Below are 144,179 nucleotides of genomic sequence, written 5' to 3'. Positions count from 1 at the left end.
GCTCTGTTTCCAAGTCTAAACTGAGAAAATCACAGAGCACCTAACGAGACAATGATAGAGCCAATCAAGAAAGCCAGGATTTGCATTTATTATAAGAAGCCCAACAAAGGCCCTGGACTCATGTCGTGGGGATGAGGCCACAATTCCAGTAGAGCAAGACTAATCATGAATGCAAATAAGCACGATGAAAGCGAGAGCGAGAGAGGTGCTGCAACGTCCTTTGGTAAACTTCTGGGAAACAGCACTTGGCACGTCTCAGGGGTTCTACTTATCACTCAAAGAGAGACTGAAACACACTAGCTGCTGAGACAATGATGTATTCCTACCGAGGAGACAGAGAGGGTAAATGAAACCGAGAGAACAAGAGATTAAGCAGATAAAGTTTGCACAAAAAAAAAAAAAAGGCGGCGTAATCATCGCCGCTAATTTGTTCGCTGCAGTTTGGGGCAACCAGATATTCTCATTAGTGAAGGAATAACCTCACAAGCAGAACGTGCTGTAAAGTTGTACACATCACAAGGAGAGATGTCACCGATGTTTGACAAAATGTTTTGGAGAGATGAGCAGGCTGTGAGGACGAAATCTTCATGCGCTATGTGACAGCTTTATTGGGATTGATCATGTTTGAGTTGTGTGGTGAAACCTCCGGAGGGGTATCACTAACTCGAGTCTGGCAGTGCAACTGATATTGCTTCATCTCATGCAAAGCCCCGAGCTCTGAGCCTGGCATTCCTCATTATTACTGGAGATTGCTGTATATGCAATCACATGCAATAAGATATATTAATAATAAAAGCCTGCAAATTGCACACGTCTCCCGCAGACACAACAAACACCACGTAGACACGATGGGTAGTGTAGACGACAATAAGAAAACCGCTCAAATACACAGCGAGTTATCCGGAGAGCTCATGCACACTGACCAACGATGTGTTATTTACATCCATAAACAAAATAACTTTTCTATGTTATTATGCTCGATTATGTGATTTAGAAATTTGTTTATGTTCAATGAGATCAGATACAGGTTTAAGTGGCTGTTAAAGTGACTGTGCCGTACGTAGTTGAAATTGTAAATCAATAGTTGGAGGTTTAGAGAAGAACACTATGGCTCCTGGCACCGGGCTGAACCATTCAGAGTGGAGGCTATCTGAAAGAGTGCGCCAGTTCACACTGAAACATAAGCAAATACTCAATGAGCGAGCGCGCTTCCAGGAAAAGCCAGAGCCCAGCGGAGATAGCTGCTAATCTGAGCATGAAGCAGAAACCCAAACAAAGGGCGACCGCAGGGCAGGCCACCCGAGCACGGCGGCCAAATGCATCAGACACCTTTGGGTGATACCAAACCGCAGGACGCGCAAGAAGCCTGGGAGCCATGGAGAAAGCGGAGCAGCTGTAACCCACTGTTGAAATAACTGACCACACAGAGAACGTAAGTGAAGAACAACACCGCCGACTATAAGGAGCATGGAACTCTATACATTACACTTTCAACATGCAATAGAGGATGTAGCAAGGATTCACCAACTGCCACTGCTGAGCATTTCACTGGTTGACATTCAGGACGTTTTTCAGCATTAAAAAAAGAATATTCAGTGGTATCAAAATAGTCATGCAAATTGAGGGAAAAACAGAGGTTATTAAGTTGGGTTTTTCTTTGCTGAATGAGAAAGGAAAGGAAACCACATCGTATTGTGTAAGAATCTGTGGTGCCTCAGTTCACAATTAACATTTTGTCACTGAAAATGTATTACACTTTGGATTGCCCCCGAGTTGACCGGTGAGAAACTCCCATTAAGACCCACAGCCGTGTATTTGGCACTTCTCTCTTGTCCTGTCACCTTGTGCCAAGCAGGGAGATGTGGGTCATACAAAAGAAGAATACCAGGAACAAACCATGACGATCTTCCAATGACGATTTTTCCACACCAAGGACTGGCGCACGCACTTCTGCCTCTCTAAGCGGAAAACAATTATGTTGCTCCCTCTATTTGCAATGTGTCATACCAGCAATAACGACAAACAAACCCCAATATTCCAAATAACGTAAACAGAAATGCTAGTGTGCTCAGAGTCAACAATATCAAAGTATGGGGGAAATTCTCTGTATAATGTAACAATATATCTTGACAACAAAGGTGCAGCATTATAGACACATGCCTCAGTAAATTTACCGTAACTTATAAGTAACTTAGCGAGACTTCAGTTACTGCTATTGGTTACTCTGCGATTTTGCTTAAGAATAGTTGGCCCACATTTCGCCATCCTTGCCAAAGTGCTTCTCTTGCCAATTGCCTAGTTCGCCCATGTGAACACGCCGGCGCTGTCCACTCCTGGTGAAGACAAAACCTTTTGGCCACCCACTGCATCACTGTGTTGGCAAATCACTAGAGATCTTACAAGATCATTTCCTCTCATTGCATAAATTTAAATCTTTTATGCAAGCATCTTTTACACATTTTTTTTTTTTTTTTACAGAGTCTCACGGTGACCTGGGCATGGGATGCAATTAACTTTTATGTGACTACAATGTGGTGCCATGAACAATTTCTGTAACATAAAAATATACATCCCAGAGGACATTTCCTTGCCTTAATAGAGGAAACGCAGATAATTAGAAGGCATCCGAGGTATATTTCATCAAAACGCTATTGTATTTCTTGTTAAATTGATACTTACAACTATTTGCGCTACCCTAAAGTGCCATTTATTATAATGTTGCAATGATGCATACAAAATTAAATTACAAATAAATGGCTTGAACTGCAAAAACAGACTCTTCTTTGGAAACCCAAATGATTATGGACTTTCATAAATAACGCAGTGAACTACTTCCTTAGCAAAGTTGGACATTGTCCGGGTATTCCTTTTCACAGAGAAATGGACATTTTTAGAGAAGGCCAAAAAGTCCTCTCACACTAGCATAATTCATATTGACAGGAAAACAATAACAGCCGGGTTGTTTCACAAACAAGTGGAAAACACGAATGCGGGCTTTCCCCATATTTTTGTTTGTGGAAAAGCCTGTTTGTCCTCAATATGTCACATTCTTCCCCATCAGTGGCACAACACACCACATGGCCTCGGCCTAATGTTGTGGGTTTCCGCATAGGAGCAGCCAAGCATATTTCACAGGCGCACATTTCACACCAACATGTGTTGCTCTGAGAAGTCTCTGTGAGCAATTTGAATTCATGAAATGGTTAAGGCAGTCGTTGGAAATACTATCTATCGAGCATTAGGAATACTTCTTTAAGATGATGCTTTGTAGCGAGCGCACACGCTCGCACAAATGCACCCTGAAATGCATCCAAAGACAGTACCGCCCACCCATAAGGAAGCAGGAACCACATAAGAAAATAATATGGTAAACAGGAAACATGGGCGTAAGAATGCCAAATGCATTCTGCAATTTCAGCTCCAGTCCGTCCTCAGCACAGCAGCATCTATTTCTGGGAAAGATTGTGAAAACAGCCAGCAGTCTATCAATGCTGAAAAAAGAAAAGAAAATCTACTCCTTGTACAGGAGTGAAATAACAATGTATCCTTTAGTCAAATAAATGACAAGTCTAATCAGTGACAGTATATATGTAAATGTGATGTTTATGAGCTCAGTTAAAACCATAAAGGAGAACAGTTTTCCACTTTATTGTGTGCAGCTGTCTGGTTGAGTCACTGGGCCTGTATATTGGCAAGTGGGCAGTGTTTTTTGCAGACCTGGCGCTCCGCCAGCTTTTGGTTCCTGTCATTATCTGTGCTTTGTGTCTCAGTGATGGCCACATGCACGTAATGAATAGGCCACTCTTTTCCATTAAAATAATACCCTCATCAAGTGGGCTCCTGTCAGCAAAGTTGCATCTGTGCCCGACCGAGCTCCGTGCTTCAAGACAGCTCACGGAGCGAGGACCAAAGGCTGGAATTTTAATTGTTTCACGGGAATCAACGAGTTAGCCATTCAAACAGGCTGGCACAGGACAGCTTTCCATGACAGATGATGAGCAGATAGAAGGAGGGGGATTTAGGAAATGTTGCTGTAAATTAATCCTGGACAAACCGCGGCTTTGGAAAGTTTTGTCTTGCTGAAATGGACTACAAAGGGTGGACTACAAAGAGAAGTGGACTTGAAAGAAGAGGTTAGACGTAAAATGAGGAGGGGGTAGGCGGCTACTTGTTAAGGAAAGATGCATCCTTTTGAGTCTCAGGGAGATTAGACATTTCTTCAAGTGACAAAACACCTTATTAACCTCCGCCTGACCTTTAAGGATTGACCTTTGACTTGTGACCCGACACCGCTGCGCCTTACTCCTGTTGGGAGTCATCAGCATGAGCCTTTTCATTACAAGTAACGGTTGTGCCAAAATGCCAAAAGAAAGAGAGAATGCGAGGATTGTCTGGGTGCATGTGGGACAGAAGATGGAGGGATAGAAGTAAGGGGGGGGGTGCAACAGAGAGAAGAGTTTAATTAGAGACACAGCACCGCTGGTAATCCACTCTCAACCTATTCACAAAAAGAACAAGGGTGGGAGGGATGGGCAGGGAAAGATGAGAAGTTTTTAACAAGAGGTCAGAGAAACTTTGGCTTAGAACATGGGCCTTTATCAAATCCACTGGCAAATCCGCAGATTAGTCCATTCCATTGTTTTCAGGAAGCCCACTCCCACCGACCCCGAATGCAGGAGGCGGATTTAGGAACTTTGCAAGAGCTCCAAGCCACTGAGCTGGATGGCAGAGATGTGTGTGTGTGTGTGTGTGTGTGTGTGTGTGTGTGTGTGTGTGTGTGTGTGTGTGTGTGTGTGTGTGTGTGTGTGTGTGTGTTTGTGTATTCACGTGTAACTGTGTGTGCAACTGTGCATACTCGTGTGCATGTGTCTGTGTCAGTTTGTGCATGGAGGAGGGGAGGGGAGGGGGGGGGGGGGGGGGGGGGGGGGATGACACAGTGAGGAAGGGGTTGTCAGGAAGGCTTGGGCTCAAACACAAAGCTCTGACCAAAAAATTCCATTGATCGCTCCTGACTTTCTGGCCACCAAAAGCAATGCAGACGGATGGCGGGCCGGTTTCCCACTGTGACCTCTCCATAGATAATATGTACTTTGGAAACTGTCGTCCCTCTTGGTTTCATTAAACCTTTTTTGATATTTACATGGCCTGCCGAGCTGTTCTCTATACAGACTCAATTTGGTCAAAATGTGAAATTCTCCACCTTGAGTAAACACTATGCTTTCTTCCCTGCAGAGTCACTTTACCGCAACCGAAGTCACTGGCATTTGATATAGAGCTATGGTCAAAACACTTGTGGACAGCAACAAAAGTCAACAGAGGGGATGAATCAAATATTCTATAACTACATTTTGACAAAAGCCTGTCCTTTTTCCCCCTCCTCTTCCTCTGTCTTACCTGTTACTTGTCACAGTGTGTCTGCAGCACTATGCTTCCTGTGCTATTCAGCCTGGGGAAATGGGGCATTGGAGTGATGACAAGGAGAGAGAATCACTTGCAAGCACTGAATCTGTCTTAGCGCACTCCTGCACCTATTTAAGGTAGGCCTCTTTCAACTCCGAAACCAGGATGGAGGAGAGAAAACACATTAGCAAAATAGGCAGAAAGCTGAGACACAAAAGGCAAATGATTTATTATAGCTTTCAGCAGAAATACCTGCAGAGGAGTGCAGGCCCTCAGATGCTTTTCTGGCAGAGTCGGTGCTGAGAGATGCGCTGGAATTAGGAGCCGGGGAGTCTTTGGCAGGTAGGCAGAGAAGATGTTGGTACCTTTCCTCGCTGGTGGGGAGAGCTGAGGGAAGGATGATTCAGCCAATGAAGGGTAGCTGGAAGGCATTTTTATCAAAGGGATCTCAGTTGTTTTCTTAAAAATCACATATTCATGACCCACAGGCTGTTTTTTTTTTTTTTTGGCACGTCTGCTTCCACAGATGAATGATCTTGAAAATACAAAAATAAAATTTGACACCTTGGGAAGTGCATAATAAAAAATGAGGGAAATTCCACTTGGAAATGTCAAACGACTAACCTTTATCCGTAGTCTGTGACAACGAGCAGGAAGTAAACAACAATATTCTGATTAATGGACTATTGTGGGGATTTTCAGCTCAGTGGCCAGAATAAAACGTTGACATTTAAAATTTTCTGAAAACCAAAGACACGAAGAATCGGAAAAATATGTTTCATATCAACATTTCCAGATACAACTTTCTGAACCAAAATTCTGTTTCCTATCAACATTTCTACATAGGTGTATATCAACGTTATAGTGTTTTAACCGCTCATTCTCAATTAGGTTTACGTTCAGGTAACAAAACTGCTTGGGGAAGCAAAAGATCATGTTTTAGTTCAAATACAGACGTTACTTTTGGTTTATCACGGGACATGAACATCTCCGAAAGTCCCGTGTTTGACCGCTCCATCCACCCCGACATTCTCCCTACTCGGACTTCCACAGACTTTGATTAAACGTATTTGTGATTTGTAATAAAAAACGTAATCCGGAAATAAATACATTCCCTTGCAAATGTAAACAAAATGTGGCTGGTATTTTAACATAATACCAAATGAATATGTCAATAACTAACTGGCATAAATCTCTGTAATGTTAGCTACAGATTCTGTTGTTTAGAATGATGCTGGTCTCTACAAGAGGGGGCATTTAAACAGCAAGGACTGGGTGGTAATGAACAAAAAAGTTACTTATTTATGTAGTAAAAAAAAAATTAAAAAAAATGCAGTTATTGGTTATATGACATTTAGGTCAGGAATGATTCATTAAGAAAGTGCAGTCTGTTCTTATATCGGGATTCGACATTCCCGTCTCAAAATTTCAACTGAATTTCTGCTCATTGTGTTTCTTTTGTGGTCTCTTTTTAAAAGATTATTTAATAAAGCAATCCAACCAGCCACCACTCTTATTGAACGTATGAACCAGTGGTACTGGCTTGACAGCAAACATTCCTCACAACGTGACAGCGCCAAGACTGTTGAGCTGCTTGAAACGGGGAATAACTGTGGAAACAAACTGTGTTGATTTCTCCTACGTCGTTATAGAGTTAGAAACAAACATTTCAACCTCTTCTTCTAAATTCAAAACCACATCTTTTTGTACAGCTCCTAAAAAATGAACAACTCAGACGCCATATACAAAAAGTTCTGTTCTGGGATTTCTTATACTACAAATGGCATTATTTTCCTGCTTAAGTGTTTCCTTTTAGAGATTATTCACAAAGTTACTGAGCTAAAAAAGCAAAACTAACTAAACTAAGTCTGGGCTGTACTTGCCCACTGATTGGTTGATGCATTTCTAGATTACAGACAGACAAAAAAAAAAAAAATCACATCTGCTGAGGATTCTTGGGCTTCTCATTCTAAAAGCAGCTGTGATGCTGTGAGTACTGTTATCAAAGTATAATCTGCATTTCTACTTCTGACAAAACCTAGTGTCTGAGAGAGGACTGTCCTTGTGTTTCACACACACCACTGTCAAAGAAACACTGTTCTGTTTGACAAGTCCATATTTGCACGCCGCTCCGTTGCACAGGACTGAGATTCTGAGTAAACTGGATAACAACATCAAATTGTTTTTTAACCATCATGCATCAGGGTCGTAAAATAGCCCTGAAGACAGCTTAACTGTTTAAGAGCCGGCCAAGTCTAGATTAAACGTTTTAAATCATATTGTTCAGTGTAGCCTATATATTTTCCCAGTTCTTCAGTGCATTTTCCTGTGGTGGCCAGGTGACAGACATCCTACGTTTCACTGGATTGCCTCTGTTTGTGTACATGGGTGCAGACTAGCTCTATTCCAATCAAAATGCTGCTGTCACAATGCATGTCAAAAGCTCCTTGTTGTTAGGAGCTCATTCAATCGTACACAATTGTTAACCCAACTACAATCTGGTCAAGTGAGAAAGGTAGTAACTGGGCAATATTCATTCATTCATTTCCGTGGTAATGATGGTGTTCCTTCATACTTTAAAAAAAAAAAAAAATTGTAGATTTATTTGACGAGTTGCCCGACAATGTGAGAAAGCAAAAGTATTTGCTGTATAGTTGTTCTAAATGGACACACTCAAGGGACAGGGGAGAGACGCATTAATCATTTAAATATGGGGATAACTTTCAGACAGTCTATCTTGCGAGATATTCATAGGGTTGCACTTCGTTGCAGACACGACAAATGCCAGAACTAGTTGTGTAAAGAATGAAAAACACCTCTTCACGGCTGGCCAATCACGTGGCTCAGCTGAAGTTTGAAAGTGGTGACTGCTCCCCTCTAACTTTTACTGCAGAGTTTAGACACATTGTTGCCCTTGTCTTGATCAGTTTACACCAGTTAGTCCAAAAGGGTCTTTTTCACCCCAAATTGCTCCATAGGTGAGCAACGCTGGTTCTATTGGTGGTTCTGTTTTGGTTCAGGTACATGAAAGTATTCATGCTCTGGCTGGTTTTGGGGGTTTGCCTTGTCAGGGTGTCCACGTGTCCTGGAAAACTTGGAACACTTGACCCATTTTCCAGTCCTTAAAAACACATGGAAAATGAGAAAAAAAGCAAAAGTACAAGCAGCACTATATGAATGCAAAGACTCTCAACTCTAAGTGTTCCTGTTGGTCCCTGTATTTACCAAGTCATTCAATAGTGTTGCTTCTTTTTAACTCCTAAAGCCTCTAATCACCCACACAGATGTTCTCAGTTATTTGGGCTGATTAGACCTCTGCTAAGGTTGAATATGGGAATCAATTAATCACCAATTTGTCCCGCCCTAACAGGTTCAACACAGCTAACAGGAGGCTCAGGAAGATGTCACTCATTTAGTGTAGACACGCCTACACATTCTTTAGCTGAGGTCTAATCAGCCAGATGAATTGAAAACACCTGTGTGGGTGTTCTGAGACAGTGATGTGTGATTTGTGGAGGATCTTTAGGTTGTATTGATCTTTGTTTAACATGTTTTACAGTCAATGTTTCATGAAAAAAAAGCCCTGTGAATGGTCAACAAAGCTCCGATGCATTGTGGAATCACTATAACTGATTTCCTATAAAAAGGCAAGCCTTTAGAAGGCTGGAAGACTACCTTCAACAATCTTTGTATTGTAGTTTAACCCAGCTAAACAGAGTTGCCCACAATCCAAAGTATTGGTCAGGTTGACTAAACAGACCTGGGCTTTTGTTTGGGTTTTGCCATAGTGTCACGGATGCCACGTAACTCATTTGTGATGTCTGCAGTTGTGTCTGTGTATTTTCTCAATGTAAATCCTAGACGGGGACAGGTTCAAACACTGCTCTGAGGAAAAGAAAACATGACTTTAATCGCCTGCAATTTGCTGTCCTCTTGTGTAGTAAATAAGCCTCAGGATGTCCCCTCCTTTTGAGTAATGCCTTTGCTTATTCATAAGATCCCACATTCACATCCACTCTCAGTATTCGTTTTCACACACGTCACAGCAGTGTCAAGTTCTGCTTTAGTTCTAAAAACGTCACTGGCAACTTGAAGGAAAAGCAAATATTGAACTACTTCTTAAAAATAATTTTCCACCTCACTAAAAGGACCACACACACATACACACACACACACTCACACAAACACATATCAATGCATGCATGTTGAGTGCATGTCTCTCTCCCTGGCACACTCTCTCTAACACACACACAGTTCTGCTTTCCTTTGAAGCCACATCCTGAATCTCCTTCCTCAGGGGAGAAGATTTACACTGTGGTTGTTCTTCAGGTACACCATAAGAGTTCTGCATCAAAGCCTCTGCACTTACAAACCCCAGATTTTCTGACTTTTTTTTTACAACAAAATGGAATGAGTGGAAAGAAAGGAAAGACCAAAAGTATGAAATCATATTAGTAGATCTCCATCCCTGCTGTAATGTTTGATTGAATCAATAAAAGATTCTCATTTGAATCCACGCAGATGTCTGCACCGGTTCTGTGCAGGCGCGTCTAAAATAACATACACACATCCTAGTCTGGGTCCTAGTTGCCGTTTTGCCATTGTCTGCTGGACAACAGGATTACCAGCAGTGTTTTTACCCAAAAGGACTCTTTTTAAATTGATAGACGAGTGCACCTTGGGTTCTAAAATTTCACAGACATGCCTAGGATAGCGGTCAACCACTGCGGACATTATGTTTTTTTTCCGACACTGCCGAGTAGATCTGCTCCAGACAGTAATATTCATATGGATGGGTATACCATCTTTTGCACTGATCGCCGTGGAGTTGCAACATATGCAAAGAACACATTTGAGGCAACAGTTCTGTTACCTACTCTGTTCCTGAACAATATGAATTGTTTGTATTGCAAGTTGAATTTACTAAAAGTTGCGTTGTGACAATTGTGGGATGTTATAGACCTCCTTCTGCAGCAAAACAATACTTGGATTCACTGTCTCAATCGTTCTTTATGATTAAGTCCCCCATTAAAAACAGGAAATTGTTATTAAATTGGGATTGGTTGGCTCCTGTTTCTGACCCGTTTTGAGATTCTGCACGTGAAGCAAATTATAGTCACTAGCAAGGACAAATCCTAAACTTCCCGAAAAGTCAACATTCCTTGACTTGTTTGTAACTATTGCTCCTCACTAGTCAGAGATCACTACGTAATTTCTTCAAAAACAAAATCTGGGTGTTCATGCTTACATGTCCCATTACTGGATTTGTCTAAAGAGCTACAGCCTATACCAGAGGACATCTTAGTGTCTTAGAAACATGCCAGTAGTTCAGACACCTTTTACACAAGTTCCCAAAGCTACAACTACATATTATAAGTAAAATACAATTTAAATCCTTTTGTGAGCAAACATTTTTACACAATGTTTATTTATGTGAACGGGCAAAAGTATGTCTGATTCCAGACGGTGAGAGGGCCGTACCCTATTTTAAATCACTCTCACTTAGATGTTATAAACAAGCAAACACCTTTTGGAAACTATAACACCAAAGGACGTCACAATCTCTGTTACTCAGATGGACTTTCAGATATCATTCATGAGCGAAATTGTGCCTGGGCAATTGAAATAAAATCCAAAAGTAATTCGGTATTGGATATATTGTTTTAGGGTACCTGAGGAATAGATGCATCTTCCAAATACATAAAAGTATATCAGACTTCATTATGAATTCTACCTGTGCATGAATGAGTGTAAATTAACATAATTGTATCAAATGTAAATGAGCAGAATTAACGCCACAATAATAGCATATGACGCTACGTCTTCTGCTCAATGTCCATTATTGAAGCTTTCGGAGATCCTAATGGAAATTTTATCATTTTTGACAGTGCCAGCCACTAAGGGACCTGCTCAATGTGCTGTGTCACCTGAGAGTCGTACTGTCACTGAAATAAAGAAGAAATGGTTCGGTATGAAAAACTTTGACTCTTGTTTCTTTACTGCATGAAATTGTTATGCTGCCGTCTTGGCAAGGTCTCCCTCGGAAAAGACATTTCAAATTGAATGGGACTATCCCAGATACATAACGGTTAAATTAAATACATTTTTAATACAAAAATTACTTTAGGCTGTGATTTGCTTGCCACAATGCTACAATGCAGAACATAAGAGAATAAAAGGATACAGTTTTATTGTGTAAGCAGAAACAGAACTCAAAGTGCCTAAGCTTCGCAAGGCATAGCAAAAAGGAGTAAATGACTGTTGATGCTTTGACCTGCGGTTTGCGGTATATAAGCAAATGTCTACATGGAGGTTTGAGCTTTGGGCTACACCAAACTGCCAAAGCTTCAAATTTTGAAACTTTGCAATTTGAAAGCTGGTACCATTTTTTTTTTTTTTTTAAGCGAGATGCGTCATGGTTTTAAAAAGTATTATAATCTGAACCTGGCCTGTCTCTATAACATCCTTGGTGTAACAAATCTTGCATTGAATCATAAATACATATGATTGGAGAATGTCTTAAAGGAAAAAATAATACTGGATTCAGGGTGCAGCTATTTGAAGACTGCTCTGTGCATATTTTCAATTCTAAACTGGTCATTATATTCAATTCATGCCAACACTGATACAGTTTTACCAATCATTCTGTGACAGCCTATGCAGAAGATTGGCTAGCGATAAACACCGCCCACCAATCACAAGGGCCACCAATCTACAATAAACGATGCTTTAGCTTCCTGCGGCCAACATAGTGTCAGCTAACACATCATCAGCATTCCTGACATTTTGCCCAGTGCAAAGATCTATTTACGCTGCCATAATAACACAATTGTTTAAATGGGCTGTACGAAATACAAAATGAAACAGGAGAAGAATGGAATTCAGCCTGATATGCTTGGTTTCAGAGAGGAAGGAATTGCCTGTCTCGCCTTGTTTACCGTACTCTGGCAAAATAAATCATAATGCTGACAAATGTACATTTCTTTCCAATCTACAAGCATATAATGTCTTTGTGTGGTTGCTTGTCAAAGGGAATACTGTCAGATGCAATTACATACAGCAAACCTTCTTCAAAATAAACAATTCACAAGAGAGGTAGCAATGCACTCAGGGTTAAATTGTTGCCCTCTGTGCTGCATTTCATGTTGTTTACTTTGTATGTGTGTACAGTATGTTACAATTATATGTCAGAGATTTGGCAATTTCACTGACCTTGGCTATATCACATGGCCTGACCAACCAGATACCAACATGTCTGTGTCTCATACTCAATATCGAAGGCCATGACTGGACTGCATAAAATAAGAGCACAGAAAATCTCTTCGCAGTGCATTTCAGTTTTGATTACAAAACTCCCCATGGTGGTATCTTACAGGTCTGTCATGGACTCCTTGCTGCATATACTTTAATACAGGTCTTAATAAAACATGACAAGATTAGACTTGCCAGTGGTCTCAAAACATAAACATTTGCTATGAAAGCAGTAGACACCAAGGCTTCCAGATGTTGTCTTCCTTCAAAGCAGGTTCCCAAGGAACTCGATCCAACAGCACAAGGCTGGACAAGGCAGACAAAAAAAAAAGTGATTTAGTCTGTGGCATTTCTGTCAAGCATGAGATAAAATCAGTACATTGTCTGATGGAGAGGTATGCATGGCTTTCCTTGGAACATAATAATGGCTCAACAAAACTGTTGCTAAAATAATAATAAAAAACAGCCAGAATATTTAGTAACTATGAAAACAGGTATTTGTTACCAGTTTGATTCTGAGGAAGTACTTACTTTGACGTGCTGTCCTCTTTAAAGGTACAATGTGTAATGCCATTACCACCTCAAAAAATGTTCAGCAAACTTTCAGCAAATTCCAATCTTTCCTCATCAGATAACAGTAATGCTGAATCTCTGAGAAACACTTGTTGACATAGCCGGCGCTCTGCACTGCTCCAATATGGTGGCTACAGCTAATAACACGAGAGGCAATCGAAATGCTCCCAATCTTGTATCTTGCACCTTTATTACAACGCAGCAGCTAAACCATGTGTTATAATGAGGGACATTCTGACCATTTTAGATTGATTTAAATTTCAGATGGTTTATATTAAAGTTCCATGTATTTTCTTGCAATATTCTACCATTGTTTTGCCCTGAAATACTGAAAGAAATGTCACTCCTAATGTAAATCTGTATACTTCCTGTCATTACTCAACATCTCCCTATGAGTTTGAATGATTACGGATAGTTTTACAATAGGTAATTTACAAAACTAGAATGTGCGCCAAGCAAAAGCCATGTTATTGTCCATCTGTGGTCAGAACGTCGGCTTCCCACGAAACAAGGCTCCAGAGGCCAAATGTTGCTGGCTTTGTGGCCAGGGCCACACTGCAGTTTGGCCATCATATTCGTCATAGATCTGCCCGGTCCCCGGATGGTGGAACAGTGTGTCCAGAGCTGGACTGGAAGGGAACGCTTCCTGAGGTCAGGGGAGTATAATGCACTAGCTGGCTCTCAAATAAAACTGGTTTGTTTTTCCTAAAAGGAGGTTGAGGTTTTTGGGTTTCAGTCCATCACCCCCACACCACCTCCAATCCTCTCCATTTGTTACAATGGAAGCCTTATGGTGTGTGCATTTTGACCTTTTTTGATTTTAACACAAGGTGGTGCTTGGCAGAAAACGTGTTTCATTGTGACTTGAGCTCTGGTTTGGCCCAACTATATGTCGGCTGTTTATAAATTTGTTGAAGAGTGGACTGTGTTCATAGTGCCATTGTTGGAAAGGTTTTTGACATTAAGAATTTTACCCAGAATAAACAACATATTGTACGTTTCTCTGTTGAAAATATCATTTGCCAAGATGAACAATTTACTACCTGCCATTACAAAAGTTTAAATCCAGGTCATGGGGGGCCATTTTATATTTCACAAAAATGGTTCATTTGACTTTAGAGACAAAAACAAATGTCTCAACATCCACTGAGACAAAATGAAACAGAAAAGTTACTTTCAGTTTTCATAAACAGTATGGTAAAAAAAAGACAGAAAATGGAGTCATCTCTTTATATAAGGTCATCCATGAGAAGACATTTGTTTTATTTTTCTAAGCTATATTAAAGTCAGTGGCTGGCAGAAGACAGAAGCTATGTGGAAGAAGTCATAAGTTGCTCTCAATTCATATTAAGTGTGAATGTACTGTGTTAACCTGGAGATAGCACACATCCAAAATAGTTAAAGCCCATTGGGTGTAATGGTCAGTAATGGCCGGTGGTTTGGCACGATCTGCTCCTTGTTAAACAGCTCTTCCTGTCCACACACACACACACTGTATAATAAAGACTTCCTCAACAGATTGGAAACCACTCCGCTCTCACCAGCACTCTTGAGGTCCTCTTTCTCTCTCTACCCCCTCTCTCATTCTTGCTTTCTTTCATTCTTGCTTTTTTTTCAGTCTTTCCCATTCTGTATCTCGCTCCTTCCTTCTACGTACTGACCTTCCCAGGCTGGCCTGGGTCTTTATATTTCAGGCTTTGAGGCTACATCTGAAACAAAAGCAAAATTATGGGTCTGGTTTGGCTTGAGGAGAGCGCAGTGACCCCGGCATGTGGTTTTCTTAGGCCAGACCAGAGAGAGGTGAGGTGGGGAGAAGTATTTGTGTGAATCTAGCTGTGTATTTGAAGAAAACCCTAACCACAGCTAATTTGAATGTGTCATTAACAGGAGGGGGGGGTGATCTAAACTTGGGCTGGCCCATGATGGAGTGAAATTCACATACTACTGAAGAGACCACTTGTTTTTCCTCTTTTGAGATTTTTGGGGGAACATAGGGGCCATAGCCTCAAGAGTAAGCACACTACTCATCACCTCATAAATCTTCTCAATTCATCATCACTTGTCCAAGTCATGAAGCTGATGTTTGCTTGAAGCTTCCAGGACTTCTATCCCTTGTTGCTCTTGGTCATCGAGTCGAAGAGCGAAAGAGTGCACTGGTATTTTCCAAATATTGATGAGTTTTATTGTCACACGGCCACATTTACAACATTATGTCCATATTCAATCAAAGAATGCACGTTTTAAAAAGAGGATTACTGCAGGTGTTGCACAAAAGGATTTGTTTTTAGGACAAAGCAAAGAACTTGGTCACACATGTCCATACGCCAAATTGTGTGGCATTACGTCAAACAGTTGGTATACCGGAAATAGAGGTGTAACAATGAAACAGATATAAATGGAGAATGGTGTATTTTGAGACCTTACGCAGATGGATCACCCTAAAGTAAAACAATCATTGAAGAAAGCTCACATGTTTCTTCCTGTGTCTCTTAGACTTTCCAACAGTGGGACTGCATCGTACTGTGTGGTCTTACACCCTATTTAGACCTAGTGGGTGACCACTGTACAATTAGGTATGCCATGTTTCACAGCAGCAGCAGAAAGTGGAATTCCTGTCAATGGAGCAGACCTTCTCATGTTTACTGCTCACATATTCTTCCTACCATTCATGGCACTGTACCCAACCCGGCTTATGGTTGATTGTATCATGCAGTATGAATAACACAATTATAAAACCCCATAAGACACTCCGTGTTTATGTAACTGCAGATCCTCCAAAGGAAGGACTTACTACATGCAAGGATGAAAGTTGATGCCCCAGATGGCGGATGGCAATTTCAGAGCTAACAGGGATATATGTTTCTTGGCTTAAAGGTGTTTGACACAGCTAGTTTAAAGATGACACAGTTTCCTTCAGAGGGAGAAATATGTCAGCTCCTCGTAGAATTCCCTGATATAATAATCACTTAGATGTCATATGTATAATCAGTGTTGGGGGTTACGCCTTACAAATTGATGCGCTATCGTACTCCGATTACTTTTTTTGTTGTAGCCACTAACATAACGCTTTTGCAATTCAAGTAATCAGCTATATAGTTATGTTTTCAAAAAAATTTAATATGCATCTGCGTACCCACAACTCCACAACACTGGTGGGTGGCGAGGCACATCGAGGAGAAAAACAAGCTCTGAAACAGCAACAGCTTTCAGCTGTCACGTCGAGGAAAATTAACAAGTTTGTAGCTGGTTACATGCTGGAGGAACTGAATTTATATCAACTGTAGAGTCTCCATCCTTCCCTAAAATCGTTAATATAATCCTCATGACGCGTTACATGAAGGGAACAGTGCCTGACAGAAGAAAAAAAATATTTCCCCGCTACCTTCGATGCAATAAAGAGCTTACAGATGCCATAGTCGAGGCAATAACAGTAGTAACATTGTAATGTAATCATTTATGTTTAAAAGTAACTTTGCCCAACATTGCATATAAACTACATAAACAACACAGCACGCATTCTTTGACACATTATTTACATCAAAATCTATGAAAATGGCAACCTAGAGTGTTATCACTCTTCCTCATCTATCTAGATGCCAAGAAACAATTACATTAATGGCAGAACGCCTGTTACATATTGAGCCATCCATGAAGGATTTTAGAGGACGGTGTTAGCACCATTACACAGTCTTGAAGTATTCTGCTTTGCACTTTTGTGGAGGAGTCAATTGCCAAGTATTCAGCGTGTTTATAGATGTCAGTGACTGCTGATAGATGACAGCTAAGGATATCCCCAAAGACAGACCAGACTATCGTGTTTTAAAGGGGTGCGTGTGTAATTTGATGAGAAAAGAAAAACAATGGAGAGGAATGCCATTCTACTTATCTTTTGAGCCAAATGGTGCCATGCTTCATTCATAATGGTGGAAAGGAGAGTTGAAGCATCGAAGTGTAGAGCGAGGTCGTATACCCATTACTGTCTTGAGAAACCCCAGCAAAAAGCCACAGCTCTGGAATCACATGTTATAATCATTACAGTGTAAGACCCTTTACCACTGCAAATGAGAAATCTATCCATGCTGCTGCTCGCTGAGTGGTGTTGGTGGGAGGTTTGGTGACAGACCCTTGCGGGAACTACTATTGCTTCATCACCCTGCAGCCCAATTGTACATCCTTGAGATCAAGCTACAGAGGAATCCATTGCCGCTTAGCAAAGGTCAACCAAATGCAAAGGCTTCTCAGAATCCACAATGCGTTCAAACTGGGCGTTCTCGCTCTCCTCTTCAATCACCATATACCACACACAGTCCATTTCAAAACACAGCCGGTATCCATAAATTGCAGAAACCATTGACTGATTGGCAATGAGCTCTTTTTCAAATAGAGAGCTCTCTTAAATCTATCTACTTTTGCTCAACCAGTCATTTGAAAGTGGGAACCTTGACAGTCTGATGAGATCACAATATATGTTACAGCTGATCCCTCTCTTGAAACACATACTCTCTAGTCCTTGACCCAATATCAGCAAGAAATCTAGATTTCAAATGCATTCTCATGAGTGTAAAACTTATTCTGAGCCTTTCCTCATAACAAATGGATGGCTTCCTGGCAAGTCCATCTGTTGGACGGTACAGATCCAAAGGGTGACCGGTGGTCACAGTTGGTACCACCCACCTTCCACACTTGGTGTCTAGGCAAGTGGGCACTGGCCAGAGTGTGCTTTGGGTAAAGAGCTGTGTGTGGTCCATGGAACTCCAACGACAGTGTTGTTCAAAGGACAGCCAATGCCAAATCCACAATGTACATATAACTGTAATCACATTTCCTCGAATTCAGTAAATCATGTTTTTGAAGAATATACAAAAGGACATCTACGATTCTAGAATATACTGTCAATATTTCCATTATATTGTGCATGTTTCAGTGTCAAAGTATTGCACTATAAAGGACACTTTTGTGCCACCAAAAGAGAAAACCTTTAAAAAAATGTGGAAAACATTTGTGGCTTTAGTCCTAATAAATTCACATTGTAAAGAAACTCACAAAGAAAATTCCTTTATAACGTTATGATGATTATTAACTCAGTAACTGGTATGATAAGACAGAACAATGGAGCAGACTATTATGATGACATTTTCCGGGTAGAAATACTTGTCCCCCTAGTCATGTCTCAGAGGAGATGGCAAAAGGCTGCTTCTTCATCTTGTGCGTTCCCCGACGCACAGCGGGTCTGCTCCTAATTGTGGCAGGGAGAACATCGGCAAGACTCATTCTATTCTTCATTTCATCCCACAGACACACCAGAAAACAGCTAGTAGTTTCTGCAAGCTACATTTTCCACGGGAGACAGCCACAAGCCCAAAAAAGCAAAGCGCAATGTCATCACCCAGGAATCCAAGAAATACCAGAACGTCTGAGTTTTATTACAAAAATCATCTGTGAGCACAAACAAATGTGGAGCACAAACATGACTTTTAATTGAGAAGGCAGATGGTCCCATCGCGGGCGGGACAGCAGTGAGAAGCAACTGTGGAAAACAAAGCATCCGCGGCGACCACGACCCTCCATTTCTGCTGCTCCAACTGGGAGACAGGGTCTGGGGTTGGAACCCACAAGACTCAACAGAAATCACCATAGTTGCCTCGACGAGACACACAGACAGACCAATTCACAGGAACAAGTTGTATTGGGTTTCCGGGGGGAATGTTGTTTATCCACTTCATCATCATTGTTGTGTTTGTCTTCTGTCGTTTCTTTGATAGCTTTGGGAATGAAGTCACTTCCATCCTGACCTGAAATCCCAATTGCAAATACATACTATGGGACAGCTGGTTAAAACACAACATTTACATTGATATAAACAAAGCAAAGACTCTGGAAGTGATCTACAGAGTGACCATCATGTAAAAGTTTGTTTCTTGGTAATCGCCGTAATTGGAGGAATTCCACTGGTTGAAACGTTAGTGATTCGAATAACATGTATGACAATGTTTTCTGTTGGCTGGGATTATAGTGAAGTATTCTGAGGAACTAAATCTCCCCTAAAGATGCCTTCCCTCCCAGACCGATCATAGTAACTGGATCCTCTGTTTAATAGTTTGCTCGAGCAGGGGACTGACTGAGTGGTTTCCATTCCGCTGGGCTGTAACCGATTGCCCCAGTGACCACAACAAAGGGTAAAAAAGGAAGGAGGGTGAGTGGATAGAGAATAACTCAGGGCTCAGTATGGATTGGAGAACCCTGAGATCAATGACTCAATGGCTTCCAGAGTCTCCTCTGGCTTAACTACATTTTAACCCTCACCTTATCTGTAGCATCTGCCTAGTCCTTACCACACAACAAGTCAAGGCTGTGTGATACATAGTTTGTATAACATCATCATACACACAGGATATGGTGTCTAACAACCAGTCTGGTTCCTCTGAACTCTACACTAATAGGACGGAATCAAGAAGGCTTGATCTATTTAATTCACCCAGACATGAGAGGAAACAGAGGAAGACATCATCCTAGCGGTCTACCAACAATGTAGGCCATATGTCCATTAAGTAGGCATTTTCCTCTGTTTTGTGAATTGTATGTGTGTGTTCACAAGGGTGACTGCTATATCGACAGATGTATGGTGTACAGACTGTGATGAAGTGGCATTGCGTTCACAGACCTGCTCTTCAGGAGTCCATACTGTAGTGGGTAACCATTAACCAAAGCTACTTTGTGTGTATGACCTAGTACCAAGGCAAGAAACATTTTGATGGATCTCTCCAACGCTCTGAAGTTACAAAAGGCAGAAAAAAACACCCTGTTGAAAAACAAAATGTGACATATTAATTATCATTGGCAATTGTAAGCTATTTAGTCCCACAGAAAAGCTCCTTGCCAGCGTGTCAGATTCAAAGGCCTTCCACTCATTAATATCACAGATGACCTTTGTCTCATTGCGTTTCCTGGAAACCTAAACCACTCCATAGTCATGCACAAAGTCAAATGGAGCACTGAGCAGGCAGAGATACAAAGATGTTAATGGGAAAGCAGGCAAAAGCATTGTGGTTGTCAGCAAATTAAAAATGTGCCTTTTGACGCCTTAAGTCCTTTTCCCCATGATGATGCCTCCATACAATTGGTAAATTAATTCTCTGAATGTCTTTTCTTAAAATCTGAGTGTACGCAGAGACAGTGGTTTAGAAACAATGACATACAGATGTGCTCTGGAAGATCGAGCTTCGCAATTACAAACCCATAAATAGTATTTCTATAAAAATAAAAAAAATGTTTTTCTTATTGAGCTCAGGCAAAAACAATTATAGCTTTTACATTGTCTCATAGCGGCTGATTTATTCTTCATTCCCTTCGTCACACAAGGATTGGTTCAGACTGAGTATGTTAGCAGGCTCCTTTTGTCTTTTTCAGATTGTGGCAAATCCAAAGCCAGACGTTTTCTTCGATTTTGTATGTATGGTGTTGCCTAAGATATAGCTCTCTCAGTTTATGGGAACTTAGCAATTAAAGCTTGGTTTATTACACATTCTGTTGAGTGATTAGGTGATGAATTACTGGGTGTGAGTCTTACCACTGTAAGTGATGATTCTAAGTGTCAAACTCAAAGGGCAAGTGCAAAGTAACTTCCCCACGATTACATACTCGTCGCCTCAGATCAAAACACGCAGCACATAATAGTTTCCCTTGTATCGAAAATGCCAAAATCCACTGACAACTCCCTGTTGTGTTCCCAGAGCAAATCTCCTTTCTCCTGATGTGTTCCCTGCCCAGTCAGTGCTCCTAGACCTAAAGACATATGACACGGTACAGGGTGTCCACCGAGGGGTGACAGTTGGGTGTGTGTAGTCAGTCACAGACAAAACAACACTTTGGCAGACACTGCAAACTCCCAGCTCATTTTCACATACAATGAAAGCTCCAACATTTGAGGTCTGTAGGCCACTTATGTCAGTGAAGCCTTGCGCAGAAAGTCCACTGTGAAATCATAGTCAGTGTCAGCATATATAGCTGAAGTCCTCAAGGGCCAAGCCTCACCGCTGGACCAGTATTTCAAAGTGCAACTATGACGTAGGTTCAATATGGGACTAGAACCCCCTTAAAATCCTTCGATTTGTTCTCAAACTGAAATGGCCAAACTGGAAAGTGGCGTATGAGCCATATCATGGCAATACAATGCATTTACTTCTCTAAAATAGTATGGCTTTAACCCTTAAGGATTTTAGACAAGCTCTTATGGGACTTTTTTGAGAAACCACTTTTTGAAGTGAAGAGATATTTAAATCTCACAGCTAGTGTCTCATGGAGTAGCAATAGTTTCCACAATAAACGATGCATTTTTTTTTTTTTCATAATTAAGAACACATTTGTTTTAAATCTTTTAACAGGCAATACAAGTTCACCAAACATGAAACAAAGAAATGCCACGTTAAAACCACCCATTTCATTTTAGAAAAGATGACTTTACAGTCTAAGGTCAGAGACTTCTTTAGGGGACCATCACACCATGTTTATATGTGGTTGGATTTGTTTCCTTTCCTTCCCTGTGATATGCATCCACTTTAGCACTATGGACGTCACAGTGTGTTCTGAGCTGCTTGAAACAACAGAGAGACTGCACGCTGAATTTTCATGAGTGCAGCCTCGGACTATATTCCCAAATGTGATTGATCCACTGTGTACTCTGGCAGCAGGTCGAGGTTCAGTAGTGGTTGTAAATGGTTATGTTTAAAATCTGTAAGTTATGGAGGGGCACACTTGTATGCTTTGTGTTTTTCTTTGGGTCAAGGTGGAGCCCCTGTATAATTGGTGGACTGTCTATCAACCTAAACCTCAAAAGATTTAATTGATTTAAAGGGCGGCAATAATAGGAGTCACATATCACAAAGGCTGTATAGAACTTGTCTTGAAATACAGAGTTGTGGAGCCAATCATTTATGATCCAATTTTGGGTGAGGGCCCCAGTAGACTTTTCTGTAACATTCACATCAGAATCCCACACTGTTTTTTGTGCAATCCAACACTTTGTCAGGCTTAAGTCTGAATCGTATAGGATTTTAATGCTGTACTATTTAAGTCCCAGTGGAACATATTTAAAAAATGATGGGCATAAATTTCAGAGAGTTCAGATTTTATTGCAATGTCTGTCCTACTGGATAGAAGATTAGATTCATGAGGGGATTTTTTTCTACATTTGTCTTAGGTTGGCTATTTCTGCCATTGTAATGTGAGGTGGTGACAGTTGTCCAGGGAAATACATTGTTAGAACTCTCTGGCTGTGCAGTGTTGTGTTGTATGTGTCTGCCATCTATTGGACTTCTGTGAAACACCACTTTACAGACCCCTTGAAAAGCACAGTAAGTGAACACTTTTTGACACAGGTGAAACGTGTTTAATAAGTACTCATCAGTGGGTATACTAAAAGGTATTTTTTATGGTTTATTCAGATTTATAGCATGACATGTAACACACGAGCCAAGTTTGCAATAAATGGGCATCTAGACAAAACCTATCACCTTCTCGCATTTCAAACATGTAAATCAACCCATTATCTTTGTGCACATGAAACGTACTGCAGAGATGAGATTCTCAGGGATACAGGAGCAAAACCAATGCGAGTTGGTAGTGCCCATCTACAAGAAACATTTTTGTGTTTATGGTAATGAGTAACAGTGGTTTGTAAAATAGAGGAAAAAAATAAATACCCCCAAATTTATTAAAAGAACTCACTTATATCCTATAACATGTGTTGCGGTGGGAGCCGGTGAAGTACGCCAGGAAAAAGAGGGAGTGGGTGAGTGCAGGAGTCGGCCGAGCACGTGCCTCCTGAGGTCTTCTGGTCTCTGTCTGGGATCAGTCCGCCTCACCAACCCCTGGGCCAGACACCCATCAGCCCCATACCCTGTCTCCTCTGGGCCAGACACCACCATGACCACTTGTATTGAGAGGCCTGACCACTATTGTGCCACAGCAGAGTACACAAACAAACAGTGCAGACACACACAGGTCTGCTCCCCTGCCATTACGTAGACTCATCAAGCCCACTCGGCTTAGTCATACCATAGGCTTCCAGTGCGAGCAGCTCCCTCTTGGCTTTGGATGGAGGATCTGGCAGAAGATATTTGCTCATTTGTCCCCACACATGTATGTGGTTTGGTAACGCTGCTAGGGACTGCTGCCCCAGCCTTTCTTACTGTCCAGATTCAAAGTCCGCCAGGCCGTTCCTAGGTAATGTCCTCCCACGCAGTCTGGCTGTATGGTTTTCTGTTCTTCATGTTCAGCTGTTTACGTCCTTACTATGGGTTGTGGGTTTTGGTGTGCAGCATGCACACAGGCATTGTTTTCTTCCTGCAAACTACTCAGAGGCAATTTAAAGTGGTTCTCCAACTACAATTGAAATTGACTGTTTCTCATCTACCATGCTGACAAAATAGACTTGATTTTTGTAGAGTATAGACAATGTATTGATTTCTTTCTTCTAACTTTTGCAAAAAGAAGTGGCCTTAATTCTGCCATTGGCCATTTGGGATATAATCTAATCTAAGTTAGTTATTTAGTGTGTGCCTCAGTCTAAGATTTGCACAGCAAGTAAGAAAATTGCATCGGAAGCATTAGAAAACATATTAAACATTGGATGTAAGTGTGATTTAACATGCTCTCACACACACACACACACACACACACACACACACACACACCATTTCTTCCTTCTTTTCATGTCAACCACAAGGCTGACCTGCTGGCCTTTATTTCCTCTGAAGAGGATATCCCCCTTCAGTAGAGCCTTAAAATTCATCACGGCAGATGACTTGAGATCCTGATGTATGCACCTCCTCCACTATTGTCTTTGAAGCGTTGGGAGGCTTTGGCTGTGCCGGCCACAGTGATGATTACGGTCTCATAGCTAGGCCGTTACTGACGTGCTCAGCTCACTCTCTGTCTGATGTCCCCTCATGTTTGATGGGGAGAGGAGTTCTGGTTCACTGATCAATGTAATTAGGAATGTGGTTGCATGGTATCCATGCCCATGGTCTAAAACTACTGCTGCCACCTTGTTCCCCTCTTCAGTTACTCCACCAAAGAGGATTTTATGAAAATCCTACATCCCCAGTTCCCCAGAAAGACAAAGAGACCGTGAGTGAAACCCTCAGTCAGCATGTTTAAATGCGTACAGAGCATCTTGAGTCGAAGCTTATGTAGCATATAAGTGACTCAACTGAGGGCATTTTGAGGACAAGCTGTCAATACATGTCTTAACTGACCCTCAGACAACATTTGTTGCAAAGTAAACAGAATGTTTTAAATGTCCCCATGGAAATGAATAAAAGGAAACTGGCTAAGATATTTGTATTTGCACGTCTGTGTTTATTATCTAACATTGACATGTGCGAATTATCATAATCCAGTTTCCTGTCATTGGGTTGTGGTTTAATTCATTGCACAGGTCATGAGTTTTGGTTCACCAAGTCAAAATGTACTGAATTATGAAAACACATTTCCCATGTTTGGCAGAATAAAATTTGAACTTCATTGTTCAAATTCCCCATATAATACAACAGCCACTCTGCAGTTCAACATGTAATGAACAGTTAATCATCATTATATAAGAATGTGAGAATTCAGCTGTACTGTATATACAGACATTAGGACTTATATTCCCTTGCCTATTTCGAGATGAAAGAACTGGAACATTGTCACATAAGTGAGAGGAACCAAGCACAGACTAGTACATGTACAACAATTATAACTACTGATCCCATTCAGATGAGGTTTAAAATACTAAGTAAGTACATATATACCTTTGTTAACTGCAGCATTCTAATTTTGAGCCTGCCAAAGGACCATCAACAGGCCAGGACAAAGAGAAATAATGGGGTACAACGAGGACCTGAATTGGGGTGTGAGAATAATCTGTGGAAAACTTGTGCGCTGTCTTGGTGAGAGAGAAGTGCTAGCTAACATTACTTACTCTATGGTGATAGTGGAAGTGATGGAGCCACACCAATGCAGTATCAAACGATATTCTGTCCTGAACTTCGATATTTTTGGAGAAATACAACCCTTCCCTTTTCTCCGTACTTCCGTTTTTATGGCTTGTAAAACATATACATACAGATGTTTTATTATCGTCCTGAACCCTGAAATGTAAATTCAGTAAGACATTCAATGGTTGTTAAATGTTACTTGAGGGAAATACAATAAACAAATACTGTAACTAAAATAGTGTTTATTTCATAGAAAAAATACCTTATCCTATGCATACAGTAATGGAGGAAAAGTGAACGCTACAAAAACAAAAGGCTTATAATGTCATGAAAAGATTTGAATTTAATCATTGTCTCCTTCAATGACCTTTCTAAATGCATGCACTTTCAATTAAGAAAAAAACTTTCTGGACGTCTTCGTTCTTAATAGATTTTCAATAACATAAAGTCTCCATATTTAGCTCCGTTGTGCCAGTTGCAATGTCATCAAAGTGTAGTGCTCTCATTAGAAGCAGCTAGTAGCCTTTTATCTCAGAAACTGTCACAAGTAATCAAACATAACATTAAAACCTCAACACTGATCTATGCATTGATATGAATAAACCAATGTGTACAGTGTTGACAATGGTTGTCTTAATACAATGTGGTAAAAATATGGCATCCTACTCTCAGAACCAGAACTCTGAGACGAACACATGAACGTTGATAATGTTCTGGCCGGAGTCGCCTTGAGTTGTCAGGTTGCGCATGGACAGTTTCAGTGTTGTAGCAAGTGGACCAATCAGAGACTTCACCTGGCGAACAACACCTGAAGGAAACAGAAAAGAATAACTATATCAGTGACAATAGTAGACAACACTATAAGGATAGGATTGATACATATGTTGTTGATTTTGTCATTTCTTCAGAAACGCAATTGTTTAAGAGCAGCAATTAGTAATTTGAATTGCTATTAGGTTTAAAGGGTGACCCTAAAACTGTTTCCTCACTTAGCCTTAGCGATATGTAGCAAAGCAGATAGTTTTGGTTTCAAGGGCTGATGTTTTGATTTCGAAAAATTCTGCTGCCACCCCAAGACAATTGAGAATAATGGACTAGTGTTTGTGGTGCTCAGCATATTGAAAAAATTAGTTTTTCAACAGCAAAGTTTCAGAATTGTTCTTTAGCCTTCTGTTTCATTCATGTCTGACAGCTCTGCCAAATTGATATATTCTTCAATTGTATTCAATACAGCTGACTACAGTGGTTGCCTAACGGCTTTGCACTTATAGACCCAAAGCATACTTTTATGTTTAGATTGTATCGGACTGTGAATGCTGCCACAACAAGCTGCTTCAATGTTGATGTGATTCTTGCGCTAGCTGGTCTTAACAAAATGTTATGTTTTGTGGAGAATCCACATACAGAATTGTCAGCAGTTTTCATAGAGACTATAACTTTGGTAGAAAATGGTTCAAATGAATGCTCACCCTAACACCAATCCATCCCTTTAAATATATGAAAATCTCAGTTTCACTTGTTAACATACATTTGGGTATCTGGAGCCCCTACCAACCCACAAATTGTGAAATAAGACAACCTAGTCGGTAATGTGTGGGCTGCCCAGATCAGAAAACATGTGAGTCAACAAGCCATTCAGATTTGGCTCCTCTTCCAATGCTGACTCAAACAATATATACCATATGGTAAAAATAGCACATAAAATAGCACTATTCTCACAAGCCAATCAGAGCAGGAAAGGCTTTTTTCAAACAGGGCTTAAAGAGACAGGCGCTAAAACGGAGCGTTTCAAACAGGGGGTGAACACAGGTATATTCAGACAGACAGTATGAGAAAAATAATGTTGTTGTTTTTTTAACAATAAAGCAGTGTAAACATGTTCTACTAGAAACCTACAATACAAGTATAAACCTAACATTAGCATGATATAAGAAAAAGCAGAAACAAATATCCCTCTGTCTTGAGGTGTGCCGTGGTGTATTTGTGCATTCAAAAGACGTGGGAAGTTAACCAGCCAAACAAAGTCCAGTGATGTCCCGGCTGTCCATGACAATCTGAATTGCATTCCTCCCTCCCACCTTCCACCCTCTCCATGGACAAGAGACACCCTCTATCATGGTAAAACAGATGGGAGAATAAACATACTGCAACAGAGCATTACTGAATGCCCATGGAATTCATTGGGTGCTCTTTCTAAGTGAACATGCGATTACACAGGGAAAAAAATGCCAGTGTTTATACAGGCTGTCAGCAGGCCTTTTCTCCGCAGAGGGCTGGTGACATTTCAGCTCTGGGCTGTTTGAACAACAGCCATTGCCAGAGTGCAGTCGGGCAGCACAATCACCACACTGTCCTCCTATCGCACCTTCAACCATCCTCTGTTTTTGTCTCATTTCCTCTCTCATTCATAAGTGAGTCAGTAACGCTTTTAGTATGATGACTCATTGGTTTAACTCAACATGGATGAAAATGACGACAGATCGGTCTGAATTATGAGGCTCTTTTACGTGGTACTTGTAATAAAGTAGTAAAACACATTTGGTCGTTGTTCTCCACTGCAGGGCAGATGATCATCCATCCGCTGTGTCCTTTGGGACTCTGGCATTGTATGATGGCAGATCCCCCCTACCCACTCATTCTCCTCCTTTTCTTCCTCCCCTCTCTTCCCTTCCTGAGGGGGCCTGGTGTTTGTGGCACCATCACTGTGGCCCACAAGGGTAAATGAGTCCCATGTGTTTGATGGAGGGGAGCAGTCGCAGTCACGCGATACAGTCATGGAGGCATTCCTCCAGGAATCCATCTTTAACTCTGGAAGGGGCAAGCAATAGGAGCTTGAACTTCTGTCTGTCTCTCTCTCTCTCTCTCTCTCTCTCTCTCTCTCTCTCTCTCTCTCTCTCTCTCACTTTATTTTGCTCTCTCGTCCCTCTCCAAGTCGGATCTGTGGGCACACAACAGATTCCAGCAGATTCCGTCGATAAGCACATGGAGGAGTGTGGAATGGGGCCCACTTCGACCAGGGTTGCCCCCTTGTTTTGGTGTTTTGGGACTCTGTTGCGTAGTGACACTAGACAGAGGGGAGCGGGACTGAGATTTAATTGTTTCCAAAGCCTCACCGCCACCAGAAAGAGCTAACCTTTGCTTTAACCTAACGGCAGCCACAACATTAATAGAATAACTGACATGGAAAAAGAGATTGAATGAAATGATTTTGAGCCTGAAATTTCTTTTCAGACACAAGCCAATCAACATGGCAGGCCACTCTGAGCAGACCGATGCAAACTCAAAGCGAGTTCAGAAGGTTCATGATTAGTCCATGTACTTAAATCAGTTCAAAAGCGTCAGTGGTGGGTTGAGCAAGCACACAATGAAGATGAGTAAGATATTATGAGCCCAATATGGACCACCGCAAAGACAGATGGGATTCAGTCCACATTAAGGCTTTCTTTTAAATGCACCAAGTGTGGCCTACATCTAACGAAGGCTTAACAGTCTATATTCAGGGTCAACTGCGGCTTCAGTTTTCCAATGAAAATCCTAGAAATTCCTATAAAAAGAAGTTAAACAATCTTTCCGCATAAGTAAATAACGAAAACAGCGAAATATCGCGTCTAACTGAATTTTTTTTAGGACATCTAAATAGTGCAATATGTGGAATGTGCTTGTTTGTTTTTTAAATTTGTTTGTGGTCTAATTAGCAAATGCAAAGGGTTCAACTGTGAAATTCTGGTATAAAGCCCAATAGCTCCTCCAAATTCCCTCCAAGCTCACTGTTGGTGATTCGAAACTCAACTGAAAACTCACAGTTTAGTTTTCCTCACTTCAGATTTTGGAATCATGCTATTGGGCATGATAACAAACCAGGGAATGTATGCTAACATGTGAGGTGTATAACGGTCACTGTAGTGATTTGTGGAAACACTTCAATTGTCGAAAGATGTTTTATACAACTTCGAGCCTTTGTTTAATTTTGCACAGCCTTGAGGGCGAGAAAAAGATAATTATGTTAGGAGCTTGATACTAAAGCCAGTGTGAACCTGATTTGAAACCACAACTGCATACTCATCTTTAACATTTCATCCGGCCTGTAAGGCAAAAAGCCAAAACAGGTTGACTTTGATTGGCTACCATACCACCTGAGATTCATATAAATAAACACGGCTAGGTTTTCAAAACCCTGTGCCCTACCCTGTGCCTGGGTTGCAAGGTCATGTAATCTGAGGCCTGAAGTTCCCGAGCAGGAAATCCAGTTGTAGTGCCGAAGAGGTTTGTGGTATCTTTCCATCTCACTGAGGTATCTGCCACAGGGTGCAAAGGTGACTTGAACAGCCACCATCAAACAAACAGCTGTAAAATCTGTCCGCTCTCCAAAAACATTCCGCCACACCATAAAGTAGCCCCCTAAGTAGAAAATAGCCTTAAATAAATGCATAATAGTAGCAGAGACACTGCCACAAAACAAAGTGAAGCAAATGCCAGGAGGCATTTGTCATCCTTCATGGCCACGAGCGCGGCAATATTGAAGGGTTACATGTAAACAGTACAATTTCTTGGTTTTCTGGTTTCTACAACTCAGCGAGGAAGTGTATGACAAAATCCAAAATGAACGGGTTTAGCACCAGAGACAAATGAAAAATATGCATTGGCCTCACCACAGTATTGTATAATGACACACTGGCTGTGGTGCTATGCATGCTCACTGCAGTGAAACCGTTGGAGAGTATCCAGGTGGTGTACAAAGTTCCAGCATGCAAAGAGCGGAGGGCATTCTTCAGCATCATTATGGCTATAACTGTGATGTGTTTTTTATCTAACCATATCGCTGAGGTACAGCGGAGCACTGTTGGCATAAACATAAACACAGCGGTTTCTTGTTCAATGTCCCGAAACTATTTCTCCAAAAAGTCCATAAAAGCGAGGAGACACGCCAAAAGAATTGCTAACTAGCTCCCTTGTTACCCCATTAGCAAAGCAACCGATTTCCATTTCGATAACCCATTAGCATGGCTGAAATATAATCCATTCAAATTGCCAGCATAACACACTGTGCGGAGACTGAGTGCACAGGCCCCATGGGTGCCTGATCTGCTTACAGCCTGGTCACTGGTCACTGGTACGAGGACGGCCAGTCAGGTCAGGCTGTCCAAACACAACTCTGACCACTCCAAAGAAGGGGTGGGAGCCCTGCCCACCCCTGCTCTGAAAGGCCAGCACATGCGGCTTGATATTTTAAGGTCAATTGACAGCGAGTCATACTTACAGATCTCTCAAATGGCCCGTGGGTCATTGTTGGACTGTGTCGCAAACTGGTAAGTGACATCATTGAGAAGTAGCCGTGGGGAATCGGCTGGTTCTTTTCTTGGACTTTCTGTTTTAAGCAGTTGTGGGCCAGAACAGCTGAGATGACATAACACGCACCATTATCTTTACCACAACCTTTGCACTATATTACAAGTGACCTTTCAAAGCTAAGACCCATAACTAAAAAGCAGAAAATAGACTTGACAATGTAGCGTAAATGGAAAGGATACTAAAACCTGCTTTGTTTGCATTTCATATTGTGTTCTCCATCTACATTTTAAATGGAAGAAGGTACACAGGATCTTGATAAGCTGTTTGAGTACTTTGCTATGGATGAGAGCAGTATTCATTTTGTGAACTGAGCAATTACCTAAACAAAGTTACATTTTCTTAAAATCACAGTGCCAGACTGTAGAGATTAATGCCGAGTATAAATTGAATAGATCACCACCCCAAGGGAGATAAGTGTATCTGGTAAATTATTAAGACAGTTTTATTGCAAGCAATATGCACTCTAATGTGTACATAAGGGTATATTTTAGAGCGTGACATATCAGCATCGCTATCTCTTTCATCGGCACGCCGGTGGTGGAGGACCACCCGAGGGGAGCGCTGAGTGTTTGACTGTGGGGTTGTTGAGTGGAGAAGACCCTGTTTTGATTAGCTGTGCTAATCTCTTGCGGGGCAGACAAGGATTCCTTATGGTCTTGGCGCGCTCTAGTGGGCCCGCTGCTGCCGTGTCATGATTCATTCAAATGACAGCCTCTCAAACGGAACAAGTTGTCTGCTTATCTCCACTGTTGTCCTCGACTCCTCACCAGCATGGCCACAAGTCAGAGCCACAAGCTCCACTGGCTCTGAAGTAGTCATGTCTCACACAGTAGGCTCACATTCCACCAGCCACTGTGGACGGCCGCGCTGACGACCATGGCTACCTGCATGGAGACAAACTGTCCACTTCCTCTTCCATTCATCTTCCTGGCTGCCTCTCTGGCTGCCATTCCTGTGCCAACGGTAATGCGAAAGGCATTTATTCTCTGTGCAGGATATAAACCGCAAAGGCACATTTCCACCTGCATTTCAAAAATGAAAGGAATTTAGCTGCGACCTCTTAGACTTATAGCTTCTCCAGAGGATGGCTATGATTCATGGAGAGAAGGTACTATATTATCTGTTGCTCTCCAAACATAAATATGGCATAAATCAGTTTTTCCTGCAAACAAGAATTAGACAGCAGTGATTAATGGTACAGTAGAATCCTTCCATGACAAATGATTACTTAAGAAGAAGAGTCATTTGGACACATTCAAGGGATGACTAAACGTGTGTGATTCCACATTTGTCTACTGATTATACAGTATGTTACATTTGATTTATACACTTATTTATAGGAATAGGAATAGGTACTGATTTGAACGTTGCTTTTCGGTGGGTTGTCACATTGTTTCTCTGCATAAAACAAACATAATTGAATAATAATAGATCATTTAAACAACTACTGTGCTAAAGCAAAACTAAAATAATTCATGCATGCTCAGCAAGTTGATGCATGAAGGAAAAAAAGCAACACTAACCTACGATTCCCTCAATGGGAGTGGTCAAAGACAACATTGATCCCCACGATGATGTATGTCACTGAGAGATAATAAAACCAAGGGGACCACTAGCATTTCATCAGAGGTGAGAGACTCAGCCCATGCTTCCAGACCAAAGACCAAAGAGGCCGTGTTTTCAAAGGGAGGACCATACACCTGCTGACTGCCAAAGTCAGTCAACCCTATTCAAACAAGCTGTCCCTATTTAAAAGTGGATGACAGTAATGCATTCCTCCACTGTTTGTGTTTCCAAAAACGTGCCTGATGGCTCACAAATGATGTCTTTGTTGTGAGGATGGTATACATCACTTCTGCTGTGCTTCTGCATACCTGCAGGGATTTTGTGTGGTCAGCCGCCACTGTGCTACCGTGGTCGTCATGGGAATCCGTAAGTGTTTGATCGGTTCTGATCATGTTTTCCGAGCGCCGAGGGCCTGTTGTGTTTGCACAGATGCGTAAGGCTGTCAGGGTTGTCTTCCAGATGTGACAGTGCTGCGAAAGCCAGTGATGGATGACCAGGAGCTTGGAAAGAGTGGTGCAATTCTTACACTATTTGGTGTGCTGTCAGCCTCTATATATGTATGTGTGTATGCACATATGCAAACACTACAAGCCTGTGTGTGCAGTTGACTGTTTTTAAAAGAGTGAGTAAGTGAGCATAACGGAAAAGAGCGTTAGCCAATCAAACCTCTCAAGAATCACTTTTTCAAGTTAGCAAAAGGATTCTGAGGATTCCTAATTGCCTCATTTGTCCCTTTCAAAAACACAAGAGGTGGCCAAAAATAATGGCCAAAGTTAGTTTGAGTTTGCGCACTTGTTCATTAGTGGAGCCTCAATGTCTGCTACTCTTCACATCCCACCAAGCTGTAATCCCACTGCTGGAGACACTGGAGATACTAGAAAGTAAGCTTCCTTAAGTGACACGTCGGCGCGCCTCGTACAATTGGTTGCGCAACAGCAGCGTCTGTGGGGCCAAAGCACCAGCGGCACAGCCCACAAAATAAAACCAAGAGGGCCTTCATCGCACCGTGGACGCCACACTTCACAGCGAGCAGTCAGTGACCAAAAGGCTCCACTGCACAGGGCCTCAATTTGGATATGTGATGGGCAACTGGTGCTAACATGCAAGAGCTGCATCCAATGAGCATCCAATGGGTTTGGGAGAGAAGTGGCTCCTCACAAACGGGCCTTTCATGTGGTCGTCAGTTTAAGTGCTCTAATGCTCGGCGAGACACTGAGGCCTAAGCGTGGGGAAATGGAACAATACATTTAACCACATGAAGCAAAGCGCCCGGGATTACTTCAGCACATATTCTCTCTCTCTTTCCTCGTTCGTTGAATCACAGTCTCTCACTGCAATTTAATTCTCCCTGCCTCCCTTGCAAACACACATACATACTTGCCCTTGCAAATGTGCACCACCATAAACAGGGAATTTCTCTCTAAGTCCTTTACACACACACACACACGCACACAGACACACACAGTAGACGGTATATTACAAAATAAGGCTTATCACTCGCGCAAAATTACACCATTGCGCATTCCAACAAAAACATACCATTATAAGACAGTATAATTGAATTATAACTGCTCTAACAGCGACTTATGTGAATTATTGCTGGTTAAGAACATTTTTCCCTCATATCTTTATGTGTGAATTTGGGTACGTCTGTTAAGCACACATCTCTTGTACAAGAGAGGAACAGTTGCATGCGCCCACAATCCCGCCTAAATAAATGACAGTCGCTCACTCTATCCCCCTCGCTCTCTCCCTTACATTCTGTAAAGACGAATGTGCATATCCCTTCGTCCATCAGCGTGAGAAGAAGAAGACGCTGTACTTACAGTAACCCCCCCCCTGCCTGCATCTCAGCACGAAACCAAAACACTTAAACGGGCCCAACATTGTGTCATCATTGGGCTCAAAACACCCTTATCCTCAAAGTTCAGTTCTCCCACAAGGCGTGCAGCAACCTTGGGTCACCACCAGACTAAAGGATGGGAATGGCTTCTCCCCAAACATGTTGTTGTTACACCCCACTGGAAATGGTATCTGCTGCTCATACTTGAGGCTCTTTTTTGCATGCTGGCAGTCGCTGAACAGGTAGTTATAATGAACTGCTTGTCAACTGCAGTAACACGTGCGTGTGACTACACAAGTATAGGTTTATGCAACTCTATTCCAGTACATTCAGACCACCATAACTTATTGTGGAAAGTAATGATCTGCTTGGGATAAGCATAGCCGTAGATAAGTGAATTAAATGGTACTTTGTTAAACCACAAGACTGTGGAAATTGATGCCAAATATTTGGTGAGACAGAAACAAGCCTTCGTCTGTCTCACAGAGCCACTGGGAGGACAGCTCTCCAAAGACGCAGACACCAAGAGCCCCCATGAAGACGATGACAGCTATGTGATGCCACAACACTGCAATGACCATAACGGACTGTGTCAGATGTACTTATGTCAAGGCGTCCAGACATTGCCAATGGGATATTTTTGTGCTCTTTGTCTTCTCAATGTGCACATGTGAGTTTGATTTGTAAAAAGAAAAAAAAGAAAAAAAAATCACATATATTTCATGCTTTTCAAAATGGATATTAGGTAAGAAAAACCGCCCCCCCCCCCCCTTTGTCAAAAAGAAAATGTGATTTCCATTCACGGAGGCGGTCGGGACAGGCTGCATGTTAAAGCTATTGACGAATGTTTGAGCTAGTTTGATGCTTTCAGACTTCACAACACACAAAACAAGGTAAAATCCCTGTACTCACCCACATACATTCCGTTCTCTACCCTCTTGATGATGTCGAAGGCGTTCTCCACGTTGCCCTCCAGTATGTCAAAGTTGACATCGTAACTGCCCATGTGATAGGACCCGTAAGCCGGCACTGTGGTTCTCAGGAAAACAATCTCTGTTGGAAGATAACAATTAGACACAAAAAGCTTTTGGAGCCAAAACCCTCGTAATCACACTGGGATTGCACCACCAAGCCAGTGCCAACTCTAGCTTTTCTTTTTTCTTTTTTGTTCTTTCCAAGTGAAAGACAATAAAATTGGAGATGGAAATGTCTGTGTTTATTGTACACCGAGAGGGTCACAGGAAGGTTGAGGCTTTTCAATGCTGTTGTTGGGCTAAAGGGCCTCAAGTCCTTTACACCCCGACTCCTAGCTTACGAGAAATGACAAGAGCTTAACTCCCCGTGACGTTGTGCATGAGTGTGTCTGAAACATGCATTGCATGTCAGCCAGTAGATGCTTGTGAGCTGTCACTGTCTGCAAGTGATTATCATGGTTACTCATATCCACCCAGCATGGCACTTACTCTCTGGTGTGGGCCAGCCAAGACCGGACTGCATGGAGAACATCATGGAATAACTAATTTGGGGGTCAGAGGTAGTCATATGGATTCTTACAGCTGCAGGGAAATGCATTTGATGGGTGCTCAGAGATTAAGGGGGATAAAGTGGAGCTAAAGAGAAAAAAAGGCTGTGGACCACATTGACAGACAAAAAAAACCCCAAAACTCTGCAAATTCATTGTTTCCAAAGATTTTAACAGGATCTTCTGTAACAAAATGAAGCGTCAATTATGGGCTTTTGATGTTAGGGAACATGTAGAATACATTTTTGATGAGTTTCGATGATCAGTAATGTTTTAAGTATAGCATTGAAACAACAGGTCAACACTTTGGGAAATACATTCATTTGCTTTCTTGTCAATAATTGTATGAGATGATCGATATACTCTTAGCTTACAGTTATAATGAACCTAGAGCTCCTAGCTGGTTAGCTTTGCTTAGCTTAGCATAAAGGCTGGAAACAGGGAGAAATAGCTAGCCTGTCCAAAAGTGAAAAAAAAGCTCAATAATACACACAATTCACACTTTGGGTTTTGTATTAACTCTAAACATGTTTAGTGGTGAGCTCTAGAGCTGCTGGTACTGTAGGTTGTATTACCTTTGGACAGAGCCAGGCTAGCTGTTTCCCCTTTCTAATCTTTACGCTAAGATAAACTAACCGGCTACTGGCTAAAACTTCATTAATTACCCTACAAATATGAGAAAAAAAGGGAATAAGCATTTCCCAAAATGTGTAACTATTATTTTCTTGAATATTGTCGAACAAACTTAATATTTCTTCTTTTTTTTACACTTCTGCTGCATGTTTGCCCATCTGGATTACGCCAACAAATTCCATTATGAGAATGCGCAGCAACAAGTTAACCTGTACCTACCCTCTGGCCTTGTGAACTCTCTGAAGGTGGGCAAGGAGATGAAGGTGTGGGAGATTGAGTGCATGGGGTCCAGAACACAGGCGACATCATTGGGCTGACAGGACTTTATACAGCGAATGGTGTCGGAGCGTTGAAGCCTTGCAACTCTAAAGGAGGGAGCAGACATTGAAAAAAAAAAGAAAACACAAACACACACACACATGGCCTCCGACCTTTAGGTAATGTCTGTAGAAAGACTTCAGAGTCAACCGCCTTTGGTTTCCCAAAGCTCACAATAACAAGGCATCCTTAAGGGCAGCCCACTGCGTAATCAAGAACTCAATGAGACAACTCCAATGGCCGCTATACAAACAATATCTGAACAAGACAACAGGGACACTGGATATAGCAGTCAACATCAAAAACAATCTTATTCTATGTGGTTTGGAAGAATAATAAACCAACAATGGCCGAAGCTCATGTCGAAGCCAACCTTTGTAGCTTGTGGAGACTAGCGCTTGCCATTGATGCTTTTCTGATGCACTATTTCAAGCTGTGTGGGAAATGAATTACTACACCCACAGAGAATGATCCACAACCTGCTCAGGAAAATATTTGGATTTGCTGAGCATCCCCGGCTTCACATCAGATAATCTCTTGAGGAGGATTTATGGGGCAAGGGAGTGTTCTAAAAGACTCCTAAATTGTGAGCAACATGACTAGACAACTCCCCAGCCTCTCCCCAGGGCAGCTCTCATCCTATTATTTAGGGCTTTGTTTATTCCACAGACTAATCAGTGACAGGTCGGAGGGAATAGAGGGCCTCTGCTGGCTCCTAAGGCTAACGCCACCTGAAGTATCCCTATTCACTACCTGTCTGCTCCATAAGACTTTAAAAGAGGCTTCTAAGGCACTAACAACCTCATAAATCAAGAGTTTGTCTTTGAAACAATGAGAAACTTGTGATCACGAGAGAGCTATTGAAACAAAATAAAAGCCTTCACTTCGCCATCCAAGATGTTAAATTTAAGCTCGGTTTTCACAAAGGAGACAAGTCCGTACACGGTTATATTGGGTTATGAAAACAGCCAAGTTGCCATGTATAAGTCCAGTTAATGTGCATGGCAGCCATATAGCCGCATTGTGAGTCATGGGCCGTGGATCTCTGGCGCTCCTCGGGGGACCTATAGGCTGCAGCTCAAAGCCCAGGCCCGGCTTGGGTTGCAGGGCTCCTTCCATGGAGAGTGAGGAGAGAAGCCCCTGACAAAAAGTCAAGCCACCACTGGGTAGGGGCTTGTAATTAGCAATTAGCGGGTGGGTCCAAGTTTTGCTTTGGCCCGCGCCAAACCCACAAAATGTTCTCCTAGTTTATAATACCACGGCCTGAGCTGCAGAAAGACCCGAGCAGGGCTCTAGAGGACAAGGTGAAAGCTCTGTTGGGGTAGAGAGTAAATTTACGAGAAGATAATGACCCAGGGTGAACTGCCCCCTTCAAAGCAAGGGCAGCAAGTGGAGCTAATTACAGCTTCATGTGTGTGTTAATATATGTATATTTCTGCCCCCAAAATACCAATATGGGTGTGTATGTTCACTTGTGCATATTTGCCTTTGTGCATGCAAACATGCTTGTGTGTGTGTGTGTGTGTGTGTGTGTGTGTGTGTGTGTGTGTGTGTGTGTGTGTGTGCGTGCCGGCGCATGCACTAATGCACGTCTTCTTCATCTCCCCCATGCATCACGTGGCCCAGCCCAGGAGAAAAACCCCAATACTTTCAGACCAGAAAGAAAAACAGACTGTTTGGATGAAAGTCCTCTGGTCAAGCGTAGGGCCTTTTATTTTTTTTGGTAATTATTATTTATAGTCGGCACATTGATAACGACCCAACACAAACACTGCAGGGCATCATTCATTCTGTGCGCGGTGATGTTGCTGTACCACAAATTGTTCAGACCACCGGCCAGAGCCCAGAGCCCCATAACTCAATGTCAAAGGGGAGGAAAAAACCTTCTGCGCACCACTATGTTCTTATTTTAAGGATATCCCCACTAGGGACCAAGTGCATCCTTACTGGCCTGACAGCTCAGGACAGGAGGAACCTAGGACATCTGAATTTACAGTTATTATAAGCCACAGCCCTCGGGCAGCAGCCTCATGTCAAACTATTTATACTCGCTCCTGCTGGTGCACATTTCCCTCTCCTTTGCCACTGCATCCCATCGCGTGTCACTTACTCAGCCTTCATTTGGATTATCTGTCTGCTTTGGGGTTTACACCCGCAGTATGCAGTGGAAATCTGTGCATTTCACATTAAGCCTAAAATGTAATGGGAGCTAAATAGATGTGCATGAAAATAACTGCCACAGAAAGACATATTTGCGGTGCAAGGTAACTGATGTTTGGGAAGTGGGAGTAACAATGCATTAAAAGGAAAAGTCTGGCTCATTTTTGATAGGAATTTGGATGTGAAGAGTTACTTTATGGACTTAATAAATCGTGAAATTTGACATATATGCTCATATAACTGAAGGGTTTGACTTATCGATGGGAAATTTGATTTGTAGTGTTTCTTGGCTGATTCAAAATACAGGCATTTTGCTTCTGTGTTTACAAACATTACCGATGTAGGAAAGCTTTAAAATCATCAGGAGACAATAATAACTAATAATTGTATTAATAAAATGTGTTGTTTCATGGCGTTAGTATTAAAATACCTCGTGTCATGTAGTAATGTATGTTTAGCTTTAAATATATACAGGACTAGAGATTTGCATGTATCAGTGGATTTCCTCTTCACTGAAGATGTTGGAATAATAGTAATATGAAACTATGTGAGGAAGTCACATAGCCTCCATCTGTGATTTGGCCTCACATTCCAGCTTCTCCCTTTACTGTATTTGATTAAACCCCACCATGCAACATTATCAAGAACTGGATTTGACTTGAACATGTGTTAGTTCTATTTAAATTTTAATAGAAAACTGTTCATCCAACGCAAAAACCATAAAATCCTGCAAAATCTTAGACTTTATCATGCAACCGTCATCAAATAACACTCAGTTCAAGGCAGACTTGGGTCGTTACCATTTTATGATTTAACCTGGCCTAGAACGCCACCTAGCGGCTATCACAAAGCCTTACCCCCAAGAAGAAAGATTCAGTTAGACCCAATTCATAATGCAGAATAAATGGTCCCTAAATCTAGTGTTAAAATGTTGATTATGTAAAATGCTACATAATATACTATCAAACTGTGCTTCTCTGTGTGTTGTATTGTTTTTTCATATCCACCCTTAAAAAATGATGTGCCATTTTAACACGCGCTTTAGTGTCGTACAGAGTCATTTTTTGCGTTAATTCTTTGCCAAAAAAGTGAAATAGAAAATGATTGACCGGACAACCAGAAGTGACACGAGAGGGTGGAGCTGCAACTGAACGCGGACATTTGTAGACGACCAAAATGTTACAGTTAACTTCCATGAACTGAAAACACACCGTGAAAGGTTCAAAGTTCTAAGATGAAAACACGGACAACTTCCAGGCCAGACAACGCCGTGGTAAATCGCAAGGTATCCATGCGCTAAAGCATATCCTGCTTTATCATCTATTGTACTCTAAATGGACCATAGTTTACGAAATCAACATCACGCTTTATTGAAGAAGACTTGAAACTAGCGATTGAGACCTTGGGTATCAGTCTTCTCATCTAGTCCTGAAAATATCAAACTATTCCTTTAAGAATACTACTTGGTCTCAAGTAAAATTGCCTCTTTTTTTTTTTTGTCAAAGTCCACATTGTAAATAAATGTGTGTATTTTAGGAAGATGGGATAATGCACAGATACTGTAGGAAGGACTACATGGGGTCATTAGGGGCCCTCAGCTCATTTTTGGCTCGGGGCCCCAAAGCTGGTTCATCAGGCCATGAGTTTAGACCGCCATGAGTTTAGACAGGCCGAAACCTATTAAATCAATGGACGACAGAAACATAAATGATCTTTAGTAGTGAAGATGAATATTGGTCTTATAATGATCATTAATTGGAAATCATAGTATATATTTGTATATTTATCTGAATGCAGTACGCCACATAAAGTTGCACTGCATCAGCATGCTTTGCTATCAACATACCGTAGGGTCATCTGGCATGCATTTTGTGTTGTGGATGAACTTTTTTCTGTTTTCTCTTCGAGACACAGCATTTAAAATGACACATCCTTTTTAAGAGCGCAGTAACTTGCGCAACCCGACGCAACCTCCTGTGTTTATTCTAGTAGCGGATTATAAAGTACTCTGGGCTCCTCCTGGGTAACAAACACCAGCACTTTAGCCAGGTATGTGCTGAGCGTGCCGTAGCGATGCAGCCTTAGCTCCAGAGACAGCTCAAAGTCCTGTGGCTTGTTGATGAGCTTTGCCACCGACATCACGCCACCGGTGGGCACCCGCTCCGTCTGGAAGTAACCGCCCTCGTTGCCAGCGGTGATAACAATCTGGATGTCATCGCCGGCCACGGTGTTGGTGGGGCCCATGCGGAAGATGTTGGTGAAGACGGGGATGTTGGTGGGGAAGGTGAGGTAGTAGTAGGTTATTCTCAGGGGCATGGGCAGGCACTCGACAGACTCATTGCAAAGCAAGCGTTCACATCGACTGCAAATAGAGAAGGAGGGGGTGGGGAGGGGGCAGGATGGGGCAAGACATAACAAACAAGGCACAGAGAGAAGGAGAGAGAGAGAGACCAGGTGTAAATAAAAATTTGTCGTGCATGGCATGCAGTGGAAGGAACATCGGTCTCTGCAGCATAATACTTCACAGGCCAGTCATGGTGCCCTCTTTGGGATCATGCAAGAAGTTATTTACTGGTGCCTGCAGAGCCTCTACTGTAACAGAGCCAATGAGGGAGTATCCTTATGCATTTCATCATTCTAAAACAAGAGAACATGCTACAGCCGTATATTTTCCAAAGTCATTCCAGCATTGAGCACACTGGACATGCAGAGCCTTGAATAAAATATGAGTAGGGGTTTGGTTTAATGGCTTGTTTAATGTTGCACTCAGAGCTCTTGGTGGGATGACCACTCAGACTTGACTGTTAGGAACGTGGAACCTTGCTCTCTGAGTGTTTATTTGTCTGCGGTTTTGTGTCTTTTAATTAGCATATTTCCACGAGCACGGAGGACGTATTTAAGGTTGTGTCTGTTGACAAATGTCAAACAATGTGTACTGAATCCGAATACTCACGTCTCTCCAACACGCCGATAGTTGTTTGGGCACTCGAAGGACAAGCATCTGAATCCTCCCTGCACATTGAAGCAGCTCTGATTCACTGTGCATGTGTGTGTTCCTGTAACGCATTCATCAATATCTGGGAGCAAAAAGACAACAACAACAAAAAAAGTAGAAAAATGTGATTTCAAAACATTCACAAAAATAAATACCAAAATTTGACATATGCCTGAACGTGTGGGATAAGTTTACCCTGGCAGCTGCGCCCATTAGGTGCTAAGGTGTAGCCACTGACAGGACAGGAACAGTGGAAGCTGCCGGGGGTGTTGTGACAGCGATAGGAGCAAATATGACCTCCGGTGGGCAGGGCGCACTCATCTATATCTAAAAGTGTGACAGAGACAGATAAACACAAGTCAAACCAAACAGTAAATTCAAAATATATATATATATATTTGAATTGTATTATACATAATACAGTTTGCTTTATTGTATTCTCACACACAAGCCGACTCTTCTTATCTTAATCTAGCTTAAAAGTACCATAGCAGAGAGGAAAAGTATTTGTTTTGTTTTTTTTCAAAATATTCATGTATACTCAAGTATCTGTTAAAATGGTTCCATTTTACCTTCACAAGTTATGCCATCTATATCACTGAGCTGGTAGCCACGTCGACAGTAACACTGGTAGGAGCCGTACACGTTGGCACACTCTTGACTGCATGGGTTGCTCTCGCACTCATTCAAATCTATGCAGAGAGAAGATTATTACAGAGAGGCGGATCCTCACCTGGCCATTTGAATATGTAGCCCACTACATAAACAGTTACTTGCACAGGTACGTACTTGATTTGCATGTGAACAGGAGACGCAAAAAAAAAAAAGTTGCAATTCTCTAGGTATTTGTCTTACCGTCACAATTCCTGCCGTCAACGGACAGCTTGAAGCCGTTGGTGCAGCTACACTTGTAGGATCCCAGAACGTTTTCACACTTGTGAGCACACAGGCGGCCAGGGTAGTGCCTGCATTCATTAATATCTAAAACACAAAGTCCAAATATGCCACAGTAAGAAGCTAAAATGATGACAAAATGCTCTTTTTACACATTTTGACCAGCACTGATAGACGTTCAGTTCTACATGTATGTTTCATTTGTTTATGCAGAGGATACACTTGGATTTAGCTACTTGTGTTAGAGCATCAAAGCCAGATGGACCAGCTGCTTACCCTCGCAAGTACGACCGATGCTGTTGAAGGTGAAGCCAGCCTCACACTCGCAGCGGTAGGAGCCTATCATGTTGATGCAGCCATGACCTGCACAGACCTTTTCAGGGCCGTTACACTCATCGATATCTGTGGAGGGGGAAGCAAACAACAGGGAACACCATGATATATGCACCTCGGACAGGTTAGTGAGACGCTAATGTTACCTAGGATTGGTGAGTTTTTCAGCCCGTACCGACACAGCGTGTGCCTTCTTCATTGATGTGGTATCCTCGACCGCAGTTAACGGAGTTCCTCTGGCAGATGTAGGAGCCGACTGTGTTGATGCAGATCTGCCCGCGGTGGCAGGGGCCCATCTGGCTAACACATTCATTGATGTCTGACAACACACAGACACAGATGACATGTTTAAACCATGAAAACATTGCCCTGGTCCATCTTGTATAATATAACTGAATATACAGTGCTTTAAATGTTCTGTGTTTACCTGTCATACTAACTCTCCCTGTCATTACAGATCCAGCCACTCCCTCCCGCCCCGCATTAACCCCTTCCCCACCATTCCCCTCACCTGAAGACCTGCGCGCACTTCCTCGCCTGCTCCCCATTTCCCTGATTAATCCTGCAGGATTTATGTAGAGTCCATCTGCACTCTGTCTTTGCCAGCGTGTCTAGTGAGCATCCGTCTAGCATACCTATGTCATTCTGCCTATTTAGTCACAGGTAGTCACCTAAAATATACATGTAATATATTCTCTTGCAGTTGTTGTTTAAGGGCTGTTGCAGGTGTATGGTGCATACCAATGCAGTTGCCGAGGGCATCCTGGATATAGCCGGAACCGCACTTCACCTTAGGGAGACAACGGAACGAGCCCTGGGTGTTTTGGCACTCAAACTCGGGGCCACAGTTGTGGATGCCAGCGTCACACTCATCAATGTCTGGAGGAAGAAACCGCAGCAAAATTGCCATTGAACACACTGACAACACCTTAAAAAGACACAGTAACAGAGGCAAACTGAGTGCCCTGACCTTTGCAGTTGTTGTCGTCAGTGAGTTCATAGCCAGTACCGCAGCTGACCTCTCTCTGGCAACGGAAAGAGCCCTCTGTGTTGATACAACGCTCTCCTCCGCGACAGTTGCTGGCTCCCAACAAACACTCGTTGATATCTAAACGTTTTTTGAAAGCAGAGGTTTGTCTTACTGTGCTTATATTTCCAATAGTGACTCACATTATTACAGTTTTTGTATTTAAAAACTCTGATTTCTTTGTCACGGGGGGAGGAGCGCCGCCTACCCTCACAGCTCTTTCCATCTGGCTTGAGTTTGTAGCCTTTGAAGCAGGAACAAGTGTCATTGGCCACACAGTCATGAGCACATTTCCCTATAGAAGAAACATGTTGATAAGTGATCACGGCATTTGCGAGATTGAATCAGTTAGGCGTAGAAAAGCTTGTTTATCGACGTATTAAACCGTACCTTTGCACTGATCACTTAATATTGAATTGTCTCCATTGTCAGTGGTTTCGTCCTTGTTTGGTACTGCATGAGAGAAAACCAAACATGTTTATACGCCTCACATCTTAACAGTGTATACCTCTATCTTAAGAAAGACCTCTAAACCATAAAACACATTTTTTTTTTACTTATTTTCATTCATAATTAAACTGCTGATCATTTTCTTAATAACTGAATATATTTTTGCTTTATTAAATGTCAGAAAATAAAGAATGTCAAAGTTCAAATATATTGTTTTGTCTGTCAATCAATGCAAAATCACAAAAATCTCAGAACTCATAAGTTGCTGCTGGAAAATCTTTTGTAGTTTTGCTGGAGTGCTCATGAGCAACACACTAAATCTCTAATCGGTGTTTCCCTCCACATCCAACAGAGGGCAGTGTGGGCTTATGTTTGACAACACCAGCGGCGCCTTCAATTGCCTTCATTCTGAAGCTCATCCTCCACTATTTTGATGATAGTTTAGGTGTTTGGGCACAGGTTGTCCCATGGGGCTTTCTGTTTTTCTACCCTAATGTAAGTTGCCTGCTTTGATGCAAACAAACTTCGCAAAATTATATTTGGTCTACATCATGCTGGATTTGTATCACCCACATTCCGTTTTTTGTGTGGGTGTGGTCTGGTTGTCTGGGGCTCCATCCACGCAGCAGGCCCGGGACACCAGGCCACACTGGTAGCCCACCGACAGGTTGTGGTCACAGGGTAGATCCTTCGCCTGGGTCGCCTTCCCCAGAAGACAACAGTCGCAGCACATCTGCAGAACATAGTGAAGAATGGTATAAGCTTTGGTACATAATAAAGACTCATACAGGAGAGAATGATCACCCTACTCAGCTCTCTAATGCACCAGTGGAAGTGAAACCAAAACTGCAGGCAAGAAAAGGGGAGACTTTGAGAGGCAAAACAGGGTTTTACACTGACGAATGAGGAGGATGGGATTCAGACAAACAGCCAAGCTCTCAATCAACCTGACAGACAAAAAAAAAAAGGAGGCTGATTGAGAAGGCATGCCAAGTGACTGGCTTCAGACAGACAGATAAAAAGCAGTAAAGACGGACAGAAAGACAGTGATGAGATGACATCATCCCCTCTGGCTCAAGCATGCTCAATCAATCATTATGGCAGCCTGGTAACGTCAGTCTGGGAGGGGGATGAAAGGTGCAGAGTGTGGGGGATGGGTGTGTTTGTGTTTCACTTTGGGCAATAAGAGTAGGCTATAGATGGTGTCGACTGGAAACATGCCAAGTTTGTTTCCGCAGCCCTTAGGTGGCCAAAATCAGAGTTAATAAACCTTGCATCGTAACGCGCGTTGATCCGAGCTCACTGAAATTCTTTGACACTTTGAGAAATGTACTTTTTGGGTTCCTTGACAAGAGTGAGATGAGCAGCTTGATACCACACTAATGCGTGGTATCAAGCTGGAGACGGAGAGCTTAGCTTCGTGTAAAGACAGGAACAGGGGGAAAACTAAACTAAATCAGCATACTAGCATCGAACGCTCACTAACATGTTATACCTCGTTTACAGGTTGTGGTTTTAAGAGAAAATATGTGCTCAACTATTGTTGCCATGACTTCATTTTGTTTTTAATTATTCATTCATTTATTTATTTATTTATTTACCAGGGACAGTGCACATTAATCAACATGTCAGTTTCCACCTCAATGTAAATGTGCCAGAGAGCTAATTTATGTCTGTAGTGTCTGGGCAGGTTATTACAATGTAGTGGCCTAATAGTATCGGTGCAATTCAACAGCAAACACTATAGTGCAACACTGTACAATAAAATACAACACAATACTATTCAATATAATTCAAATACATAAATACATTACAAAAGTAGCTTAGATTTGATAAAAACAATGAGAGAATATGATGGCAGTGCCAGAGATGAGGTCGTATGATTACTCATGATTGCAGGTTTATTCTATTTAGTATTTGTTTAAAGGTTGGGAAATTAGTGGCATCTTTTAGCTCAATAGGAAGACTTTTGGGTGGCTCTGACTGATCACACTTGTCTGTATTGTACAACACAGCCCCCTCTGGTATTTGCCCTTGTTACCCTGCTGCTACTATACCTTCCGCATTATGAACTGACTCTGTTTGGGAGGTGCAAGCCCATGTAGACGAGGCATCGAAATTGAATAGATGATGTCTCCGCTGGCAGCGTGATGTCAGGGAAATAGTCAAGCATACATAAGCAAACTGTAAAATCACAAAGTAATGTTTTTACACTTCAGTCTGTGTAGACAAAAGACACAACATGTGTTAGTAAACTGTGAAGATGCTGGTAGGCAGATTATTTTGTACCTTTGGACAGAGCCAGGCTAGCGGCTTTATGCTCAGCTCATTTCATTCATTGCGTTTTCACAATGTAACGAAACCTCTTGAAGCTGTGCAGTAAATCTAGTGAATGTAGTGCCTTGGCCATTATTTCATCCTGTTAGAGTGGGTGAAGCCATCTCCTACTAGTATCTCTTGTCTTATTCAGCTTAGCTGTGCACATTTGAGTACGAGACGCCACCTGCACTTAAATAAAGACAAGCTGTCCCACTGACAATTGTCTCATCCTTTTAAGAAAATGCACCAACTTGCGATCCCTCCTCGGTACATTTTGCCAAACATTTATCGTTCCCTGGTGTATTTGACTTGAAGTACATCGTGAAAATATCGGAGCAGACTGAGGGCTGAGTTGAAAGAATAAAAACATAAAAAAAAGGCTGAAAAGTGCCGGGACGTGAGCCTGCGGAAGATTCTAGAGTCGGAGTTTAATTTATAATCTATCTGACAGCAACAAGCTCCATTCCTCCCTGGAGTGACATGCCTCATCCTGCTCACAGCACACTCACACACACACACACACACACACACACACACAAAAACACACACAAATGCACATCATCACTCTCATCAATCATTTGCCTCCAAACTGGCTGTCCGGCAGAGGGATGTACTGTACATTGATTGAGTGTAGGCAGATTTTTTTTTTTTTTTTGGGTCACACTGTGATTCCATTCCCTTTTTTTTTTGCCTCTATTCAACAAGAAAGGCACACATAAACATACACGTATGTGTGTGCACACACAAGCACGAGCACACCTTGGTAGTCTTGGTCTCGCAGGTGTTGGTGAATAAAGAATCGCAGACTCCTTGGTCTTTGGCCACGGTGATGCCGGTGGTGCACATGTTATCCTCAAGCACTGTTACGCAGCAATGCTCCTGCACTATCCTGTGAGCAAGAAGAAGAAAAAAAACACAAAACACAGGTGGTGCATTTATAATCTCCTCGGTGCAATGCAACTCTGCCTTAAAGCGCAGCTCATTAAAATCAGCCTGAGGCAAGCCTGATGGGGATCTCAGAGTTGTCAAACTAAAAATTGTGTGGATGAGTGGGTTGAGGAAGTCCTGCGTGGATTCCAAGGAGGCCACAACGCTGACATCACTGGACTTAAACTGGGTTGAACCTTGGAGTTAAACCAACATTTCAGTCCCAAAAGGAACACTTGTCCACCTCCGCATGTCCGTACTCAGGGTGGGATTGTGGTCTTTGACAGAATGAATCTTATTATAATATCAGTCAAACAAACCACCCCCCTTTACATCAGCACGCTGTGTCCTGTGAGAATGGAGAAAAGTTTCCCACTAATTGGGTGACTAACAGTTGCCAGTACAACCAGAATCATACATCTATTTCCCTAGAAATCAGTGATGACATGTTACAGATTTAAAACAGAAAGTGAGAAACACGTTGTTACTGGAAGGTACTCCGGCCGACATTGACCTCTGAGGATCACAAAATATATATATATATATATATATATATATATATATATATCTCTACAGGGATCAATGAAATGCTGTATATTACTACGATGGGTGCTTGGATGTCAAAAGCAATATCTGGAACAAGCACAGCCCCTCACATGAGACCACTACTATCAAAATATCAGTTACTTGATGTTTCTGTTTGATCAGATTTCATTGTGTCGTCTAACATGTGCTGTTGGTGCAGTCCAATCAGTTACGAGTGGGTGTTTCTGTTTGGTTCGGGGTTTTACGTGACAGTAAGCATAAAACGCCACCCCCTCACCTCTCCTCTCTCATTTCCGACCAGCCTCTTTATCAACTCTTACCAGAAACCACTTTCCAAATAAACTACTGTAGACCTCAAATTCAGTTCAAGGCGCACACCTCTTCTGCAGAACCTTTTAAGGGCACAGTCGCCCTCCTGCTTTTCTTATACTCTTCTCTTCTCCCCACTCCTTTTCTGTCGTACTTTTTTTTCCCCCTTTGGTGTCTGAAGTAATCGTTCAGATTTCCTGTTATTGCCTCTCTCCATCCTCCCTCTATGTCGCGTTTCACCAAGGTATTTCCTGGGTATTGAAACAGCCCCTTTTCTGACCCCCCTTCACCCCTTTTCTACCCTGCTCCCCCACAAACCTCTGCCCTTTTCCTCTTTTCCCCTATAATTTAGACAAATTTGGGATCACTCGGGGTGGCTACGGTAAATGTGTTTGCCATCAGCAGCAGATCTCCGTGGCTTATGGGACCCTGAACCTGTGGCAGCACACCCTATAGGGTTACCAGCAAACCTGTTATTATCCCATCACTATTAGTGTTTCCTGCTCTCACGTGAAGTGAATAATGTGCCTGGAGATTTACGGGAGTAAGGTAAAGCGATCTCTTATTAAGGGCCTACAGACATCCCAGACATGGTACAGACCAAATCCCTCTGGGCCAATACTGCTGGAGCTCCTGTGGCGCGAATAGAAAATGTAAGTTTGTGACACAGGGTGCAGCAGTTAATGACTTGTAATTCAGAATGAGCCTCAGGCTAGTCACCTCACCAACCAACTCATGGTGTATAAATTTGCGATCTTTGACAGCAAAAGTAGCAGAAAGCGCCTGCTCACCTGCACGGGATTGACTCAGAGATGAGAGGGAGGGACGCGCAGTCTTCGTTGTCATAGCCACGCTTCTGGCCATCTTTACAGCAGTCCTCTATGGACAGCTGCCCGGCTCCTACAAACGTTCAAAACAGCACAAGGTGGTTCATTTGTTCACATTCCATTCACTGTCAGAGGGTCGTTTTCATAGCGGGCATTGTCTGGGTTTGTCGCAGTGAGGGGACCCCCACCGACATAATCACAGCAGGAGATAGGACTCCGGATGGAGCGCTGCTGCTTCTGCACTTATCACACCAGCCTGCAAACTCACAAGGTGGTTAACACACACACACACACGCTTTAAGACTTGTTTCGTGCCCTATACGACGCTCACGACGAGGCAACATTTAGCAAATGGCAGAGTGATAAGCATCCTTTTATGACACTAAAGGTGTAATCCATGTAATGCATAAAATATGGCCAGAATTTTTGTTGAAAACATTCAATAAATTAAGATTATCAAAAGAAGACAAAGAGGTTACAGTGGGTTAGACACCGTCTAAAGGTTGGCTGGTGCCACAGAATAAATTCACTCAATCAACCTACTGTGGCGCTATTGTGAGATACAACATTAGTTACCTAATGACCAAAAAGTAAGACAAAGTCGGCATCACAAACAGAACATAGAACATACAAAGTGTTTGCTAATGGTGTTAACTTGTGATTCCTGAGTCACAACAATTTGTCACCACAGATTGATTCAATTCAAAGTGACAGAAACGAGAAAAACGACTCGTGTTTTTGTTTTGTTCTCCCCGCTTCCGCTGATTCACCACGAGGAAAATAGACGTACCTGCAGGTCAAATTCAGCGAGTGCAAACCTCAGCAATGGGGGTCTGATCCCGAACCGGCCACACTTTTAACCAAAGTTCTGGCCATATCTTACACATTGCCCCTTTAAGCATTAGTTCTTTGACAAACACATTTTCTTTTGGCAAGAATAAAACGTGCTGATTAACTGAAGTTATAACGATCAAATTTGGAGATCTAATCCAAACAAAAAAGGATATTACCATTGTCCTATATGGCAAGTTGCCTCACGTTCTCCAAAAGATGGAAAAACTCAATTTAAAATCTGTTTGCCAATTTAAATTGCCTGCAGGCCAAAGACAATGAATGATGGATATGTTGTTGCAGACTCAAGAAAGGCTTTTTTTTTTATTTTTGCTGGAGCTAAACCAACTCTGTGGTGATCTGGCTGTTTATTCATGTGGATTAGAGAGTGTGGAATGCCTCAACTCTGTAAACAACCAAACGTCCCAATGACATCAAGTACATTCATTCGCCTGTGGTTTGTGTGATATGCCAAACGTGAAATAGCTTTGGCAGATCGCTTCTTGGACTTTTTTTTTTTTTTTGCCTCCGGCTCAAACCCGGACAAGTGTGCCAAATTGTTATTAACAATAAGTGCCCCGAGATGAAAAAACGAAACAAAAGAGGCAACAAACTCACCGTGAAATTGATTTGTGGACCCATTATAATAGAATACAAGGTTCTGCTGGTTAGCAACTAAAATGCTCTGAATTATTGGAAATAGTGATTGTGAAATGCACTGAACAAATCCATCTGTTTAAGACACAGCGTCTGACGTCCACAATCTGGCAAGAGTCAACAAATTCAGATAATAAGTTAGATTACGTTGGGAGGACAAGTGTCTGGAATAGCGGCCCTCAGTTTTAGAGATTTGCTGCTTTCTCTCAGAGGGGCAGGAGGAATTTTATTATAAGCAGTAAATCAAAGACGAAGCACAAGCAGGAATAGTCATCATCAAAAAACGTTTTCTGCATTGATCAACTTTGTAATGACACAATGTAAGCATTGCAATAAAACCCTCAATAATGAACTCTCAATAGTTTGCAGGCTTCTATAAACCAAGTTCTGCAGACTAGAACAAAGTAGGGGCAAGATATAACAATGACTAAGAGTTTATTCAAAGCAACATGTGTGTGTGTGTGTGTGTGTGTGGGGGGGGGGGGGGGTTTCTGGAGAAGAAAGCAAATCATTTCTCCAGCGTAGGCTACAGGAAAACAAAGCACAGACATAAAACGTTGTGACCATTGCTGCTACACCAAGGATGATTAAGCTGGCAGAATAGAGTGAATATGGACAGAGGATTTATTACTAAGCAGCCACATTAGCTGACTCACTACTGACTTCTGGAAGTCTGGCACATCCCAGAATCCTCTGGCCAATAACCCTTGTAGCAGCTGGATGAAATAAGATGGCATTTTAAAAGCTTTTCTCATGGGCCTACCAAGTGGGCCCTCTCAAAGTCTCTCTCTCTCTCTCTCTCTCTCTCTCTCTCTCTCTCTCTCTCTCTCTCTCTGTCCCTCTCTCTCTCTCTCTCTCTCTCTCTCTCTCTCTCTCTCTCTCTCTCTCTCTCTCTCTCTCTGTCTCTGAATGCTAAAGACCTCTGTCTGTTGGCAAAGTAACACCAGTGTGTCCCAATGACACTGAAATGAAACACGTATCTTACAAAAGTATAATGATATGGATAGAAATGTGAACTGAGTGCCATCCTTGTCCCATACAAAGGTGTTAACGACCAAATACTCCTTTGATTGAAGTATGTATAGTTTAAATGACAGTTGGTCTCACCGCTCTGTCCTAGAGTTGTTCTCCCCACAGTAGCCGTCTGCTGATAACTAACTCTAACCCACAAGGCATCACAGAGTCATTCCAACGCCACCACTGTCTGCTGCTCTCAAACCTAAATTGAAAGAGCAGAAGTGCCTTAAAAGCTGTGTGGTGCTGTTTTATCAAAAGAGGCAAACCAGGCACTCCGGGCCTAGACGCAGTCTGCCGCGGTTCCCTGTCTCTGTGATGCATTGTCTGCCCGGAGAGGGCTGATTTCCATCTTGGATGGCGGTGCTGGTTGCGAGGGCCATTCTGGCAGAGCGGCACATGGCTCGAGTGCGTCTAGACGCCTCATGTAAACAAGGCTTAATGAGCCCACTGAGGCTCCGCCCCGGCAGAGCAGTCGTCTTGAGCCAGACATCACAACAGCAGAGAGCATCTCTTTCGCAGGCTGCAATCAAGGCTTTTAGTCACAGGTTTCTGGCAATCTGAGTCGTATAAAAAAAGGCTGTTACACTCTATCTACCTATCTTTCTGTGTCAATGTTACATTATGTTAGGAGTTTTGGTTATGTAACTGGTCGAGCTGATAGCGGAATGGATTCATTCCAAATTGACCCGTGACACAACCCCCTACAGAGAAGGCAGCTTTTGAGAAAAGTGGCCCTGCTGACTGTGAAAGTTGCCCCATGTGTGACCAGGGAACCATGAGCTTTTTGGATATGTATAAATCACACTCCTCTGTCCAGACCACCCTGTCCTGGTGAGACACTTGGTCGTTCTGACATAGCATCGCAGCATACCAGGGCACTTGGCCTTTGACTTGCAGGGCAGAAAGAGCAGAAACCAGGGCAGTGAGAACTCTTGCTTTCAAGTTATGTGTAACTGCATTTTCAACGTTAACACTCTTCATGTCATAAGGACATCTTCTTTTATCACCTCGTAAACAATCTGTAGCTTTAATAATATGCAACGAATGAAAGAGTTAAAGACACAGTTTCCTTTTTGATATGACATTTTCAAAACATATTGTTGTGTAGCTTCTGGATTTTTGTCCTACACAATGCAAAGAGTAAGAGATGACTTTATGAAACACTCAATCGCATGAACTGCATTGTAGGTTAGGAGGGAAAACAATGGAAACAACAACAACAACAACAACTTTCTACAGAAATAATGATGTTTTGTTACATTTTATGTAATTAAATAATGTCAAAATGTGAGCCCTACTTCATTTCAATACACCCCTGCGACACTTTGAAGCACCCAGCTTTGTGCGCCATGCTTTCATCACATGCCCCAACTAGCCCCGTGCCAAATGCATCACCTCCCCGCGTCTCACTCTTTTGTCTATTATCACTCCCATTCTTACTGTAAATACCATCACACGTGCACGTGAAAAAAAAAAGTTACGTTAAAATACAATACCCTTCCACGTGTGCGTACACTCTCTGGCTCGGTTTGGATGACCACAATTATAAAGTCGTCACGCTGCACTGATCTTTTCCTCCAGAAAGGTAACTTACCTTGGCCAAGGAGAACCCCGAACAGAGAGCACAGCAGCACTGCAGACGGACCCATTGAATGAAGAGAGAGTCGGCTGGTGGGAGAGGAGAGTGAGAGAGAGAAGGAAAAAAATGTGTCCGAGAGCTCTGAAGCTTGGTTATTCTGCCGGATGCGTAAATAAACAGCAGTGCTCCAAGACTTTCTCCGCGGTAAAGGAGTGGATGTGATGGAGCTGAGTGAGTCGCAGTTGCAGCGTGACTGGAGGAATGAGCGTTCAATTATGACACTGCGAGGGGCGGGCAGACTGCGACTTATTGCTAATCAAATACTTCGTTTTTTTTGTTTTTTTTCTTCTTCTTCCTGTACAAACTCCAACATAAAGCCATTAACCGTGAGCTCATTTTATTTCAATTAAAAATATGATTTGACTTTTGGGACCCACAGAGAGGTAATAAAACTCAGAAGTGAGTTTATACTGCAATTTATAACTCCTGACAGGAAAAGGCCTTTCCTTCTAAAATGCTTTATATAACTGACACATTTATGCACTTTGGAAAGTATAAGACTTGAAATACTACCTAGGGAGATGTGGGCTGGGGTGAAACGTTTTTATTGCCTTCAGGAGGAATTGCAAGTGACTTCAGGCTACTGTGCTGTAAGGCATGCATGCACACATGGAAATTGTCTTCCCATCAATGGCAAAGTAGACTTTTTCTGTCTGTGACTAATGATTGTACTGATTACTTAACATCTGGAGCTGGTTTTGGGGTATTTCGAAAATGACTTGTGGCTGTGTCCAGACTGTAAGCCATGAAAGCTTTCGGATATCTCAGTTAGAAGAAATAGGGGGACTCAAAACAAAAAAAATATTGCCATTGCTGCACCTTAAGGAAGATGATAGATCAAATTGGAACCTGGCTCTGTGCTGGTGCCTATCTTTTGATACTGTCTCTGCAAAGTGGTATTAAAGTTCCTGAGCCTATATTATTCCCCTCCAGTTACTAAAGTTCACAGCTGCACCAAAGAAAATGAGGCAGTTTCCCCTCAAATTTAATGAATTAAAGCTTTTGTAACTGTGCCACAGATGTGGGCACACCATCAGCCAAAGTGATCATGAACTGTGAGGAGCTTGGTATAAACAAGCCACACACACACACACACACACACACACACACACACACACACACACGCACAAGTCTACCAGAATTGGCAAGGAGCGGAGAAATAATTGCTAGACTGCATTATAAACATTTTTGTACCAACTAAAGCCCTCTGCGAATTCAATCAGTCTACTGACTCTGGGCATGGTGACAGAGAGAGGTTAAATGATCTTCTAATCAGAGCCACATGTCTCCACCACCAGTCTAGCCAGTTTAGAAACATCACCAAAGCCTTGATATCTGGACACCACAGGCATACAGGAAAGCCCACAAGTATGTGGCAGATACATATGTTGGAAAGTGTCTAAGTGTACTGTGTGACAAGTCGTGTCTCAATCTCTGGGCTCTCCAGTCCGACACAGTCTACGTTTCCTGTTGGTAATTGTACTTCTGTTAACAATCTACATTTTAATAGACCACGGCAGTGTTTTGAGTGCATAATAAACATTCATGAATGTCATTTGTTCCGGCAGCGTGTCACCATTTCAAGTATTGCGGAGCTGGCTTAGCTTATTGAAGTGGAGATTTAAGTTGAACTTTTTATGTTAATTAACTTCCTTATTTAGAAAATACAACGGCCCTTTTGCAATATTGGTATTCAGGGAGCATTTTTCCCCAATAAAACCTTCGTGAAAAACATCCCAGCATGGTGTGAAAATGAGCTCGCAGAGAACTTGCTTGAGGAGGTGATCCATCAGAACAGCTTTTATTTTTGTCTTTAATGTTACAGTTGCACAGTTAATAAGCAAAACATATACGTTTTTTAATCAATCTGCGTTTACATTGGCCCACAACAGGACATCGATTCAACCCCCGAAAACAACAAAGAGCCGACACGGTGTGTATCGTAATGGTTTAGCAGGCTTTCTGCAAATCAATGTTAAGATCTTAGCAAAATGAACGAAGGTGGGAAAAAACGCTATTCACAAATCAAACACTACAGCAGAAAAGTGATGATCGGAATTTAAGTTAAATATGCAAATACACATTGTATGGTCCTGGAAACATATTTAAACTGAGGACCTCTAGGTTTAAAGTAGACTGTTGCTATAGCAGCACAGATATAGCTCCTCCGGATGTTTATCAGTCAAGGATGTGGCAACCCCCCTTCACCCCCCACCCCCCCCCCCCCCCCCCCCTCTGTGATGCTACAGTTACTACAACAACACAGAGCACCCCTTTACTGCTGTCCACAATCTTATCTTTGCCTTAGTGCAATGTAGACAATTGATAATAGGCCTTTAGAGGCCATATAACAAATGAAGAATGCCCAAAATGAGAGCCAGACCAGTGCCGGGCTAAAGTACAGTCAACATCTCCTGCCTGCTAAGACTTCCAGAAACTACCAGCCCTCCTCTCCACCTCCATTCTACGTTCGGTCTCTAACAAGAAACAGCAGCGTGAGCTGACCTCCGAGCTCATAGGCGGAGGAAATTGGAGTGGCCGAGGTCGCACTCAAACAGTGTTAATCCTGTTGTGGGCGGGTGGAGTACAGTTCCTTTGAAGCTGAACAAAGGGTGTCCTGCCACGACTGTGTCACTCAGCAGAGGGCCACTAACACAGCCGGGCAGTCAGAGGCCTGCCCTGTGGGGCCCAGAGGACCTGTTCACCGCTCGTTAAAGGAGAAAGCGGCTTCGCTTAACAGCAACGTCGAAGTTGTAACGAGGGAAATGATGCATTTCTCATTTTCAAGTAGGACATTAATAGACTGCATTAACGTGCGTTTATAGGGTGGAGGGGGGTTTATGACATTCATCTTTTACTCAGAATCATTACTCAGACGTAGGCGATCATGTTTTATTGTACCCTGTAAACACCTGCAAGTTGACTTGTATGCAAGTAGGTTTATGGTCTAAATGTTCTGGCTCTGGGATGTTATAGGAAAACAGTTCACAATAGTGAGTGTGTGGAAGAAATATTACTGAACTTAAAACGAGCGCAGAGAAAGTAGAGACAGTCTCACATAACATTCAAACTGGTCGTAGCTCTCAACAGTAACATATTATAACAAACATGAATACATTTGAACTCAATAAATAAAATGATACAGAACATTAACATTTAACCCGACCAAGCAGAAATGCTGTTTAATGATGTGTGACAATGCAACATCTTAAACTGTCTTGGGTTTTATCAAAAGGCTTCGATTCCTTTGATGTCTTCACTTTACTGGCCTCCAGGGGCCCCGTATCGCTTTCATATTTATACACGGAGCGCTAAACAGGAAAAACACACCGGACCGGACCGCACCATCGATTAGCCATGTGCCAACGGATCTACTGTGAGCAGAGCTGTCATTTGGTGAGAGCAAATGAACAACTCGAATTGATGACTTAACCAAAACAGACTGCTTACCATAAAAGCCGGTCAGCTTTACCCCGTTAACATCTAAATTCTTGCATGACACCCAGTCTTGATCTCCAAGCTTTAGTCCAAGATAGAAGCTATTTCTTCAGATTCAGAGTAAATGCAGTTGTAATGCATGCTTAGTCTAGAAAACCTAAATAATGTGTCGCCCTGTATCATAGTTATTTGCTTGCAATTGAATCAGTAAACATAAAACACATTTTTTGGTGACCTGGTGATTGTGTATAATACATTTTTGTCACAAAGTGTAACGCGCCACATATTAGCTGGTTGCTGGCAGTGTCAAATATCCAAAGGATCAAGAAGACTTGTGCTTTCACACTACTCCCTCCTCTCCACCGGGACGGCTCGGTGCATCCTGGGAGTCTGAACATGTGCGCTGGCGCTTTGCATGCTGGAATATGTTGTCAAGAGACAAGAGTTGAGAGTCAAGAGGGGCAGTAGGTATCATCTCCAGTTTGATTTCTGGAAAGGTCAGGTCAGGGAACATGATCCCCAGCTGCTCTTCAAACAGCTCTTTAAGCGTCCCGCCTGCCGTGGTGACCTCCGTGTCAACCTGCAAGCCAAGATGAGGGAAACAATATTTGATTACCGAGTGTCAAGAACTGCCTAATGCTGAAGAAAAAAAATAGCTTTTTGAAAATGTTTCTTTGTACAGTACCTCACTGAGCGCTGCGCAGTTCCCAAAGACCAGCCTGATGTCTGACACAAACTCTGCAGGGCTTTGGTAGCACAGACTCTGCTTCGCCTCCAGTCGTTTTTTCACAGCGGAAAGATTCATTGGTCCCTTTATAGCCAGCCTGTTATTAGCACATACCTACAGTATTTAGAAAGGGAGAGATAATAAAACGATACAATTCTACAGGAAGGTGAAGTAAAACCGTGATTAACATCGCTACATATATTTTGTTATGTGAGGGTTTTTTTAATAAACAGATGTTTCAAGCCAAAATGCACGCTGTAGTTAAGTGCTGCGCACAAATATAGCGTTGCACTGTACGCACTTATTGTCGATTATAGTCCATAATGTCCATCCGCTGTGCAAAATACAAACACTACGAGCTCCGACAGCAAGGCAAATCCCTGTATATTTATAATACCTGATTAAAGTTGCATAATGTCTCTGTATTTACTGATAAATACTGCATATTACACATCATTAAAATAACAGTTACAGTAACTCCATGTGACATTAATCCTGTGAACTTTTCGCCCGCAGTCAGCCAGGCTTCCAGACTCACCGAGGGGGATACGGGCCGCGGGACGGCTGAACTCGGTTCGCTGCAAAACAAGCGCAGCAACAGCTTCTCACACTTCTGCAGTAGGTAGAAAAAGACAAAGGACTTAATACATGACAAGTGACATATTGGTGAGGTTTTCTGATTGTATTCTTTTATACTTTTTATACTACTATCATTAAATGTTATTGTTGTAGTGCATGATATAGATGCAGGACAATAGTGAAGACAATATGGTTGCTTGCAAACATTTATTTCGGTTGATTTACTAAAGCTGTGGTTAGCTTTACTTCAGCGGCTTCCAATGGTTTCCAACAGTAAAACCACGTATTTGCTGTCTATCCAAATGCTACATGTAGCCTGAAATCCTTTGTGTTCTCTGGAGCGATCGCTTCCCGGTCCTGGTCAGGAGGACTGGAGGTCTTGTGCCTGGTGTTCACGTTCATGAAAGATGTGAGTTACTTAGTGAGGCTAGCCAATGAGTGAGCTAGGATTCTGAGTGAGTCTGTCCAATGAAGGAGCAGGAGGAGCGCGCTGTAACATGTGCAAACTATCGTTATGCACCATAGCGAGGTAAGGATAGAGACACAATCTGAGCTTTTAGCCATATTTTGGGAAATATGACTGTGTTTGCTGCAGATATCCAAAAAGATTCTACTTATAATGACTATAATTCTAGGGTACTGACTCGTTTGTCCACAGGGGGAAATCCTCCTTCAGAGTCTGGCTCCTTCTTTACTGTTTTGGCTTCAGGTTGGCTGTTGTCGCAGTCATACTCTATCTCAGGCACTAACAGGTCGCGGCAGAGAGAGCAAAACCATCCGCCACTGAAAAGACACAGTGCAGAGACTCAATACAAAAGCCAGTAAACAGGAACACACTAGTGCATAAAGCATGTTGTCAGATGAAAAACCTCACACCAAGATGGGAAAACAACTTGTCTTGCCTCATTCTTAACAGCTGAAGGGGTTTTTATTCCACAGGGGACCATAATAATAAGTATAAACATCAAAAAATCAAAGAGAAACATTATGAGTGAGTTATGGGGTTTTCATCTGAGAGCATAAATGAATTAATTCGCCCTGTCAGCGCTTGCCTGGGAGATTTGAGGAGAGTTGGAACATGGCACGAAAGGTGAAAAGCCCTGGGACACTTATCGCAGCACAGCAGCTCCCCCCCAGTCTGACACGCAGCACACAGGCCTTCATTAGGGTCTTCCAGCGGAGCGTGGTGCTGGTCTACCTGCCCCCCCTCCAGTGAGCGGATGGGATCCGGAGCTTTAGTCTCACTCTGGTCCCGAGGGCTGCTTGGAGGCTGTGAATGGCTGTGGGGTTTGTCGTCTGTGCTTTGAAGAGGAGTCTGGACTTTGTTCCCCTCACCCTGGGCACTGATTTGGGGTTGGTCACCCGTGCTGTCGGGGAGGCTGGCTCTTTGGTTGGCTTGTACCTGAAATCCGCAAACAGGGAGGAAAAACACAGCTTTGGTAATAGTGTAACTAATATGTAATAAATGGACTCAACTTTGATCCGCCATAGTTGTGTAAATATGTCAGTATTTACTGACATGTCATGTGTCAACCTATTTTTGCCAAAAATAGGTTTAGAAAATCTCGCTAATCTGTTATCAATTAGTGTGGTGAGTACAGTAACCAATTTCTAGTCGGGAGAAATTAAGGCCTAGTTGTAATATCCCACGATTTCCCTTTAAATTCGTACTCTGTGTTAGCCCAGTCAGTAGCACGCTTCGGATAAAAGCATCTACCAGATGTCTGATATACAGTATATATGGAATAGTCGTTGGACTGTAGTAATAATCTATTGTCTCCTCACGTAGCTACTGTCGTCGTCTGGCTCATCTTTGATGACGATGATGGGCCCTGGTGACAATCTCCGTCTTTTCTTGACGGTCGATCCCACTGCTCCACTGGCCTGCTGTGTTTCTGGAGGTTTCCAGGTAACAGTCCTTGGGAGCAGAGCATGAACCAATTAGAGGGAAAGCGAAAAAAAATTCACCAGACAGACCGGTTGGCCCAAAAGGAATTAGGGCGCATGCAAGCTGTCTCCCTACCCCGGTTTCTCCTCCTGGGATACAGCGGCGTACCCCAGTGAATTCTGCTGTCCTTGCACTTGAGAGAAACAAAAATCTGTTTTCCTTTATCGAGAATACGGCAATGCATGCGGTCTGCAAAACGACAGTGACGGAGCAGACGTACCGTTTCTGTGGAGCAGAGCGGGTGGCAGGCTGTGGGGATAGCTTGGTTTCAACACATACACCGGACCGCCTGGATCACTCCTCCCGTTCAGATACGCGGGCTCAATCTAAACACAGCATCGCATGTCGTTTTACTACAACGTACGTCAACATAGTTTACATTAACGGATGGAGTCACTTGCCGTCTGTCGTGAATGAGGCGAGCCGACGCCGCCGTTGATGGGCAGTGGTGCTACGTGGGTGTACAGAGGTGGAGAGGAAAACACGTCCACAGCTTTGGGTTGGTAGCTGGAGCTGCTGCCCATCCCCCTCAGAGGCTACAAGACGGGAAGAAAGAAGGGAGACGGATAGAAATGCCGCAATCGTTCTCATCCTGCATTCCTGTCAGCGTCTGTAAACATGCGATGATGGAGGGGAGCGTGAAACAGTGCGCTTTCATTACCCTGCCGTTGGTCGACGCCCCATGGCAACAAAGAAACACGGGAGACGAATCCCATAAACAAAACACTCAGATGCTTCAGGCTGATCTTTGTTTTGGTCTGTTTTAACTATGTGTAGGTTCAGTTAATGTTTCTCTACAACATTTTTGAACGCATAACACTACACTACAATAACACACCACTTCAAATCACATATACTTCATGTGAAGGCCCTGAACACCTATTGTTGTCGAGTACTATGAGTGATGGGATCCTGAATTAAGCCAAATTTGTTTTGCTGAAGTCAGAACAGCGTTTGTAACTTTACATGTGGATCAAATCTGATCAATCCACACACACACACACACACACACACACACACACACACACACACACACACACACACACACACACTGTGTTAGTTATTGTGTGTTAAACATTGTTTAATGAGTGCTAACCACTTCACTGTTTTTGTAAACCTTCCAGGAAGCCATTCGTTTTCATTTCTTTCGCAACAGTATGAAAATCGACTTGCCTCATCATGCCTCATCCCGCTAGGAGGTAATTCTCTCAAATTAATCTGCACTCACAGTTTCAGTATAACAAAAATAAAAGCAGACACAATGTACACTTAAAGTTGCGGACTTCTCAATTATCCTTCAATCTCTTTAAGTTGATTATACTATAGTGACGCACAGAGAAAAACAAGCCTGACCACAACCTGCTTTAAAAAATAAGTATTAAGTGTAGATGATTTGTAGTAAAACATGCAAAACACTGGTGTATTTCTTTCCTCCTGAGATCATTTCATTATGCAGCTATAACAGCTTGTGCACTTCACACACCCAGTATTGTCCTGTGAATGAGCCTGCAGCTCAGCGCTGGAACCAAAACAACCCCTGCGCACTAGACTAAACAACTTGGATGACGAGATATTATCAACCCTCTCTTATGAAATCTTGGGTCCGCTCTCTGTCGCATGTTGGCCGCCGTTGCACTGCGGATTGAGCTGCGTTTCATTTTATGATTTTGAGTCATAAACTCGTCCAAGATTAAAATCCATCTTGACAGGGAAAGACACAAATTGCCCAGGATGTGAAGGCTGTCAGCTCTATTTAGGACAATGTCGTCCGCTGTCGGTGCTCGTTAAGAGGGCTTGTCTGTCCAACAGACACACTCACACGCAGCGACGCACGCTAACCTGTGGCGTAAACCCAGGGCTCGGTAGGCCGCTAGTTGGGCTGACGTGGTTGGGAGGAGGCGCCGTGAACCTGCGAGCGGGTTGGGGAAGCGCGCTCTGGGAGGGAGAGCCTCCTCCTTGCAGGGACCCCGGGACGGTTCGCTGCAGTCGGACACTCTGGTACCACGTCCAGGGCGGAGGAGGTGGTTGGGGCTGCCAGTTGGCCTGAGGGTTCAGCTTGTCCACCTGCATCTGGAGCTGAGCCAGAGTGTTATGGGGCGCTCCCAGGGCAAAGCTGTGGGGCGAGCCCGAGGGGCCGTGGCCGGGGTGGGAGAGCTGATGTGGGATACCCTGAAAACCACCCAGCTGATGGCCCGGTACACTCTCTACCACTAAAGAGCCTGAGGGGAGCATACACACAGAGACAAGATGAGCATAACAAGTAGGGATGAACAAATACACAATACAGACAAAACGTCTGCAGGGAACTGTGGGAAAGGGAAAGTTTGGGCAGCAATGTGGTAAAAAGTTTGCAAAACTTGTTTGGGGGTTATTAAGGGGGAGAAACATGTCAAGTAAATAACTTCTATCGGTTGAAAGTGTTTTAGATTAAGTTTTACGATGACATTCAGAGCCCGATGTGATGTTTTCCAAAACCCAACAATATTAAATGTAGAATGATGTAAAACAAATAAAAACAATTCCTCACAATAAAGAGGCTGGACCCAGAGAGTAGTGTGATTTACACTTGATAAAAACCAAAATCTGACTTGAACAATGAATTGGCAGTCAAAATGTTTGCTGTTATTTTTCTGTTGGCTGACTCTTGGAATAAATATCTCAGTAAGCTCTGAAATCTGAATCTTTACTCTCTCTCCCTGATTCAGCATCCTTCATCCAAACGACTAAAGGGAACCAACAAATCTCTGGTAAGTGCTGTGATTTGCGTGTAGAGATGACAAGCCCCATACCCTGTATGCAAGCGACAATAAAAAAAAAAAAAAAGGGATTTTTGGCAAGCAGTGAAATATAACAGAGGGGCTGGTTTGTGGTGGAAAAAGTGTTCACTGTTCTATTTTGATATTGTCCAGAGCATAACAATTGAAACGTTGAGTTTTTAAAGTGAAACAGGAGACTTTCGAGGGACAGATAATCATGACATAGGTCTTACTCTAGCTTTGTGCAGTTTCTGCAACGTTTGCCACATTAACATTGTCTGCCGCTGTCTTTGTCGTCACGCTTGCCTAATAAGTCCATCAAAAGTTGCCTTGGTTGGAACATTTGTGAATTTGTGGATTGCAGCCTGGCCTTCATCTTGTGACAACTTTCTGAAAATTAGCCAGTAATAAACTACAGAAATGTTGCTAAGGCTTAAAGCCAAATCAGAAAAAAAAACAGTGTCAAGACTGAACTAATCTCAGGGTTCCTGATCAGTTTCTACAACAGAGACGTTCGTTAATGTCTTACCCAGATCCACATTGGAGGCCCAGTAAGACGATCGACTCTGGAAGCGCACAGCGCTCTGCGGTATGAACGAGGTACTACATTTTGCCCGCAGGAGGTTTCCGATCTGAAACAGAATCTGCAACAGAAGGGATGTGATTAATAATTTTCGGAGGAGGACACTTGTGTGTTACGAAAGGCATATGTTCCCGCTTCATCACGGCACAAGACAGACCAGCCTCAAAAAGCGTCTTCACGGTGGGACGAGCCTTACCAAACGTTTACAGAACAAGAGGGCCGTGCCTCCATTCCTGGCGGTGGCCCACTTGGTGAAGTCGATGACGTGCTCCAGGTGTCTGGATAGATAGCCGATGTCCACCTGTTGTTTTCGCAGCACACTCTCGTGGTCCTTTGTTACAGCCTGAAAAACATGAATTAGTGAGCATCTGCGCTGTTCAAACAGCTTGAGGGTAAGCGCCGCGGGGGGGGGGGGGGGGGGGGGTAGTCAACTGAGGTAACGCAGGTAATGTTCTTCTGAAAACCACACAGCAATCTACAGATCAGCAGCATGCCGCTGACAAACAACACCGTTGTGTTGTATTTGTATTTGTCATGGATTCAAAAGCCTTTGTCGTACCTCAAGTTGATTGACTAGCATCTTGCCCTTCTTGTTGATCTCCAGAATCAAACTGCAGATGGATTTCTTTATTTCATTATGAACCGACGTGCGGTTCTGATCAACCTGAAGAAGTCTGAAAAGCAGACATTATTAAAACTATCAGTAGGTATTTTCAATTTGACATAATATGTCCAAAATCAACCAGCACAAAATTCAAAACACATTTTGGAGCCTTTTCATTGTTACTTGTTATTATGCTTTTTGGCTAACTTTGGTATTTTTTTCAACCTGGAAGCTATTTTCCCCATTTTGTTCTGTCGAACTAACTAATAGGGACAACAATTTCTGAAATTGTTCCAGCATTGAGCGAGAGCGCTGCACACAATAACAAACGGTCAAGAAAAAAACATTTGATTTCTCCACAGGGTCTCTTTCCCGTAAAGTTTTCTTTCTGACACTTATAATAACAATCTGAAACTGTCAGTGGCAAAAAAAACAAGCACTGTTAGTTGCATCGACGATGTGCATCTGCCCTCGCAGCTCGGTTAGCGGCTGCGGGTCACAGCGCTTTTCCCTCAAAACTGCACCACTTTTAGAAAATCGATGCCCCCATGAGGCACATCGACACATAAACATGGGGAAATAAGAGTCCAGGCTGAAGAATAACAACCATTGTGAGAGCTAAACTTCACGTGGAAGAGTCAAAATGGCTTCTTTCTAAACAGTTCAAAAAAACAAACTTTGAGAATCTTTTGCATATACTTTACATACTGTACGTAACCTTGTGGTATGTGGAAGTACATACCCTTTGTTTATGGAGTTTGACACCTCTTCAATCAGTTTCTTTTTCTCCTGCAGCTGATGGGTCATGCTCTCCATGTGCTGCTTGTGGCTTTTATAAGCATCTTCAAGGAACTGGTAACTGCTCCAAAGAGAACACTGAGTCAGCGGATGCAACGTATATGACATGGATGATGGGATGTGAAGCAGCAAAAATATTTGTTTTAATATGTGCCCCAAAGTGACATGTATCCACAGGTGTGTGAACCGGCATATGATATAATTATACTGGGTAATATTGCAGCTTGTGACTGTACTTGTGGTCCTTGTGCTTTACTAGTTGGCAGTCGCGGCAGGTTAGCAGGTCACAGGTCTCACAGAACAGCTTCAGCGGCTCTTGTTTGTGGACTTCACACAACATCGGCCTCTGACCCGACACACCGTGGACCTCTGGGAGACAACAGAAGGCTCATCATTCTGGGTAACTGGCAAGTTATTTCTGGTCTAACGTTTGAAAACCTAGACAATAAGACTTTTGGCTTTTACTTCTTTTTGAACTACAACTCTAAATGGTTTAATTGAATTAGGATTCTGCTGAAATTCGTGAGCAATGTGTTCCAGTGAGGAGGTTTCATTTGCATCCCAGTACCACAAAAATGCAATAAAAACTGGGCAAGATGAGAGATTTCTTTGTATTAATGTATATTTATCATTTGGACCATTGATAATACTTTCTTTAAAACAATAGTTGTAATAGTCAAAAGTGTAAGAATGTAAAATATTGCCAACATTTCTCATCACATTTGATTGCGATGCAGTTAGTCCTGAAATCTATTATTAAGCTCTACACTAAACCCAGAGCAAAGTGCGACATCTGCAGCACCGGTCCCACAATAGCTCTTCTCTTTGTCAGGGAAACACCACAAAGTATTTCACAGAATAAAAAATCAATAAAAAAAAATTTGAGATGAGGACACTGGTTAGAATACCGCGGGAGACTTCGGCCTTCTGTCTGATGCTGTGGTCTTTGGTAAATTTGACTCTCTGGTGGGCCTCCACACAGGTGGCACAGAGGTACTCAGCACAGTCCACGCAAAACCCGACCGCTTCGGTGTTGTCATCACAGGTCATGCAGAGCTACAGGTAGATGAGACAAACAAGCAAATCAGATGAGACATAATCTGCACACATGATGTCAGAGTGGACAAAAGACATATCCAGGAACCATTGTGTTACACCTATATTGTCCCCGTCCCAAGCCTCAGGGCCACAGGACAACGCTTATCATGATCTTCAGCATACAAGGCTGACCCCCCCCCACACACACACACACACACACATGGTAATGCTTTCTGTCACCGACCTGGACTGTCCTCTCCACTGTGCTGCTGGGAGCCTCAGCTGAGTCCTTCACAAAGACGTTCTCCATCACATCTACCTCCATGCACTCCTGCCTGCACACCGGACAGCGCATCACATTCACTGGAAACCACACAGAATGTACACACGTTGGAGTAAATCAGATCAAATAACTGACACGTGACAGACGATGCATGCACTTAAACACACCAGCCTGTACGTGCCAAGATGATTTTCTTTTCTTTTTTTTGTATTGTCTTGCATGGAAGGCGAGGGCCCTTTAATCGATCCATGGGCATTGTTTGTAAACAAAGTGACTCACGTGGTTTGGTCGCGCTGTCAACCTGGGAGCTTGGCGGCTCTGCCATGGCCAAATTCCTCGAGGGCGAAGGCAGACATTTCTTGCAAAAAGAATGGAGACACGGCAGAAGTTTGGGCTCTCGACTGTGAAAGTTCAGGCGGCAAACGGGGCAAGTGTCCATGTGATGTTGGCCGGTTGCTCCGGACTTTTCCTCTCGCACCTGCTTGCTCTCAGCTTCGTTCTCAACGACGACGGAAGCAGCAGCAGCAGCAGCGGCGGCAGCAGCATCCCCCGTCTCCTGTTTATCCACGCGTCCATCCATTTGCTGCACTTTTAGCCTTCGAGGCAAAAAAATATCTCTCTATGTGTAGTCTACGAGATGCACACGCACGTGAGCAGACGGTGCTCGAGAGTCATGTTCCTCCTCCACACTATGCGCGTGCTAAAAGAGCATCTTCTCTCACCTGCATGTCTCTCCTCACTCTCCTCCAGGTCATCCTTTTTCTCCAACACAGCGCGGAGATATCAACAATTCCGCGAACGTTTCACCTTTTTTAGTGTAACGACAACACATCCACGGGAGCACAAACCTGTCGCACGAGAGATAACAATGCCTCCGCGCGAGGGTGTCGTGTCGCAGATGTTGTGAGACGAGATGTTGCTCAAACTGCACCGCACGCGCTCGTTGCGGCACGAGAGGGGTGGGGTCAAACTGCGCGCGTCCCTACAAGAGGAATACGAGGAGAGTGATGGAGGACAAACTGTTTGTTGCTGTGAAAGTTAACGCGTTACTTCCTAGTTTACGTTTGTTTGTTTTTTAAAGAATACTCATTGTAGTTAATTGGACTGCTACTACAATAGTATGTGCTCAGAAAATAATGCATTTTAAAACCTTTCCATTCTTTTAGGGCCGTTAATTAATAGTGTCATCATTTTCTTCTTAAAATTAATGATTTTTTATATCAGGCTATATGCCTGAAGGTGGGTCATCTATTTTACTGCAAATATCAACTTAAATTCCATTTATTACATATTGGCACTGAATTGGCACAATTCGCCACACTCCACTTCCATTGATTGTTTTATTTATTATTTTTTGTGTAATGTAATAATTTCCTAACTATCACATCCATTGTGATCATCACTCAGTTTGTTATAATAACTGATGGATCTATTACTCATAAAACTATTCAATTAAATTATTTTGCTACTTCTTTAAATTATGTATATTTAAACTGCTATGATAATAACAACAATAACAGCAACAGTAACACTAAGAGTAATATAATATCCAGATAAGACTTGGACTTAAACAGACCACTGAAGGAATAAACGCCTTGACTTCCTTTAGGTTGAAAATGCGCTCTAACTTCAGTGAAACGTCAGGGTTCAAGGTTCACTGATAAATTACCTAGTAGGCAGGCGAGAGGCCACTTCAGTTTATCCGCTTTTCCACACACATGAATCTGACAGCAGACAGCCACAGTATCCCTCTCAGTGACGGGAACCACATTCCACTGCTGGGATTGGGAACCTATGGGGACCCTCGAACGGTAAGAAGAATATCGTCTGTGTGTTTCTAGATCTGCATGTGAGCTATAGGCGTGTTGAGCGAAGGACGACTCTCTGTAATGGAGGAGTGCCTGTGGTCATTGCTTGCAGTGATTGGGTAACATTCATTGATCATTTAAACAGGAATGCGTACGAGCACAGACTGCAGCATGACTTAATCCGCACCGGGTCAAAAATATTTTCTCTGAATTTATGATAGACACCCAAAGGCACAGCACTGGAGTGTGTCAAGCATGCCATAGATGTGGGTTACAGGCACTTTGATGGGGCACTGGTGTATTTCAATGAGCACGAAGTGGGTCGAGCCATTAGAGAGAAGATTGCTGATGGAACCGTGCGAAGAGAGGACATCTTTTACTGCGGAAAGGTGATAACGTCTGTCGTATGTCAGGTGTTTTGTACATTTCGATTTTCATTGGAATGTTTTCTAATTGGCACTGCGTTGTCTTCCTCAGCTCTGGAATACCTTTCATCCGCCAGAGTTGGTGCGGCCGGCCTTGGAGAGGACACTGAAAACCTTAAACCTGGACTATGTGGATCTCTACATCGTCGAGCTTCCCATGGCCTTCAAGGTTTCTTCATAGCACACAAATAGATTGCAGTTCACTTACCAACCAGTCATTTAGTGTCTGAACATTGCCCTTAGGTATGTCACTCTGGTGATGTCTGGTTTTGGATAATGTATTATTTACCCTGTCAAACAGGGTGGCTTTGAAGTAAGAAGATGTTTACATGACTGTTTGCCAATCTTTCTTTCTTTTTAGTTATTAAATATACACTAGATAAGATACCAAGACAATTTTATTGAAATGTTTATTAATGCAATAACATTAACAACAATTAGCTGCATAACACATGTGACTTTTGGCTTTAGCTTTAGATTTCAGAAATGATTAGACAGCCAAGGGTGTGTTTGGTTAAGATTGGGTACCTGGAACCATTATGCCGTGTTTACAGTTTTCATAAATGTCTGAGTCACAGTCAGATATTTGTTATGTCAGTATTATGTGGGTTGAGTTATCCAAAATAGTCAAGTTAAAGCCAACTGCACCTTCAAACAGCTCATGCCAAAACCATTGAAGTGTTACATGCTTACATTTTAGCCTGGAAATGAGTTCTATCCAAAAGACCAGGATGGAAAGTACATCTACCACCACACAGACCTCTGTGCAACATGGGAGGTGAGTTCTACCGAGTTCCTCAAAAGAGATGGTCCTGCTATTTCAAGACTTTGCTCTTCTCCTCTTTGTTGTGTCTAATGTCTGGATGCGGTAGTTTCATGTCATATTGTTTTCTCACTTGGTGTATTTAGTAATTTTTCGTTTCACTTTTGCTTTCTTACATAAGTAGAACTTATGAAGCATGCCAAAAACAGTTACAGACTAAGTGAACATGTATTTATGTTAGAGGGAATGCACAAAATATTAAAAACGTTTTAATACTATGAATTTTACATCAACACTAGTGACTGGAGACTGAAGAGACAGTAGAGTTGAAACTGTGTTCACTGTTTAGACACAGTCTTAACAACATGTTAATATATATATATATATTATAGCCTTCATAGCAGGAAATCAGAGACAGAGAATAGGTAGCATCTTTTACAACTAGAAGGAAATGCTATTTCTTCTCTGCATTCTAGAGAAGGTCTCATGCGCTAACAGAAAAATAATAAATCAGGAGAAACCGCATGTGATATTCCTTTTATACTTAAAAGTTGATCCCAGAACATTCTCTGCTGCAGCATCAGAAACTATCAAGGGCAGTGTCATAAACAGCCAAGCTCTATTGAAAGATCTGTTTTTTTTCCTCTTCACCGTGTATTTCTTTCTCCAGTCTCTCAAAGTCTGTAAAGACAATCACTATCAGTCTTTGAGAGGATGTAAATCTTTTCCTCTCAACAGGCTTTGGAGGCTTGCAAAGACGCGGGGCTGGTTAAATCTCTGGGAGTCTCCAACTTCAATCGCAGACAGCTGGAGCTGCTGCTGAACAAACCCGGCCTCAAGCACAAACCTGTGTCCAACCAGGTGACCCCAACACGTCTCTTTGAGTTTTCTTGGAACACGTTTCCGTAGATGGTGCTGTATCAGTGGTTGCTTATATATACCTAATACTCAACAGACTCTGATGAAACTCCTTGTCACAAAAAAAAGATCTTTTGTTTAGCTTTAATGGTATTAAAGGAGTGGATCTTTTCTTAGATTTAGTATAGCGCAGGGTGCTGATGTAAAGTCGGACCACTTTGGGCCTGTATTCTTTTAAAATGATTCATTTTCTTCTTGCTTACCTTCAGGTCGAGTGCCATCCATATTTCACACAACCCAAGCTCCTGGAGTACTGTCGTCAGAATGACATTGTGATTGTTGGCTACTGTCCAATTGGCTCCTCCAGAGACGCATCCTGGTATGAAGGTTTTAAGAGATACGCACTTTTCACTGACAGCCGGCATTTCGGAACGTGTTGCTCCCCCTGGTATTGCAGTCATGGAAGGGTGAAAAAAAAGTCAAGCATTTTTTAGACGTCACGTGTGACATTAAAATCCAAAATCGTTGTCACGAGCAAGCAGGGAAACGGATGTGCAATAGCTAAACTGAACAACTAAGGGAATAGACTAAATTTGGAATGACACATTACTTTTCTCATGGAACGAATCTAATCTAGATCCTTATCATTTGACAATAGACAAAATTATATATATATATATATAAAAGACATATGCAACATGTCAACACTTAGGGATGCTAAACTTATAAACTCACTAAAAAGTGTCTATTCTGGCATCATTTCTATTCTCTATTTTCTTCTGTCTCTGGTTTTAGGGTGAATGTGAAATGTCCTCCCCTGCTGGAGGACGAGCTGCTTGTATCTATTGGGAAAAAGTACAACAAGAGTACAGCCCAGGTGGCTCTGCGCTTCAATGTCCAGAGAGGAGTCGCCGTGATCCCCAAGAGCTTCAGCCCCGAGAGGATCAAACACAACTTCCAGGTGGGTTCACCAAAACGCCTTTCATCATGGCGAGTATTGCTTTGGTGCTGAAATCTCTATTTTTATACAGTATTCACAAATCAATTTCAATCATTTTAATAACAGCGAATTGTATATTGTTGCAGATATTTGATTTTTCACTCACCGAGGAAGAAATGAAAGCCATTGAGGCACTGAACAAAAACATTCGCTTTGTGGAGCTGCTGATGTAAGTATACGCTTTGGTAGGAAAATATGTATAATCAGACGTGAGTTGAATAAAATGCTGTACTTGATCTTTATGTAAAGCATTGTAATGCTTTGTGTTGTGTTGCTTTTATTGTCTTACAACTGTTTTCTAAAAGACAAATAAGACCTCATCATCATGATCGTCATCATGCTCAGAAATGATAAAAAAATGTTTTCTGTTGTTTCAACACAGGTGGAGTGACCATCCAGAGTACCCATTTCATGATGAATATTAATGTTTCGACTGACCTTTTTCAGCATCTTTACACCGGTACATAGTCAACACTAGAGGGCTCTGGCTCACAGTAAATGAAAAGCACAAAGACACGACAGCATACAGCTCAGATGTATGATGACAAATTTGTTCAGTTGTTGCATGTGAGTTTCATGTGAGACTCGCAGAAGGCTCATGTAATATTCAAAGAGAGTTCATAACAACTGTTTTGAAATTAATTGATGCCACTGCTGCTATAAATAAAGTTTGGTTTGAAAATACGACCCTTTTTATTGAATTTGGCAAAATGCATCATGTAGAGAAATACATTTGGATAGTTATTCAGATACAGATATTCAGGTACTAACGGCCACGTAATCAACGCAAGGATAACTTAAAAACAACCAAAGTTGACCAAAGTCCTGTACTTTGTTTGAGGTAAGGTTAGAAAAAAATCAGCTGTGTCAGAGCAAACAACAGAGATATAGAGCAGGTAGTTATGTAAGTCCAAAAGCACAAGGTTTTCTGGGTGTTGTGTTTTTCCATGTCTCATTTATGTTTAGTCTGTTTCCTGTTTTATTTGTATGGGGTCACTCTTCATGTGTCACGTTTTGTTTTACTTCCTCTCTTTTTCCCCGTCTGTTGCTACCATCACTGTGTTCCATTAGTTCATTAGTTCCATCAAGTCTGTTCAGCTTCAGGTGTCAGTTCGCCGTCTCTCCTTGTATGAACAAGTCCTGCCTCTTTAAAGGGGACACTTCATGCTCCTTGTCAGGTTCATACTTTCTACTAGAGCATGTTTACATGCAGTAATGTTCAAAAACACAATATTTTTCTCATATTGTCTAAACCTGTATAGGGTTAGCGCCTGTCTCTTCAAGTCCCTCCCTCAAAAGTTCAGTCTGATTTGATTGGCTTGCAAGAGAAATATGATTCACCCGTGCAGAGGTAGTTCTCAAGCCGTGGGTGGAGATACTCAGATGGGGGGGGGTGGTATATTCTAATGAGCCTACATGTAAAACAAGAAGTGGAGCCAAATCTGTTGTTGAATCTTGTTGAATCACATGTTGTCTGATCTTGGCAGCGCACAAAAAACTGACTGGGTTGGTAGGCCAAACACAAGGGGATACTTACACTACATACATAGAAGTGTGAATGCAATCAGCAGAAGTAAGAAGCCAACGGTAGGCTGTAAACAAACTACAACTCGGCCACATGAGCGTGATACACAACGAGACTATAACGACGTGATGATGTTATGGTCTCATTCAGTTACTTCTTAGCAACCGCCTTTTACACACTGATCATATTCAATGCCTTCACAGTATGGTTCGGGTGAATTTTGACCCAGACCAAGAATCCCCTCATAGTAAGTGTCTATACCAAATTTTAAACTACAGATCTATTTATAATGTCTAAATAGCCTATGTCTCATTAATACATGTATGATTAATCCTTAATAAGTGTTTCAGAGAGCAGGGAGAGTGTATTTTTTTAAAAGTTTTACAACATTCGTTTTTGGAGAAAAACATCTACTATTACACATTATCATGTCCTGTTTTACATAAGACATAAAAGCATAAAAGCCATAATGACTTAAATATATTGTATTGAATTTGAAAATGAAATGAACATTCTGGAACTGTTGGAATTAATAATATAACCATGTTTAATCAGTGCAACCATTAAACTCTGTACTCACTGCTATATGATAAGAAATCATAATAATCAATATTAATTCAACATTTACCATGTAGAACACAAAACATTACATAATAAAATGCTTATTATAAACTAGTCAATAATTCTTCCACGTTGTCTTTCTGCTCTGACACATCCTCCAAATCACTCTCAACCTCCTCATGTTGGAAGAACAGATCGAGGGCCTGTTGCTCACTAACTCTTGCTGCCATGTCAGTCACTGAATTGGCAGCTCAGGTACCTTTATAATGTTATGAACCCCCCCCCCAAATTTGACCCGAAACAGCCTCAGTGTACAAAAAATGTGTAGCACCTGTTTAAAAGTATACAATTTTAAAATATTTAAATTTTTGTGTATTTCGGGTCACTTTAGGAAAAGTCATCAAATTTCAAGCTAAAAGAATGACTTTGAGGGTATTTTTACTGCTGTCAAATGTCAAAACGGGTCACATTTGACCCTAACGGTATGTAAGGGTTAAGACTTTTAAAAGCCTCAAAATTCATCAGAGGGATATTTACTGACGTAGAACAAAATGTTAAAATCTTATTTCAAGCATCTAACTAAAAACCCATTAAATAGCAGAGGGAACCTTAAGTGCATAAATGCTAACTCATTTCCGGGTTTTAGGTGTCATTACTGCAGCGCCGTGACGTTAGCACATGTTGCTGATACACCCGACCAGGCCGGCAAAAATGGAAATCGACCCAGTTCTTTATGGCACTATTTTAGCATGGAGGCTACAAGCAAAATCCAACCATAACACCATGTCAAGAATGAGGAGGACAGATAGCGTATATTCCAAACTGTTTGTAAAAAAATTATGTAATTTATGGGTATTGCAGGAGTTTAAAACCCCTGCTGTCCTGCTGTCCAAACATTTCAGCCCCTGAGAAATGTGGGTTTAAGTATCTCGCTAAAACACGTCTTTGTGGTACCAGAGGGATTGGTATTATTTATTGTAATAAAGATATATAATACACGTTTGTCTGAGAAATGAACACCTCAATTAAAAACAGACTGATGTAGGTTTGAAGATTAAGAAGAAGAAAAAAATTTGGAATCTGTCCATGACAAACAGAAATCCTCTTACTGACCTGTTGGGTTATCCTTTGACAAACAGCATTACAAGGTGGCATACAGTAAATGATACGAATGTGTAGAAAATAAGTATGAAAAAAAATGTATATCCAAATAAATTTGGTTGTTTGAAATAAGTATTCACCATTTTTATGGCTTCTTTACATACATGACAACACTGCACATTTATTTCAACCTCTTCATGTCAGCGCTGTTATTTTATTGAAAAAAGTAAAGCAAAATACAATGAGAGTTAAACCGTCTATGTCTATAGTTAATTCAATTTGCTCTTTCTGGTTGTGCATAATTGGAACTGAAGATGACAGCCAAATCTCTGTTCACATTCACCTTTAAAAGCATGACATGGAGGAGAAAACAGGTGAAAACTATCCGGTCAGGCTTTGGTTAACTCTGTGCTCTCTCACTCAGTCTTGTTTGTTCAGAGAGGGTGTATGAGTTTGATCACACTGTGTAATCTTTGTGTACACACCTCTTACCTACTTTCAACCGTCATGGCCAGTTTTCTTCTTGGCTGTCTGTCAAAGAGAAGTTTCACAACCACAAGAACACAAGATGAAAGCCGTCAGCAGCATTTTACTAATGTGGGTTTTTGTTATTAGTGGCTTAATGTCTGTTCAGATCTCTTCAAAAGCATCCATATTTTAAGTCTCCTATGAGCAGTGATTAAGGAAACCTTTTAAGGATACCCCTTACTGCACAAAGCCCCCTTTGAAAAAAGGCTTAAGTAAATATTTGTATGTGCACAGTTGATCATTTGATTTCGCAGAAACCGAAAAGTGTGGGAAGGGGGGGGAAGTGGTAGTATTAATCTGGTCATCCATCCATTGGTGCATCGAAATGCTGTTTACAATAAAGGAGCAGGGTGTGACATTTAGGGTGATTAATTGGCAGCAATGTGATATAACATTCATAACTATGTTTTAATCAGTGTATAATCACCATCAGTTACTGCAGCCACATTTACACAAGCACAGAACATTTATCTGTTCATATGAGTGAAGCGAATGTAAATGTTTTATATCCAGCCATGTTCTTCTGAAGGAGAATCTGTTTGTTTTGTTTTTTTACATGAATGAATGGCTGAGAGGTTTGTATTAATACGAGTATATTGTTTGCATCTTGTAATAAATATTGATATGTTCTTCATCACTTTGCATTTTGTCCCTTCTTTCTTTATAAACTTTACTCAGAAGGGTTTATTTCAAAAAACGGTTTTCATTTGTTTCTGAGATATTAATGACAACAGTGACTTTGTTGTTGTAAACATAACAGAGGGGTATTTACATTACATTACATTACAGTCATTTAGCAGACGCTTTTATCCAAAGTTACTTACAATAAGTGCATCAACATTGGTATTCAAGAGAACTACTAGTCACCAGAAGTCATATGTACATTTCCTTTTCCAAGCAAGCATCTAAGAGCATGAAGCAGAGCATAACTCAGAGCCAAAGTACAGGGCAGAAACAAGAAAAACAGTTAGTGCAAAAAAAAAAAATACAATAAGTGCAACAAGCTAGTATGAATACAATAAGTGCTAAGTGGAAGGCTCAGGGTAGCACTTCCTGAAGAGGTGGGTTTTCAGCCTGATGAAAGATGGGCAGCGACTCCGTGGGACATCAGTGGGAAGTTCATTCCACCACTGTGGGGTCAGGACAGAAAACACCCGTGACCGAGTCGATCGGCCGCCAGGACCTCTGAGAGACGGGGCGACCGATCGCCCCGAGGCAGCAGAGCGAAGTGGTCGGGTGGGGGTGTAGGGCTTGACCATGGCCTGGAGAAAGGAAGGAGCTGTTCCGTTAGTTGGTTGCAATCTGCAACACACCACTAGATGCCACTAAATCTTACACACTGTGCCTTTAAGTTTATTTTCCAAACTTGCAGTCCAACTGAAATATCTAGTGCAGTTTTCTTCCACTGACCTCAAGTTAGACAATGCCATTTAAAGTATGCAACCTGGTCAAACATTAATCGTTGACAAGCCCTGTGAGTCAGCCCCCAAAATGTCTGCGCTGCTGTTGACTAAATTTTAATTTTGAAGTAGACCTCAAACCAGAGGCTTTTCCACATTTAATTTCATTCATTTGAGTTTGATCTGAAGAGACAGGATGGACCCTTTAGAGAATAGTCTGAGCAGTGACCTGTAGCCGTGCAGTCATAGTCAACAGCAGGAAGCTGCAGAGGGAATGAAGAAATGCAGTTCATTAATGAGCCCCCTTGTCATAATCTGCCCTGCTCCATGTTTTTCCTACGTTTCATTCATTTATGTCTAGTGTTTCCTGTTTTATTTTGTCACTCACCTCTCCCCTATATCGTTTCAGATCACTTCACTTCCTGCCTATGTGTGTTTTGCACACCTGTTCCCACTTCCCCAATTCAGTCATACACTACATATACCAATTTGTTTGGTTTTTGTCAGTTCATCGTTGTTGTTATCTAGTGTTCAGTTACCTTTTTGCCTGTAACCTGTCTGCCCAGTAGCGGGAGAAGTAAGTTATGCCCCAGAGCACACTATTATTACGCGCCATGGTGCACACTAGTTACTAGTCATGAAGAGCACACACACACAAACATATACACGCACACTATTAAATGTAGGGCCGGGTATCGGTTCTCGTATACCTTTTAAAGCATCGACAGAAATAACCCAGTACCAAGTAGTATCAAAACCTCTCCAGTCAAACGAGACCCTGCATCGATCCCGTTTGTGCCTAAATCTTGAAAAAAATACTATTTGTATGGTTTTGATCGCAGCCAATCACCGCAAGTGCTATTTATTTATTGTGACAATTGATTCCATATGTGATAAATTCAACTTTTGCACTTGTGAGGTTATGAATGTATGCGCTATGCTAAACCTTAGATTTTTGGGGATGAGGATGTTGCCATCTCATTGCAAGGATATTATCCTGTATATGATTATTTTATGATCTTTTTGATTAGCAACCATGAGGTCATGCCATCAAATATAATTAGACTTATTGGGATGAAGGGTTGCAACATCATATATGTGGCCAAGAGCTTTACTCATGCTGGAAATTGCAGAGATTTAAAATCTAACAAGTTACTGAAGGTGAAGTGACTAAACAGGTAATTCATACATTAAAAGTCTAAACTACCACAAAACTAAAGTCAGACAGACCGCTTTATTTTCATAGGAAGCTAATGTGTCTGTGTCTTGAATTATAAATTGACTTTAGGTGGGAGTGGGGTGGGGAGTTTACAAAAAAGACCTCAACCTGAAAGATTTCAGACATCACTCCCCCCCCCCCCCCACCTCCATTAAGACCCTCTGGATCGTGACCTTCTAACAAATGCCTTGAACCGGGCCAGTCTGGACCCCTGCGGTGGGAAAATGTTCTGAATGGGCAACTGGGTCTGTGGGGGGAATAAAGACTCTTTTCCGGGGGCTGAATTAAAGATGTGTTTAGAGAAGGGGCTTCATGAAGCAAGAGAGATGTTTTAATTCCACTCAGTCAGAGAAGAGCATTGAAATTATTTTAAATGTACAGGATTTGAGGTTGATGCATTTCTTTATCTTTAAGTGGAGACACTGAATAGAGAATAGTGAATAGAGTAAAACATTAACTAATAGATGTCACAATGAAACTTCCCCAGTTGATTTTCTAAAATGTTATGTATGCATATGCAAATTTGGCATTGTCTAATCAAATATAAGCTAATTTGCAAACTTCCCAAGACAATTGTTTTTTTGTTTAGATATGCAAATGAGGCATTATCTAATACTAACATTTGGTGAATTCAAAGGAGATCTGCTGAAGCAAATAGACAAAGAGTGGTAAAATAAACGTCTAAATGTGTATTTGGGATGTTTTCTCTCCCCTAGTCTGAAAAAAAGATGCTATAGAAGCAAAATAACCCAAAAGCTCAAAATTGATCAGTGCATGAAGCAGTGTTGTCGCCTGGGGTTGCTTCAACTTAAATCTTTTGCAAACCGACCTCAGAAATATTTGACCTTTGCAGATATGCACACACGTGTCCATGCCTGTGATATATGTAATCTGATGGGCCACCTAAATACAAGCGTTGATAGCCTCTCCCCCATGCTCCCTGGTTGCTCTTTGGACAGAAAGGCCCTGGGAGAATGTGTGTGTCAAAAGGTTACGCAATCAGCCCACCACACTGAGACAGCACAGACCTCTAGTGTGCTGTGGGGAGTGAGTGTATGTGTGTGTGTGTGTGTGTGTGTGTGTGTGTTGTGTGTGGGGTGTCTGAATGGAATTGGATAAAGGGAGGCAGGGGGGTCTTCAAAGAGGGGCAACTCCGAGGGAAAATCTCACTGCGGGCTGCTCCAAAGATTTCAGTTTGTCAGATCTCCTCCCATCCATGAATGTTATATAGTGAAACCTAAAACGGCAGCAGGCCCGTATTTGGTGGCCCACTCTCTTCTTGTCCAACATTATGAAAGGTGAGTGCCTTTGGTTGTTGATCATGTGATTACATTTGTTTTTGCCAGAGATGGACAATAAGTGAAAGTATTGCTGGTCATGAGACAAAATCGACATATTCATGGACATCTTACATTTGTCTGTCGTTGTTTATTGGCAGTAGAGCTCAGTGAGGGCTGTTGTTTTGAATGAGTTCTGTCTTATTTAGTTTCTTTGAGAAATAAACCCCGGTTTTGTCCAGCTAATGAAAGACATTAGAACATTAGTGACAGGCTCGAGTGCAAAGACTGTGCATCCAGGAATCAAAACTTGGCTTTTGCAACTTAGTTGTTGTAGTCAGCAATTTGTATGCAGCACAGTTGAGATCATGCTGTAATCAGAAAGCATTTCAAATCGGACAGAATGTGTTCTAAGACAAGAGTTGCTTGTATGGAATGTAATTCATCGTCAGTCCTTCATAACTTACTGAGCAGCTGGTGGTGATGATGATGATAGAGAAACGTGCTTATTCATGTGCCTGAATCAGTCCCATGCTCCGGGACACCTGCAGCTGGTTTCTTTCTCCCACTGGCTGGCTACTCCATATCCTTGTGGAAAGCCGTGATCATCACAGTGGAGTACACAATTTTAACAGTTCTGGTTTCCTCTTTCTAAATCTTACTTGCAGCCCTCTTACTGCTTACACCTTGGTGTAGCCCACATAGGGGAGTGCAAAGGTGAGTGGCATGTGGTCGCTTGTGGTGGGCCAGTTGGGCCCACAATGCCGGGGCCGATTTTTTTGTACCTGTCCAACCCTGGAAATAAATGATCTGTCAGAGAACATGAATCTACAGAGTTTTATCATTGTTTTGCCTGCGAAAAGATCTCATTATGCATCTATTTGCGACATGCAACACTTGAAACATTATTATAAGAAAACAGATAACGCTCATAGTCGAACTAATATCTAAAAGAAATATTTGCCATTTTTATATTCAGCTTATGTATTGCTATTGTTATGTGTTCTTTTGCACCAACCAGATATATCTCTCCTAACTTCCACTAATCCCGTGATGCATTATGCAATTATCATGCATAATTATCATATCAGCATTCTTTACACACACACATAGGTAAGGTACATATTTGATTACACGACCTGCCCCACCAACCTGCCACACCGGGAGCGTTTCAGAAGCGGAGCGCTCGCGGGCGACCACTCGCGAAAATCGTGAGATTCCGCGATAATCTGTGTAACAACCACGGCTGTATAAAGAGAACAACAAACACATAAAAGGTTCCTTTACCTGTCCGAAATTGAATTGCTGTTGATTTGTTCATATTTCCTTGTTTTTTAAGAAATTTTTAAGCTTAAATATTTGAATCTTACATTTTTGCGGTGAAAGTAAAATATAAGAAGAAGAAGAGAAGTGTAGAAGAAGAGCAACGACAGAACAAGCATAAACCCGACCCGTGGGCTCTCACACGCCCTCTTCTTTGAGGCAGAGGTACTGTTTGCCTCCCCTCTGCCTCAACTGCCTCCCCTGACCGCACGTCCCTGGGTCTCTACTTATCTCAATGGAGATCACTCACACTGGCTTCTGATTTGTATCAATTCTAAACAAAAATCAGTACAACAAACGGCTCATATTAACAATCAATTTTAAGACTCCTATGTGAAAAGGGTTGCTCTTAATGACAAACCCACATCACTCGACTTTGCAGTTTCCTTCAGCTCTACGTAGCGTTTGAGTGTCTTTCAGCTTATTGTTTTGGTTTCACGGCCCTCAGTTGTACTAAGATCACTCTCAATGCTCTCATCTACCTTCTATCCCGCCACAGCAAAAAGTTAAGTTTTTCAACCATCTCATTTGGTTAGAGCAAGGAACTGGCTGGGGTCAGGTACAAACAACCCGATGTCTGACGAATTCATCAGGGTTAACTTTAATTCTAATTTATTGAGTTGCATTATGGGAAATGTAGGATACATTGAGTTTGACCCATACTAGAGACTAGATGCCAGGATATCTTGGTCTGTGCTGCTTTGATCTTGACCAAAAAATATTTCTCCTTTCAGTCCCCCAACTTTATGGAAGTGTACTGCTAAATCACTGTAGTTACCCTTTAGACTAGGGGCGGGCAATTATTTTTCCCAAGGAGTCACATGAGAAACATGGACTGCTGTGGAGGGGCCGGATCAATAGACTGAACTCAATCCTGCTCAATACTATTCCACCTCTTTAAAAAAATCAGTAAATTGTATTGTTTTGATAAGCGGTGAGTGGTAAGAGTAAATATTCTGATCAGTGGTGGAATATAACTAGCATATTTGCTTAAGTACAAATTCAAGGTACTTTACCTGAGTATTTCCATTTTATACAACTTTGTACTTCCACTCCACTACATCTCAGAGGGAAATATTGTACTTTTTACTCCACGACCTACATTTGTCTGGCAGCTTTAGTTACTAGTTCCTTTGCACATTATCATTTTTTAAACCCTTCCTAACTACCCAAACTGAACAACAGAGTAAAGGAGTTCAAATGAGCTCCACCTGAAACATCTGCAGCAGGAATAATGATACAACATTATCTATATTTAATATCCATATATAATAGTAAAACACTGGCAGGGTTGACTGACTGATGAAAGTTACTTGTTATGGTTTTGGTTGCCTAGAAATATCTTAATCAGCGTTGGGTTGTACTAAGCTTCACCCTCTCGTGTCACTTCTGGTCGCGAAAAGCCAAGATGGCGACGGCCGAACTCAAGCTTTCAAAATAGCAGTTTACAAATCAATGGGTGACGTCACGGTGAATACGTCCACTACTTGTATCCACAGGGAGATGTGCGAAGTGTGCTAAATTTACTTAATTAAGTGGCATAACCTCGGTTGGGGCTGACAACTACAAGTTTGAAAATAAAAATATAGTTATAGTGGAGTACCAGCAAGCTTGATGTTGGAATGTTTAATCTGTATCAGTGCATGCTATTTCAGTCATATGTTTTGTGTGCAAAATCAGTAAAAGATGTCAGATAAATGTTGAATCTAAAAGTAGTTGACAGCTCAGATGGAGGGACAGAGATCTTTCTGTCCAGTTCAGCTCCGGTAAAAGATCCAAAGGCCAAGCTGCCACTGTTTTCTGGTGGAATAAACAAGATACTTTTAAACAAACTCCTCACCTCTGAGTGAGGCTAAATAAGGCTCGAGGCTGCTAGCAGGATAACACATCGGATTTCGTACAAAACTGTCGGAAGCCGACTTGCATTGTGAGCAATGTAGGCACCGGGTTTTGACAAGAAAGAAGAATGCTTGGAATATAAATGACGATTTTGCTCGTTTTGCTGCATCCTTTTTATACTACTTTTTTTAACTCTCCATTGTGCGTCCGACAAGTTCAATGCCAAATCGGCAGAGTAATGTTACAAGGACAAAAGAGAAGACTCAATCGCCAGTAAGTGAGCCACACATTCATCCAATCATTCAATAGGTCACTCTGTCAGTCAGTCACTTGCTCAGTCAGTCCACAGCTTTTCAGAGAGAGGTGAAGTTGGCACTGTTTCCTGGGATAAAGCTCCAATGTGGCTCGATGAGGTAATTCACAGACTTGGCATATATTTTCTCACAGTGTGCCTTTTCTCTCACGTTGTATAAGCATGTATGTATGAAACCTATTTTAGCCCGACTATGCTACTATAAATAATGCCCGAATTTAGTCTCACCTATTAAAAGAACTGTGTTCAAAGTGAGATATTTGGCTTGTGTGTTGGGCTTCCCAGCATCCACAAAGGAACTGTGAAAAAGTAAGGTAAACTGTGATCTGGCTGCAAAGCCTCCTTTGGCTTTTGTTGCACCAAGCCTTCATTCCCACCAAGCGCCTTCTGAAAACAAGGGGCTCTATTTTTACCTCAGGCCACAATTTGGCACAAGTGCTGGAGATTTTGGCTCTGAAAACATGTCCAGCCTCCAACCCCATGCGCACAGCACACACAGAGTCACAGTTGTGCTCCACCTCTGCCCCTTTTGCCAGTGGGAGCACATTCCTAAAAGTGGCTTCACACAAGGCTTCTGGCTAAAGGTGATTTCCATCCCCTGTGTTGTTTTCCGAACTCCCGTGAGACCGGGTCACACAACACGTCACATGTGTTTGTTTGTGTGGAAGTGTGAAGGATAAATGAAGGGAAGGAGGTTTGATGACATGTATTCTTGCAAGTGAATTAGTTTGAGCATGTCTCCTGCAGACTGATGAACCGTTCGTCTGAATTTGGAGTGCAACGGTGATCGTGATGTGTTTGAGAGAGAGAGAGGGGGGAAAGGGTAACAGAGGGGCCGGTGAGAGGCCTGTTAATGCAACCTGACAGGAGTGAGCACAGTCAGTGAGTTGTCTGTTTCCTCCACAGAGCGTAATTCTTTCAGCGGCACTGGACCCTAAACAGGGTCTGGCCAAGGGCTTGACTAACTTCTAGCGTGGTCACGTAACATCAAGCCATTACTGACCTCATCCAACACAGGAAGAGTAGTGACAGATGTTATGTAGTAGCTCAGGTTAACAAAAACAGGCATATTTGGCTCATCACATACACAGTGGGAATTCTCCTTGAGAATTCGCCATGGTCCTGTAATTCTTTCTTCTCCATCCAAGTATACTTACTCTTCCTAAGACCCCCCTTTACACTTGGTCCATTTAAAGCAAACTGTGAAGTCCCTTGAGGACTACTGAGAGATATTTTAAGTTTATTCTGTTTTGCACTGGGAGCCAATGAGGGGATTTAAGCACTGCAGTAATATGCCAATATAGTTTGGTTTTGAGAGTATACATCAAGACTGTCTGCTGCATTTTAGATTTGCTGGCTGGGAATAAGAATCATGGGCAACGGATGAATAAAAAAAATATATATTAATTTGTAAAAAGATGCTCACATAGGCAACAGCGGAAAACTACTTTCTTAAAAGGAAAGCGACATTAACCAACAGCAGTGATAATGGAACTCAAAACACCACATTAGGAATCACACTAGTGGGTCAGACTATTAACACTAGCATACACGTTTGAACGGAGGAGATCAACACACCATCAGCTGGAACGCTGGTACTTGCCCCACAGGATTGTCTGTGTGGATCTCCTGGCCTTTTAACCATCCGGGCACTAATAGGTGGTTGAGTCCAGCGGCGTCCGCTCACAAGCTGCAGCTGCTAGGAACAGGTTTACCACCTGATTGGACACTGGGGGTGGGATAGAAAAAGAGCAGAGAGACAACACGGCACGTAACTCCCCCTCCCATAAGACCAAACCTCAGTTTGGCCACAACAAACCCCCATTATTACACCATACATGAATTTACATGAAAACACAAAAATAAATCTCATCCACGGGACAGAGCATCAGCCACCACATCGTCTGCCCCCTTTCTTGTTCTTTATTTCGATATTAAACCCCTGCACCAGCAGGGCCCAACGCATCAACCACTGGTTAAGGTTGTACATCTGGGCCAGGAAGTCAAGAGGGTTGTGATCGGTGTACACAGTCACCGGCGATGAACTGGAGCCCACATACACTTTAAAATGCTGAAGGGAGAGAAGCATGGCCAGCGCCTCCTTCTCAATGGTGGAGTAGTTCAGCAGGTGGTGCTTGAACTTCACAGAGAAGTAGCACACAGGATGGCACATCTCCCTCACCCTCTTGCAACAGCACAGCACCGGCTCCAGAAGCACTAGCATCAACTTCAAGTTTAAAGGGAAGCGAGAAGTTAGGAGCAGACAACACTGGAGAACTACAAAGGAGAAACTTAGAGGCAATGAATGCATGACAACACTCAAAGGTGGCACCGGAATGGACACTGGGGCGACAGAGCGGAGAGAGACCATAACTATATCGTTTTCCCAGGATGAAATCCACACCATCAACAGGAAAACATGAGCGGACGGCCAAAGTCAACGTACGTCTGGTTGTGAGCCTTCTGAAGGCTTCGGAAACGCTGTCTGGAAGCCTCTGGCAGTAACTCATATACTCTCCGAATGGCACCTTTAACCTTCTTGTAAACCAGGCTATCTTCCACAGAAAGTGAAGAGCAACCTTCCTAGGCTTTACCTACCAACTTACATTGAAGAAGTATGGCCCACACATCTTCTGGCCAACGCAAAGCAGCAGCGATGCACTAAAACGCACCGAAATACGACTCTACCTCAGACTCACAAAACACAGGGACCAAAGAAATTACTGACATCGAATGCAGCAGTAGAACTTGCCGTTACATGTGGACCTGCAGAGGAGCCCGAATGCAGTTCTGACTCACGCATCCTAAAACCAGTTTCTGCCTCCAACTTACGCAACTATAACAGCGAGACACACCTTAAATCGAGCATGTAACCTTGAGCCAGGAGATAACTCCACAACAAATGGATCAAACTTGAGCAATGTCGCTCTGCACTGCCGGAGTGAAACTAACAGGCTGCTGCTCAGTCGACTCCCACACCGGAGGATCAGAGCTCCCATCACCCGAAGATACCGCTGCCACGGCCGTGGCCTTTAAGCCAGTAGACTCTACCTGTGCCGGTAAGCTGAGAACACCCTTGCTGCACAAACTATTAAGAAAAATTGCTTTGAGATCCACTTTTTCTTCCAGATTTGTTTTGTTGTTTACTGTTCGCTATCTTTGTCAAGATCAATGATTCAGATCAAAAGAGTTCTGACTGACATAATGCAAACTAAAGAATCAATCTGATTCTTAATGGTGTGATTTTCAGTTTTGAAAATGAGTTTGACCCCAACGCTGGTTCTAGTTGACTATCAGCAAATTTCAATTAGTCACCGAGAGGCTAAGTAGAGGAGACCTGACTTGTGGACGCACTGGCTGTAAATTATATATGGATCCAGTGGCTTAGTTTTGGGTGTTTATTTGTGAACGACAAACAAACAGCAACGTCAAACAATGACAATAAAAATTTAAATAACGTGAAAATATCGTGTTAAAAGCAGCCAACAAAAAATAAGGCTCCCTCTCTCACCCCCTCTCCTTCCATTCCTTCAACCAGACCAACATCACCGAACAGCTGATAACCCCATGGTGGCCATCCCCAACACCACGTGACTCAATTACCGGAAGTGTACCGGAAGTGACGAAAAAGGGTGGCCTGGCTCCTACACTGGTGGTGTAAAAACAATCTTTTATTGCCACAAGGATGAGAATGTGAGACTAATGGCTGCGGACAATGGGAATCCAGGGTCCGCAGGGAAGAATTGGAGATGGCAGAGCTGAAGCAGATGATGAGGCATAGCTGGCAGACAAATAGTGAACCTGAGACAGAGAAAAAAAACTAAACAAGTTAGAGCACAAGAAAACACTATGGAATGTGTAGGCTATACCACTGACGTATAGAGACAACTACCTAGTGAGGAGTTGTTGGAGAGCCTGGAGTAAACATACTGCATGTGGGAGAGCTGATGCAAAGTAGGTGCTCTTGATGAGATGGTGAGTGTGATGAGCAGAGCCGGGAGCCAGGCCAATGAGAAAGGGAAGACCGGGCTGCGTACCAAATTGCAAACTTATTCTTTGTACTTTTAGTACATACTGCGTCTGCTCGTGTAAAGAACGAACTGTTGCATGCAGTATGCATTCAATATGGAGATGCTACTTTGTCAGAACATTCCACCTTGAACTTTTTTCCTCATTTATATGCTGAAAGGATTGTGGATCAGAACAGCCAGAAAAGCATGCTGGCTTGAATACTATGAAATGCTACTGGATTCAGTAGGACATCTAGGCATTTTTTTTTTGCATACTGCGTTTGCAGTATTATGATTTGAGACACACTAAATCTTTCCTGGGGAACATAGAAACTCAAGGAAACACTAGGGAAAATACCTACACCGTAACATTTTCCTTACATTTGCCATATTGTGATATAATTCTCCATGTGACATCATCACCAGCGATCAGATAAAGAAGATACTGGTTGACGTTAACCAATTAACACTGAGCTGTAGAACATGTTCTTCGACAAAGGACTTGCCATTGAAAAACAAAGCAATTAGATATGCGTCTCAGGATATATGAGATGATGATGTCTTTTGTGTTATTTCTTCTTAATATTTTTTGTTTTCTCTACCCTTTGGTCAAACAGGGGACACGGAGAACATGTCCAAAATGGAGCCCTCCAATGGGCACAGCAGGCCCCTGGACATTGTGCCCAGTACAGAGGAGAAGATGACAGACCGGGGTCAGTGGGGCAACAAGATCGAGTTTGTTCTGTCAGTGGCTGGAGAAATTATTGGCCTGGGAAATGTCTGGCGTTTCCCCTACCTTTGCTATAAGAACGGAGGAGGTGAGTGCTAGAATTTATATTCTCTGGCCTGTCCAACAAAAAAAGCTTTTACATTTAAACATCAGGGTTATTCCACAACAGAGACACACAGAAATTCCATCTTTGAGTTTGTTTGCAAGTGCGTCGCAGGCAGCAAAATTCAGCTTCTGAGAGGTGATGGCTTTGAATTAGTTTAGCAGGAGATAATATGCGGGTTAATACGTAATCTATTCCAAAGAGTTCCATTGATCAAAGAGGGGCCATGGTTCACTGAAAAAGAGCCAGTGGTTGCCAATTAGCTGATGTTTGAGAGATCAGTGACGAAGAATAAAATCTGGTAAACAATATAATCTTCTATCTTTATTATCCCACAGGAAGTAAAATCGTTTGATTCTCTAGATGGACAATATCTGATTTATTCTACCAACATGATATCTGCATGACTTTGTATCATGACCATAGAAGGTTTTAAATTCCAACAATTTGCAGTGGCCTCTCCTACCCTACATTGCTTGGGAGCACATTGGTGGGTTAACTGTTCCTTTTAATCTGTGTGCGTATACAGGTGCCTTCTTCATCCCATACCTTATCTTCCTGTTTGCTTGTGGGATCCCGGTCTTCTTCCTGGAGACGTCTCTGGGTCAGTACACCAGTGAGGGAGGCATCACTTGCTGGAGGAAAATCTGCCCCTTGTTTGAAGGTAATCTAACTATTTTTTTAAGAAATATAAATTAGTGGATGTTAAAAACACTCTACAGCACCAAGAGTGGATCAAACTCTTCAGCCTAGAACTTTAAGTGTCTCCCAATGTCATTGCATGCGTCTTATTCTGAAACAATGAAAAACAATGAGTTGCTTGTGTTCCAAATGGGATACATGCGAAGATTTAAGAGAACAAACCAGTGACATATTCAAAATAGGAGTAACCATGTGGGATGACAGGGGCATTTCTCTTTGTTTATGAGCATATATCTTTTTGCATTATATGTATGACTTTCTGTGTCTGCACAATTGTCGAGTCAGGCGTACAATCATGTGTTGGAAGAAGAGTTCAACCAAAAAAATGTAGCCTGGTGCAATTTAAGCTGCGTCTAATTTACTGTACTCTGATGCAGTCTAAAAGGCAGCAGCGGTGACCTAAAGATGGGTATAATCAAGCTGTTTACAAGGTTAAACTGTGCCTCTGTCTATAATAAATGGATCTATCAGGGAGCTCTTGTCAAAGTAATTTCTGTGAGTCATTTGAGAGAAACTACAGTAATTACGTTCACGTGATTACTGATTAATTTGTATTAGTGGCGTTCTCAGACTACTGTCAAATGCAACACTGTGCTCACAGTGAATGCAGGTTGGCTAGTTAAAATGGCTTTAAATTTCCCCTTTTTCCCCAAAAACATTTACAGTTCAGTCATAAACTTGATGTTTTTGTTCCAGGAGTGGGTTATGCCACCCAGGTGATTGCTGGCCTGCTTAACATCTACTACATCGTTGTGTTGGCCTGGGCTATCTTCTATCTGTCCAACTGCTTCACCTGGGATCTGCCCTGGGCCTCCTGCAACAACACCTGGAACACAGGTGAGCCACAGGACCAAATGCCAAAAAACAATGTGTGCTTCTGCTAGACATCTATACTCTTGTGTGTATTCATTAATCAGGTGTAGCCAGGTCTCCATCATGTCATGCTTGTGGAGATCTGAATAAAACATTTTAGCTACATGTGGACGGCAACAGGAGTCGGTCCAACACATTTGGCTGGACTAAAATATCTCAACTATTTGAATTGCCATGAAATTGTAAACAAACATTCATGGTCTACAGAGGATTGCGACTTTGGGGATTCGTTGTCTTTTCTTATTGCACCATTATGAAGTTGACATTTTGGAGTTTGAGTAAAATGTCGTGACAACTATTATATGAATTGCTGTGACGTTTAATTCCTCCTCAGGATGAATTGTAATAACTTTGGTGATTGCAAAACAGGTTAACGTTTTAATTTGTCCAATACTTTATTGGTTTATGATGAAATACTGTAAGAAAACTACTCCCATTAACTCCAGTAGAACTTTGTGAAGTGCTAATTAGCACATGTTAGAATGTTAACACCAAGCACTTAGATGCTAAATATGTAACACGCTGCATCTGCATGTTTGCATTGAAGAACTATGGCTATTGAACTTTTAGTTTTTTCTATTTCAAAACAATTAAAAATATTTTTTTTTTTCGGGTGTTCCCTTTCAACATTTCATTCATTTACAGTTGCATTTTATCTTGAGGTAGTGAATGTTCCTGCACCATTTCACTTCTCCATCTCAGTGGTGGCATTGTTTCACTTGCCTGTGTGTAACTTGGATACCTCAGAGAAAGCTTGGATTTCTTCACTGGATTGAATGTCTTTCTGTCTTTTCTTTCATTCAAGATTCTTGTATGGCATTTCAGAGGGGGAATAGCTCCATCAATCACCATGAGAACACCACCTCTCCTGTCATTGAGTTCTGGGAGTAAGTGCCTTTTTGTTTGGCCTTATCCTCAAATGGCCTTATAGGTGCCAACAAGCTCGCCAAATATTCAACTTGAATCTTGTTTTCCATCCATTTAAAAACATGTGTGATTGTTGGACCGGATACAACTTTTGCTACTGGTTCTGAAACTTTTAGCTCCAAGCTCTTTTGAATTTTTTATAGACTCTTAGCTTCCAGATAAAAATATTTTGTTTGTCTTATTTGTGTGCGATCCCCAGGCGAAGAGTGCTGAGAATTTCCTCAGGCATTGATCACATTGGCTCTCTGAATGGGGACCTGGTTATCTGTCTGGCCGTTGCGTGGGTCATTTGCTACTTCTGCATCTGGAAGGGCGTCAAGTCTACTGGCAAGGTGACACCTCTCCCCCACTCATGACAGACAAATATTCACTCAACACTATAAAAAGAGAATATTGGAAGATAGTTTTCTGGAGCATTCCTTATTTAAAACACTTGTTTTGCTCTGATTTCCTTCAATATGTGCTCGCTGTGTGGTTAGGTCCTTCCCAACACTTGCAGGAAGTGTTGCATTGTTTACAGAAGCAGATGGAATAAAACTTGCATGAACTGGGCAGCTAGACACAAAAAGTGTTAATGCATATAGATTGCCACCTGAACCTCAAACCTCATCGACTGAAACTCTAGAACACCAAACATACGTTAAGTAACATAAGTTGTGCAGAACCCTTTGAGACATTGTCACAGATTTTACAAGATATAACATTTCACGTTTTAGCCTAAACACTCAATTGGAGAAGGAAGAACGTCTCGTTGTTATAAGTCTTGTAAATGTATCTCTGATTAAGAATTGCTGCTATTCCCCTGCAGGTGGTTTACTTCACAGCCACCTTCCCTTACGTTATGCTGGTGGTCCTGCTGATCCGAGGGGTCACCCTGCCAGGAGCTTCCACTGGAATCCACTACTACCTCTACCCCGACCTGCAACGGCTGTCTGACCCACAGGTATGCTGCAAATTAGGGCTGCACAATTAATCTAATTTTAATGCTACATATCAAATCAAGCACTTCCTCAACTAACAGTCAGCAAACCACCAGGGGGAGAACGAGATAGGATGTGTCATGCGCGCACCCTGCAGCAGCAGCCTCAAAAAAAGTTCTGTCTGCAGTCGACTCCGGTATTAGTAGAAGAGTAGAGAGACAGACAACAGAACAGAGAGCAGACGGTCACGGGTGTCGTGTGAAAGGTAAATCAAGTGTCAGGAGCAGAAGGCGAGGAGCTAGTCCCTCGAAAAGGATCATCGTCCGTTGTCTGGAAGTTTTTTGGATTTAGGGCAAGTGATGTTAACCAAGAACAAATCATGTGCACAGAGTGCGTTAGAGTTGTGTCTGCGCCGCATAGCAATACAACTAACTTGTTCAACCACCTGAAAAATCACCACAAACCACAGTACAACGAATGCATTAAGGCCAAAGCTAACGTTACCTCACTGAATCTCCGTCCATGTCCAATGTCAACCCAAAAAACCATAACAGCATCCTTGCATAGCGCGACAGCGTATCCATCCACCTCCCAAAGACACACTGAAATAACGGATGCAATCGCATTTCATTTGGCCACAGACATGTGTCCAATAAATACTGTGAGCAATGAAGGCTTCAGAAAAATGGTCAAGACACTAGACAAGAGATATGTGATCCCCTCGCGCAATTATTTCTCCAAACAGGCATTACCTTCACTGTATGAAAAACATCGGGGAGGGAAATACAAAGGGATGTCACAGCTGTCGAGTATTTTGCAACTACGACTGACCTATGGTCAAGCAGAACAATGGAAGTGGAAGCATTGTTCTTGTTCATTTAAACGTGAAAGTGCAATAAAAAGATGTTGTCCCTAAAATGAATGAATAATCGTGATAAATAATCGTGATCTCAATATTGATCAAAATAATTGTGATTATGATTTTGCCCATAATCGTGCAGCCCTACTGCAAATGCATTTGCTGTCAGATGTGAACATTCACAGAAATTAAAACACGGACACATGCAGACTCAACTGTAAGACACTATGATGTCATCTCTACCAGCATGTTAATATTGTTAATTTTTTGTAATAATATTAAAACTGGTACAGTGTTGCCTGGGATATCCAGCCCTACAGATTAATTACACACACGTGCTGAAGTGATAATACTCACTCACAGATATTTTCAGCACATTTTTAAGAACTTGTTATTAAAAGTGTTTGCCAAACCAACACATCCTCCTAGCTCCCTGAAGCTTATGCCATCTCTGCGATTTTATTGAGAAATTAAACGATAACTTCTGCTCACCTAGCAAAACAGTGGCAGCAGGATGATGGAGATACGGAGGCTGAGGCTGAGCAGTGACCTAAAAGTTGCTGGTTAAATATGTGGAGGATGTTGCTATAAATTGGAATAATGGTGATTAGTTGTGCACAAGTTTGGCAGTTTAGGCATTGAAAGCTTTTGATTTAGCACATATTCCACAGCATTTGAGTTGGCATTTATTTGTTTGAAAGTGTGTTTCCATCTTGTCTAGATGCGATTGATCAGAAAAGTTACACTGTCAATAAATAGCTTGCATACAAATCTTGTCTTTGGTGTCCAACACATTTTGCATCCATCCACTCAGATGACCGTCTGTGGCAATAACGTCACATTACTTCCTGCTTTTGCTACTTCCTGCTTTTGCACTGAACCCAAACATAACTTTAAAGGTGTGCTCATTTCCTGGTTGATATTTGTATTTCGGGTTTCTACTAGGAACATGATTACATGCTTTAGTGCAGAGGTCTTCAACAGGGGGTCCGCGACCCCTTGGGGGTCCGCGGAGGTACTGCAGGGGGTCTGCAAAATCTTTGGTTGCTTAGACAATTTTTCTTTTTTTTTTTTCACAAATTTAAATGTCTTTAAATACACATTAACATGAATCCAACGAATGGATAAATGGAGGCAGAAGATGTTATCTTTCAGTCACAAATGCACACATTCATCGACACACAGGAGCTCTCTCAAGCTGGGCACCGGTTCACTCACAGCGCGGGACTAGCCTGGACCTTTCCCTCCAAGCCTCCTGCACACAAAGAGGAGGACCCGCCCCTATCACGAGGCCGCATGTTACATGCTGGCTCTGTCAGGTTCCCCGTGATTGACCGAGAGCCTATTCAGTCCCCAGCTGACTAAGATCCCAGACACAAGGACGCACGATTTTCGAGCAGAGGCCTAAAAAATAAGGTTAGGGTTCAAGAGGTTTTAAAGGCACAGTTTCTGAATACAACTGTGTATTTCCCAATGTTTGAGCATTTCCATACTTTATAACACCTAGAAATGCTTTATAATAAAAAAGTCTCAAGGGGACAGTGTCATTTCATGGTTCTAGCAGGACTTATTCACCGCTGAAGGAAAGAGTGAATAGGGAATGGTGCAGGGATTCCACAATTTCTTCTGTCCTTCCCGTTAGATTGCAACCAGTGTGAAAATAAAAAAGGGGCCCTCTTAAATCCCTCTCAGGGCTCTAGGGATGAATACGAGCCCAGTGTGTGCAGAGCCTGACAAGCTAGGCTGGTGGAGTCGGTGCCTTGGGAATACCTGCCTTTGTGTAGTGTTGTGTCCAGAGCTTGTGTTGTTGGTTTGATCCCCAGTCAATCAGATCTTCAGCGCTGGCTGCCAGCTATCTAAAACACGCCCGAGTGCCCTGGAAGCACTTTACCAGAATTGCAAGTATAAAGACAAACCTCATTTGAATTTTGAAGTGCGAGTGAGTTTGCAAAGAGAGGGTGGAAAAGTGCTGCACTTTATGCCTCGGAGAGACAGGGGTGCATAAATAGGCTTTGCTGAGTGGGTGAGGTCAGGATGGAGGAGTTGAATGGGTGATTTTCGGGATTTAATAGATGCATTGAGTGTTAAATTGTTTTTAAAAAGTGATCAGATTGTGTAAGTGGAGATAACTCTTTCATTATGAGTACATGGGAGGCTGTGTGAGGATGGCAGTCTCCGACATTTGACATAGTAATATTTTGGTGCTGAATATCTTTTTATATTGCTAATGAAATGCTGCTTGTCAATACGTAGACTGGTGAGATACATCTTCCACACTGCAGAGTGACCCAAGTCTTCTAGGAGTGTTAGCCATACAGCTCTTTGTATTGGTAATCGGTTGAAAATATGCAGGCAAGAACGATACAGAAAATGTGGTAACTGGTTATACTTTGTGTTCGTTGTCATGATCAGCCGACGGTTGTGTTTGAACTCCATACTGTGATTATTCTGCATGTGACAGCTGCCAGCTCAGTTATATAGTAAACTTGTATTATTGGTCCTATTCTGTCCAGGTATGGATGGATGCTGGAACTCAGATCTTCTTCTCCTATGCCATCTGCCTGGGTTGCCTCACCGCCCTGGGAAGCTACAACAAATACAACAACAACTGCTACAAGTGAGGACTGACATGATGATGCACTAGGCATCAACTGCACAACACTACCTTTCTAATCTGTCTTAAATTACAGTAAAATGCAACCTGTTGTTCAACATCACACTACCATAGTTGTTGACATTGTATCTTTATAGAATAGGAATCAAATCTGAAGTAGACTATATTGGGTTTTCTCAACACACACAGTTCCTAATCATTACATTCCCCTCTCTGTGTTATTTTTAGGGATTGCCTGTCCCTTTGTTTCCTGAACAGTGGTACCAGTTTTATTGCAGGATTTGCCATCTTCTCCATCCTGGGCTTCATGTCCTACGAGCAGAACGTGCCCATCTCGGAAGTGGCTGAATCTGGTTGGTTTGTTCTCTACTGCCATTATTATTGTATCAATACATATCATTGATACATTCCTTTTCCTTCTGTCATTTGACACATTTTTACCAACAAGTTTTCTTTCATACTAATTTTATGAATTTACTTTTCCTTACTATATATGTTCATAACTGTTTCCAGACACTTGTTTACATTGGGAGGTTCAAATTTTTTCCAACCTCTTATCTGAGTGCTGTCATTCTCAGAATCCCAAAAAGATAAAATTGCTCCTTTTTGGATGTGTTCCCAGGAGTGTACTGTGTTTGTAACCCTGCTTTCCTGAATATCAGTTATAGTGTATCTCTTATGAATATCTATTATGTATAGAATATCCGACCAGTGGGTTTGCATTGATTTTACACATGAAGAAATATTTTCTTTTTTTAACAGTGTTGTTAGGTATGCTGTCCTTGCGGAGACTACCTGAAACATGTTCTTCTATTTCTGCTGAATTACTTTGGTTTAATCATTTTATAATTATGACTTAATATGAGTCAGAACAGATGTATGCAAAGCTCCCGCTTGAATTAATGATTTCCTTCAGCCTCTCAATGGTTTTAATGTTATTGTTTTTACAGCATGCACGTGAGCGAGGGTGACCAATAAGGGTAACTTTGATGAGAAAATTACATTTAAACTCTATCCGACTCAGGTCCAGGTTTGGCCTTCATAGCCTATCCTCGGGCTGTGTCCATGATGCCTTTCTCCCCTCTATGGGCCTGCTGCTTCTTCATCATGGTTGCCTTTCTGGGACTGGACAGTCAAGTGAGACCAACATATGCATCACACACACATACACAACAGAGATGACAGAGAAAGAGAAATTTCAGTATCACACGCGCGCGCGCACGCACACACACACACACACACACACACACACACACACACACACACACACACACACACACACACACACACACACACACACACACACACACACACACACAGTTGTTAAGAAGCACCATGGATTATTTATCAAGCGTATACGTGAACAGATCCGCTGAAAATGTTTTGTTTGCTTGTTAGTTTTTTGGATAGCTCAGCAGCACACATGCACAAACAATCATGCATACACTCTTATATGCAAATGTCTCATAGTTCTTTCTTTGATCAGTTTGTGTGTGTGGAGAGCCTGGTGACAGCCATGGTGGACATGTATCCCTCCACTTTCCGGCGCAAAAACCGCAGGGAGCTCTTCATCCTGGCGGTGGCTGTGGTGTCCTTCCTCTTGGGGCTCATCATGCTGACAGAGGTTGGTCTCAGTGACCTCACTTCATGATGTTTTTACAGATTAAGAGAAGGAGGGTATCTACACCCCTGGTTTATGTGCAAAATCTTTTCACTCCTTTTTCAACATAACTTTGAACTCATATTGACGATACCCAACAATCAGCTATAGGAATATAAAGAGCTACTACCTCTTAATTATACTCTGCAGAATTGTCTTCAAGTATACAAAATGAATAAGTGGCTTTAAATAATGTCAAATTTGAGTTTTTCCTCATAATTTGACAGCCTGGAGGTTTTCTTTTGCTAGTTATAGGGTTATAAACCCAGGTCTGTCTCCACAGGGCGGCATGTACATCTTCCAGCTCTTTGACTACTATGCAGCCAGTGGGATGTGCCTGCTCTTCGTGGCTGTTTTTGAGACTGTTTGCATCGCTTGGGTTTATGGTGAGTTTTGTTAGGCAGGCTATTTGGGAAGGCATGAAGGAGGTATTTATTAAGACAAAGGCTTTATTCTCACAAGGCACTATTCATCCCAGTGCACACTGCCCCCTACATTCAGCCAATCACTAAGAATTAACACATTCCAGCCAAAGAGTGTTTCGAGTCTTAGTTGGTATATTTAGGGAATAAAGTCAGTAATATGAAACTAGCCTATTAAAGCAGTCGTCATCGTTCTGTCAATCAATGCTATTATGAATGTGTTTCTTTTGTCAACAGTCTTGACACACATTATTGATATGTTTCCACTGCATTTTCCCTCATCTCTCCCTGATTACAGGTGCCGACCGTTTCTATGATAACATAGAGGACATGATTGGCTACCGCCCCAGCCCAATCCTCAAATACTGCTGGCTGTACTTCACCCCTGCAACATGCTTGGTGGGTCTCACATTCATTGTCAACATGCACGCTTTCACACTGTACTCTCCTGAAACAAGAACAGTGAAAATACAATGATAATTTTTTATGGTTAAGGTTAAAGGTTTTTATCAAGTTTTGACTTTAAGTATTTACTTGTTTTTCAAATATCAGGTACGTCGTATAGGCAACGTCCATCAATACAGAATCATGAAATATCTTTGTCTGTTTTAGGGAACCTTTGCTTTTGCCTTGATCAAGTACTCACCTCTGAAGTACAACAATGAATACGTATACCCATGGTGGGGCAATGGGATAGGCTGGATCCTGGCCCTGTCCTCCATGCTGTGTATTCCTCTCTGGATAGCAGTGAAACTGTGCTACACCCCGGGAACATTGAGAGAGGTAAGTTTTACCAAAAAAAATAAGTGTACGTGGCACCAGAGCACCCTACGCCGAAGGTCGATGATCGATTTTGTTATCGTATCATTGGATATGAGGCCGTATGTTTTGGACACTCGGGTGAAGAGAGGGGCGGAGCTGTCAACTGATCACCATCTGGTTGTGAGTTGGGTCAGAGGGTGGGAGAAAACTCTGGACAGACCTGGTAAGACCAAACGGGTAGTGCGGGCAAACTGGGAACGTCTGGAGGAGGCCCCTGTCCGGGAGATCTTCAACTCACACCTCCGGCAGAGCTTTTCTAGCAGGGTGTGGGAGGAGTTCGGAGTAGCCATGGAGAAGGACTTTCGGTCAGCACCAAGGTGTTTCTGGAAAACCATCCGGAACCTCAGGAGGGGCAAACGGGGAAACATCCAAGCTGTATACAGTAAGGATGGAACTCTGTTGACTTCAACTGAGGGGGTAATCGGGCAGTGGAAGGAGCATTTTGAGGAACTCCTGAATCCGACTAATACGCCCTCTATTGTAGAGGCAGAGCTGGAGGCTGATGGGGGAGCATCATCAATTTCCCTGGTGGAAGTCACTGAGGTAGTCAAACAACTCCACAGTGCCAAAGCCCCAGGGATTGATGAGATCCGTCCAGAAATGCTGAAGGCACTGGATGTGGAGGGGCTGTCTTGGATGACACGTCTTTTCAACATTGTGTGGAGGTCTGGGACGGTGCCTAGGGAGTGGCAGACCGGGGTGGTGGTTCCCCTGTTCAAAAAGGGGGACCAGAGGGTGTGTGCCAATTACCGCGGTATCACACTACTCAGCCTCCCTGGTAAAGTCTACTCCAAGGTGCTGGAAAGGAGGGTTTGGCCGATAGTCGAACCTCGGATTGAAGAGGAACAATGCGGATTCCGTCCTGGCCGTGGAGCAACGGACCAGCTCTTCATTCTCGCAAGGATCCTGGAGGGGGCTTGGGAATACGCCCATCCGGTCTACATGTGTTTTGTGGACCTAGAGAAGGCGTATGACCGGGTCCCCCGGGAGATACTGTGGGAGGTGCTGCGCGAGTATGGGGTGAGGGGGCCACTTCTGGGGGCCATCCAATCCCTGTACGCCAAAAGCGAGAGCTTTGTCCGGGTCCTCGGCAGTAAGTCGGACACATTTCCAGTGAGGGTTGGCCTCCGCCAGGGCTGCGCTTTGTCACCAATCCTGTTTGTGGTATTCATGGACAGGATATTGAGGCGTAGTCGTGGGGAAGAGTGTTTACAGTTCGGTGGGCTGAGGATTGCATTGCTGCTGTTTGCAGATGATGTGGTCCTGATGTCTTCATCGGGCTGTGACCTACTGCATCGGTTCGCAGCCGAGTGTGAAGTGGTTGGGATGAGGATCAGCACCTCTAAATCTGAGGCCATGGTTCTCAGCAGGAAACCGGTGGATTGCCCACTCCGGGTAGGGAATGAGTCCTTATCCCAAGTGAAGGAGTTCAAGTACCTCGGGGTCTTGTTCGCGAGTGAGGGAACAATGGAACGTGAGATTGGCCGTAGAATCGGAGCAACTGGGGCGGTATTGCAGTCGCTCTACCGCACCGCTGCGACGAAAAGAGAGCTGAGCCGCAAGGCAAAGCTCTCTATCTACCGGGCAATCTTTGTTCCTACCCTCACCTATGGTCATGTGGACTGGGTCATGACCGAAAGAATTAGATTGCGGGTACAAGCGGCCGAAATGGGTTTCCTCAGGAGGGTGGCTGGCATCTCCCTTAGAGATAGGGTGAGAAGTTCGGTCATCCGTGAGGGACTCGGAGTAGAGTCGCTGCTCCTTTGCGTGGAAAGGAGCCAGTTGAGGTGCTTCGGGCATCTGGTAAGGATGCCACCTGGGCGCCACCCTAGGGAGGTGTTCCAGGCACGACCAGCTGGGAGGAGACCCCGAGGGAGGCCCAGGACCAGATGGAGGGACTATATCTCCAAACTGGCCTGGGAGCGTCTCGGGATCCCCCAGTCAGCGCTGGCTGATGTGGCACCGGTAAAGGGAAGTTTGGGGTCCCCTGCTGGAGCTGTTGCCCCCGCGACCCGATCCCGGATAAGCGGTTGAAGATGAGATGAGACTGTGTCGATATTGTGTTTAGACCAAGTTACACTATACTCCAAAGGGTTGAAAAAGTGTAAGTATGCTGACAAGTTGTTAAAGTTATGTATTGCTTTTTAAAAAAGCCTAAAAATAACAGTTATCTTAGATTTTTTAAATTCATAAGGGGCATTATTGTGATCTACTGGGTAAGGTGTTGACAAAATATTCGCAGTGTTTTCTGTTTTTGTGCTGTCATGTGTTGCATTACTGATCTTGAATAATCTCTGAGCTAATGTCACAGACTAGATAATTGATTTTGGTTCTTTAAATTGTTCAAAATTTTTTCAAAATGTTATCAAAATTATTTGAAAATAGTCATCAATTTCTCAAACAATGCATCGATGACCTACTGTAGCAAGTTTTCCTCCAATGAATTTTTCGTTCACAGCGCCTCGTTATCTTGACCACACCTTCCCCCGATTTACCGAAGACAAAGCAGGAACAGGAGAAGCTGCTGGCCGTCTTTGCGGCCGACGGCGACAGCCTCCATCAGAAGTCACCTCCCTCTAAGGACGGCTACTTCCCCGTTGGTGAAAAGGAGTCTCACTGCTAGAGAGCTTGAGGGTTGGAATCAGAGCTCCGGCCCCATTCCAACTCCCTCCGCAATACCTCACCAGACAAGGTGGCGAAACAGGCACGGTGCAGACTTTAGGAGTCACCCGACCTGTAACTGCTTATCTGCTGCTTTCTGAGCTTTCTCTTAAGTACACTGCCTTCAGTATGACGGCATCAGGATTGCTACTTAGAGAGTTACATCTGTTGGTTACCATCTCATTTGCCAGTGGCAGAGTCACATATACACTTGAAACAAAAATGTGGCCATTGTTGTAACACAGTGGCTAGGAATTTACTTTTGATCGTGTATGCTTTCTAAGGAAGCATTTTTCTTTTCTCTTATGGACATCTCTAATGTTCAGTGAGTATGACATGACATTCCAGTTTATAGATTCTAACAGCTATCTGATGCGGACGGAGCACAAGAGGTGTCACATGAATAAAAGCTGTGCGTTTGAATGCAAAGCGTAATTCCATCAATCGATCCAAGTTATCATCTCAGGATGTACGATTTTCTAAAGAACACAAATCATACAAAACCATACTAATAACCAATGCTTCACAATTCAATAATTGATTTTTAATGTATATTTAGCTGAACTGACCACAACTCGGCTCAAGTAAGCTTTGCTCTTTCTTTTCAGATTAATGTTATAATGCTCATTTAATCAATGTGTATTTCTTTTGCTGAACATTGCAGAGTGGCATGAATATGTCACATGCTTTTGTTCTGTGTTCTGATTATTGACATGATTTTAATTTAGTTGGGTTTTGCCTTATTTCTAATGCATTGAAATGTATGGAATTAAAATGTTAAGTGCCTGAAGGAGACAGTTGTGCCATTTAGATAATATGAGCAGGGCAGGCTAGTTGATCTCTCTTTCTGCTGTATAATAATGAACTTCAGCATGGGTTTCTTTACATGTTTGAATGTATATATGGTCCGTTATTGCTGATAGGGAATACTTTTACAACTTTTAACTTTTTTATGCTAAAATTATTTTTTATGGCTGAATAAAAAATACTTTCATTTAAAATGTGTATGCGTGTTTGTATACGTTCATGATTGTGGGGCATTAAACAGTAATGTAAAATAGTAAAATACATTGTCTTTTGGGCAGTTGCAGTTTACATGATTAACACAAACTAGTCTATTTCTTTGATCCTTAATTTCGTTAGAAAACAAGTATTTTGAAAATATGACAAGTGTTAAGCGTTGCTAAATTTGCGTAATGTATGTTCCATAATTAGATTTTAACATTGTGAGTGATCTTGTTAAAATATGTGTAACTGTAATCTAGAAAAGACAATGTAGTATATATAACATGCTATATACAGTTGTGGTCAAAAGTTTACATACACTTGTAAAGAACATAATGTCATGGCTCTCTTGAGTTTCCAGTTATTTCTACAACTCTGATTTTTCTCTGATAGAGTGATTGGAACAGATACTTCTTTGTCACAAAAAACATTCATGAAGTTTGGTTCTTTCATGACTTTATTATGGGTTAACAGAAAAAGTGACAAAATCTGCTGGGTCAAAAATATACATACAGCAACATGAAACAGCAATTTTGGTGACTTAGAAAGTTGTGTCAATGAAATGAGCTTCATAGCATGGCCTCTTAACTTCTTGTGAGTGATTATGAGTGACTACAGCTGGTGACTTCTCTGAGGCCATTTAAATAGGGCTCATTGGATACAAACGCCCACAAACGCTACAATGAGAAAGTCAAAGGAGCTCAGCATGGATCTGAAAAAGCGAATCATTGACTTGAACAAGTCAGGAAAGTCACTTGGAGCCATTTCAAAGCAGCTGCAGGTCCCAAGAGTAACAGTGCAAACAATTGTTTGTAAGTATAAAGTGCATGGCACTGTTTTGTCACTGCCACGATCAGGAAGAAAACGCAAGCTATCACCTGCTGCTGAGAGAAAATTGGTCAGGAGGGTGAAGAGTCAACCGAGAACCACCAAAAAGCAGATCTGCCAAGAATTAGAAGCTGCTGGAACACAGGTGTCAGTGTCCACAGTCAAGCGTGTTTTGCATCTCCATGGACTGAGAGGCTGCCGTGCAAGAAGGAAGCCCGTGCTCCAAAAGTGGTACCTTAAGGCTCGACTGAAGTTTGCTGCTGATCACATGGACAAAGATAAGACCTTCTGGAGGAAAGTTCTGTGGTCAGACGAAACAAAAATCGAGCTGTTTGGCCACAATGCCCAGCAATATGTTTGGAGGAGAAAAGGTGAGGCCTTTAACCCCAAGAACACCATGCCTACCGTCAAGCACGGTGGTGGTAGTATTATGCTGTGGGGCTGTTTTGCTGCCAATGGAACTGGTGCTTTACAGAGAGTAAATGGGATAATGAAGAAGGAGGATTACCTTCAAATTCTTCAAGATAACCTAAAATCATCAGCCCAAAGGTTGGGTCTTGGGCGCAGTTGGGTGTTCCAACAGGACAATGACCCCAAACACACATCAAAAGTGGTAATGGAATGGCTAAATCAGGCTAGAACTAGGGTTTTAGAATGGCCTTCCCAAAGTCCTGACTTAAATCCCATTGAGAACATGTGGACAATGCTGAAGAAACAAGTCCATGTCAGAAAGCCATCAAATTTAACTGAACTGCACCAATTCTGTCAAGAGGAGTGGTCAAAGATTCAACGAGAAGCTTGCCAGAAGCTTGTGGATGGCTACCAAAAGCGCCTAATTGAAGTGAAAATGGCCAAGGGACATGTAACCAAATATTAGCACTGCTGTATGTATATTTTTGACCCAGCAGATTTGATCACTTTTTCTGTTAACCCATAATAAAGTCATGAAAGAACCAAACTTCATGAATGTTTTTTGTGACAAAGAAGTATCTGTTCCAATCACTCTATCAGAGAAAAATCAGAGTTGTAGAAATAACGGGGAAACTCAAGAGAGCCATGACATTATGTTCTTTACAAGTGTATGTAAACTTTTGACCACAACTGTATGTATTGTATTGCTTTTTTATTGCCTTATCATTAGAAAATATCTAAACTTGTTAGTTATGATTTACCCTATTAATTAATCTGTTAACATTTAACTCACAAAATGTTACCATTTATGCAACTGTGTAATATATTTGCCATGCAGTTTCACAGAAAATGATTGTGCGAATCCTATAATCCATCTGTCACTTCAATTTCAGTTTCAATTCCATATAATTTCCTGTCTGTGGAATGCATAAAGGACTTTTTTTTACGTACGTATGTCGAAAAATTCACCATCCCTCATACCTTCAAATCAGCAAACTCTTGGGTAATTCCTATGGAAGCCAAGGACAGTCATTTTATCACTTATTTTTTGATGCTGTTGTCTCAAGATCACACGTTAATTCATGTCATTAAAACAGGCTTTGATATTATGAGATCACAAGATAATTAACTTGTGATAATGAGATAAAGTTATTTCTTTCGTGATAAGCACTTACCACAAAAATATGAATGGCTTGTACAAGATGTTATAGTCAGTGATGCTGGGAAAATGACTTACTCTGTCCATTTCTGGAGAAATGACAGCATAAGGAAACATTGCAACATTATTACATTACTCAATTTAAGGCAGCCAACTAATCTGAAAGCAACTCCACTTCCTCTATATTGTATGACAAGTGTTGCTACTCTGTTGTCGCTACTCTTACCAGTGCTGTTGTTTTCCCTTTTATCACAAATCAAAAGGACGTAAGGAGGTGTGGAAGTCTCTGCTGCAACTCTCTGAGCTGATTCGTCAGCAAAACACAGAACTCCACCATCCTAGAAAACAAAAAGCAATGGGTGGGACACTAACAGACTGAACTGCTTTTAGATCACAAAGGAAAAGAATGATGAACACTTTTCGAATGTGGTGAAAAAAGCACAGAAATTTAAGCCACGACAAAAGGAGAATCAGGAACCAGTCAGAGTTTGAACTACATGTATATGTTGTCACTATTCTATATTTTTTAGATCCAAGTTTGTCAAATTAATGTCTGAGATTTGATTATCAGTTATATAATTAATAGGTAGTGATTTACTTAAGTGAAAGGAATAATACCAGAGAAGTACCACATAACAACAACCATACTTAAACTATCAAAAGCAATTATGCAAAAAAAATGGCCAGTCAGTATTGTATAATTATTATTGGATTAATATGCTGCTGCATAAACATGTAAGCTGCATTGTAATGTTGTATGTGGCTGGTTGAGCTGTAGCTGATTTTAGATACTCTGTATACTGTTGGGAAGTTTAACCTTAATGATAAATCATATTCCATAAACCAGTATTGTGTTTTGGATGAAAAATCGTAATCTGCACCAAAACACAGTAACTACAGCAGCTGACAGATTGATGGAGTGAAGGAAAACACAATATTTCCTCTGAAATGTAAAAGTAAAGAAGCAGACAAAATGATTGAAATGAAGTAGCAGGCCTACCTACACATCAAAATGATGCTTATGTACAGGAGGTACTTGTTGCATCGCTGTATAAATTATACAGTAAAATCATTTTAAAATGCAGCTGTGTCTAAAAAGCATTGATGTCACATCATTCGTGGCATTTAGGCGGTGCATGTCGACATGTAACTCGCAGAAGCGCCCAGAACACGGCTCATCGTTGTCTGTCTGTATCACGCTCTCTCCAGCAGGGGTCGCTGTAGTCATTATTCTGAATTGGTCACTGTTTACGGAAGTTCAAGTGACGTGTCACTGTCCACTGAAGCATTGTGGGAAGGATGATGGCAGACTGCTCAATTTGCCAAAATATATTCGATAAATGAGCAGCCTTAAGAAGCAGAAAACAAGGGGGAGTGATGCTACTTCACGGAGCTAACGCCAACCGGGTGTGAAGAAGAGGAACATATGCGATCGTGATGTGTTTGAGAGAGAGAGGGGGGAAAGGGTAACAGAGGGGCCGGTGAGAGGCCTGTTAATGCAACCTGACAGGAGTGAGCACAGTCAGTGAGTTGTCTGTTTCCTCCACAGAGCGTAATTCTTTCAGCGGCACTGGACCCTAAATAGGGTCTGGCCAAGGGCTTGACTAACTGACTTGACTAACTTCTAGCGTGGTCCCGTAACATCAAGCCATTACTGACCTAATCCAACACAGGAAGAGTAGTGACAGACGTTATGTAGTAGCTCAGGTTAACAAAAACAGGCATATTTGGCTCATCACATACACAGTGGGAATTCTCCTTGAGAATTCGCCATGGTCCTGTAATTCTTTCTTCTCCCTCCAAGTATACTTAATCTTCCTAAGACCCCCCTTTACACTTGGCCCATTTAAAGCAAACTGTTAAGTCCCTGAAGGACTACTGAGAGATATTTTAATTTTGTTCTGTTTTGCACTGGGAGCCAATGAGGGGATTTAAGCACTGCAGTAATATGTTTGGTTTTCAGAGTATACATCAAGACTGTCTGCTGCATTTTATATTTGCTGGCTGTTACGCTCCCTGATTAAGGTCTAGAGGATGAGGGGAGTAACAAAATAACCCAGGGAAAAAGAATCGTGGGCAATGGATGAATAAACAAAAAAAAGATTCATTAACGAAAAGATGCTCAAATATGCAATATCGGAAAACCACTTTTTTAAAAGGAAAGCGACATTAACCAACAGCAGTGATAACTAGAAAATGCATTTCCTACTGAAAATGCGTTGGAATGCTGAAAGCTGGAATGCTGAAAGCTGAAATGAATTGCAAAAACTTTGCTGAAAATACAGAAATGGGAGACTACCTGTCTGAAAAATGTTGAAGCCTGAAAGCATTTAAACTGCACTGCTGAAAACCCTTCTGGTTGAAATGTCTGTAGCTGAAAGTATGAGAAAAAAAAAAAGTCTTTGAAAATTGAAGACGTTTAACAGGATTTGAAGATTTTCTCCATAGATATCCCATTCAAAAAAATTGCAAAAAGCTTAATAATTAAAAAAGCTTAAAGATTACAAATATCAAAAATCATATCACCCTCACCCTCTCCTGAAATAGCTGAACATGTCGATATTCAAACGGTTTCTGTGGCTTAAATAATGTGCCTGGGTCCAGAAATCAACGGCATAGTCCGTGATAGATCGGTGGCCCTGCTGGAGCCTCATTAGCCCTCTGGTGACATCCGGTCCCCTGGACACCACTCCGAAAACCTTGCGTAGCTCGGAGAAGAAGGACGGTAAGGACGCACAGGCAGGAGTACGGCGATCCCATTACACCGTTCCCCACAGGTGAGCTCTCCCCATCAGGTGGTTGATAGTAAACGCCACCCTTGCGTTTTCTGACACGAAGGTGCGGGGCTGCAATGCAAACAGGATGGAACAGATTGTCAGGAATGCGTTGCAGCCCTCAGGATCCCCAGCGTAACGTTCGGGCTCCCCCACCTGGGGCTCCGAGACCGTCGTAGAGACTGCTGGAAATACTCCCGAGGAAACCGGAGTAGGTCGCGCCGCCGCGTTGGTCTGAGCTGTGGCTGCCGTGACTTGCCGTACCTGGTCAATCAACGAGGTGAGAATCTGGTTCTGATTTGCCAGGTAGTGGCTAACCTCGGCGGTGTTGGTGACCACCATGGTATCGGTTCTCTGCATCGCCTCTTCGATCGCCTCGAGCCGAGCCCATGCCGTGGTGCCGTCTGCTGGATCCATGTTATGGCCAGATCGTACTGTAACGGGTGTAGTAAGGACCCAGGAGCAGTACGAAAAACACCAGGGATGGTTTGAATCAAAGCTTTATTTTCTTTGGAACACACAACAGGTAGAACATGCACAGGAATACAGCGGCAGGCTCTCGTGGCCGGGGACAGAAGGCTGAGTGAATTACCGGGGCAGAGGCAAGGCGGGGTAGTCCAAGACAGGCAGGGTCGGTAACGGGGAATCAGACCAAAGAGAAATGCTGGAGGGTCTTGCATGGTAGCGGAGAACGATCTGGCAGTGAGTGTGTGTGAGACTGGGGTCTAAATAGTAGGTGCAGCAAAGAGAGCAGGTGAGAGTGATTGGGCTGATGAGGTGGGTGTGACTAACAGATGCACTGAATGGGCTTATTAGGTGAGTGAGAGATAGAGTGACAGGAGAGAAGGGGCAGAGCTGTGACAGATCCAAGTAATTCTTCCACTTTTTCTGCTGTGTTGGACCATCTTAAGCCTGTTTCCCTCCCAGCTCTCACTAAAATTGTTGATCAACTAAAAACTATAATGTGCCACTCTAACATCATCCACTCAGGTCTCTTTAAGCAGTTTTTTTGTTGAAATTGGACCATGTATACTGTCAATCATAAACAGTTGTCTGTTTTCTGGTTCAGTCCCAGTCTATTTTAGACATGCAACAGTAATTCCTCTCATCAAGAAACCTAATCTGGAACCCTCCGACCCATCAAATTACAGACCAATATCCACCTTGCCTTTTCTGTCAAAGATCTTTGAGAAAGTTGTATTTCAACAACTTCAATCTTTTATCAGCTTGAATGGCATCTGTGATGTTTTTTCAATCTGGTTTTAGAACGTCTCACAGCACTGAATCTGCCCTTTTAAAAGTTTTTAACAACCTTTTAATCATTGCTGATGCTGGAGATCCCACCATTTTGCTTTTACTTGATCTCTCTGCTGCTTTTGACACTGTGGACCACGACATTTTAATCTCCCGACTTGAGCACTCCGTCGGCATCAGAGGTATGCCCTACAATGTTTTAAGTCCTACCTGACCGACAGATCATTCTCTGTCAACATGGGCAACTGCTTCTCTCAACCGGCCTCCCTGACCTGTGGGGTACCGCAGGGGTCCATTTTGGGTCCACTACTGTTCTCACTGTACATGCTGCCTCTTGGATCCATTTTCCAGAAACATAACATTTCTTATCACCTCTATGCCAATGACATTCAAATATACCTTCCCCTCAAACCTGGAACTGCCTCAATAAATTATTTAATGTGCTGCCTGGCAGATGTCAAAAGCTGGCTCTCGCTAAATTGTCTATGCCTCAATGAAGGTAAAACAGAGATCATGCTAATCAATCCCTCTTGCCTTTCAGCTGCTATACCGGACAATCCCTCATTGTGTCTTGGCCCCATGACAACCCACTGCAAATTCCATGTAAAAAAACTGGCTGTGAATTTGGACTCATCTTTTATATTGGACCTCCAAGTTGCGTCCGTGGTTAAAGTCAGCTTCTTTCAGCTAAGACTCGAAGTCAAAGCCTTTCTATCCTCAAAATACCTGGAGAAAGTTATTCATGCTTTTATCACCTCCAGGCTGGACTATTGTAATTCTTTGTATGCTGGAATAGGCAAAAAACTTATATCATGCCTTCAGTTGGTGCAGAACTCTGCAGCAAGACTTTTAACTGGTACACACAGGCGTGGATACATTTCACAGATCTTAAAATCCCTTCATTGGCTACCTGTAGAGAACAGAATTCATTTAAAAATATTTTTATTTGTTTTAAAGTCTTTAAATGGCACCGCCCCAATCTATCTGTCTGACCTGCTGCAGCCCTATACCCCACCTCGCTCACTAAGATCTCTCGGCCAACAGCTTTTAGTTGTTCCGAAAACAAAAAAGACAACCCGGGCCGACCGGTTCTTCTCTGTTGCTGCCCCTAAGCTCTGGAACAACCTTCCCCTTCATATTAGGTTGTCATCCACCTTACCAATGTTTAAAAGTAATTTAAAAACCTATTTATTTTCCCTTGCCTATCACCTTTGATCCCAACATGGCACTTTTGTGTGATTTGTGTCAGTTTGTCTTTTGAATTTAATGTCACTTACTGTTATTGATCCAGTCTTTGTTTGTATGACTGATTATCTACTGTATGTGCAGCACTTTGGCTAACCTTTGTTGTATTTTTAAATGTGCTATACAAATACATTTTGATTGATTCTGTGAACTGATCACTGACCCAAACAGATATGCAGATATGCTGCATAAATCTGTCTGGGTCAGTGATCAGTTCACAGGATGGCATATTGTTTTTCGAAATAGTCATTGACATATCTGCCTGTGTCCGGAGTTGCCCAATGCCTTCTGTTTACATTTCAGAAATGTTTTGACATAATGGAAAATGCTATGCTTCGTCGATAGACACAATCTGATAATCCTTTTCAACTGCCAGCTGAAGTTCGAATGACACCCACACACCCAAAAGCTGTCTGTTTCTATCACTGTGTGTACAGTAGGTAGTCTGGTTCAAACCTTCATCACACTTGCTGCACAGAGGGAACATGGGTTTATTGTGACATATGTAGGGTAGAGCAGGATCACACATCACAACAACCTGCAGACCATGTTGTTTTTGCAAGGCGTATAGTTTGTCCATGAACACTCTGTACTGCCTACCATAGGTGACTTTTGTGACAGGATTCACATCAAACTGCACATGACATTTGAGACACCCGTGGGAAAAACCTGCAGACCATGTTGTTTTTGCAAGGTGTGATGGAAAGAAACTATTCAATAGTAACGAGTGAGTCCTATAATACTGAATACTGAAACGAGAAACATTGAGGAAAGACGTTTGTCCTTTAAAAGTATTTATTCTCTGCGTGATTGAGAAGACTCAATCATTACACAGAGTGCCTGTGTTGTCTGTGGGATGGAGAGAGTGACCTGTGTGCAGTTTGAGCACATCTTTTAAAGGGTCAGAGTGGATAGGAGGAGGGATCGGGGTAATTACCTCTGTAATATTCATTCTACCAAGTGTTGAATTTGTGGGGGAAATAGCCCTTCTCCAGATCCTCAAAGCCTAAGGCAGCAGGTGTTTTTGACAAGCGCATGGGTAGAAAGCTGAATCAATCAAACCATCGCTGTCGGAATGCATTGTCATACATCAGCATAACCCAACTCCCCCTCATTGTCACCAGAGGTGTGATCTTTTGTTTTACAAAGTATTCAAACAGTATGTAATTGTCAAATCCGGCCAAAGTCAACGTAAGTCTGGTTGTGAGCCTTCTTAAGGCTTCGGAAACGCTGTCTGGAAGCCTCTGGCACTAACTCATACACTCTCCGAATGGCACCTTTAACCTTCATGTAAACCAGGCCATCTTCCACAGAAAGTGAAGAGCAAGCTTCCTGAGCTTTACCTACCAACTTACATAGAAGAAGTATGGCCCACACATCTTCTGGCCAACGCAAAGCAGCAGCGATGCACTAAAACGCACCGAAATACGTCTCTATCTCAGACTCACGAAACACAGGGACCAAAGAAATTACTGACATCGAATGCAGCAGTAGAACTTGCCATTACATGTGGACCTGCAGAGGAGCCCGAACGCAGTTCTGTCTCATGTCGTGTTCTAACTTTCTCATCCACGAGGGAGCCCCCCCTCTGCTGTTGGTCCGTCAACAAAATAAGGCCGAATAGATGGTTCGAGTAAAATCAAAAGGTATTTAATATCTAACAAAAGCTAATACAGCTACAAAATGAATCACTCTATACATAACAAAAATATATTTCACGAAATAGAGGCCTGATGCGTTCCACCCAACAGACTGGCGTTTCCAGTTAGCTGTAGAGTCGTCCACACCAGACCTAACAAAATCCAGAGAAACACTGCTCCTTGTCCCCCCAGCGTCTCTGAAAAGTCTCATATTAAACATTCTTCACCACATCGATCCACTCAGTGATTGGCTGAAGTCCGATAAGCTCCTCCTGGCCTCTGACCCTTGGCCTGGTCAGTCTTCAGCCAGCGCACGTCCATCCCCCCTCTGAAACATCCTTCACTCATCTTCTTATATGGTCGTACCTGTAATTCCCTCTCTCACCTAACTTCATTCATTTCAGCTAATCTTCTTCACAGTGTTCAATACATTCAATGACTATACTTGTGGTTTAAAACTCCTACAAGTAAACATATTATGACATACAATATCCACCACTAGGTGTGCTTTTAAACATAGATTTATCACACTCACACATCCTAAAACCGGTCTCTGCCTCCAACTTACGCAACCATAACAGCCTCCGGAGCGAGACACACCTTAAATCGAGCATCTAACCTTGAGCCAGGAGATAACTCCACAACAAATGGATCGAACTGGAGCAATGTCGCTCTGCACTGCCGGAGTAAAACTAACAGGCTGCTGCTCAGTCGACTCCCACACCGGAAGATCAGAGCTCCCATCAACCGGAGATACTGCAGCCACGGCCGTGGCCTTTAAGCCAGTAGACTCTACCTGTGCCGGTAAGCTGAGAACACCCTTGCTGCACAAACTATTAAGAAAAAATGCTTTGAGATCCCCTTTTTCTTACAGATTTGTTATGTTTGACAGTACTTTTTTTTTACTGTGAAAAAGGCAGGGATATAATTCAGTATAATAATTGATTGACTGTCAGTTTATTCATGTTGTATTGCTATCTTTGTCAAGATCAGTGATTCAGATCAAAAGAGTTCTGTCTGACATAATGTAAACTGAAGAATCAATCTTATTCTTGATGGTGTGATTTTATGTTTTGAAAACGAGTTTAGGAGAAGTTTATAACAACTTCTCATCGCTTTGTTGACCTTGATTTTGCTGGGATCAAGTTTAATGCCCTCCTTTTCGAAATAGTCATTGACATATTTCTCCTGATCTGCCTGTGTTTTGACATGTAGCCCGATGATTTCAGAAATGTCTTGACATAATCCCTAAACAATGTATCTGTTGTGTTAGGAAAATGCCACGCTTTGTCAATGGACAATCTGATAATCCTTTTCAACCGCCTTCTGAAGCTCGAATGACACCCACACACCCGACAGCTGTCTGTCTCTGTCACTGTGTGTACAGTAGGTAGTCTGGTTCAAATCGTCAGCACACTTGCTGCACAGAGGGAACATGAGTTTATTGTGACATCTGTAGGGTAGGACAGGATGGTACAAGCCTTATGGGGGGAGCACAGTACACTTTGCAAACCCAAAATAATTATCGATAGGATCGAAATCCTTAAAGATAATCTGTGGATGTCCAACGGGGTGCTGCTTTGTGGCCTGAACAGTCAGATACAGACTTGTAAAGTCATAGTATCTGACTTTTTCATCATCATCATCATCATCAACCTTGTGGTGTAACTTCATGGCATTTGTACGACTGCCAAAGAGAGCATTTCTATGATCGAGGCATTCAAGCTTTTTGCAAGTAGCCATAAATATCTGTACAGCCATGCTGGATTTCTTTAATGATGCCCACTGACACTCCCACATCACAACAACCTGCAGACCATGTTGTTTTTGCAAGGCGTATAGTTTGTCCATGAACACTCTGTACTGCCTACCATAGGTGACTTTTGTGACAGGATTCACATCAAACTGCACATGACATTTGAGACACCCATGGGAAAAACCTGCAGACCATGTTGTTTTTGCAAGGTGTGGTGGAAAGAAACTATTCAATAGTACCGAGTGAGTCCTATAATACTGAATACTGAAACGAGAAACATTGAGGAAAGACGTTTGTCCTTTTAAGTATTTATTCTCTGCGCGGAGAAGACTCAATCATTACACATAGTGCCTGTGTTGTCTGTGGGATGCAGAGAGTGACCTGTGTGCAGTTTGAGCACATCTTTTAAAGGGTCAGAGCATCAAGAGAAAAGGGGGGAGGTGTGTTTCTCCAAGACATCTGGTTTGTTTCTAATCTACACATTTCACAATAGTACCCGTAATAAAACATTTACTACAGATCCTAATCTGTAGATCCTGTGGTTTACTACCTCTAATTAAACACTCTGTGATTACTATCTGCACTCCCTACATCAAAGGTCTATAACGGATCTATTCTAAACAACAACACTCACACTTAGTGCCACTGTGTCTACAGGGAGAAACAATGTTTTGAACACGCCCATACAGCTAGATGCCAGTGTGGTCAATGGATCAAGTTGTCTGCACCCCAGAAAAAACTCACGATAAACAGTGCACGCTCTGCGTAACACTTTTACATCATTGATGCAGTAGTGCCTATTCTCTGCCTGAAAATCAAATGTGTCGCCACAAACTGTGTCATACCAACTCATGAAGCTGTTTTGTCACTGTCACACATCTCCTTGTACCTGTAGTAGGAGGGATCGGGGTAGTTACTTCTGTTATATTCATTCTCCCTAGTGTTGAATTTGTGGGGGAAATAGCCCTTCTCCAGATCCTCAAAGCCTAAGGCAGCAGGTGTTTTTGACAAGCGCATGGGTAGAAAGCTGAATCAATCAAACCATTGCTGTCGGAATGCATTGTCATACATCAGTATAACCCAACTCCCCCTCATTGTCACCGGAGGTGTGATCTTTTGTTTTACAAAGTATTCCAACAGTATGGAATTGTCGAATCCGGACGCATTGTGTGCAATGAAGGTATACCCACGGTATTTAGGTTTTCTGTAACGCTTCACAAACGCATCCACACAGTTCAATGTATTGAAACAAAACCTGTTTCCCTCAATGTCCATAGCACATACTAAATTTTCCTCATGCTTGCCATTATGATACCAAGTCTCAAAATCAAACAATATGTAATCCGTTTGCACTTCTTTTTTCTCCAGGGGCTGAATAAAACATTCATGTAAAACATTCATTCATGCAGTTGGAGAGCGATGGCTCTCCAACTGCCTCTCACCACAGTGTGTACAAACAGCGGGTGCGCATTTGTGTGACTTTTTACCAGCCTTGTATGTTTTACCACAATCCTCACAGTATTTCATACCATCACATGAGATGACCCCATGGACTGCTTCTGGAAGCTTGTGCTGGTCAAAACAGTGTTTTGATTTACATATGCATTTACACGTCAAATTCCAGTGTTTGGCCTGTGTGTGTATGGCATTCTTTAAAACAAACATTGCATCATTGTTTACAGTTATGGTATAGTACTATTTCATAGGTTTGGTAGCAATACCTACATACATGGGATGCACCGAAAAACCCTGTCTGGTTTTCAATAATTTTTTCACATGCATGAGCACATTTGTTCACTATAACTGTATGCGCATTGTGCAATATATATACTACTTCCACCCTTAGAGGTGACTAAGACACTTCTGCTATCAGAAGACTAGGCGTAGAGACTGGACCACATTTCTTTAAGAAGACAAGGCTAAAGCCAGCAAAAGCCAAAAAGACAATAATACCGAAATCCTAACAATTCAGCTACGGAGTGAGATAAAAGGTCGAAGGTATTTTTCTGACATCTTAGTGGGATACTAAACCCACAAAAATTGGTCGGATTACTGATGGAGTTACCACCGTGTGAGCGATCCGTTCACGCTGCAGTACATATACTGCATCTGCTCGTGCAATGAACGAACTGTTGCATGCACTATGCATTCAATATGGAGATGCTGCTTTTGTCAGAACATTTCACCTTGAACTTCTTTCTCTTATATCTGCTGAGAGGATTGTGGATTAGAACTGCCAGAAAAGCCTGCTGGCTTGAATACTGTAGAGAGCTGCAGAGGGGACAGAGTGGGGGAGTGGTTCAGGGTGCCGCGAAGAGGCTTAACTAGCCTCATTTGGAGTCAATCTTGAATTGTGTCGCTCTCCAACATAAACCCCAGTAGGGAACGGAGGAGTGAGAGACAAATGGAGAGCAGGACACTAGGACTGGAAGAGCAGCTGGAAGGAACGCAGACGGAGTTTACGCGGTGGGTGCGTTCGGACGCATGGCAGGAGAGCGCACAGCCGAGGACAGACTAAACTGTCAATGAACAATAAAAAAAGTGAGAAACCCTATTTGAGTGTGCTGGAGTCATTGTTCTTAGGAAAACAAACACGGTGGTAACTGAGCTTGTTACACTGGCACACAACGTGGGGCGAGCACATGGAGAATGACGAGCAACAACCCAAGATGCTGACACAGCCAATCATTGCGCAGGGGCAGAGATCGTGACCATGTAAAGAGACCAAGCGGAGACGAACAGGCAGTTCCTGGGGGCGCTCCAGGCCCAGGCAGACAGGCAGGCCCACGCCATAGAACAGCTCGTTGCACGGACCACTGCAGCTCCGCCGGTGCCGTCCCCCTCTACGTTAGCCGGGGTGGACCTGCACAAGATGACTGCAGCAGATGACGTGCAGTCATTCTTGGCGGGGGCGTGCGACTGGCCCGTGGTAGAGTGTGTGGTCCGATTTTGCCTCTTCTGACTGGGGAGGCGCAGACAATGGCCATGGGGCTGCCCCAGGTGTCTCCGAAGGACCACCAGCGGAGGTTCTGTGAGGCCAGACTGGGGCCCGAGGACTGGCCCTTCGCTTATACGCAGCGGCTGAGGGATGCCGCAACCAGGTGGCTGCAATCGGAGAGTCCCGGAGGGGCACAGGAAGTGGTGGAGAAGGTGGTCCTGTAGCAATTTGTGAGGGGGCTGCCGGGCCGAACATCAGCTTGGGTCCACTACCATCGCCCTACAACACTCAAGACCGCCATCACCCTGGCAGAGGACCACCTGGCTGTTCATCCCAGCGGTCAGGGGGACAGTGGTCACCCTCTGACCCCAGGCCGGCCGACGCCTGCCCCTCGGAGGAGGCTATATTCGCAGCTCCTGGCGCGGCCCCTATCAGCTCCACTGTCGACACCCTTCCTCCAGTTCCCCGATCCACCGAAACCAGCAGACGCCGGCACTCTTCCCAACCTACAGGGGGCCCCTCAAACATCAGGGCAGGAGTGTTGGAGGTGTGGGCAGCCCGGTCACTTCTGGAGGGAGTGTCCACTGATGGAGGTGTGCCAGGTGATTCGGGTTGCCGGCCCTCCAACACCCTCCCCCAGTCCAGGGGCGACGTACCGCATTCTGGTAAGGATCCAGCGGGGTGTACATCAGGCAATGGTGGATACTGGCTGTACACAGTCTATGATTCACCAGATTCTGGTTTGGCCCGGGGCATTGGTGGAGGAATTGTGGGTGAAAATTAGGTGTGTGCATGGGGTTGTTCACGATTATCCCATGGTGTCAGTAGAAATTAGACACAGGGGGAAAAAAACATAGTGTAAAGGTTGCAGTTAGCTCCCGCCTTACACACCCCCTAATTTTGGGAACAGATTGGTCAGGGTTTAATAAGTTAATGGTGCAGGGTGCGGGGGTGCGTTCACGACAGACAGGGTCATGCTATATGTGTGCTGTGCTCAGCGGTGATGCAAGGTTGTCCGACGTTGCAGACGGGAAGGGGGAACTGGCGGAGCCTCCCGTGGAGACTCCACCGGGTCCTGAATTACACTCCAGGGAAGATTTTCCACTTGAGCAGTCTCGGGATGATACTCTACGCTCGGCCTTTGACCAAGTGATACAAATTGATGGTCAGCTGGTGCACCCTGACACAGCACAGTCATATCCGCACTTTTCATTGATTAGGGACAGGCTGTATAGAGTGAGTCGTGACACTCAGTCAGGTCAGGAAAACACCCAATTGTTGATGCCGAGAATAACCCAATGGCTGGCCACATGGGATATGAAAAAACACTGGACCGGATAATGACCTGATTTTATTGGTCGGGTATCCGGGGGATCTCCATGTGGCATCATCACCAGCGATGTCATTTGTTTAATTGCTTTTCAGATAAAGAAGATACTTTTTGATGTTAACCAATTAACACTGAGCTGTAGAACATGTACTATTCTTGTTTCTTTAATTCTTCATCAAAGGACTTGCCATTGAAAAACAAAGCAATCAGATATGCGTCTCAGGATATATGAAATTATGTCTTATGTCCTATTTGTTCTCTGTAATTTTTGGTTATTTCTCTACCCTTTGGTCAAACATGGGATACGGAGAACATGTCCAAAATGGAGCCCTCCAATGGGCACAGCAGGCCCCTGGACATTGTGTCCAGTACAGAGGAGAAGATGACAGACCGGGGTCAGTGGGGCAACAAGATCGAGTTTGTTCTGTCAGTGGCTGGAGAAATTATTGGCCTGGGAAATGTCTGGCGTTTCCCCTACCTTTGCTATAAGAACGGAGGAGGTGAGTGCTAGAATTTCTATTCATTGGCCTGTCCAACACAAAAGCTTTTGCATTTAATCATCAGGGTTATTCGACCACAAACACAAAGCCTCTAGAAATGCCATCTTTGCATTTCCTTGCAATTGTGTGAAGGGCAGCAAAATTCAGGTTCTGAGAGGTGATGGTTTTGAATTAGTTTAGCAGGAGATAAAGGTGGAAGGCTAGGTTATTTTACTTTGACACCAAGCAGTCATATACAGGAACTCAAAACGACTCCAACAGGGAGCGAGCAAAATGCAAAAACGGGACAAAAGCAAAGTAACAAACCGGAGAGACAAACACGAGGGAAAACTCTGGAGACACTGGAAACACAGAGCACACACGGGGAAGCAACAAACACAATCCAAATACCAGAACAGGGAAGCAGGGGAATTTATATGTGAGGGGTTGTCAGAGGGAGAACCCCGGGGCAGGTGATTGGGCACAGGTGTAGTGAATGAGGGCAATCAGGAAACACTCAGACACAGAGACACAGGAAGGAGCCGGGAGGAAACCACGGGCGGAACTACAGAGACACAGAGACACAGGAACACAGGGGCCAATGCCCAATTGTGACATAGAAGGCTTTAAATTCCAACAATTTGCAGCGGTCTCTCCTACCCTACATTGCTTGGGAGCACATTGGTGGGTTAACTGTTCCTTTTAATCTGTGTGCGTATACAGGCGCCTTCTTCATCCCATACCTTATCTTCCTGTTTGCTTGTGGGATCCCGGTCTTCTTCCTGGAGATGTCTCTGGGTCAGTACACCACTGAGGGAGGCATCACTTGCTGGAGGAAAATCTGCCCCTTGTTTGAAGGTAATCTAACTATTTTGTTAATAATATAAGTTAGTGGATGTTAAAAACACTCTAAGCACCAAGAGTGGATCGAACAAGACATGCGTCTCATTCTGAAACGATTACAAACAATGAGTTGCTTGTGCTTCACATGGGATGCATGCAAAGATTTATGAAGACAAACCAGTGTCATATTCTCAATAGGAGCAACCATGTGGGATGACGGGATTTTTTCTTTGTTTATGCATATATCCTTTTCCTTCACATTATGTGCATTATACTTTGTGTGCAATTTAAGCTGCGTCTAATTTACTGTACTCTGATGCAGTCTTTTGAAAAGGCAGCAGCGGTGACCTAAAGATGGGTATAATCAAGCTGTTTACAAGGTTAAACTGTGCCTCTGTCTATAGTAAATGGATCTATCAGGGAGCTCTTGTCAAAGTAATTTCTGTGAGTCATTTGAGAGAAACTACTGTAATTGTGTTCACGTGATTACTGATTAATTTGTATTAGTGGCGTTCTCAGACTATTGTCAAATGCAACATTGTGCTCACAGTGAATGCAGGTTCGCTAGTTAAAATAGCTTTAAATTTCCCCTTTTTCCCCAAAAACATTTACAGTTCAGTCATAAACTTGATGTTTTTGTTCCAGGAGTGGGTTATGCCACCCAGGTGATTGCTGGCCTGCTTAACATCTACTACATCGTTGTGTTGGCCTGGGCTATCTTCTATCTGTCCAACTGCTTCACCTGGGATCTGCCCTGGGCCTCCTGCAACAACACCTGGAACACAGGTGAGCCACAGGACCAAATGCCAAAAAACAATGTGTGCTTCTGCTAGACATCTATACTCTTGTGTGTATTAATTAACCAGGTGTAGCCAGGTCTCCATGTCATGCTTGTGGAGATCTGAATAAAACATTTTAGCTACACGTGGACGGCAACAGTAGTCGGTCCAACACATTTGGCTGGACTAAAATATCTCAACTATTTGAATTGCCGTGAAAGACATTCATGGCAACTATTAGATTTTAATGTGTCCAATACTTTACTGGTTTATGATGAAATACTGTGAAAAAACTACTCCCATTAACTCCAGCAGAACTTTGTGAAGTGCTAATTAGCATGTTAGAATGTTAACACCAAGCACTTAGATGCTAAATATGTTACACACAATAAACATCTGCATCTTTGCATTGAACAACTATGGCTATCGACTTTTAGTTTTGTTTATTTTAAAACAATTACAAATATAATTTTTTTTGGGGTGTTCCCCTTCAACATTTCATTCATTTCCAGTTGCATTTTATCTTGAGGTAGTGAATGTTCCTGCACCATTTCACTTCTCCGTCTCAGTGGTGGCATTGTTTCACTTGCCTGTGTGTAACTTGGATACCTCTTCACAGGATTGAATGTCTTTCTGTCTTTTCTTTCATTCAAGATTCTTGTATGGCATTTCAGATGGGGAATAGCTCCATCAATCACCATGAGAACGCCACCTCTCCTGTCATTGAGTTCTGGGAGTAAGTGCCTTTTTGTTTGGCGTCGTTTTAAAAAATGTGTGATTGTTGGACCGGATACAACTTTTACTCTTGCTCCAAGCCCTTTTGAGTTTCACTCTTAGCTTCCAGATACAAATATTTTGTTTGTCTTATTTGTGTGCGATCCCCAGGCGAAGAGTGCTGAGAATTTCCTCAGGCATTGATCACATTGGCTCTCTGAATGGGGACCTGGTTATCTGTCTGGCCGTTGCGTGGGTCATTTGCTACTTCTGCATCTGGAAGGGCGTCAAGTCTACTGGCAAGGTGACACCTCTCCCCCACTCATGACAGACAAATATTCACTCAACACTATAAAAAGAGAATATTGGAAGATAGTTTTCTGGAGCATTCCTTATTTAAAACACTTGTTTTGCTCTGATTTCCTTCAATATGTGCTCGCTGTGTGGTTAGGTCCTTCCCAACACTTGCAGGAAGTGTTGCATTGTTTACAGTCGCAGATGGAATAAAACTTGCATGAACTGGGCAGCTAGCGCAAAAAGTGTTAATGCATATAGATTGCCACCTGAACCTCAAACCTCATGGACTGAAACTCTAGAACACCAAACATACGTTAAGTAACATAAGTTGTGCAGAACCCTTTGAGACATTGTCACAGATTTTACAAGATATAACATTTCACGTTTTAGCCTAAACACTATTGGAGAAGGAAGAACGTCTCGTTGTTATAAGTCTTGTAAATGTATCTCTGATTAAGAATTGCTGCTATTCCCCTGCAGGTGGTTTACTTCACAGCCACCTTCCCTTACGTTATGCTGGTGGTCCTGCTGATCCGAGGGGTCACCCTGCCAGGAGCTTCCACTGGAATCCACTACTACCTCTACCCCGACCTGCAACGGCTGTCTGACCCACAGGTATGCTACAAATGCACTTGCTGTCAGACGCCAACATTCACAGAAACAAAAACACAGACACATGCAGACTCAACTGTAAGACACAATGATGTCATCTCTACCAGCATGTCAATATTGTTAATTATTTGTAATAATATAAAAACTGGTACAGTGTTGCCTGGGATATCCAGCCCTACAGATTAATTATACACACGTGCTGAGGTGATAATACTCACTCACATTGACAGATATTTTCAGCACATTTTTAAGAACTAGTTACTAAAAGTGGTTTGGGGAATGCTAAACCAACACATCCTCCTAGCTCCCTGAAGCTTATGCCATCTCTGCGATTTTATTGAGAAATTAACTGATAACTTCTGCTCACCTAGCAAAACAATGGCAGCAGGATGATGGAGATACGGAGGCTGAGGCTGAGCAGTGACCTAAAAGTTGTTGGTTAAACCAGGAATATGTGGAGGATGTTGCTGTAAATTGGAATAATGGTGATTAGTTGTGCACAAGTTTGGCAGATTAGGCATTGAAAGCTTTTGATTTAGCACATATTCCACAGCATTTGAGTTGGCATTTATTTGCTTGAAAGTGTGTTTCCATCTTGTCTGGATGCGATTGATCAGAAAAGTTACACTGTCAATAAATAGCTTGCATGCAAATCTTTTCTTTGGTGTCCAACACATTTTGCATCCATCCACTCAGATGACCGTCTGTGGCAATAACGTCACATTACTTCCTGCTTTTGCTACTTCCTGCTTTTGCACTGAACCCAAACATAGCTTTAAAGGAGACATACTGTGCTCATTTCCATGTTGATATTTGTATTTCGGTTTCTACTAGGAGCATGATTACTTGCTTTAGTGTTCTCATACTGTCTGTCTGAATATGCCTGTTTTCACCTTCTGTCTGAAACACTCCATTTATGGGCATTTTAATGGAATTGTGTTGCTAGTCGACAGCTTGTTTATTTCCTGTTGGCTGTTGTCATTCACATACTCTGCAACCCGAAATAAACTGAGTCACATTTACAGTTTTTACATTAATAAGAGGTATAAACTCTTATACATCTTTAAGGGTCATTTATATTTTGAATTTGTTATCATTTTGTATTATTTAATTGCAGTGGCAGACCGTGCATTTTATACCTGGGCCTTCTGTGCTGTCCTACTAGACTTGAGCCATCTCCTAATAAGCTCTTTATGACGCCATAGCTATGGTTATTTATTTCTAGGAGTGTAATAATACACGTATTCGTATTAAACCGTTCGGTACGAGGCTTAAGAACCGAACAATACGTTTGAATAATACTAGCGCATTTGGAAAATGCAGAAGCTTAAATTGGTAAATATAATGTTTTCGGTGGACTGCGCTCACGTAACAGACGACAGGCTTTGTGACCTCTAAACCCGGAACAATAACAAAAAAAACAGCTGAGGCTGCGGCACCGCGCGTGTCTTCAGGGGGGCTAAGCTAACTAGTTTAGCGGGGAAACAACAGCCCGAACGGATTCAATTGTCCGGACAATAACCCTGCACATGACGGGATGCTTCGTAATTAACGGACAATGCAAATAGTCCAAATCAATATAATTAAAACAATAACAAGAAAAACTCACAAGAACCATATGACAACAAAGCAACAAATCAATCCAGCAACACTGCGGCGCTAGAGCACGAGCCATTCATATTATTCATAAAAACGACACGATAGACAAATGAACACTGTAGAAACGCTACTGCAGATGTAAAGACGCAAAATCAGTTAACTTACCACAGCTGCTCTTCACTTAAAAAGTCCACTCAGGTCTCTCCAAAAGTTTTCAAAAGCACGTAGCTTGTGCGTGTCCTGTCTCCCTTGGTTAGCGTAGCATAGCTCCAAACAGCTCCAAACACCAATAGCTCAGTTGCAAATGAAACGCATTCTTAGCCATAAAATGTGCAATGCTTCCCCACCGCTGTCAGCCAGAAATACCGTTTGTACAAATCCTTTTCCATGCTGGGTTAGGGCTGCTAGCTGTGGGCTTGACCGACCCTTTGATTTGATGTCCAGCTTTTCTGGAAATGTCCTTCTCCAGAAATCTGTTTAAAAACGCTAAATATGTCATGTCAATGTCATAACTTCTTACATATGTTTCAACTTGAACTCTTACTAAACACTAAGATCTGCTAGACGGCTTTCTGTTTGACAAAAGTCACGCTGGCCCACTGACTAATCACGGCGCACCTTAATGCTGACATACTTAGCAGGCTACCTCGCTACCGCTGGCATGGCAAAGAATACGCCCAACATGTCAAACTAAAGATCTGATTGGTTGAAGATGTTGACAACCAACAATATCGTCCCCATATACTTTAATCTGCAAGGTCTACCTAGAGGACCTCGGGCCTCTCTTCTTACATAGAGACATAGAGGCTGAATCTGATTGGATAAGAGCTCTACTTAAAGCAAGCTGCACTGGAAGCAGCGCAACAGAGGAACACAGGAGCTGTGCAATGAGAAAATAAGCTAATGGGGAAAAAAATTATAATACTTGTAGTGTATTTGTGAAAAATTATTAAATTATAAAATAGCTATAACTTTGATTCTGTTTAGGCCAGCAGAGAAGGCTTAGCTGGCCCTGACGGCCCACCACTGCTTAATTGTGACATCACAACCGTACGGAAATCCAGACGGCTCGTTTAAAGGCACAGTTTCTGAATACGACTGTGTGTATTTCCCCATGGTTTGAGCATTTTGATACTTTATAGCACCTAGAAATGCTTTATAATAAAAAAAAAAAGTCCCAAGGGGACAGTGTCATTTAATGGTTCTAGCAGAATGTCAAGGACTTATTCACCGCTGAAGGAAAGAATAGGGAATGGTGCAGGAATTCCACAATTTCTTCTGTCCTTTCCGTTAGATTGCAACCAGTGTGATAATCAAAAAAAGGGGCTCTCTTAAATCCCCCTCAGGGCTCTAGGGATGAATACGAGCCCAATGTGTGCAGAGCCTGACAAGCTAGGCTGGTGGAGTCGGTGAGATCTTCAGTCAATCAGTGGAGTCAATCAGATCTTCAGCGCTGGCTGCCAGCTATCTAAAACACGCCCGAGTGCCCTGGAAGCATTTTACCAGAATTGCAAGTATAAAGACAAACCTCATTTGAATTTTGAAGTGCGAGTGAGTTTACAAAGAGAGGGTGGAAAAGTGCTGCACTTTATGCCTCGGAGAGACAGGGGTGCATAAATAGGCTTTGCTGAGTGGGTGAGGTCAGGATGGAGGAGTTGAATGGGTGAGTTTCGGGATTTAATAGATGCATTGAGTGTTAAATTGTTTTTAAAAAGGGACCAGATGGTGAAGTGGAGATAACTCTTTCATCATGAGTACATGGGAGGCTGTGTGAGGATGGCAGTCTCTGACATTTGATGTAATATTATTTTGGTGCTCCTTGTCAATACGTAGACTGGTGAGATACATCTTCCACACTGCATAGTGACCCAAGTCTTCTAGAATACATCTCTTGGTATTGGTAATCGGTTGAAAATATGCAGACAAGAACGATACAGAAAATGTGGTAACAATGTGGTAACTGGTTATACTTTGTTTGTTGTCATAATTAGTTGACGGTTGTGTTTGAACTCCATACTGTGATTATTCTGCATGTGGCAGCTCAAGTTATATAGTAAACTGGTATTATTGGTCCTATTCTGTCCTAAGGTATGGATGGATGCTGGAACTCAGATCTTCTTCTCCTATGCCATCTGCGAGGGTTGCATCACCGCCCTGGGAAGCTACAACAAATACAACAACAACTGCTACAAGTGAGGACTGACATGATGATGCACTAGGCATCAACTGCACAACACTACCTTTCTAATCTGTCTTAAATTACAGTAAAATGCAACCTGTTGTTCAACATCACACTACCATAGTTGGTTGACATTGTATCTTTATAGAACAGGAATCAAATCTCTAGTGCAGACAATGTTTGGTTTTCTCAACACAGTTCCTAATCATTACATTCCCCTCTCTGTGTTATTTTTAGGGATTGCCTGTCCCTTTGTTTCCTGAACAGTGGTACCAGTTTTATTGCAGGATTTGCCATCTTCTCCATCCTGGGCTTCATGTCCTACGAGCAGAACGTGCCCATCTCAGAAGTGGCTGAATCTGGTTGGTTTGTTCTCGACTGCCATTATTATTGTATCAATACATATCATTGATACATTCCTTTTCCTTCTGTCATTTAAACTATTTGACACATTTTACATTTTGAAATATTTTATTTTTATTTTTCACTTACAGATAACATTGTGCATACACTGACAAAAGCAAAGAAAAATAAAAATAAAATAAAGAAACAAATATATTTCAAGTTTTTATATATAGGCATTCTACTGTTGGTGTGACAGTTTAATGTATATTATTGAGGATACCTTTACAGAACATGATCCTTTTAATGTCATGAATATTTATATGTAGTTAGTCAATTACCGTAACTTAATTTAAAGAAAGCCCATCTTTTTTTCCAACAAGTTTTCTTTCATACTGATTTTATGAATTTACTTCATACTATATATGTCCATAACTGTTTCCAGACACTTGTTTACGTTGGGAGGTTCCAATTTTTTTCAACCTCTTATCTGAGTGCTGTCAGTCTCACAATCCCAAAAAAATACAATTGCTCCTTTTTGTAGGCTTTCCCAGAAGTGTACTGTTTGTAACCCTGCTTTCACATGAAGAAATATTTTCTTTTTTTAACAGTGTTGTTAGGTATGCTGTCCTTGGAGAGACTACCTGAAACATGTTCTTCTATTTCTGTTGAATTACTTTGGTTGAATTATTTTATAAAACTTAATATGAGTCAGAACAGATGTATGCAAAGCTCCCGCTTGAATTAATGGATTTCCTTCAGCCTCTCAATGGTTTTAATGTTATTGTTTTTACAGCATGCACGTGAGCGAGGGTGACCAATAAGGGTAACTTTGATGAGAAAATGACATTTAAACTCTATCCGACTCAGGTCCAGGTTTGGCCTTCATAGCCTATCCTCGGGCTGTGTCCATGATGCCTCTCTCCCCTCTATGGGCCTGCTGCTTCTTCATCATGATTATCTTTCTGGGACTGGACAGTCAAGTGAGACCAACATATGCCCCAGACACACACACACACACACACACACACACACACACACACACACACATACACACAACAGAGATGACAGAGAAAGAGAAATTTCAATATCACACTGACACACATAGTTTTTAAAAAGCACCATGAATTATTTATCAAGCGTATACGTGAACAGATCTGCTGAAAATGTTTTGTTTGCTTGTTAGTTTTTTGGATAGCTCAGCAGCACACATGCACAAACAATCATGCATATACTCTTATATGCAAATGTCTCATAGTTCTTTCTTTGATCAGTTTGTGTGTGTGGAGAGCCTGGTGACAGCCATGGTGGACATGTATCCCTCCACCTTCCGGCGCAAAAACCGCAGGGAGCTCTTCATCCTGGTGGTGGCTGTGGTGTCCTTCCTCTTGGGGCTCATCATGCTGACAGAGGTTGGTCTCAGTGATCTCACTTCATGATGTTTTTACAGATTAAGAGTGCAGGATAAGCATTTAATCTTGCACAAAGGAGGATATCTACACCCCTGGTTTTTATGTGCAAAATCTTTTCACTCCTTTTTCAACATAACTTTGAACTCATATTGACGATACCTAACAATCAGCTATAGGAATATAAAGAGCTACTACCTCTTAATTATACTCTGCAGAATTGTCTTCAAGTATACAAAATGAATAAGTGGCTTTAATAATATGTCAAATTTTAGTTTTTCCTCATAATTTGACAGCCTGGAGGTTTTCTTTTGCTAGTTATAGGGTTATAAACCCAGGTCTGTCTCCACAGGGCGGCATGTACATCTTCCAGCTCTTTGACTACTATGCAGCCAGTGGGATGTGCCTGCTCTTCGTGGCTGTTTTTGAGACTGTTTGCATCGCTTGGGTTTATGGTGAGTTTTGTTAGGCAGGCTATTTGAGAAGGCATGAAGGAGGTATTTATTAAGACAAAGGCTTTATTCTCACAAGGCACTATCCATCCCAGTGCACACTGCCCCCTACATTCAGCCAATCACTAAGAATTAACACATTCCAGCCAAAGAGTGTTTCGAGTCTTAGTTGGTATATTTAGGGAATAAAGTCAGTAATATGAAACTAGCCTATTAAAGCAGTTCTCATCTTTCTGTCAGTCAATGCTATTATGAATATGTTTCTTTTGTCAACAGTCTTGACACACATTATTGATATGTTTCCACTGCATTTTCCCTCATCTCTCCCTGATTACAGGTGCCGACCGTTTCTATGATAACATAGAGGACATGATTGGCTACCGCCCCAGCCCAATCCTCAAATACTGCTGGCTGTACTTCACCCCTGCAACATGCTTGGTGGGTCTCACATTCATTGTCAACATGTACGCTTTCACACTGTACTCTCCTGAAACAAGAGCAGCCTCTGCTGGCCAACAGTGAAAATACAATGATAATTTTTTATGGTTAAGGTTAAAGGTTTTTATCAAGTTTTGACTTTAAGTATTTACTTGTTTTTCAAATATCAGGTATGTCGTATAGGCAACGTCCATCAATACAGAATCATGAAATATCTTTGTCTGTTTTAGGGAACCTTTGCTTTTGCCTTGATCAAGTACTCACCTCTGAAGTACAACAATGAATACGTATACCCATGGTGGGGCAATGGGATAGGCTGGATCCTGGCCCTGTCCTCCATGCTGTGTATTCCTCTCTGGATAGCAGTGAAACTGTGCTACACCCCGGGAACATTGAGAGAGGTAAGTTTTACCAAAAAAAATTAAATAAATAACTTTAAAAGTGCTAATGAATGACTGGCTCTGCTTCTGTCGCTTCAGAAGAACAAAACATGAAAAAATAGCAGTCCACATGATGACAGAAACTTGGGAAATGCATTGTGTTAAAGCTGCTCTCATCACTGTGTTTGTATTAGCACTGAATCACACGATTATGTGAAAGAGATCGCTCTCATCTAACAAACTCAGAGACTTAACACCAGTAAAGTGTTAAGGCTTCTTTCTGCTCATTGATTTGGTTTCACAACCTTACTGTTTGATTCAGTCTCATCACACTCATTGACCTTGCATCCAGCAGGTAGCTGTTTTCAAAGCTCTGATAAACCCACCGTACACTACCCACCCAGCGACAAATGGCAGACAAATTTAGTAACTAGCTGAACACAGTGAAGCATTTAGCAGCTAAAGAGCAAGTTTTCCTCCAATGAATACATTTTTCGTTCACAGCGCCTCGTTATCTTGACCACACCTTCCCCTGATTTACCGAAGACGAAGAAGGAACGGGAGAAGCTGCTGGCCGTCGTTGAGGCCGACGGTGACAGCCTCCATCAGAAGTCGCCTCCGTCTAAGGACGGCTACTTCCCCGTTGATGAAAATGAGTCTCACTGCTAGAGAGCTTGAGGGTTGGAATCAGAGCTCCGGCCCCGTTCCAACTCCCTCCGCAATACCTCACCAGACAAGGTGACAAAACAGGCACGGTGCAGACTTTAGGAGTCACCCGACCTGTAACTGCTTATCTGCTGCTTTTTGAGCTTTCTCTTAACCCTCCTGTTATGTTCGTTTTTTAGGTTCAGCCATAATGTTCGAATAATGAAAAACCTAGATATAAATTGCATTAGTTTACCATAACATGTATTTATTTCTAAATGTTTTGTACATTTTGAAACTTTCTTTTTTTCATGGGGTGATGTAGATAAATAGAGATGAGACGCCTCTGCTGTTCACGGTCATATTGACCCGCTCACTCAAAATCAAGCCAAATGAATACAAAAGGATTTGTATTGAAAGTAAACTTAATTTATGTTCATTTATAGTGTTAAGAAACAGAAATTTACAAAAATGAACAAGAGATGAGCACAATGAACGAGGTGTGTGTGTGTGTGTGTGTGTGTGTGTGTGTGTGTGTGTGTGTGTGTGTGAGAAATGGGGTGAAACATGGTGGGAGGGAGTAAGAAATACTTTGTCTCACGTTTTCAAAGAAAGAAATGGTCTAAACTTGACACTTCTGACCCCTTATAGCCTCCATTTTCACTGCCGGGTCAAATTGACCCGAACATCATCTCTGTTATAGAAACCTGCAGGGGGTTGTTCCAAATGCATGATATTTTTTTAAACGTTGATTACACTAAGGCAAGCAGAAGAAGTTTCATACAGAAAAAGTACTTTAAAATATTTTTTCTAGATTTTCAAACTTTGCAACGGGTCAATTTGACCCGGAACATAACAGGAGGGTTAAGTACACTGCCTTCAGTATGACGGCATCAGGATTGCTACTTAGAGAGTTACATCAGTTGGTTACCATCTCATTTGCCAGTGGCAGAGTCACATATACACTTGAAACTAAAATGTGTCCATTGTTGTAACACAGTGGCTAGGAATTTACTTTTGATCGTGTATGCTTTCTAAGGAAGCATTTTTCTTTTCTCTTATGGACATCTCTAATGTTCAGTGAGTATGACATGACATTCCAGTTTATAGATTCTAACAGCTATCTGATGCGGACGGAGCACAAGAGGTGTCACATGAATAAAAGCTGTGCGTTTGAATGCAAAGCGTAATTCCATCAATCGATCCAAGTTATCATCTCAGGATGTACGATTTTCTAAAGAACACAAATCATACAAAACCATACTAATACCCAATGCTTCACAATTCAATAATTGATTTTTAATGTATATTTAGCTGAACTGACCACAACTCAGCTCAAGTAAGCTTTGCTCTTTTCAGATTGATTAAATGAGCATTATAACATTAATGTGTATTTCTTTTGCTGAACATTGCAGAGTGGCATGAATATGTCACATGCTTTTGTTCTGTGTTCTGATTATTGACATGATTTTAATTTAGTTGGGTTTTGCCTTATTTCTAATGCATTGAAATGTATGGAATTAAAATGTTAAGTGCCTGAAGGAGACAGTTGTGCCCTTTAGATAATATGAGCAGGGCAGGCTAGTTGATCTCTCTTTCTGCTGTATAATAATGAACTTCAGCATGGGTTTCTTTACATGTTTGAATGTATATATGGTCTGTTATTGCTGATAGGGAATACTTTTACCACTTTTAACTTTTTTATGCTACAATTACTTTATTTATGGCTGAATAAAAAATACTTTCATTTAAAATGTGTATGCGTGTTTGTATACGTTCATGATTGTGGAGCATTAAACAGTAATGTAAAATAGTAAAATACATTATCTTTTGAGCAGTTGCAGTTTACATGATTAACACAAACTAGTCTATTTCTTTGATCCTTAATTTTGTTAGAAAACAAGTATTTAAAAAATATGGCAAGTGTTAAGCGTTGCTAAATTTGCATAATGTATGTTCATAATTAGATTTTAACATTGTGAGTGATCTTGGTAAAATATGTGTAACTGTAAATACTAAACGATACAATGTAGTATATGTCTGGACTCCACCAATCCAATAACATGCTATATATTTATTGTATTGCTTTTTTATTGCCTTAACATTAGAAAATATCTAAACTTGTTAGTTATGATTTACCCTATTAATTAATCTCTGATAACATTTAACTTTAATATATTTGCCATGCAGTTTCACAGAAAATGATTGTGTGAATCCTATAATCCTCCAAGGTCCATCACACTAGGTATAAATAAACTGAGACATCTGTCACTTCAATTTAAGTTTCAATTTCATATCATTTCCTGTCTGTGGAATGCATAAAGGACTTTTTTTTTTTACAACATAAAAATCCATAGGGTGTACTTATGTGGATAATTCACTTCCCTGTCCCTCACACCTTCAAATCAGCAGACTCTTGGTTCATTCCTACGGAAAACGAGAATGGCCATTTTATCACTTATTTTTTGATGCTGTTGTCTCAAGATCACACGTTAATTAATTGTTAGAGAAATTCACTCGAAGCCGATGTAAAAGTAATTATCACAGGACATTTATTCTTGCAAGAAGGAGACAGAGTTGAAACACATACAAGTCATGCATCAAGGCTGCTCAGAGGTCTGTCTCTGATATTTATACTTCAGATAACACACAAGTGCATTTGCACAGAATCATTTGCATAAAGCTACGTGGCATGTCTGGAACTCGCCCCTTCCGCACAAGCAAACGTCATCTAGACGTTTAGTAAGATATACTATCGCCCCCTACAGAAGGTCACAGTGACTGCTAAACGAGGAACATCTGAGGATAACAAGTGTGAAGAGAGTTCACACAGGAGCCCCAAACTTCATGGAGCCTTGTATGTTAAACAATAAGAACAGATCATTCTAAAAGTTATTTTTCTCCAACATTAATCTCATTGAAACAGGCTTTGATATTTCGAGATCACAAGATAACTAACTTGGGATCATGAGATAAAAAAGTTATTTCTTTCATGATAAGTGTTTACCTAGACACAAAAGTATGAATGGCTTGTACAAGATGTTATTTAACCTTTTAAAAACGAGGCCTATTTTCAGGCCTCAGCTGCACCAGCAGGGCCCAACGCATCAACCACTGGTTAAGGTTGTACATCTGGGCCAGGAAGACAAGAGGGTTGTGATCGGTGTACACAGTCACCAGCGATGAACTGGAGCCCACATACGCTTTAAAATGCTGAAGGGAGAGAAGCATCGCCATCGTCTCCTTCTCAATGGTGGAGTAGTTCAGCAGGTGGTGTTTGAACTTCACAGAGAAGTAGCACACAAGATGGCACATCTCCCTCACCCTCTTGCAACAGCACAGCACCGGCTCCAGAAGCACTAGCATCAACTTCAAGTTTAAAGGGAAGCGAGAAGTTAGGAGCAGACAACACCGGAGAACTACAAAGGAGAAACTTAGAGGCATTGAATGCATGACAACACTCAAAGGTGGCACCCGATTGGACACTGGGGCGACAGAGTGGAGAGAGACCATAGAAAAGACACAACACAGTACGTAATACCCCCTCCCATAAGACCGACACTGCAGGATCAGTAACAGACTCTGTTACACCCTTAGGGTCCTTTATGGTGCTGTTCACCGACCAACTAACACAGGGAGACCTGTTCTCAGACACAACTTCAAACACATCTGGGTAGCTCTGAGCCAGATCAGACATAGAGTCAGATATGGGGACATCCACAACTTCAGGGGCAGGGAAAATTTTACCTCCCGCTATATTGTTTTCCCAGGATGAAATCCACACCATCAACAGGAAAACAAGAGTGGACGGCCAAAGTCAACGTACGTCTGGTTGTGAGCCTTCTTAAGGCTTCGGAAAGGCTGTCTGGAAGGATCTGGCACTAACTCATACACTCTCCAAATGGCACCTTTAACCTTCTTGTAAACCAGGCCATCTTCCACAGAAAGTGAAGAGCAAGCTTCCTGAGCTTTACCTACCAACTTACATTGAAGAAGTATGGCCCACACATCTTCTGGCCAACGCAAAGCAGTAGCGATGTCCTCAAACGCATCAAAATACGACTCTACCTCAGACTCACGAAACACAGGGACCAAAGAAATTACTACTTTAAGTGATTAAACATATAAACTGCATAGACGCTTTATGTAAAATAGTCACTCAAACATTATATAATCCTTCCTGTTCAGAACAGGATCAAGCATGCATGCGATCAAGCGCATGCTTGTGGAAAAATGTGCATAATAATTATTTATTTTATTTTATTTTTTCAAAAATTTGTTTGAAAACTGATCGTTTTTACGCATGCATGAGTCCATGTGTCCGTGAGGGTGTGAATAAGTGTGTGTGTGTGTGTGTGTGTGTGTGTGTGTGTGTTTGTGTATGAAAACAGAACTTATTTACGCATACTAGAGAGGACAATGTGTCCCCCCTTAGAGGGGTGAAGGTGAGTGTGTCTGAAAACTGACCTGTTTTACGCATGCATGTGACCGTAGAGGTGTGTGTGTGTGTGTGTGTGTGTGTGTGTGTGTGTGTGTGTGTGTGTGTGTGTGTGTGTGTGTGTGTGTTCAGCCTTAGGCTTTGATGATCTGGAGAAGGGCTATTTCCCCCACAAATTCAACACTAGGGAGAATGAATATTACACAGGCAGCTAACCCCCTCCCTCATACTGCAGGTACAATGAGATGTGTGACAGTGACAAAACATGTCACGTGCAGTCTGATTTGAATCCTGTCACCAAAGTCACCTATGGTAGGCAGTACAGAGTGTTCATGGACAAATTATACACCTTGCAAAATCGACATGGTGTGCGTATTGTTGTGATGTGGGAGTGTGAGTGGGCATCAATCCAACCTTGCTGTACAGACATTTATGGCTACTTACAAAAAGCTTGAACGCCTCGATCATAGAAATGCTCTCTTTGGCGGTCGTACAAATGCCATGAAGTTACATCACAAGGTTGTTGATGATGAAAAAGTCAGATACTATGACTTTACAAGTCTGTATCCGACTGTTCAGGCCACAAAACAGTACCCCGTTGGACATCGGCAGATTATCTGATTTCGATCCTATCGATAATTATTTTAGGTTTGCAAAGTGTACTGTGCTCCCCCCAAAAGGCTTGTACCATCCTGTCCTACCCTACAGATGTCACAATAAACTCATGTTCCCTCTGTGCAGCAAGTGTGCTGAAGATTTGTACCAGACTAGTGCTTGTGCACACAGTGACAGACAGTGACAGAGACAGAGTGTTATGCCTCTAGTCCCCGTAAACCATATGCGATTCTCCGTATTAGCATAATGCATAATAGGCCCCTTGACTGCTTTTGTATTAAACTCTGACACTACATTGTATATAGACTCATGATCCCCCAGGTTCAGTAGGATAACTGATGTCTGTTCAGTTTTAGAGTCGTAGAGGCTCACATCAGCATCACATGCGGGGAAGCTTTGCCACATTCCCAGGTATTGTATCTCCATAAGCTCAGCACGATATGTTTTGCTAATTTTGGCCTGTAGTTCCATATCTTGTTATTTGGGTATACACCAAGTGAGGCGTTACTGGGTAATGTAATAGTAAAAACGTTCATGGTCACTACTACGAACCCCTATAACCATCAGCTTATCCGTGTTTTATCACGCCATCACAATATCTTTTTCTGGGAGCCAAGAGTTAAACTTCTCGGGCCAACCCAGCCATTTTACAAGGACCATTTTTTTACCCTTAGCCCCTTTTCTAGATAATATTTTTTCTATATCTTAAAAACGCCTTGTTTTTACCAATAATCACTTTTTGTAACTCGCGCTCGTAAAATGTCCCTTTCACAGTCTCTCCTGTGCAATCTGATCATTTAAAAACAGGCGGCTCTCTGGCTATGCGCCTCGATATTGTAAAATGCTCATCTGTAAATGTTTGTTTATAACCTTTCCTAAAGACTCCTCGGAGTTTTGATATTCTCACTGTATCTCCCTGGTTAAATTTAAAGATTACAGTCTTCTGAGGCTTGTCCTTGTACAAGTGTTTGAAGACTATTTTTTCATTGTCTTTATTTACAGCAGTGGGATGCATCTTTATCGATCTATGGTGCGTGTTGTTTTAGGCATTAATCAGATCCTGAACTACATCCACATATCTGAGTGAATTAACAAAAGTCAAATATCTCCACATACACATCTTGAATGTTCTGCTGAAGCGCTCCACTACGCTGGCCTTAGTATCATTCGATGTTGAAAAATGCGTATTTTTATACTGGGCCAATAGTTGAAACTATTTATTATAAAACATATCTGTTTGAAGCTTCACAGGTACACGACCCTCACTCAGAATGTCTTTAAAAGCCTTTGTAACAGAGGGACCAGATTTGCTGGCAAGACATCTAATCCATGCATATTTAGAAAATACATCGATACACATTCATAAATAGCGCACGTTGTCGTTTTCCTTTGTATATTCACCCATATCAACTAGATCGATCTGAAATTGCTTGTCAATACCATTGCCCAAAACCCTATTCCTAGGAAAATAGTGAGGGAGTTACACCAGTGCATTCTCTGACGGCATTATGTAGTTTAGACACACTGCCTAGTCCCCCGGGATGAGATGGATCATAATAAATCTTATGTTGCGTGCTTTCCATGTTAGAGCCGAAGTGTAAATGACAACACTGTCTCTGTCCACAGAGGCGGGCCACAAACAGTCGTGACGTATCTGGCTGGGATGATTTGTCTGAAACCCATAGTAGATCTCCACTCTGTATTTGTTAATAACCGTGTACAACAAATATAGAACAATGGTTCCATGAGGGGAGGTGATGCCGGAGGGGTACAGACCAACAGAGATGGAGGAGGGGGAGATGCTTGTGAGCAGTATGGGGGGAGAGACAGGGTGTCCATGTCTGCAGTTGAGGCAAACGGTGTGTAGAGCAAAGGGGATGACTGAGGAGTAGGGGGAGGAGGAGGAGGAGGAGGAGGAGGAGGAGGAGTTGATGGTGAAGACATCGAGGTGACCAGTTGGTGGGTGACATGGGGATATCAGTATCTGATTCAAAATCTGGAAAAAACAATAAGGCTTTTAGTATATTGTAGAAAATAACACATTTTATAAATATAATGATATTGTTAAAAATACAACCTACCTATCAATCACTGTTTGAGGTCTGATAGGGTGATGCTTTGCTGTCTACACATGGCAGCAGGTAAAACAAAATGCTCAGTGCTCGGTATTATAAGTATTATATACATTACCCTTCAAATAACACACACCCCTATATACTGTTTTGGAAAAACTTCTAATTATAAATCGGGAGAAGAGTTTTGTTCACAGATTCAAAGAAAATAATAAAGTCTTCAAATGATTCAGAGTTGTCCCCTTCTATTTTATTTTGCTTGCAAGGGAAAGATGCACCACAGCCACCTCAGTCAGTGTCTGTGGTGAAAAGTTCAACATCGTACAAGATACCAAACCATTTTATGCACACATGAGTTCACGCCCTGGGATAAATCATAGACAAGGAGTGGATGTTCTCGTACCCTGGCTATCGTTCTTATCTAACCACACGCCAAGTGGGTCCCGTAGGTCCCCCATTTGGACGCAGAGTACATCAAAACTTAGAGAGTTTTGTGTTAAAAGTAACTGGCAGAGAACCCACGAAGAACGAATATAATGATGTTATAGTTCTGCAGAAACCTCAGCGTCCTGGGAACAACATGAACTCGGTCACTTCTACATGAGACAAACACATCTCCCATTAGCCAAGCAAACAAATAACAAAATATCATAAATCATACTCGATATGACTGGGACAGACCGGAGAAAACAGCTGCTACACTCCGTTAGCAACGTGCTACCTACGAACATGCAGCATGAAAAAGCACGTCCGCCTGACGGAGATTACGGACATAGTTTCCATTTCTCTCCCCGGTAAACCATCGCAGAGATATTCAGCTTCGAACACAAAAAGTCACACAGCTTTCATCGAATATTCTACTTACTTTTGGTCGAATCTCAGCGAAAAAATGGAATATCTTCGTACTTCCACTGCATGTTTGTCCAGCTGCTGGTGCTCCGTGTGAATCCGTTCGATTCGTGTCTCTCCGACACTCCTCGGATTCTTGGGAGGGTTGGAAGCTCAGCAAATCAGATTTCAGAGCTGGACGTTTTTGAGCTTTATTGGCTAATAGTGCTGTCAATCATCTAGCTTTCAATTCCAGGCAATTCTATTGGCTCCTACGGTTCGAAGGATGTCTCAATGGTGAAAATCGGAGAAGGGGGGGCTGAGATACAGCCCTGAACAGAGAGTCTGAAGCAGTATTTGACCTTAAACTAAACAACTAAAAAGGGCTTAGAAAGAGCTTTAAACACTCAAAAAAGGTCCAATCTTCTGTCTATTGATTCATTGAACATCATGAGTGATACATAGAAGTGATATAGAGTGTTTTTGAATTTAAAAAATACTTTTTTATTCAAATATTGGAATATTTGATCAGTTTTCTAATTTAATATGCTCTATATTTTATAAATGTTTCACTGTATCTATGTATAGCTGTGTATATAGAGCCTATATCAGTTGTTCTAAGAGCCCAGCATATTAAAAGTCTTGGATACCCATACTTTCCAAAAAACAATACCCTAAAAGTGCTGTTTTTCAAGATCGAGCTTTTGAGTTTTCCAAGTTCTGCTGTGTTCCATCCTTATCTTATGTGAACCTGTAACATGTATTCTGATAGTTCCATGATTTTTCTCATCTCAAAAATATATTAAAAAAATATTTTTTTTTTTATTTTTTATTTTTTTTATACAATTAATTAGGTATTTCTTATCTTTATTCTAGCTGAGGCCTGCAAATAGGCCTCGGGTGTAAATTAATTAATGGGAATCCGTGATGGTTTTATGGTCTGTCTCAAACTTGTCAGACACTGTGTCTTCACTTCCTCTGTCCAAAGTGGGAGTGTGTGACCAGCCGTGAGAAACAAGACACTGTGTTCATTAAAACTGATTAACTACTTCTATAGGACTGCTGTGTTATGTCAGTATTTGTGTTCCTCACCTTACCTTTCAGTTTTACATCTTTTAAAACATTTCATGATATAAGAATATATTTTTTTCCATTACAATACGCTCCTACACACCCCCTATTCACACCTCTACGGACACATGCACTGTCTTGCACTCGTAGAACTTGCCATAACATACCTCCTGAGGAGCCCGAAGCCATTTCTCACACATATCGTAAAACCGGTCTCTGCCTCCAACTTACACAACTGTAACAGCCTTTGAAGCGAGGCACACCTTCGAGAATCTAACCTTGAGCCAGGAGATAACTCCACAACAAATGGATCAAACTGGAGCAATGTCGCTCTGCACTGCCGGAGTGAAACTAACAGGCTGCTGCTCAGTCGACTCCCACACCGGAGGATCAGAGCTCCCATCAACCGGAGATACCACGGACGCGGCCTTTATTAAACCAGTAGACTCTACCTGTGCCGGTAAGCTGCACAAACTAGAAAAACGGTAACTGCACAAACTAGAAAAACTTTGAGATCCCCTTTTTCTTACAGATTTGTTATGTTTGACAATACTTTTTTTTACTGTGAAAACGGCAGGGATATAATTCAGTATAATAATTGATTGACTGTCAGTTCATTCATGTTGTATTGCTATCTTTGTCAAGATCAGTGATTCACATCAAAAGAGTTTTGACTGACGTAATGCAAACTGAAGAATCAATCTGATTCTTGATGGTGTGATTTTCTGTTTTGAAAACGAGTTTGACCCCAACGCTGGACACAGACAGCGTGGTGGTGTAAAAACAATCTTTTATTGCCACAAGGATGAGAATGTGAGACTAATGACTGTGGAGAATGGGAATCTAGGGTCCACAGGGAAGAATTGGAGATGGCAGAGCTGAAGCAGATAACAAGGCATAGCTGGCAGACATTATATTTTTACATTACATTACAGTCATTTAGCAGACGCTTTTATCCAAAGCGACTTACAATAAGTGTATTCAACATAGGTATTCAAGAGAACTACTAGTCACCAGAAGTCATATGTACATTTCCTTTTCCAAACAAACATCTAAGAGCATGAAGCAGAGCATAACTCAGAGCCAAAGTACAGTGCAGAAACAAAAAAAAACAATAAGCAACAAAGTAATACGAATACAATAAGTGCAACAAGCTAGTATGAATACAATAAGTGCTAAGTGGAAGGCTCAGGGTAGCACTTTCTAAAGAGGTGGGTTTTCAGCCTGCGCTGAAAGATGGGCAACGACTCTGCTGTACTGACGTCAGTGGGAAGTTCATTCCACCATTGTGGGGTCAGGACAGAAAACAGCTGTGACCGGGTTGATCGGCCGCAGGGACCTCTGAGCGACGGGGCAACCAATTGCCCTGAGGCAGCAGAGCAAAGGGGTCGGGCGGGGGTGTATGGCTTGACCATGGCCTGGAGATAGGAAGAAGCTGTTCCATTCACTGCCCTGTAGGCTAGCACCAGAGTCTTAAACTGGATGCGAGCTCTTACAGGTAGTCAGTGTAGAGAACGGAGAAAGGAAGTTGTGTGGGAGAACTTGGGGCGATTGAACACCAGGCAAGCTGCAGCTTTCTGGACAAGCTCCAGAGGTCTGATGGCCGACGCCGAGGCTCCGGCAAGTAGAGAGTTGCAGTAGTCCAGGCGGGAGATGAAAAGAACCTGGATGAGAACCTGCGCCGTCTCGTCAGTGAGGAAGGGCCGAATCCTCCTGATGTTGTAGAGCAGGAATCTGCAGGAGCGTGTAACGGATGAAATGTTTGCTGAGAAAGACAGTTGGTCATCCAGGGTCACACCCAGGTTCCTCGCAGTCTGAGTTGGCGTCACCACGGTATCATCAATGGTGATGGACAGGTCTTGGTGCGGGCAACCCTTCCCCGGGAGGAACAGTAGCTCAGTTTTGTCCAGGTTGAGCTTGAGGTGGTGTGTCGTCATCCACTTTGAGATGTCAGCCAAGCACGCTGCAATGCGAGTCTCTACTTGGGTGTCACCGGGGGGAAATGACAAGACCAGCTGGGTGTCATCCTAGGGGCGGTAAAAGAAGTCATGCGAGCGAATAACAGAACCCAGAGATGTTGTGTAGAGCTAGAAGAGAAGGGGGCCCAGGACTGAACCTTGTGGAACCCCCGTAGTCAGCATGCGTGGTTCCGACACGGCCCCCCTCCACGTCACCTGGTAGGATCGACCTGTCAGGTAGGATGCAAACAGGGAGAGTGCAGAGCCTGAGATGCCCATCCCCTCGAGGGTAGAGAGGAGAATCTGGTGGTTCACAGTGTCAAACGCCGCAGACAAGTCCAGGAGAATCAGGACAGAGGAGAGAGAGTTAGCTCTCACGGCATGAAGCGACTCTGTCACCACAAGGAGGGCTGTCTCTGTCGAGTGACCCACTTTGAACCCGGACTGGTGGGAGTCCAAGAGGCTGTTCTGGTGGAGATAGGAAGACAGTTGGTTAAAGACAGCACGTTCAAGTGTTTTGGAGAGAAAGGGTAGAAGAGTAACCGGTCTGAAGTTCTTGACATCAGAGGGGTCAAGCGATGGTTTCTTCAGAAGGGGGGTGACTCTGGCAGTCTTGAAAGCCGTGAGAAAGCATCCTGAAGCAAGAGATGTGCTGATGAGGTGGGTGAAGAAAGGAAGGAGTTCAGTCGCAATAGACTGAACAAGAGGGGAAGGGATCGGGTCAAGGGAGCATGTGGTGGGGCTGTTAGATGTAACAAGGTTGAGGACCTCGTTAGGGGAGATGGGAGCCAGATAGGGTAAGATGGGGCATGTAGAGGGGAGGGAGAGCTGTGGGGGAAGGGCTGGACAGGGTAGAGAGGGAGAGGGTGGACAAGGACACTGAGAGAGGGAGGGAGAGAGGGGCTGAGAGAAGGAGGATCTGATATCGTTTACCTTATTGTCAAAGAAGTTGGCGAAATCGCGCCTAATCTCTGCATGAAAATCAAATGTGTCGCAACCAACTGTGTCATACCAACTCATGAAGGCTGTTTTGTCACTGAGACACATCTCATTGTACCCGTACTAGGAGGGATCGGGGTAGTTACTTCTGTAATATTCATTCTCCCTAGTGTTGAATTTGTGGGGGAAATAGCCCTTCTCCAGATCCTCAAAGCCTAAGGTAGCAGGTGTTTTTGACAAGCGCATGGGTAGAAAGCTGAATGACTCAATCCATCGCTGTCGGAATGCATTGTCATACATCAGTATAACCCGACTCCCCCGATTGTCACCAGAGGTGTGATCTTTTGTTTTACAAAGTATTCCAACAGTATGGAATTGTCAAATCCGGATGCATTGTGTGCAATGAAGGTATACCCACGGTATTTAGGTTTTCTGTAACGCTTCACAAACGCATCCACACAGTTCAATGTATTGAAACAAAACCTGTTTCCCTCAATGTCCATAGCACATACTAAATTTTCCTCATGCTTGCCATTATGATACCAAGTCTCAAAATCAAACAATATGTAATCCGTTTGCACTTCTTTTTTCTCCAGGGGCTGAATAAAACATTCATGTCCCTCATCGCTCTCCAACTGCCTCTCATCACAGTGTGTACAAACAGCGGGTGCGCATTTGTGTGACTTTTTACCAGCCTTGTATGTTTTACCACAATCTTCACAGTATTTCATACCATCACACGGGATGACCCCATGGACTGCTTCTGGAAGCTTGTGCTGGTCAAAACAGTGTTTTGATTTACATATGCATTTACACCCGTCAAATTCCAGTGTTTGGCCTGTGTGCGTATGGCATTCTTTAAAACAAACATTGCATCATTGTTTACAGTTATGGTAGAGTACGGTTTCATAGGTTTGGTAGCTACACCCATATACACATGACGCACCGAAAAACCCTGTCTGGTTTTCAATATTTTTTTTTAAATAATACAATAAAATTGTATATACTACTTCCACCCTTAGAGGTGACTAGAAGACACTTCTGCTATCAGAAGACTAGGCTTAACAGCTGTTTCCAGCATAGAGACTGGACCACACTTCTTTAACAAGAAGACAAGGCTAAAGCCAGCGAAAGCCAGAAAGACAATAATTCTGAAATCCTAACGATTCAGCCACAGGGTGAGATAAAAAGCTGAAGGCATTTTTCTGACATTTTAGTGGGACACTAAACCCACAAAAGTTGGTTGGATTACTGCCGCGAAGAGGTTTAACTAGCCTCATTTGGAGTCAATCTTGAATTGTGTCGCTCTCCAACATAAACCCCAGTAGGGAACAGAGGAGTGAGAGACAAATGGGGAGCAGGACACTTGGACTGGAAGAGCAGCTGGAAGGAACGCAGACAGAGTTTACGCGGTGGGTGCGTTCGGACGCATGGCAGGAGAGCGCACAGCCGAGGACAAACTAAACTGTCAATGAACAATAAAAAACGTGAGAAACCCTATTTGAGGGTGCTGGAGTCATTGTGCTAAGGAAAACCCACACGGTGGTAACGGAGCTTGTTACAGACATCTTGACATATTTTTTGCATACTTCGTTTGCAGTATTATGATTTGAGACATTTCGGGGAACACGGGAAAATCAAAGGAAACACTAGAGAAAATACATATACCGTAACATTTTCCTTACATTTGCCATATTGTGAAATAATTCTCCATGTGACATCATCACCAGCGATGTCATTTGTTTAATTGTTTTTCAGATAAAGAACTAAAGATAAAGCTACCCTTTGGTCAAGATATGGAGAACGTGTCCAAAACGTTCCTGGACATTGTGCCCAGTACAGAGGAGAAGATGACAGACCGGGGTCAGTGGGGCAACAAGATCGAGTTTGTTCTGTCAGTGGCTGGAGCAATTATTGGCCTGGGAAATGTCTGGCGTTTCCCCTACCTTTGCTATAAGAACGGAGGAGGTGAGTGCTAGAATTGCTATTCTCTGGCCTGTCCAACACAAAAACTTTTGCATTTAATCATCAGGGTTATTCCACCACAGAAACACAAAGCCTCTAGAAATTCCATCTTTGCATTTGCTTGCAAGTGCATTGCAGGCAGCAAAGTTCAGCTTCTGAGAGGTGATGGCTTTGAATTAGTTTAGCAGGAGCTAAATCAATTCCATTGATCAAAGAGGGGCCATGGTTCACTGAAAAAGAGCCAGTGGTTGCCAATTAGCTGATGTTTGAGAGATCAGTGACGAAGAATAAAATCTGGTAAACAATATAATCTTCTATCTTTATTGTCCCATAGGAAGTAAAATCGTTTGATTCTCTAGTTGGACAATATCAGATTTATTCTACCAACATGATATCTGCATGACTTTGTATCATGACCATAGAAGGTTTTAAATTCCAACAATTTGCAGTGGCCTCTCCTACCCTACATTGCTTGGGAGCACATTGATGGGTTAACTGTTCCTTTTAATCTGTGTGCGTATACAGGCGCCTTCTTCATCCCATACCTTATCTTCCTGTTTGCTTGTGGGATCCCGGTCTTCTTCCTGGAGACGTCTCTGGGTCAGTACACCAGTGAGGGAGGCATCACTTGCTGGAGGAAAATCTGCCCCTTGTTTGAAGGTAATCTAACTATTTTCTTAACAATATAAGTTAGTGGATGTTAAAAACACTCTACAGCACCAAGAGTGGATCGAACAAGACGTGCGTCTCATTCTGAAACGATTACAAACAATGAGGTGCTTGTGCTCCGCATGGGATGCATGCAAAGATGCATGAAGACAAACCAGTGACATATTCTCAATAGGAGCAACCATGTGGGCTGACTCTCTTTGTTTATGTGCATATATCTTTTTGTTCACATTACGTGCATTATATATGTGACTTTGTGTGCGTCTGTGTCTGCACTCGTGTGTCAAACAACCAGTGTGAACGCCATACACATGTGGGATGGGGATGAATGCAGTTGTTACAGCTGTCAAGCAACCAACACGGGCTAACATTGTTTTTTTTTCTTCTTTCAAATGAGTCTCCAATCTGCCATAATCATGACCCACACAAGATTACAGTCGGTAAATTGTCGAGTCAGACGTGCAATCGTGTGTTGGAAGAAGAGTTCTACCAAAAAAATGTAGCCTAGTGCAATTTAAGCTGCGTCTAATTTACTGTACTCTGATGCAGTCTTTTGAAAAGGCAGCAGCGGTGACCTAAAGATGGGTATAATCAAGCTGTTTACAAGGTTAAACTGTGCCTCTGTCTATAGTAAATGGATCTATCAGGGAGCTCTTGTCAAAGTAATTTCTGTGAGTCATTTGAGAGAAACTACAGTAATTACGTTCACGTGATTACTGATTAATTTGTATTAGTGGCGTTCTCAGACTACTGTCAAATGCAACATTGTGCACACAGTGAATGCAGGTTGGCTAGTTAAAATGGCTTTAAATTTCCCCTTTTTTCCCCAAAACATTTACAGTTCAGTCATAAACTTGATGTTTTTCTGTTCCAGGAGTGGGTTATGCCACCCAGGTGATTGCTGGCCTGCTTAACATCTACTACATCGTTTTGTTGGCCTGGGCTATCTTCTATCTGTCCAACTGCTTCACCTGGGATCTGCCCTGGGCCTCCTGCAACAACACCTGGAACACAGGTGAGCCACAGGACCAATTGCCAAAAAACAATGTGTGCTTCTGCTAGACATCTATACTCTTGTGTGTATTAATTAACCAGGTGTAGCCAGGTCTCCATCATGTCATGCTTGTGGAGATCTGAATAAAACATTTTAGCTACACGTGGACGGCAACAGGAGTCGGTCCAACACATTTGGCTGGACTAAAATATCTCAACTATTTGAATTGCCGTGAAAGACATTCATGGTCCACAGTGGATGAATCATTGTGACTTTGGGGATTCCTTGTCTTTTCCTATTGTGCCATTATGAAGTTGACATTTTGGGGTTTGAGTAAAATGTCGTGACAACTATTAGATTTTAATTTGTCCAATACTTTACTGGTTTATGATGAAATACCGTAAGAAAACTACTCCCATTAACTCCAGCAGAACTTTGTGAAGTGCTAAATAGCACGTTAGAATGTTAACACCAAGCACTTAGATGCTAAATATGTTACACGCTATAAACATCTGCATCTTTGCATTGAACAACTATGGCTATCGACTTTTAGTTTTGTTTATTTTAAAACAATTACAAATATTATTTTTTTCGGGTGTTCCCCTTCAACATTTCATTATTTTCCAGTTGCATTTTATCTTGAGGTAGTGAATGTTCCTGCACCATTTCACTTCTCCATCTCAGTGGTGGCATTGTTTCACTTGCCTGTGTGTAACTTGGATACCTCAGAGAAAGTTTGGATTTCTTCACAGGATTGAATGTCTTTCTGTCTTTTCTTTCATTCAAGATTCTTGTATGGCATTTCAGAGGGGGAATAGCTCCATCAATCACCATGAGAACACCACCTCTCCTGTCATTGAGTTCTGGGAGTAAGTGCCTTTTTGTTTGGCCTTGTCCTCAAATGGCCTTATAGGCGCCAACAAGCTCAAAAAACTTGAATCTTGTTTTCCATCCTGTTTAAAAAAATGTGTGATTGTTAGACCGGATACAACTTTTGCTACTGGTTCTGAAACTTTTAGCTCCAAGCTCTTTTGAATTTTGTATAGACTCTTAGCTTCCAGATAAAAATATTTTGTTTGCCTTATTTGTGTGCGATCCCCAGGCGAAGAGTGCTGAGAATTTCCTCAGGTATTGATCACATTGGCTCTCTGAATGGGGACCTGGTTATCTGTCTGGCCGTTGCGTGGGTCATTTGCTACTTCTGCATCTGGAAGGGCATCAAGTCTACTGGCAAGGTGACACCTCTCCCCCACTCATGACAGACAAATATTCACTCAACACTATAAAAAGAGAGTATTGGAAGATAGTTTTCTGGAGCATTCCTTATTTAAAACACTTGTTTTGCTCTGATTTCCTTCAATATGTGCTCGCTGTGTGGTTAGGTCCTTCCCAACACTTGCAGGAAGTGTTGCATTGTTTACAGTAGCAGATGGAATAAAACTTGCATGAACTGAGCAGCTAGCTCAAAAAGTGTCAATGCACATAAATTGCCACCTGAACCTCAAACCTCATCGACTGAAAATCTAGAACACCAAACATACTGTACATAAATTGTGCAGAACCCTTTGAGACATTGTCACAGATTTTACAAGATATAACATTTCACGTTTTAGCCTAAACACTATTGGAGAAGGAAGAACGTCTCGTTGTTATAAGTCTTGTAAATGTATCTCTGATTAAGAATTGCTGCTATTCCCCTGCAGGTGGTTTACTTCACAGCCACCTTCCCTTACGTTATGCTGGTGGTCCTGCTGATCCGAG

At 42.3% G+C, this 144,179-nt stretch overlaps 6 protein-coding genes across 14 annotated transcripts in view; 4 read left to right on the top strand and 2 right to left on the bottom strand.

The window, feature by feature from the left end:
- Nucleotides 1–25,427: 25,427 nt before the first annotated feature.
- fbln1 (fibulin 1) lies at nt 25,428–53,561 on the bottom strand. The gene is made up of 17 exons (XM_068708060.1): nt 53,320–53,561; nt 49,185–49,293; nt 47,371–47,500; nt 44,866–45,025; nt 44,233–44,295; nt 44,051–44,137; nt 43,786–43,923; nt 43,557–43,694; nt 42,991–43,134; nt 42,759–42,884; nt 42,444–42,569; nt 42,161–42,280; nt 41,784–41,915; nt 41,547–41,670; nt 36,335–36,480; nt 34,873–35,013; nt 25,428–26,010 (listed from the first exon to the last, which is right to left on the bottom strand). The coding sequence occupies exons 1-17, from the start codon at nt 53,372–53,374 to the stop codon at nt 25,871–25,873; spliced, it is 2,079 nt and encodes a 692-aa protein (XP_068564161.1). The 5' UTR covers nt 53,375–53,561; the 3' UTR covers nt 25,428–25,870.
- Nucleotides 53,562–55,640: 2,079 nt separating this feature from the next.
- On the bottom strand, nt 55,641–67,098 carry LOC137870658 (transcription intermediary factor 1-alpha-like). 4 transcript variants are annotated; one of them, XM_068708057.1, is made up of 19 exons: nt 66,841–67,098; nt 66,398–66,714; nt 66,080–66,198; nt 65,706–65,853; nt 65,034–65,166; nt 64,742–64,858; nt 63,955–64,069; nt 63,592–63,738; nt 63,342–63,456; nt 61,896–62,275; nt 60,458–60,592; nt 60,277–60,382; nt 60,132–60,189; nt 59,894–60,026; nt 59,161–59,510; nt 58,753–58,891; nt 58,068–58,142; nt 57,488–57,643; nt 55,641–57,382 (listed from the first exon to the last, which is right to left on the bottom strand). In XM_068708057.1, the coding sequence occupies exons 2-19, from the start codon at nt 66,696–66,698 to the stop codon at nt 57,143–57,145; spliced, it is 2,967 nt and encodes a 988-aa protein (XP_068564158.1). In that variant the 5' UTR covers nt 66,699–66,714; nt 66,841–67,098; the 3' UTR covers nt 55,641–57,142. The 4 variants fall into 4 exon arrangements, with proteins under 4 accessions (XP_068564158.1, XP_068564157.1, XP_068564160.1 ...); XM_068708056.1 differs by having other exon boundaries at nt 66,398–67,098; XM_068708059.1 differs by lacking the exon at nt 66,841–67,098 and having other exon boundaries at nt 66,080–66,170; nt 66,398–66,466.
- A 678-nt stretch (nt 67,099–67,776) lies between these two features.
- Nucleotides 67,777–71,654, top strand: LOC137870657 (aldo-keto reductase family 1 member D1-like). 2 transcript variants are annotated; one of them, XM_068708053.1, is made up of 9 exons: nt 67,777–67,929; nt 68,148–68,315; nt 68,404–68,520; nt 69,052–69,129; nt 69,853–69,975; nt 70,242–70,351; nt 70,768–70,933; nt 71,059–71,141; nt 71,355–71,654. In XM_068708053.1, the coding sequence occupies exons 1-9, from the start codon at nt 67,837–67,839 to the stop codon at nt 71,395–71,397; spliced, it is 981 nt and encodes a 326-aa protein (XP_068564154.1). In that variant the 5' UTR covers nt 67,777–67,836; the 3' UTR covers nt 71,398–71,654. The 2 variants fall into 2 exon arrangements, with proteins under 2 accessions (XP_068564154.1, XP_068564155.1); XM_068708054.1 differs by having other exon boundaries at nt 67,799–67,929; nt 68,204–68,315.
- A 6,648-nt stretch (nt 71,655–78,302) lies between these two features.
- Nucleotides 78,303–100,356, top strand: LOC137870656 (sodium- and chloride-dependent GABA transporter 2-like). Of its 3 annotated transcripts, XM_068708052.1 has the most exons (16): nt 85,031–85,117; nt 85,597–86,033; nt 86,686–86,886; nt 87,431–87,565; nt 88,300–88,440; nt 89,282–89,363; nt 89,603–89,735; nt 90,212–90,346; nt 93,696–93,799; nt 94,025–94,149; nt 94,821–94,933; nt 95,283–95,420; nt 95,740–95,842; nt 96,177–96,277; nt 96,491–96,661; nt 99,159–100,356. In XM_068708052.1, exons 3-16 carry the CDS (start codon nt 86,700–86,702, stop codon nt 99,321–99,323), a joined length of 1,833 nt encoding a protein of 610 aa, XP_068564153.1. In that variant the 5' UTR covers nt 85,031–85,117; nt 85,597–86,033; nt 86,686–86,699; the 3' UTR covers nt 99,324–100,356. The 3 variants fall into 3 exon arrangements, with proteins under 3 accessions (XP_068564152.1, XP_068564151.1, XP_068564153.1); XM_068708051.1 differs by lacking the exons at nt 85,031–85,117; nt 85,597–86,033 and adding an exon at nt 78,303–78,604; XM_068708050.1 differs by lacking the exon at nt 85,597–86,033 and having other exon boundaries at nt 84,877–85,117.
- Nucleotides 100,357–114,750: 14,394 nt separating this feature from the next.
- On the top strand, nt 114,751–128,586 carry LOC137870655 (sodium- and chloride-dependent GABA transporter 2-like). The gene is made up of 15 exons (XM_068708049.1): nt 114,751–115,036; nt 116,012–116,201; nt 116,904–117,038; nt 117,669–117,809; nt 118,457–118,538; nt 118,688–118,820; nt 119,294–119,428; nt 123,113–123,216; nt 123,441–123,565; nt 124,416–124,528; nt 124,820–124,957; nt 125,307–125,409; nt 125,744–125,844; nt 126,075–126,245; nt 126,729–128,586. The coding sequence occupies exons 1-15, from the start codon at nt 114,959–114,961 to the stop codon at nt 126,891–126,893; spliced, it is 1,914 nt and encodes a 637-aa protein (XP_068564150.1). The 5' UTR covers nt 114,751–114,958; the 3' UTR covers nt 126,894–128,586.
- Nucleotides 128,587–136,219: 7,633 nt separating this feature from the next.
- LOC137870654 (sodium- and chloride-dependent GABA transporter 2-like) overlaps nt 136,220–144,179 on the top strand; it is a 17,508-nt gene continuing 9,548 nt past the window's right edge. Inside the window, exons 1-7 of one of the 3 annotated variants that reach the window (XM_068708047.1) lie at nt 136,220–136,353; nt 140,585–140,758; nt 141,281–141,415; nt 142,299–142,439; nt 143,206–143,287; nt 143,521–143,653; nt 144,122–144,179. The exon at nt 144,122–144,179 is cut by the window's right edge and continues 77 nt beyond it. In XM_068708047.1, the coding sequence (XP_068564148.1) occupies nt 140,587–140,758; nt 141,281–141,415; nt 142,299–142,439; nt 143,206–143,287; nt 143,521–143,653; nt 144,122–144,179 (721 nt within the window). In that variant the 5' untranslated portion in view covers nt 136,220–136,353; nt 140,585–140,586. Of the gene's footprint in view, nt 136,379–140,548; nt 140,759–141,280; nt 141,416–142,298; nt 142,440–143,205; nt 143,288–143,520; nt 143,654–144,121 lie in introns of all 3 variants that reach the window. The other 2 variants (XM_068708045.1, XM_068708048.1) reach the window with 2 other exon arrangements.

The sequence above is a fragment of the Cebidichthys violaceus genome, unplaced genomic scaffold (genome assembly GCF_023349555.1).
Source record: "Cebidichthys violaceus isolate CVI_PGR_0920_01 unplaced genomic scaffold, fCebVio1.0.p SCAF_131, whole genome shotgun sequence".
Lineage (NCBI taxonomy): Eukaryota > Metazoa > Chordata > Actinopteri > Perciformes > Stichaeidae > Cebidichthys > Cebidichthys violaceus.
Note: the sequence above shows the minus strand (reverse complement) of the source record. Positions and strands in the feature narration are given on the sequence as shown.

Excerpts from the sequence above, each read along its gene's own strand:
- fbln1 (XM_068708060.1), bottom strand. The coding sequence starts at position 53,374 with ATGGGTCCGTCTGCAGTGCTGCTGTGCTCTCTGTTCGGGGTTCTCCTT. Across the intron at positions 47,501-49,184 it reads TCTGAGTCAATCCCGTGCAG|GATAGTGCAGGAGCATTGCT; the intron begins GTGAGCAGGCGC and ends TCTTGCTCACAG. Across the intron at positions 41,916-42,160 it reads AGATGGCATAACTTGTGAAG|ATATAGATGAGTGCGCCCTG; the intron begins GTAAAATGGAAC and ends TCACACTTTTAG.
- LOC137870657 (XM_068708053.1), top strand. The coding sequence starts at position 67,837 with ATGAATCTGACAGCAGACAGCCACAGTATCCCTCTCAGTGACGGGAAC. Across the intron at positions 67,930-68,147 it reads CCTATGGGGACCCTCGAACG|ACACCCAAAGGCACAGCACT; the intron begins GTAAGAAGAATA and ends AATTTATGATAG. Across the intron at positions 69,130-69,852 it reads ACCTCTGTGCAACATGGGAG|GCTTTGGAGGCTTGCAAAGA; the intron begins GTGAGTTCTACC and ends TCCTCTCAACAG.
- LOC137870656 (XM_068708050.1), top strand. The coding sequence starts at position 84,979 with ATGTCGCTCTGCACTGCCGGAGTGAAACTAACAGGCTGCTGCTCAGTC. Across the intron at positions 95,421-95,739 it reads GGCTCATCATGCTGACAGAG|GGCGGCATGTACATCTTCCA; the intron begins GTTGGTCTCAGT and ends CTGTCTCCACAG. Across the intron at positions 96,662-99,158 it reads CCCCGGGAACATTGAGAGAG|CGCCTCGTTATCTTGACCAC; the intron begins GTAAGTTTTACC and ends TTTCGTTCACAG.
- LOC137870658 (XM_068708056.1), bottom strand. The coding sequence starts at position 66,698 with ATGGATGGACGCGTGGATAAACAGGAGACGGGGGATGCTGCTGCCGCC. Across the intron at positions 64,070-64,741 it reads TCAAACTCCATAAACAAAGG|ACTTCTTCAGGTTGATCAGA; the intron begins GTATGTACTTCC and ends TCTGCTTTTCAG. Across the intron at positions 63,457-63,591 it reads TCTTGTTCTGTAAACGTTTG|ATTCTGTTTCAGATCGGAAA; the intron begins GTAAGGCTCGTC and ends CTTCTGTTGCAG.
- LOC137870655 (XM_068708049.1), top strand. The coding sequence starts at position 114,959 with ATGGAGGTGTGCCAGGTGATTCGGGTTGCCGGCCCTCCAACACCCTCC. Across the intron at positions 123,217-123,440 it reads TACAACAACAACTGCTACAA|GGATTGCCTGTCCCTTTGTT; the intron begins GTGAGGACTGAC and ends TGTTATTTTTAG. Across the intron at positions 123,566-124,415 it reads CTCAGAAGTGGCTGAATCTG|GTCCAGGTTTGGCCTTCATA; the intron begins GTTGGTTTGTTC and ends TATCCGACTCAG.